Here is a 123,183-nt window from a genome sequence, read left to right as displayed (position 1 = left end):
GTTTGCACACTAATCTCCTGTATGGGACCTTGTCAAAAGCCTTTTGAAAATCCAGATATACCACATCCACTGGTTCTCCCCTATCCACTCTACTAGTTACTTCCTCAAAAAATTCTATGAGATTCGTCAGACATGATTTTCCTTTCACAAATCCATGCTGACTTTGTCCAGTGATTTCACTGCTTTCCAAATGTACTGTTATCACATCTTTGATAACTGACTCTAGCATTTTCCCCACCACCGATGTCAGGCTAACCGGTCTATAATTCCCTGGTTTTTCTCTCACTCCTTTTTCCAAAAAGTGGGGTTACATTAGCCACCTTCCAATCCTCAGGAACTAATCCAGAATCTAAAGAGTTTTGAAAAATTATCACTTATGCATCCACTATTTCGTGGGCTACTTCCTTAAGCACTCTGGGATGCAGACCATCTGGCCCTAGGGAATTGATCTGCCTTTAATCCCTTCAATTTACCTAACACCACTTCCCTACTAACATGTATTTCCCTCAGTTCCTCCATCTCACTAGACCCTCGGTCCCCTACTATTTCTGGAAGATTATTTATGTCCTCTTTGGTGAAGACAGAACCAAAGTAGTTATTCAATTGGTCTGCCATGTCCTTGTTCCCCATGATCAATTCACCTATATTTTCATTACCTACCTTTTCCCCATTACTTCATTAATGTAGGCTAATAACATTGAGTGTTTCCAGAAGCTTTTCAGCACTGATATGGGAAGAGAGTGTAGCTCAAACTCATGAAATTTGTGCCCTCTAATTACTGTCTCTTCTGTTACTAGAGATGAGCTTTGATCTTCCATTTATCTTCTCTGCTGTAGGGTGAAGAATCTTGTTTCTCTGGTCTCACAAGCCTTTCACCTGTAATACTAGCCTTTTAGGAAGAGATATTCTTTAAAGGGTCGTGTATATAAAATATATGTATTTTGCCTACCCCCCAGAAAGCTGTTAAGTTTGGTCACTGAGAATATTTATTTAAAGTTCAAGTGAACTTTAAATAACGCATGGGACAGAAGCAAGGTCGCATCGTGCATTGCACGGACCAGCAAAGACTGGCCGGCTTAGTGAACAGAGTGGTGGACACCCCTGCTGAAATCCGGAGGAAAACACACAGAGGGGGATCACAAAGCCGAGGAAAGAGGACCGGGTCGAGACAACAGAGACTTTTGGAGAAGAGGAGTTCGGTGGGTTATACCGTTCCGACTGACTGGAAGGCCACTGAGAGCGGTAAGCGTAAAGGAGTTTGGTGCTTACTGTTCTGGCTAACAACGGATGGTGCAATCCAGGGTATATTATGATCGAGGAGCGTGTTTGCAGACTGGATATTGAACTTTTTACTGTTGGACTTCGACCACATTCCACCGTGATACAACACTTGGCAGCACGGGAGGTCGTTCCTGCCTGTGGCCATTGAACGTGCAGCTCCTCCCGTGGAGGGTCAGACACCCTGAGCCAATAGACTGGTCCTGGACTTACTTTCCATCTGGCATAGTTTGCATTTTGGTGTTTCATTGTTGGGGTGTTTTGTATTGCTATATTTATGCTCTATTGGTTGGTGCGGCTGTAAAGAAACCAAATTTCCCTCGGGATTAATAAAGTATATCTATCTATCACAAAGATTTTTGGTTCATGGGATGCTGCTGAGAATAGTATAGGTTTTGGGGATCCAAGGGAAAGGGGCAAGCTTGTTGTAAAATTGCTTGGTGGGAGGATATAAAAGTTAAAGTATAGTGTTTTAAAGTTTAAAGTAGAGTTTATCATCATACACAAATAATCTATGCACAAGTGCATTGGAGAACTTCCAGCAGCACCATAGACACGCAGCATCACCTCAACAACATTTACAAGAAAACACCCTTTAACATAAACACAATTGGAACTTTATTGCAAGGTGTTGTTAATATGTAGTGTTTAGTGTTTTGCTGGTTAGTTCAAGAACCGAATGGTTGAAGGAAGTAGCTGATCTTGAACCTGGTGGTTTGGGATTTCAGTCTTCTGCACCTCTTGCCCAATGGTAGCTGCAAAAGTTCAAATTAAATTTATTATCAAAGATTATATATGTCACCATATACAAACCTGAGATTTGTTTTCTTGCAGGCATACATAGTAAATCCAAGAAACATAATAGAATCGATGAAATATCACACTCCACAGGACAGACAAATGGCCAGTGTGCAAAAGACAATAAACTGCAAGTACAAAAAAACGTAATAATAATAAAAGCAATAAAGTAGTGTGACCCAGATGGTGGGAATCTTTGATAATCATGCCTGCTGTAGCTACAACTTTCTGCAGCTTATGTGCATTCAAATACCTGTGCATTCAGAATGATGTACCAGGCCATGAACAGGATGTGTTCAACAGTACATATGAACAAGTTTGCTACAGTGTTTGATGATAAACCAGACTGACCTCCTAAGAAAGTAGAGATGCTGTTAATGATTGTATAGGGTTGTGACGGGCTCAGGACAGGGCACCTGATATGTCAACACCAGAAATTTAAAGCTGCCGTTGATTCCCAATGTAGTCTGATACTTGTTCACCCTACCTGTTTGCAGTGGTATTCCACAGGGCTTAGTGCCAAGTCCTTGATTTTCTATGATTTTTTGAAGTGATTTAAGAAGTCTGTAGATGATACAAAAATTGGTTGTGGTTGATAATGAGAAAGTTATAGTGGAGGAAGCACGTTTTCCATATTTAAAATGATTTTGGTTGAGAACTTGGTATGTTGTATTTAGTAACAGCAGGAACATGGATAGCTTTTTCCAGCCAATATGGATAGAATAGGAGAAGTGACCTTTGATATAAATATCTGATATGAGGATCGGGAAGAAAGGTAGAAAATCAGCCATGATATTCAATGGTGAGGCACTCTCAAAGAACCAGATATAATGGAAATCTTGTTTATCTTGTTCCACATCAATGTTTATGAAATCCAAAATTACACATGTTCCTGTTAACTTGTCTTGCCTTAAAATTATTATGTGCATCATTATTACGTGTATAATTTTATACTTAAAAATGAACGAATTATATTTAAGACTATCAAACATTTTATATTGAAAGATTCATATTTTGTTTTCTGTGGTGCTTTACTTATTAAAGAAATGATATGTATTTTTCTCTTGGGTTGGTGCTTTGTCTTCACATGATGTACTTTATAGGAGGATATCCAGTTGATTAACTTGTAATGTGATTTCCTGTGCAATTACTCTTTGAATAAATTGCTCACAACTGCATTCCTGAGAATGTCACGGATCTCCCTCCGACTGAATCACCGGTGACTTTGAAAGCGATATCGGAGTTAATTCAGAGGGAAATTTCAACCTCTGTTAGGGAGATGATTCGTACGGAAATTGCAGGCTTTGTTAAAGACCTGATTCATACGGAAATCTCAACTAATTTCCAGAAAATTGCCGATTTAATTGATAAGATGCAAACATGTATTGCGGAACATCAGTCGGCTATATCTGATCTTCAAAAATTCGCGCAACAAAGTGAGCTTAAGATGGGGAAAATCGAAGAAACAATTAATGTAATGAAGAAGAAACTTGACTTTTTGACTTTTAAAAACTCTGACTTGGAATCTAGAATGCGACGGCAGAATTTACGAATGATTGGCGTGAGGGAAGCCGTTGAAGCTAACAACCCCATGAAATATTTCTCCCAACTTTTAAAAGATGCATTCCCTACTGTATTTCCTGACCAACCACCGCTACTGGATCGTGTTCACAGAATCCCATCATACTCGTCTAGGTCAGATAGACCTAGGCATGTTATCTTACGTTTTCATTACTTTCAAGACAAGGAGAGACTGTTTCGATTCGCTCGATCTAAAGGTTTCATTGATTTTTCGGATCTTAAGTTCCAATTCGTGGAAGATTTCAGTAAACCAATCTGGGACCAACGGGTCCGTTACAGATCCGTGATGTCGGAATTCTATAAGATGGATTTAAGACCAGCGCTGCTGTACCCTGCACGTCTAAGGATTCGCATGTCAGATGGAGCCCTTCGTTTTTTTGATTCTCCATCGGATGCCCAGAGTTATCTGGATCAACTTTCATCTCCAACATCTTAATTGCTTTCTTTTTAATTTTCTCCGTTGATCGGAGGCTGTGAATTGGTTGGTTTTAACTTTTCTGTGCCCTATTTGGGCAGAAAAGTTTACTTTCGATTTCTTAATATGGCTGCTAAACTTTCTTTTTAACTGCGTCATTTCTTTCTTTTCCCAGGGGATTCTGGGTGGTTACTTCCCTTTTGTCATCTTACGTATTTCCTGTGCGGCCTTAAATTTTGTAGTTTTTGTTTAAATTTTATTCTGTTTTGCTTTTTATAATCACTTTATGTTAATAATCCTATTTTTTTTTTGTTGCTGTGTCTATTCATGAGTTTGAGGTTTATTGTGGTTTTTTTTTAATATATATTTTCCGGCTTTTGTTCTGTTCTGTGTGTATTCTAATTGAGCTAACTTTTTTTTACTTATTTTTTTACTGTTTTACAATTAGCTGATCCTTTTCATATTTATACCTTTTTTTTAGGGAGCGTATACCGGAAGTCATGGGGGTAGTTTTAGCGCTTGCTTCTTTCTGGCGGGTCTGCTTTAGATTTTGCCTTGGGGTCTTGGGCTGGGGGGTGGCGGGAGGGGCTTCACGTTTTAGTTTGTTTTTCTTTGGGCTATATACATTATTGAAGTACTGGTTGCGTCCTTTTCCCCGGTATCTTTTGTATGTTCTGTTTCCTCTCCGGGTTTGTGGGTCGCGCCTATTGTCAATCCTCCTTGTTGTGGGTTGACTTTAGGATTTATGGAGTCTATTATTAATTTTGTCTCCTGGAATACTAATGGTCTTAATCATCCTATTAAAAGAAAAAAAGTTTTTAAAGTGTTCCGGAGACTTAAAGCACAAATTTTATTTTTACAAGAGACCCATGTACGGAGGGGGGACAGACTACGTTTTTTCAAATTCTGGAAGGGACAACAATTTCATTCGAACTCCAATGCTAAGATTCGAGGCGTCTCTATTTTTATAGATTCCTCAGTTACTTTTATACAACAGGATATTATCTCTGATCCGAATGGTAGATTTTTATTGGTTAGTGGTTTACTATTTAATAAAAAAGTAGTTTTGGTTAATGTTTATGCTCCTAATATGGATTGTCCGGAATTTTATAAATCATTGTTTGATCAGTTTCCGAATTTGAACGAGTTTTCATTGATTTGGGGCGGAGATCTTAATACCTGTTTATCTCCAGCTTTGGACCGTTCGGCTCCTTTACGGACTTTACCTAATAAATCTGCAAATTTGATTAATTTTTTCCTTTCTGATTCTGGGTCGACGGACATTTGGCGTTTTCTGCATCCTCAGGAAAAAGATTTTTCCTTTTTTTCACATGTTCATCATTCCTATTCAAGAATTGATTATTTTTTTATTGATTCTCGTCTCATTCCTTCAGTGATTAAATGTGATTATGATTCTATAACCATTTCGGATCATGCTCCACTTAAGCTTTCTATTAAAATTATGGCCAATATACCAAACAATAGACAATGGCGTTTTAATTCGCTGTTGCTTCAGGACTCGGACTTTGTTAATTTTATGAATGAACAGATTGAGCTTTTTTTTACAATTAACCATACAGAAGATATTTCGGTTAACACTCTTTGGGACACTTTTAAAGCCTATATTCGGGGTCAGATTATTTCGTATTCCGTTGCTTTGAGGAAGAAACAGAAGCAGGAGGAGATGGCAATTGTGGACAAGATTAAAGAAATTGATAAGAAATATGTTATGGCTCCTTCTGAGGAGCTATACAAACAAAGAACTGAATTTCAAATGGAACACAGTTTACTACTCTCGTCCTCGATTGTAAACCAATTAAAGAAAACAAGAAGTGATTTTTATGTTCACAGTGATAAAATTGGCAAGCTGCTGGCTAATCAATTGAAATCTAATTATGTTAAATCTCAAATCAATCTGATTTATAACCAAAATGATCGATTGATATTGGATCATGTGGGGATTAATCAAACCTTTTGTGATTTTTATTCTTCTTTATATCAATCAGAGTCTCCTCGAGATTCTAAATATATGAATGATTTTTTAGATAAGTTAGACTTTCCTCAGATTTCACAGGATATGTCTTCTTTATTAGATACTTCCATTACAATGGATGAGATTAAGAATGTTATTTTTTCTATGAATCTGGGGAAAGCTCCTGGCCCTGATGGGTTTACCGTTGAGTTTTATAAATGTTTTGCTTCTTTATTGATTCCTTGGCTCTATAAGGTTTTTGAGGCTTCTTTGAAACTTGGTAAACTTCCGGAATCTTTTAATAGAGCATCAATTTCTTTAATACTAAAGAAGGATAAAGACCCTGCTCAATGTGCATCTTATAGACCAATATCTTTATTAAATGTTGATTCTAAAGTTTTTTCTAAGTTATTAGCAAATAGACTAGAAAAAGTACTTCCTTCTATTATTTCGGAAGACCAAACGGGTTTTATTAAAGGTCGTTACTCTTTTTATAATATTCGTACATTGTTAAATATCGTTTATACTCCCTCACAAAATGTTCCTGAGTGTGTTATTTCTTTAGATGCCGAGAAAGCTTTTGATAGAGTAGAATGGCCTTATTTATTTAAGGTGCTTGAAATGTTTAATTTTAGCTTGAAATTTATATCCTGGATTAAACTGTTATATCACTCCCCTGTAGCCTCGGTTCGTACTAACTCTTTAAACTCACCTTTTTTTCCTCTCTTTCGTGGTACTCGACAAGGCTGTCCTCTTAGTCCCCTATTATTTGATATTGCATTAGAACCTCTTGCAATTGCTATTCGAGAATCTTCAAATATTACTGGGATAACTCGGGGATTAAAGTCCCATAAATTATCACTCTATGCTGATGATTTACTTCTATATATTTCTAATCCTGAGAGATCTATTCCTGCTGTTTTAGAGTTATTAGCACAATTTGGTCTTTTCTCAGGTTATAAATTAAATCTTAGTAAGAGTGAACTTTTTCCGATTAATAAACATCTTCCCTTATATTATAAATTTCCATTTAAATTGATTAATAATTACCTTTCATATCTTGGGATTAAAATTACTTGTAAACATAAAGATTTATTTAAGACTAACTTTTTACCATTAATAGACCATATTACTCAACTTTCATCTAAATGGTTTCCCTTATATTTAACTTTGATTGGTCGTATTAATGCAGTTAAGATGTTTTTTTTGCCAAAATTTTTATATGTGTTTCAGGCATTACCAATTTTCGTTCCTAAATCTTTTTTTGATAAAGTCGACTCTAAAATTTCTTCATTTATTTGGCAGAATAAGAATCCGAGACTGGGTAAAATACATTTACAGAAAGCTAAGAGAGATGGAGGTTTAGCATTACCTAACTTTAGATTTTATTATTGGGCTATTAATATTCGACATATGAAATTTTGGTTACTTGACCGGGATATACTATCTATTCCTAAATGGGTAGCATTGGAATTACAATCTGTTCAGGGTTATACACTTGGTTCTATTTTAGGTTCATCTCTTCCTTTTGATTCGAAACGCCTTAAGCAGGTCTCTAACCCGATCGTTAAATATGCTTTGCGTATTTGGTTTCAATTCAGAAAATTTTTTGATCTTAATCAATTCGGGTTAGCGATTCCTATTTTAGGTAACATATTTTTTCCTCCCTCTTTTACGGATCGCGCTTTTCAAACTTGGAAGACTAAGGGTATTTTACGGTTTTTGGATTTATTTTTAGATGGTTCCCTTATGTCTTTTGAACAATTATCTAATAAATATAACTTATCAAGAATACATTTTTTTAGATATTTACAAGTTAGAAATTTCCTAAGTACTATACTTTCTTCCTTTCCAATGCTTCCTCCTATATATATTTTAGATTCGATAATTAACCTTACTCCATGTCAGAAAGTGCATCGGCTATGATTTATAATATTATTATGAAACTTAGGAAAGCTCCATTTGATAAGATTAGGGTAGATTGGGAACAGGAATTGGGGCTTACCATTTCTGTGGATGATTGGGGGCAGATTTTACAATTAGTTAATACTTCCTCTATTTGTGCTAAACATTCCCTAATTCAATTTAAAGTGGTGCATAGAGCACATATGTCCAAAGATAAGTTAGCGCGTTTTTACTCGCATATTAATCCTTTCTGTGATAGATGTTCGGGGCAGATAGCCTCTTTAACTCATATGTTTTGGTCTTGCCCTACTTTGGAAACTTTTTGGAGAGATATTTTCAATATTATTTCTAAGGTATTAAATATAGATATCTCTCCTCACCCTATTACTGCTATCTTTGGACTACCTAAAATTTCTAGTAATCTTTCCCCTTCAGCCCGTAGAATGATTGCATTTCTTACTTTAATGGCGAAAAGATGTATTTTACAACATTGGAAAGAGCTTAATGCTCCAACTACCTTTTTTTGGTTTTCTCAGACGATTTTATGTTTGAATCTGGAGAAAATTAGAAGTAACCTTTATGATTCTTCATTTAAATTTGAACAGATTTGGGGACCTTTTATTCGATATTTTCATTTAATGTAATATTTACCCTTCTTGTTTTTTTTTTCACTGTTTTAATGGAGGTCGGGATTGAGGACGTGATTTTAAGTTTAACTCTGTTTGGTTTCAAGTTAGCCCATTGCTTTGCTTTGCTTTTAGTTAGTTGCACGGTGGTTTTTTTTTGGGTTTTTTTTTTCTTTTTTTCCATTGATATATATAAAATCTAGTATACTATTATGTTATCTTGGTTTCTTATGCTTAAATTACATTGTTTGTAGTATTTTCTTTTTGGTATTGTTATTTTTTGGAATTTTATTATACTTTAACATTGTATTAATGTTTATATGGCTTACCTTTTTTGTATACTTACTCAATAAAAAGATTTAAAAAGAAAGAAAGAAAGAAAGAAAGAGAATGTCAAGCTATTTTGATGGTGCCAAGTTTACAGTTTCAGTTATTTCAAAATCACTTTATTGGTGTTATAGTTTTGAGGTATCTTTCAAAGTAGCTCTAAAAAAACCTCAGTAACTACAGCTATACTTTATTTTCTAAAGTACTTAAGACTTTTTACAATGTGTTTTGAGTTTCATTGCTGAATGAATGATGTAATTATGACTAATACTAATGCAATTATACAAAAGTTTAATAATTCTTTCAACCATCTGATTTATAGATTTTTGCAGTTTATGTTTATATTGTGGATCTTCAGTTGTTTCAAACAAAAAACTGCTTAAAAAACTGCTGACCCATGAAATTGGAGAGTGTATTTGTTACTTTTGCTATTAGTTGAGGGAGGAATATTCTCATCCTTTTTTCCCAGGCATTTGTGCCCAAGAATGGATTTTGAATTGACAAACTTCTAGTTTACAAGCAAGAATGCTACAGGTTAACTAATCTTGACACCTTCCACAGACACCCCTACAAATTCTTGCCAACCACACATGTAAGGAGTGGAAAGATCATATTGAAAATGTATGGAGATCACAATTTAAATTTTTGATTTCTGTATGTTAAGATGCTCTATTTCTCAGGCATCCAAGCGAACTGATTTAAGTATTTTGGAACAGTCTCTACTATGGATGACGCTAGCAGTATGGCAGAAGTGCAAGAGTAGAAGTTGCCATTACTAGGGCCAGTAGTTTGACCTTAGCGGTAGGGAAGATTTTGTAGTCAATTGTTAAGGATATAGTTTCAGGATACCTGTACTTGAGGCACATGATAAAATAGGCCATAATTGGCATGGTTTCCTTGAGGGAAAATCTTCCCTGATAAATCTGTTGAAATTCTTTGGGGGAAAAAACAGCAAGCAAGAAAGACAAAGAATTGTTGGATATTGTGTGACAGGGTCCGGAATTACCCCTATGAACTGTGCTCGTTTACCCCTATTGAAAAGAGAGAGAGAGTTATTTAACACCGACAGGTTGTTTTGAAAGAGGGAGAGAGAGACGAAGACTAAATGTTGGACTGTCACTCTAAAGCACTGGAAGTAACTTTTGGATTTCTGCTGAGTTGGAGACAGCACTGAGCAGCTCGTAAGTTGCTATGGTGACCAAGGGCGTTATTTAATGGACAATTGATGTTATGATTTTTGGCAGGTTATCGACACTTCTCAAGGACTTCTGCCTGCTTGCATTTCTTAAACAGAGAGAGGAAGGAGGAGTTATTTGAGTGATCAGTTGATGCTCAGCACGGGAAGATAAAATAGGAGGTCAGATGATAGATCTCAGACACATGTTTGGACACTGAATGAGCATTATTGTGCCTGCAGAACAAGTGGGTTTTGGAGGATCAATCAGGCCAATCAATCCGTCGTTCTTGCAGTGGAAAAAGAAAAGGGGTTGACTGGTGGGGAGTTGTCCATGTGTCCACCCTCGCCTGGGGGATAGCTCCACCACAGAAAACTGGTCACCTTTGTTAAAGTCACAGTCAGTGACTTTCAAGGGATTTCGAAGAACAACGAGAAGATCGACGGTGTCAGCTCACCTGAAGACTCAAATCTCTCCCTCTCTCTCTCTCCCCCCATCACTGCTCAACTCAATACCACAAACTGAACTGAACTTTACTCATCATCGTAAGACTGTAACTTTTTACCCCTAGACTTAAAGAAGCTTGGCTTTTCATACATATATTTCCACACTTGATATACTGTACATATATATCATTGCTAACCTGTTTGATTTATCTACAATTATATTACTGTATTGCGTAGTTACTAATAAATATTATTAGTTAATAGCAATACTGGACTCCAAAGTGTTTTCCATCTCTGCTGGTTCTTTATTCCCGGCACGGGGTATGTGACAATTGTGTACTTGGATTTTCAATAGGCCTTTGACAGGGTGCTGGACATGAGGGTGCTTAACAGGTTACAAGCCCATGGTATTACAGGAAAGATCCTAGCATGGATAAAGCGGTGACTGATTGGCAGGAGGAAAAGAGTGGGAATGAAGGGTGCCTTTTCTGGTTGGCTGCCAGTGACTGGTGGTGTTCCACAGGGGTCTGGATTGGGGCCAATTCTTTTTGTTATATGTCAATGATTTGGATGATGGAATTGATGGCTTTGTTGCAAAGTTTGCAGATGATATGAAGATGGGTGGGGGAGCAGGTAGTTTTGAGGAAGTAGAGAGGCTACAGAGGGATTAAAACAGATTAGGAGACTGGGCAAAGAAATGGCAGATGGAATACAGTGTTGGGAGGTGTATGGTCATGCACTGTGGTAGAAGAAATAAGTGTATACTATTTTCTAAGTGGACAAAAAAAAACTGAGATACAAAAGGACTTGGGAGTCCTTACGCAGGATTCCCTAAAGGTTCATTTGCAGGTTCAGTCTGTGGTGAGGAAGGTAAGTATGACGTTAGCATTGATCTTGAGAGGACTAGAATATAAAAGCAAGAATGTAATGTTGAGACTTTATTAAGCACTGGTGAGGTCTCACTTGGAGTATTGTGAATAGTTTTGGGCCCCTTATCAAAGAAAGGATATGTTGACATTAGAGAGAGTTCAAAGATGGTTTACAAAAATGATTTGGCATTGTCATATAAGGAGCATTTGATGACTCTAGGGCTCTGAATTCCAGTGAGTAGAAGATGAGGGATGACCTTATTGAAATCTATCAAATGTTGTAAGGCCTTGATAGAGTGCATGTTTTCTATGGTGGAATGTAAGATCAGAGGACGCAGGCTTCAGAACAGAAAGTTGCCATTTTAAAACGTAAATTAGGAGGAATTTCTTTAGCCAGAGCGTGGTGAATGTGAAGAATTCATTGCCACAGGCAGTTGTGGAGCCCAAGTCTTTGGGTATATCTAAGGAAGAGATTGATAAATTCTTGATTGTTCAGGGCATGAAGTGATACAGGGAGAAGGTAGGAGATTGGGGCTTGGGGGGAAAATGGATCAGCCATAATGAAATGGCAGAGAAAACTTGATGGGCCAAATGGCCTAATTTGGCTCCTGTATCTTATGGTATTTTAATGCAACAGGAAGGAAGCAACTGCCCATTTTTAGCTTTATGCACATTGACTGCCATATTTTGTCAGGGATTTCTAGGAACAATAAAAATCCATATCAAAACTTGTTAGAAATTCAAAATTAGTCGTCACGATTTCTTGATTTTTATTTTGCCCCGGGAGATTTTCACATAATTCTTGCTAAAAAAAAAGTTCACACAGTGTTTACTGGTACTGTTTTATCACTTGATGCTGAACTGCTGGACAATTTTGGCCCCCCCACCGAGCTATTCTGGGTTCATTGCGGCTTCTGATGGATTTTCAGTGTATGCTTCTGTTGGCTGCCTTAAAATGTAGCAAATTGCAGAAATGGATATTCTGGGGGGAGGGGTGGGGTTGCAGGAGCAGAGTAAGGAACAAGGAATTCAGCAGAACACAGGAGGTATTTGAAAGAAGCACCAGATAACAAAAGGTCTTCATATAACTATCTTCACCAGTAAGTATTGTCTGTGGAACCTTTACGTTACCAAGGAGGCTTTCAGCAAATTATTTTCACAATTTGAGCCTTTCCCCAGGTCATGGACAATACTGTCCAGCTAACAATGAGCGTCATCCTTTTTTTTTTCTACTTTAAACTTCAGAAAGTAGTGATGTTGACCTCTCTCTTCATGCAACTACCCACTGGCAGGGTGGTTGCTGGGGCTTTCGATACCAAGGAAAATATCTACAGCTGCTTCCCTATTAACAATGTGCAGCAGGATGAAAAAATTTAGCTTTCATCTTCATCCAAGACTACTGCATGAAGTTCACAGTAAGTGCAGCAACAAGATTAAAAAAAAAATATATATAGCCCATTGCTTGACATCAGAATGAAATTAAGTACAGATTACAAAAATTAAAAAAAAATTAAGGCATGTTATTGATGGGGGGGGGGGGAATGTTTCAAATGGAAGGAGGGTGACTGCCAGAACACTTAAATCTCAATAATTGGAAATGCTCCCAGCTGTATTTCCCACATACTACATAGTTTTATGTTTAAGACTGTAGTTTCAGACTGAACTGGATCATTATCACACAATGTAAAACTGATCATTCCCCAAAGGCCCATCAAGATTACAAGATCAGCAATGGACTAGACAAAGGAGCAGAATTAGGCCATTTGGGCCATCCAGTTTGCTCTACCGTTCAATCATGGCTGATCCTTTTCTCCTTCCCTAACCCCATGTCCCCGGCCTCTCCAAAACATTTGATGCAGCGTCCAGTGAAGAACCGATCAATCTCTGCCTTGAGTACACCCAATGAGCTGGCCTCCACAGCTGCCTATTGTAACAAATTCCTCAAATTCACCACCCTCAGGCTAAAGAAATATCTCTACATCTGTTTTAGATGGACATCCCCCTATCCTGAGGCTGTGCCCTCTTGTCCTCAACTCCCCCACCATAGGAAACCTCCTTTCCACATCTACTCTGTCTACACCTTTCAACATTTGAAAGGTTTCAATGGGATCCCCTCTCATCCTTCTAAACGCCAGCGAGTACAGAACCAGCTCCATCAAATGTTCCTCATATGATAACCCTTTCATTCCTGGAATCATCCTTGTGAACTGCTTCTGGACCCTCTCTAATGCCAGCACATCTTTTCTCAGATGAGGAGCCTAAAACTGTTCATAATATTCAAGGTGAGGCCTCAACAGTGCCTTATAAAGCCTCAGCATCACATCCCTGCTCTTCTATTCTAGACCTCTTCAAATGAATGCTAACATTGCACTTGCCTTCCTCACCACTGACTCTACCTGCAAGTTATCCTTTAGGGTGTTCTGCACAAGGATTCCTAAGTTCCTCTGCATCTCAATATTTTTCAATTTTCTCCATTTAAAAAATAGTCGGCACATTTCTAACACCAAAGTGCATGATCATGCATTTTCCAACATTATACTTCATTTGCCATTTTCTTGCTATTCTCCTAATCTGTCCAAATCCTTCTGCAGCTTTCCTCAACACTACCTGCCCCTCCACAAATCTTGATATCATCTGCAAACTTGGCAACAAAGCCATCTTTTCCATCATCTAAATCATTGATGTACAGCCCAAAAAACCAGCGGAACACCACTAGTCACTGGCAGCCAACCAGAGGAGGATTCTTTTATTCCCATTCGCTGCCTCCTACTAATCAGCCAATGCTCTGACCAAGTTAGTAACTTTCCTATAATAATTTTAATTTCTCAACTCTATAGTCCAGAAAAATCATTGTATTTACAGAAAGCAGCTGATTTATAAAATGTGACCAGATATGAGTGATTAACACCAAGAATTCAATACAATTGGGTTAATTGATAGCTATGTTACTGAGGTGAGTCACCGAGGCCACAACCATGTCAGATTATTCGTTAATAAAATCCATACCTGGAATTATTGGCATGGTTGTCATCAAAAGTTTCAGAAGCAGATAGGTCTGCCCTGCAAGCCATGGGTTTGTTCCTGATACCAGGGCTTGATCTTCAAACATTCCTTTCTTTTCATCTGTAAAGGCTGTGTTCTTGCATTGAATGACATTAGTGAACTACATTAATCAAGTCTGCCTTTACTGATGGGTGACTTGTAAAATATTTGTCCATTTTCCCCTCATCATGCATTTATTGTTGAAAGGTGTTCTAGAGTGAAATAGAACAGTACAGAGCCTTTGTGGTTAAGGTGAAGCCTCCTCTCTCCCATGACTTCGCCTCTCATCACGCACTGATGCAAGTGTCCTTCGAGCTGCGGTGAACATAGTTTAACAATTTTTATTTGTATAGATACGAACACCAAGTTATTGGAGATAAATCGCTGTGTCATGGCGAGAGAAACTGAGAGGTGTTGGATTCCTGTATTTGCTCTATATATTCAAAAGGAATTCCTGGACTCCCAAGATACCGGAATGTTGCGGAGGCTGACCTGTGGTACAACACTGCCATCTAGTGCTGGAAGACTTAATTCTCGGATGGAATTGCTCCAAACCTACCTGTGTTCCCGATCCCATTCGTATCCATGCTGCACACCCTCAGCTCTGGTCAAAAAGACCATTTGCACTCCAGACCCCAGCTTGCATTCTGAACTATAGTGAATAACTCAGACAGCAGACGATCCGGATGGGCAAAAAAATTGCATCTCAGATTGTCAAGAGTTTTACTGTATCTATTTGAGAGATTTTGAATGGGATGTGATATCACAAGGAGCTGCCAGTCCAACAGCTTGCAAGGCAAAGCATTCATTTCCACTCTCCATAAACATTAATCTTCCTTTCAAAATTCAACATCGCCTCAACTCAACTTTTTTGCATGCCCATTCAAAACATGATTCTTTGCTGAGTAAAGAAATGACATTTTCCCCCTAATGAGCCAAAAGGAATACAGTAGTACATTCAAAAGGTGTTTTGTATTGGGTATTGGAGGAATGGCTTAAATTTGCATTGAAAGCAAAAATAAATTCTCTGAAAAATGAACTTTTTTTTCCAGATTGGATTTTCTCTCCACCCACTTTCTCTGTAGAAAGAAATCTGAGATGTTACCAGGACTGGAGGGCTTGGATTATAAGGACAAGTCAGATAGAATAGGACTAATTTTTCTCCTGGATTATAGAAGGCTGAGAGGTGGTAGAAGTTTATAAAATAACAAGTGGTATAAATAAGAATGAATGACCACAATCTTTTTCTCAGAACAAGGGAGCCCAAAACTTTAAGTAACTGTCAACTCTTAAGATTTAAAAGGTACAGTATCTGGGAGGCAACTCCCCCCCCCCCCCCCCAGTAGTTAGTGAGTATATGGAACAAACTGCTAAAAGAAGTGGTGGAGATGGGTACAATTACAATGTTTTAAAAGACATTCGGACAGGTACATGGATAGAAAAGGTTTAGAGCAGGGTGTGAGGGGATCCAGAGGTGCCCCTATTAACAGTTTGAAGAGAGACAGAGACATTCATCATTGATAGTTTGTTTGGAAAGGAGAGAGAGACGAAGATTGATGGTTGGACTGACACGGGAGTTAACTTTGGAGTTTTACTTTGGAGATAAAAACTGAGCAGCTCAAAGGTTGCTATGGTGACCAACAGGACATTATTGATGTTACTTCCAAGGGCTTGTTGCCTCCTCACATTCCTTTACAGACAAAGGAAGGAGGGCTCTTTGAATGACAGTTGATGCTCAGTAGCGTGAGATAAATAGGAGATCAGATGATACAGACCTCAGATACTTGATCTGGACACTGAATGAGCATTGTTGTGCCCGCAGAGAAAGTGGGTTTTGGAGGATCGATCCAAATTGCTATTCCAGTGGTGAAGACTGGTGGGGAGTTGTCTATGTGTCCACCCTTGCCGGGGTGATAGCTCCACCACAGGAAAACCGGTCCCCCGGTTAAAGTCACAGTCAGTGACTTGTGAAGGATTTCAAAGGACGACGAGAAGATCGACGGCAACAGCTCACCTGAAGACTCAACTCTCGCTATTCAACTCAATACCACGAACCGAACTGAACTTTACTCTACTCTACTCAACATCGTAAGACTGTATCTTTTTACCCCTAGACTTAAAGAAGTTTGGTTTATCATACATATATATTCCATACTTACTTTTATATATAATCATTGCTAACCTGTTTGATTTATCTACATTTATATTACTGTATTGCGTAGTTACTAATAAATATTAGAAGTTTCTAGCAATACTGGACTCCAAAGTGGTTTCTTTATCCCCGTCACGGGGTACGTGACAAGGGGTTCCCAACCTTTTCTGCCATGGTGCTTTTTTCGTTAACTGAGGGGTCTGTGAACCCCGGGTTAAGAGATATATTGGCCAAATGCAGGCAAATAGGATTAACACAATAGACTATTTGGTCGGCCTGTGGCCGTTAGACCATAGGGCGTTTTCATGCTGTTACATTGCTGCCTGTTCCTAAGGGGTAGAATTTTCAACTGTGTCAGAGGAAATACTGCCAAGAGACTATGGTGGATAAGTACCAAAATTCAGCAAGAGCCAGAGAGAGATGCTGGGCTGGATACAATTCAGCTCACCAATGTACAAAGATTCCACAAAACTTTCTGCACATAAGTAAGTTTTCTCTAATCTTAACATTTTACAGTGAAACTACCATGGCCTTCTTCAGCCATAGGGTCCCACTTCCCAATAAACACAGCTAAAGGACGAGTACAAAAGAGGGCAAAAAGCAGTGGTGTTTAGGGCAAGGGAACATGATGGCAAAGGATCAGACAGCAAGTGAGCTAAGGTCTCTGGCCTACAGCAGGAAAAGGCAGGGAACAGTAGGGTGAATAACAGATACCAACAAGTTCTACAACAAAGGCACTAAAACTGATGGGTTTGAGTGGAACTTGAATGGGGGAAAACACACATGCACCACTTTTGTTAATAGTTCATCAAAAAAGCTATTAAGTCTCAAATACTTCATATTTTACTCAAAAACAAAAGTTTCTCCCATTCAACAGACAATTCAGAGTGTTCTTTATCATTCCAATTATAAAATTTCAAACAATAATAATCACACTTCTGTTAGTGTGTATCTGGCTAGACCAGCATACAGGTACCAAGGCCATCTGCCCCACTGAGTTTCAAAGCCTTAACCATCACAATTGGGCTAGGACCTCAGAGAGAAAACATCAGCATTGGAAAGAAATGGTTGCTAATTGTAAAATTGCGGTCAACAATGATTTACTTGGTTTACAATAAGGTTCTCAGAGCTCTGATTTTCGAGTTCCATTACACCATCCAGAGCAGCAGATGTAATCGCTTGACTCCCACCAAGATGTTCTTCCATGACGCTATTCAGTTCTTGATTTGTGTCTCCACTCTCCAGGTCACTAGCCTCACCCTCCGAGGCTGAGGTAATATTGGGCTCTTTATCCTGCACCATCATCAAATCGAGACCTTCTTCAGATATCACTCTGTCCCCAGTGTTCATCGACCTGTTGCGGTTTTGAACAAAGGTACAGATCAAGCCAGGTCTACGTGTGAAGTCATTTTCTTTGATCTTCAAGTACTCTATCCCTCCTGGATAAAAACAACATAACAAAATATTACAAAAAAATTCAGGCTTAATTGCAAAATAAAAGGCTGCCACCGACAGAAATAATTGAGTAAGCGTCACATACTTGCACAAACCAAGCTATCCACAACAGAATCCCAAAGGTCCTTTATTTCCAGCCACAGACAGTGCTGGCATCTGTCAGAGTTCAAATTGTTATTTTTCTTGTAGTTTAACTTTGTTTGCTTATGTTTATATAAATCACCTGTAATTGTTAAGTGAATTTTCAGTAATTTAGTATAGCTGGAAATGCATCCTTACTGTGGTTTCTCTGCAGCCTGGGTCAAGCCACTGAACCCCACTGTTTCATAGTCTTGTACCTATATCAAATGGAATTTCTCTCGTCTAGTTTGAACTCGTTTTTAGTGTAAGAGACAGCCACAATTTTTGTTCTGTCTTTCTCTTTTCCTTTTATTTCTTTTCATTTCATTCTTCCTTACAGTAGAATTTCTTTAACACCAAATTTAACAGCTGTAACAAGATTTATGCCTCATTCTTGACATCCTAGGAACCTTCTGGCTCACATCATTTCCAGATCCAACAGAATGCTCAAGTCCCATTCCAAAGCCAGGAATGCAAAGCCGAGGCTGGAAGGATAGTGTAGCTGAGGAACACTATGCTACCAAAAGACGGCATTTTTTTTAGATGAGATGCAGAATCAAAGCCTTACTTGACCTTCAAGGGATTATTCAAAGATAAAAGGGTGCTCTGGACAATATTTATCCATTAACCAACATGGCCATAAACACTTTCTCTTTGGAACATGCTCAGAATCTTACAGGGTTATTTAGTCATTGAGAGAAGATCCCTAACCACTATGGCCGTCTTCATCAGATTAGGTATTAGATCAAGAAATGAATGAATATATGATACACTTTCAGCCAATTCTTGAATACATGAAGTTTGAAACACTTTCAACCAATTCTTGAATATATTCATCTTAATACATTTTCAACCAATTCTTCTCCAGTAGTGTGCTTGGTTGCTCTCAAGTGATTTCAGAACTTAAACCTCTACTACCTCTGGCAAACCATTTCTGAGAAAAGGATTAGTATGAATAAAACAAGAACTTTGTAGAATGATTTCTCATTGTCTAAGATTTATGGTATTTTGGATATGACTAATCTATTCCATTAACAGTCTTTCCTGAACAACTTTCATGTACAAAATAGCTTTACCATAGTAAAAAGCACCTCACAGGAAGAATAATTGCCAAAATTTGGTGCTAAATCACATGAGACCAAGACAGGAGACATATTCTAAAGATTCTGGCCCAGTGAAGATACAGCTTGTGAAACAAAATGGGGAAACAAAGAAATTCAAATGTGCATAAGAGGCCAGAATTGAAGGAATAAAGGTTCTCAGGGCTGCTAGTCTGGAAGAGAAAGGCTATGGTGGAACTGCGAGGTCACATTTATAATAATAGAACATAGAATAGTACAGCACAGTACAGGCCCTTCGGCCCACAATGTTGTGCCGACCCTCAAACCCTGCCTCCCATACAAGCCCCCACCTTAAATTCCTCCATATACCTGTCTAGTAGTCTCTTAAACTTCACTAGTGTATCTGCCTCCACCACTGACTCAAGCAGTGCATTCCACGCACAAACCACTCGGAGTAAAAAACCTTCCTCTAATATCCCCCTTGAACTTCCCACCCCTTACCTTAAAGCCATGTCCTCTTGTATTGAACAGTGGTGCCCTGGGGAAGAGGCGCTGGCTATCCACTCTATCTATTCCTCTTATTATCTTGTACACCTCTGTCATGTCTCCTCTCATCCTCCTCCTCTCCAAAGAGTAAAGCCCTAGCTCCCTTAATCTCTGATCATAATGCATACTTTCTAAACCAGGCAGCATCCTGGTAAATCTCCTCTGTACCCTTTCCAATGCTTCCACATCCTTCCTATAGTGAGGTGACCAGAACTGGATACAGTACTCCAAGTGTGGCCTAACCAGAGTTTTATAGAGCTGCATCATTACATCGCGACTCTTAAACTCTATCCCTCGACTTATGAAAGCTAACACCCCATAAGCTTTCTTAACTACCCTATTCACCTGTGAGGCAACTTTCAGGGATCTGTGGACATGTACCCCGAGATCCCTCTGCTCCTCCACACTACCAAGTATCCTGCCATTTACTTTGTACTCTGCCTTGGAGTTTGTCCTTCCAAAGTGTACCACCTCACACTTCTCTGGGTTGAACTCCATCTGCCACTTCTCAGCCCACTTCTGCATCCTATCGATGTCTCTCTGCAATCTTTAACAATCCTCTACACTATCTACAACACCACCAACCTTTGTGTCGTCTGCAAACTTGCCAACCCACCCTTCTACCCCCACATCCAGGTTGTTAATAAAAATCACGAAAAGTAGAGGTCCTAGAACAGATCCTTGTGGGACACCACTAGTCACAATCCTCCAATCTGAATGTACTCCCTCCACCACCACCCTCTGCCTTCTACAGGCAAGCCAATTCTGAATCCACCCGGCCAAACTTCCCTGGATCCCATGCCTTCTAACTTTCTGAGTAAGCCTACCGTGTGGAACCTTGTCAAATGCCTTACTAAAATCCATATAGATCACATCCACTGCACTACCCTCATCTATATGCCTGGTCACCTCCTCAAAGAACACTATCAGGTTTGTTAGACATGATCTGCCCTTCACAAAGCCAAGCTGACTGTCCCTGATCAGACCAAGATTCTCTAAATGTCTATAGATCCTATCTGTAAGAATCTTTTCCAACAGCTTTCCCACCACAGATGTAAGGCTCACTGGTCTATAATTACCCGGACTATCCCTACTACCTTTTTTGAACAAGGGGACAACATTCGCCTCCCTCCAATCCTCCGGTACCATTCCCATGGACAACGAGGACATAAAGATCCTAGCCAGAGGCTCAGCAATCTCTTCCCTCGCCTCCTGGAGCAGCCTGGGGACTATTCTGTCAGGTCCCGGAGACTTATCTGTCTTAATGTATTTTAACAACTCCAACACCTCCTCTCCCTTAATATCAACATGCTCCAAAACATCAACCTCACTCATACTGTCCTCACCATCATCAAGTTCCCTCTCATTGGTCAATACTGAAGAGAAGTATTCATTGAGGACCTCGCTCACTTCCACAGCCTCCAGGCACATCTTCCCACCTTTATCTCTAATCGGTCCTACCTTCATTCCTGTCATCCTTTTTTTCTTCACATAATTGAAGAATGCCTTGGGGTTTTCCTTTACCCTACTCGCCAAGGCCTTCTCATGCCCCCTTCTTGCTCTTCTCAGCCCCTTCTTAAGCTCCTTTCTTGCTTCCCTATATTCCTCAATAGACCCATCTGATCCTTGCTTCCTAAACCTCATGTATGCTGCCTTCTTCCACCTGACTAGATTTTCCACCTCACTTGTCACCCATGGTTCCTTCACCCTACCATTCTTCATCTTTCTCACCGGGACAAATTTAGCCCTTACATCCTGCAAGAGATCTCTAAACATTGACCACGTCCATAGTACATTTCCCTGCAAAAACATTATCCCAATTCACACCCGCAAGTTCCAGCCTTACAGCCTCATAATTTGCCTTTACCCAATTAAAAATTTTCCTGTCCTCTCTGATTCTATCCTTTTCCATGATAATGCTAAAGGCCAGGGAGCAGTGGTCACTGTCCCCCAGATACTCACCCACAGAGATCTGTGACCTGACCCGGTTCATTACTAGTACTAGATCTAGTATGGCATGCCCCCTGGTCGGCCTGTCAACATACTGTGACAGGAATCCATCCCGGACACACTTAACAAACTGTGCCCCATCTAAACCCTTGGAACTAATCAGGTGCCAATCAATATTAGGGAAGTTAAAGTCACCCATGCTAACAACCCTGTTATTTTTGCACCTTTCCAAAATCTGCCTCCCAATCTGCTCCTCTGTATCTCTGCTGCTACCAGGGGGCCTATAGAATACCCCCAGTAGAGTAACTGCTCCCTTCCTGTTCCTGACTTCCACCCATATTGACTCGAGAGGATCCTGCTACATTACCCACCCTTTCTGTAGCTGTAATAGTATCCCTGACCAGTAATGCCACCCCTCCTCCCCTTTTTCCACCCTCTCTATCCCTTTTAAAGCACTGAAATCCAGGAATATTGAGAATCCATTCCTGCCCTGGTGTCAGCCAAGTCTCTGTAATGGCTATTACATCATAATTCCATGTATGTATCCAAGCTCTCAGTTCATCACCTTTGTTCCTGGTCAGTAAGTACCATGCCAATAATTCAAAATGTGGAAATATCAAATGGGACAGGACAAAACCACTGTAGAATACAGAAAAAAAATGCAAAGAGTGAACTATGCAAGAAATATACAGAACTCTGGAAAAGTACGTTACTCCAAAGCATGCACCACTGTGAATTAAGCCTTGGACCTTAGCCCTGACTGATGCAAGCACTGTGCAACAAATCAGCCAAGATTCTTCTTGCCATTGCAAGAATATACACAGCATTCGGAAAGATAAAACATAGACCAACAGGAAGTAAAACTGTAGTTCAAACAAAATGCTGACACCAATTGTCCCCAAAGAGGAGAAGAGGCAGAGATAACAGATCAAACAGCAATTTCATTCACATACAGTGGTGCTAGAAAGTTTGTGAACCATGTAGAATTTTCACTTTCTGCATAAATATGACCTAAAATGTGATCAGGTCTTCATGCAAGTCCCAAAGTGGATAAACAGAACCTAATTAAACAAATAACACAGAAAACATTATACATGTTCATTTATTTGAGAAAAATGATCTAATATTACATGTACTTGTTAGGAAAAGTATGTGAACCTTTGCTTTCAGTAACTGGGGTATGACCACCCCCCACCTGTACAGCAATAACTTCAACCACACGTTTCTGGTAACTGTCGATTAGTCCTTACAAAACTGCTTCAACTCTGGCTGAATGTTGGTGAGCTTCCTTGCATGAACTGCTTGCTTCAGGTTCTTCCACAACATTTCTGTAGGTCAGGACTTTGACTCGGTCACTCCAAAATGTGACATTTCTTCTGCTTTACCATTCTTTGGTAGACTGACTTGTATGTTTAGGATCGTTGACCTGCTGCATGACCCACTTTCTCTTGAGCTTCAGTTCACGGATGGATACCCTAACATTTTCCTGTAGACGTTGCTGGTATAATTCAGAATTCATAGTTCCACCAATGATTCCAAGCCATCCTGGTCTCAAGGCAGCAAAGCAGGCCCAAACCACGACACTGCCACCATGTTTCACAGATGGGATGAGGTTCTTATGCTGGAATACAGTGTTCGCTTTTCACCAAACATGACTCTTCTCACTTAATCCAAAAAGTTCTATTTTGGACTCATGCATCCACAGAATATTCTTCCAATAGCAAACTTCAGACGGACAGCAACGTTCTTCTTGGAGAGTAGTGGTCTTCTCCTGGCAATCCTACGATTACACACCACTGTTGTTCGGTGTTTGACTGATGGTAGACTCATGAACACTGACATTAGCCAATGCAAGAGAGGCCTGTCGCTTCTTAGATGCTACCCCGTTATTCTCTGTGACCTCCTGGAATATTACATGCCTTGATCTTGGAGTGATTTTTATTGTTCAACCACACCTGGGGAGAGTAACAACTGTAATGAACTTCTTCCATTTGTACACCAACTGCCTGACTGTGGATTGGTGGAGCGCAAGCTCTTTCGAAATGGTTTTGTACCCTTTTCCAGCCCAGTGAGCATCAACAACTTTTTTTCCTGAGGTCCTCAGAGAATCTCCTATGATCGTGATATGGCACACTTCCAAAAACCTGTGTGGTGAAGATCAGACTTTGATAGTGAAGACCCAGTTTTATGTTCTTTAAATAGGCCAGGGCCTCTCACAATCACACCTGATTGTCATCCCGTTGATTGAATCATCTGACTAACTTCCCCTTTAAATGAACTGATAACCTTAGAGGTTCACATCCTTTTTCCAACAAATACATGTAATATTAGATCATTTTTCTCAATAAATAAATGAACAAGTATAATGTTTTCTGTGTTACTTATTTTATTGGGTTCTCTATCTAGTTTTAGGACTACGTGAAGATCTGATCACATTTTAGGTCATACTTATGCAGAAAGAGAGAAAATTCCAAAGAGTTCACAAACTTTCTAGCACCACTGTCCATAAACAATTGCCTTCAAAGGAGGGCTATCAGGGAAAAGATTCAGACCTGTGCTCTCTTCTCCCTCCTTCTTCTCACTCAAGAAGGTTCGCTTCATCAGCAGCTTTTTTGTTGTGTGACATTTGTATTTGAGCAATTGCCTGTCCTCCACCTCTGCATCTGCAATAAAATCAGTTGACATCATAAACACAAGAAAAATCTGAAGATCACAAACAAAAGAAATCTGCAGATACTGGAAATCCAAGCAACACACACGAAATGCTGGAGGAACTTGGCAGGCCAGGTAGCATCTACGGAAAAAAGTACAGTGATCATTTTGGCCTGAAACCCTTCAGTAGGATCTAAAGATGCTGGAAATCCAGAGCAACAGCCAAATGAAGGGTCTAGGCCTAAAGCGTCAACTATTTATTTTCCTCCATTGATGTAGCCTAACCTGTTGAGTTCTCTCGAGACATTATGCGACCAACCCAACCAGAGAAAGGAACAGGCAAAATACTGGCTAACACAATGCAATTATCACCAGAAACCTATGAACTGTTACTTGTTTAAACATTCATTCACAAGGCGTGGGTGCTAATGGCAAACCAATAAATTGAATTTATTGTCCATTCTTAACTGTTCCTGAACTAAGTCTGGCCATTTCAGAAGGAAATTAAGAGTCATCTAGATTGCTGTGCACCCAGTCATGAATTTTTCTTTGCTGAAGCACTTTGGTAGACTCATATTTTCTTGTAATAACTATACAATCATTTAATGATCACTGCTAATGTCTCTAGCTTTCTTTTATATTAATATAAAGCACATTTGCATTATTGAGAAACAAAATTATGCATTATTTTTAAAGTGGAATTTTGAACCTCCTTCCTATTGTCTGCTAATATACCTACAATCTGCATTTTGATTTATCGTAACATCATGCCTCATGTTTCATTGCTCAGCCAAGGCGTAGCAGGCAACATTCTCACTGCCAAGACAAAAGACAATGGGCTCAAGCTCCATTCCAGAGATCACAGTATAGGAGCATAGGGGAATCAGGGGAGATCTTATACAGGTATACAAAACTGACAGGTTTAGATAGGGCCTTTCCTCGAGACTGGGCAAGACTAGAACTACGGGTCATAGGTTCAGGGTGACAGCTGAAATATTAAGGGGGATCTGAGATTAATCTACTTCACTCAGATTTCTGTGAGAGTGTAGAATGAGCCGCCAGTGGAAGTGGTAGATACAGGTTCAATTTTATTGTATTTTAGCAATACAATGCAGAGTAGGCCCTTTAAACCACAACAAACCCTCCAGTTAACCCCAACCTAATCTCGGGACAATTTACAATGACCAATTAATCTACCTGGGATGTCTTTGCACTGTGGGAGGAAACTGGAGCACCCGGGGTGGAGGTACAGAGACTCCTTATAAAATGGTGCCAGAATTGAACTCCGTTATACCCCAGGTTTGAACAGGTACCTGAGGGAAAGCCACACATTTCACCGGGAGCATGTACAGAGACTCCTTATAAAATGGCACTTTTATTTAAAAATCCAGATGGTTAATATGGCTTTAGGGTTTTCTATAAAGCTTTCTGTACATTCAATCACCAGAAGACCCCAGGGCTTTATCAAATGCAGTAATACAGTTGCAAGAAAAAGTTTGTGAACCATTTGTAATTAGCTGATTTTCTGCATTATCTACTCATAAAATGTGGTCTGATCTACATCTTAGTCACAATAATAGACAAACACAATCTGCTTAAACTAATAACATACTAACAATTGTACTTTTCAGGTCTTTACTGAACACATTATTTAATCATTCACAGCCCAAACTGGAAAAAGCCTGGAACCTTTGTATTTAATAACTGGTAGAACCTCCTTTAGCAGGAATAACCTCCACCAAACCTTTCCTGTAGCTGCTGATCAGACTTGCACCATGGAGAGGAGGAATTTTAGACAAAACTATTTAAGTTCATCAATATTTCTGGGATACCTTGTATGAACAGCCCTCTTCAAGTCATTTGGGTTAAGATCTGGACTCCGACTTGACCATACCAACACACAAATTTTCCTCTTTTTAAACCATACAATTTTGAATTAGTTGTTCCCTCAACGATTGCAAGCTGTCCAGGCCCTGAGGCAGCAAAACAGCCCCAAACCACGACGCTCTTTCCATCATGCTTCACGGTTGGGATGAGGTTTTCATATGCAGTGCCCTTTTCCCTCCAAACATAGTGGTGTGCATTTCTGCCAAAAAAGTTCAACTTTTGTCTTATCTGTCCACAGAACATTGTCACGGAATCATTGCAGAACATCCAGGTGGGCTTTTGCAAACTTGAGACGTACAGTAATATTTTGTTTGGAGAGCAGTGGTTTCCTCCATGGTGTCCTTCCATGAACACCATTCTTATTCAGTGCTTTTCTTATAAAGAGCACATGAACAGAGACTTTAGCAAGTTCTAGAGATTTCTTCAGGACTATTGCTGTCAACCTTGGGTTCTTTTTCACGTCCTTCAGCATTGCACATTGTGCTCTCGATATGATGTTTGCAGAACGCCCACTCCTAGGGAGAGTAGCAACAGTACTGAATTCCCTTCATTTGTAGACAGTTTCTCTGACTGTAGACTGATGAACACTCAGGTCTTCAGAAATGCTTTTGTAGCTTTTTCCAGTTTCATACATCTCTACAATTCTTCTTCTAAAGTCCTCAAAGTTATTTCGATCGAGGTATGGTGTACATAAACAGATCTTTTTTGAAAAGAGCAGGCTCTGTCAGTTTTTATAGGGCAGGGCATCTCTACAACCAACACCTTCAATTTTATTGATTGGAACACAGGACTCCAAATAGGTTTTGCAGAAGGCATTACCCTAGAGGTTCACGTACTTTTTTGACTGTGATTGTTCAAACGGGATTGATGAAAAGTCCAATTGTTTTGTGTTATTCGTTTAGGCAGATTGTTTGTCTATTATTGTACCTTAGATGAAAATTACACCACATTTTGAGGGTAATTAATGCAGAAAACCAGGTAATTGCTAAGGGTCATACACAGTAAATGGTAGGGCACTGAGGAGTGCGGAGGAACAAAGAGATCTGGGAATTCAGATACATAATTCCCTGAAAGTGGCGTCACAGGTAGACAGGGTTGTAAAGAAGGCTTTTGGCATCCTGACATTCATAAATCAAAGTACTGAGTATAGGAGTTGGTATGTTATGGGGAGGTTGTATAAGACATTGGTGAGGCCAAATTTGGAGTATTGTGTACAGTTCTGGTCACCTAACTATAGGAAGGATATCAGCAAGATTGAAAGAGTGCAAAGAAGATTTACTAGGATGTGGCCAGGTCTTCAGGAGTTGAGTTATAGGGAAAGATTGAACAGGTTAGTACTTTATTCCTTGGAGCGTAGAAGAATGAAGGGAGATTTGATAGAGGTTTACAAAATTATGAGGGGTATAGACAGAGTAAATGTGAATAGGCTCTTTCTACTTAGATTAGGAGAGATAAATATGAGAGGACATGGCTTTAGGGTGAAAGGGGAAAGGTTTAGGGGGAACTTCTTCACTCAGAGAGTGGTGGGAGTGTGGAACAAGCTGCCATCTGACGTGGTAAATGTGAGCTCATCCTTAAGTTTTAAGAACAAATTGGATAGATACATGGATGGGAGAGGTCTGGAGGGTTATGGACTGGATGCAGGTCAATGGGACTAGTGGGATAATGTTTCAGCATGGACTAGAAGGGCTGAATGGCCTGTTTTCTGTGCTGTACTGTTCTATGGTTCACAAACTTTTTCTTGCAACTGTAAATGTTGCACTTCTTGGCAAAGACAACATGCAACACATAAATCAAAATGTTAGAAATGGAGTTTGATTGAATAACACTTCCTCTATGTTGTCCAATAGATCACTTTAGGGCAAATTCATCTTGATTTGAACTCCCTCAATACCGTCTCTGAGGACTGGTCCCTCGCAACTTTTAAACAGAATGAAGATTCTGTTGCACACTTATAGAGTCTTAATCTAACACCAGAGCAGTGCCATTTATAGAGTGTGGAGTTTCCATCTCTTACATCAATCAACTTGAAAAAGCATTGTACTAAATTTGGTAGTTTGATGCTGCAATATCAAACACAGTGAAAATCAGTTTGAATCTGATTTGACCACCGTTGCGAGTGGATGTTCAGTACATTTGTTGATATGTTTTACACAACCGACACACACCTGGTATAATAGTCTCTTCAAATACCACACATGTTCCCAGGGCATCTATAATGGAATATGCAGCAAAATTAGTACATACTCAATGATTGATTGGTGCACATACAGACCATATAAAAGCTCAAACCGTCACTTAGTTTCCCATCCAGCAATGCATTGAATGGGAAGCCATCTCCCGTCAACAATCTATTGTTGTTATACAAAAAGCAAATTGTGCAGCAAACCTATTGATGTTCTACCCTAAGGAGATGATAGCACTGCTTTAGCTTCTTTCAGTTACTTTCTAAAAGCAACTTGAGCATGGAAGTCCACATTGTCGAAACTCTCCCCTACTAAGTCTCTACAGAAGTTGGATGTCAGAAAAAAGACACCTTCTTCAACTCTACACAAGTGATATCAAGGCAGTAGTTAAAGTCCTTCCCTGATCACCTACTTTATTTCTACATGGATTGTGAATCTATTTCCATATTTGTGTAGGTTAGGAAGCCCCATTGTTCTAACCAAGAAAACACCAATAATCATTCACAGGGATCTTCCCAGTAATCAGGACCTAAAACTCTCAATAAGACATATGCATCCGCACCACCAGATAAGTTATTCACCCACGTTGCCCCAAAAATGCATTAAGTGGTAAAATACCTGCCTTCGTACTCTCCGGCAAACACCAATCTATCTACCTGCATGATGGGCTGCTCAGTATCTATACCCTGGGAAGAAAAGAAGAAAGCTCGATGATTGAGGTGATTTGGAAATTGCTCACATAAACCCATTTAATAGACTACATAAAACTTGTCTCAACAGTCATGGGAAAGCAAGTCAGCTAGAAACAAAGCCGTTAGCTCTTAGTTTCTCTTATGTTACATGACCATCATTTAGTCCATGACGCATTAACACTATTAACAGAATCTCAAAAGCTAGAGGCTCAGGAACACTGGACCAAATACACCTGCTCTCCCATCCCTGTTACACCAGCCATATAACTATCTCACAGTAAACACGAGGAAATCTGCAGATGCTGGAATTTCAAGCAACACACGTAAAAGTTGCTGGTGAACGCAGCAGGTCAGGCAGCATCTCTAGGTAGAGGTACAGTCGATGTTTCAGGCCAAGACCCTTCGTCAGGACTAAATGAAAGAAGAGTTAGTAAGAGATTTGAAAGTGGGAGGGGGAGGGGGAGATCCAAAATGATAGGAGAAGACAGGAGGGGGAGAGATGGAGCCAGGAGCTGGACAGGTGATTGGCAAAAGGGATATGAGAGGATCATGGGACAGGAGGCCCAGGGAGAAAGAAAAGGGGGAGGGGGAAAGCCCAGAGGATGAGCAAGGGGTATAGTCAGAGGGACAGAGGGAGAAAAAGGAGAGAGAGAGACAGACAGAGAGAAAAAATTAATAATAATAAATAAATAATGGATGGGGTACGAGGGGGAGGTGGGGCATTAGTGGATGTTAGAGAAGTCAATGTTCATGCCATCAGGTTGGAGGCTACCCAGACTGAATATAAGGTGTTGTTCCTCCAACCTGAGTGTGGCTTCATCTTGACAGTACAGGACGCCGTGGATAGACATATCAGAATGGAAATGGGACGTGGAATTAAAACGTGTGGCCACTGGGAGATCCTGCTTTCTCTGGCAGACAGAGCGTAGGTGTTCAGCGAAACGGTCTCCCAGCCTGTGTCGGGTCTCACCAATATATAGAAGGCTGCATCGGGAGCACCGGACGCAGTATATCACCCCAGCCGACTCACAGGTGAAGTGTTGCCTCACCTGGAAGGACTGTCTGGGGCCCTGAATGGTGGTGAGGGAGGAAGTGTAAGGGCATGTGTAGCACTTGTTCCGTTTACAAGGATAAGTGCCGGGAGGGAGATCGGTGGGAAGGGATGGGGGGGGACGAACGGACAAGGGAGTCGTGTAGGGAGCGATCCCTGCGGAAAGCCGGGGGGGGGGGGGGAGGGAAAGATGTGCTTAGTGGTGAGATCCCGTTGGAGGTGGCGGAAATTACGGAGAATATTATGTTGGACCCGGAGGCTGTTGGGGTGGTAGGTGAGGACAAGGGGAACCCTATTCCTAGTGCGGTGGCGGGAGGATGGGGTGAGAGCAGATGTGTGTGAAATGGGAGAGATGCGTTTGAGAGCAGAGTTGATGGTGGTTATCTCACAGTACACTGTTTTACATGTCCCTGATTCTAAGTTGTGTGGGATGACACAAATCAGCTCCTACCAAAGTATGCAAGGCCTATGTTAATGCTGTGATTAACAATAACTTAGGGGAGGATCTTTAACTTTAGGATCTTTCTTTTTTTTTTATATAAAGGATTTTCATATTTGTGCTTGCATTTAAGGGAAACCTGAAAGGGCTTCAGTTAGAGGTACAAACTATTAACACAGGGAGCCAACCTTCCCTTTAGCCCTGGATTAGTACATTAGAAAGCAGAGGTAATTACCTAGCAATGAACAACCATCAAATGTGAAGACAATTCATGTACTTGGGCGTAAAGACCTACATTTAGAGCACCATTCATATCTTCAAGATTCCTCAATATATTTCCTATTTAAAAAATAACATCACAAAAGACACCTGGCAGTTAGCTCTCTACAACAATGAAGTAAAATAAACACACACAGATGAGATCTTTTGTGGAGAGATACACATGGCAGATCAAGACTTGGCTGGTGGGGGGGGGGGGGTGGAATCCTTAAATATTCCATTACAACATCAGACTAGATTTGGGTTTGAGCTCAGCAGTTAATTGATTTAGACACAGGTCAAGGCAGATGGGCAATTTCAGCCTGGGACTATAACCACTAGACATTAACAAAGTTTGCCAGGAGCATGGTTGAAAAAACAATCAATACATAACAACCACCCCTCCCAGCAAGGCTTTCAAGTTATCTGCTTTTACTACTCACCACAATTTTGCATTCATTTCTACACTTCAGTAGGAAATCTGGGTCAATAATCCCAGACAGCTCCACCACCACCAGTTGCTCCTGTGGGGATTGGAAAGGAATAGTCAGCTAAGCGGTCCAGGGCCGTAACACAACATCCAAAACAAACAGGAAAAAAACCAGAATGTGCTAGAATACTCAATGCCCTGGGATTCTTTTTCTTTCTACACACACGATCTGATCATAAAACCATAAGATGTAGGAGCAGAAGTAGGCCATTCGGCCCATTGAGTCTGCTCCGCTATTCAATCATGGGCTGATCCAATTCTTCCAGTCATCCCCACTCCCCTGCCTTTTACCCATACCCTTTGATGCCCTGGCTAATCAAGAACCTATCTATCTCTGCCTTAAATGCACTCAGTGACTTGGTCTCTACAGCCGCTCGTGGCAACAAATTTGACAGATTTACCATCCTCTGACTAAAGTAATTTCTCCGCATCTCCGTTATAAATGGACGTCCTTCAATTCTGAAATTGTGCCCTCTTGTCCGAGACACCCCCACTATGGGAAATAACTTTGCTGTATCTAATCTCTTCAGGCCTTTTAACATTCAGAATGTTTCTATGAGATACCCCCTCATTCTCAATTTCAGGGAATACAGCCCAAGAGCTGCCAGACGTTCCTCATACCCTTTCATTCCTGGAATCGTTCTCGTGAATCTTCTCCGAACCCTCTCCAATGTCAGTATATCCTTTCGAAAATAAGGGGACCAAAACTGCTCACAATACTCCAAGTGTGGTCTCACAAGTGCCTTATAGAGCCTCAACATCCCATCCCTGCTCTTATATTCTATACCTCTCGAAATGAATGCCAACATTACATTCGTCTTCTTTACCACCGTCTCAACCTTGAGGTTAACCTCGAGGGTATCCTGCACAAGGTCTCCCAAGTCCCTTTACATCTCTGCATTTTGAATTCTCTGCCCACCTAAATAATAGTTTGCCCATTTATTTCTTCCACCGAAGTGCATGACCATACACTTTCCAACATTGTACTTCATTTGCCACTTCTTTGCCCATTCCTCTAAACTATCTAAGTCTCTCTGCAGGCTCTCTGTTTCCTTAACACTACCCGCTCCTCCACCTATCTTTGTATCATTGGCAAATTTAGCCATAAATCCATTAATCACATGGTCCAAATCATTGACATACATCGTAAAAAGCAGCGGTCCCAACACCGATCCCTGTGAACTCCACTGGTAACTGGCAGCCAGCCAGAATAGGATTCCTTTATTCCCACTCTCTGTTTTCTGCTGATCAGCCAATGCTCCACCCATTCTAGAAACTCCCCTGTAATTCTATGGGCTCTTACCTTGCTAAGCAGCCTCATGTGTGGCACCTTGTCAAAGGCCTTCTGAAAATCCAAGTACACCACATTTACTGCATCTCTTTTGTCTACCCTGCTTGTAATTTCCTCAAAAAATTGCAGTAGGTTAGTCAGGCAGGATTTTAATTTCAGGAAGCCATGCTGGCTTTGGTCTATCTTGTTATGTGCCTACAGGTACACCATAATCTCAATCAATTCCAACAACTTCCCAACCACTGATGTCAGGCTAACAGGTCTATATTTTTCTTTCTGCTGCCTCCCACCCTTCTTAAATAGCGGGGTAACATTTGTAATTTTCCATTCATCCGGTTCAATTCCACTGAAATACCGACACATTGGAATTTAGTTTAAATCTCTGAGTAGTTCCAGTGCCTTGTTTTTAATTTCAGTTTCCCAATGTCTTTTTGTTTGTTCTCTGAGAAGCACTGGAGGGGTGTCCAATAATGCAGTAATTATTCAGTTTCTACATGATAATGTCACTTATAAGGCACTGGCTATTCATCCCATCAAGCCTGCTCCACCATTTGATCATAGCGAGCTTATTAAAGTGCCCATAATCTTTGATGCTTTTTCTAACCAAGGACCTATCAACCTCCACTTAAAATATACCCAATGTCTTGGCCTCCACAACACTATGTGGCAATAAATTTCACTGATTTACCATCCATTGGATACAGAAATTCCTCCTTGTCTCCCTTCTAAAAGGATGTCCTTTTATTCCGAAGCTGTGCCCTCTCTCCCACTATTGAAAACATCCTCTCCACATCCACCCTTTGCAGGTCTTTCAATATTCAGTTGGTTTCAACGAGGTGCCCACTCATCCTTCTAAACTCCACCAAGTACATACACAGAGCTGTCAGGTGCTCCTCATACATTTACCTTCTCATCCCCATGATAATTCCCGTAAATCTCCTCCAGACCCTCTCGAATGCCAGCATATCCTTCCTTAGATATGGGGCCCTAAATGGGACAATATTCCAAATGTGGTCTGACCAACTTCTTAAAGCTACAGCATTACATCCTTGTCCCTATAATCTAGTCCTCCCATTGTGTTTGCCTTCATTATTACCAACTCAACCTGCAAGTGACCCTTTCGGGGAATCTTGCACAAGGTCTCCAAGTCCCTTTGGTTTTTGGATTTTCTCCCCATTTAGAAAATAAGTCTATGCCTTTATTCCTTCTACCAAAGTGGATGACATAACATTTCACTACGTTATATACCATCTGTCACTTCTTCACCCACTCTTCCACACCGTACAAGTTCTTCTGCAGACGCCCTGCTTTGTCTGCCTTACCTGTCCCTCCACATACCTTTACATCATCTAAAAACTTGCCCAGAAAACCATCAATTCCATTACCCAGGTCATCAGTGACAACGCACCATGAAAGGGCTCCTTTATTCCCCTCTTTGCCTTCTGCCAGCCAGCCAATCTTCTATCCATGTTAGTATCTCCCCTGTAATACCAGGGATTCCTATCTTGTTTTGGCAGCCTCACATGCAAAATCATTATCAACTGTCTCATTTGTCTATCCCTGCTTAATGCTTCCTCAAAGAATCAGTGAAGTCAGGCTTACAGGGAGTCTTTTGCATCTCTCCCTTTTAAAAAAAATGGACATTTGCAATTTTTCCAGTCGTCTGGAACCATTCCTGACTGAGTGATTCTTCCAAGATCATAATCGAACGCCTCCACAATCTATTCAACTACTTCTTTCAGAACTCCAGCCAGTCCAGGTGACTTATTCACCGTCAGACTTTTCAGCTTCTCATCTCCTTAGTAATGGGGACTACACTCACGTCGGCACCCCAACTCTCTCAAATTTCTGGCATGTTGCTGGTGTTTCCCACAGTAAGGTTTAAAGAAAAATACACATTAAGTTGTTCTTCATTTCACTGTTGTCCCTTATACCTCAGCAACGTCTTTTCCTGTGCTCTGATGTACACCCTTGCAGCTGTTACTCTTTATACATCTGAAAGAAACCTCTAGTACCTCAATGTTGTATTCAAGCTTTTAGAATAGGACTAGACAATGGGGTGACCTGTTGGGGCACCCTTTGAGAGAAGAGTAGTGCAGTCTGATATGACCAGAATGAACATTAAATTTTCCTGAATGCTATTGGTATCACTTTGCTTTGGAAACTGAAGTAGAAAACCTCAGTTTATTGAAGAAGAACGAAGTGTAGCAAAGCAAATATAGCTCCTCCTCGTTTAACGAAGGACACTTTTGGTGGCATCATTTCTGGTTTATCTGCCACCCTTGTGCCTCTCGTTGTCATTCTGGAGACATGCAGCCCTTTCATCCCCTGTCTTTTCATCTCTTCTGCTGTTTATTTTTTGTCTCTGATCCTGGAGACATGAATTTCTCAGCTCCTTCGTCTCTTCCTCTCTCCTCCTCCTGTGCCTGTTTTTGTCATTCTGGAGATGTGCAGCCCTTTCGTCCCCCGTCTCTTCAGCTCTTCTGCTGTTTGTTGTTTGTCTCTGATCCTGGAGATGTGCATGCCTCTCCTCCTCTGTCTCTTCTTCTCTCACCTTTTTTTGTCCTGACTCTTTGATCCTGGAGTCGTGCGGCCCTGGCATCATCCAATTCTTGTTCTCTCCCTCTCCTTGCCGCTTCCTGGCGACGTTTGGCGTGATCTCTTGACCATAATGTCCCCCTTCCCTTTCCACACGGCATAATTAGGCTGACCTTTTTTTTTACCCTAATGCTGGATAGAAGACACAAAACACTAACAGCAAAGGATGCTGATTATTCTTGATGATGTGGTTGGTGCCCTCCTAAATGATATAGTCACGGCTGTTCTTTGACTGCAGCAAAGGGTTTTATGGGTGTCTCGGAGTACATCATTACAATAAGAGTTAATTATCTCTTATTGATGGGTGGCAGTTAGATCTGTCCCAATCCTGCACATGCTGATGGTGATTAGCAGAAGGTGACTCCTCGAAATAGAGCTGCCCTGCCCTTTTGCTCCGGTAGGTGTCGCCGCTGAGGCTGGCCGTGTGCATGCGTCGGGCTGTCGCGTCCCGATTTCCATGACGGCCGATCGGGTCTCGGGTGAAAGCGAACCTATTAATTTTTGGCGAATGAGCAATTTTATACGAATATATAACCCTGAACTTTGCCTGCATTCTGTAAGTTAGCGCATTTTAATTCGACTGAGCCGAAAAAAAGTGCCGCTGTAATGCACCGTTTGTGCTAACTGGAGGTCACAAACAAACAAACAGAGCATGAGAGTTTTAGTAGTTATATTGATTTTAAATTACAACCTTCTGACTCAAAAAACAATAATGGAGAAGCGGAATCCAAATGCTAAAATTACAAAACAGGAAAGAATAGGCAAGATTACGAAAAGGTGGTTAAGATAACCGTTGATCCATCTTTTACTATGACACCGGTTTTGAGAGCCACCTGAATTACAGAAGTAGGTAGACCAACAATGGCTAGCGCTTCGTTTACCGTAATAGGTACACTACCCAGCTCTTGCCCTTCCGCCGCGGTTTCTGAGCCGAGACCCGGTTCAACTCCAGCGGGGAATTCTCTCTCTTTAATTTCTGATCCACAGCCCGTCGATCCAGTCTGCACATTTCCGACAATATCTACCGTGCTATCAACAAACCGAACAGGCCCGGGCATCCGAGCCTCCTACTCTCATCACCAGCGCTGCCTTTTGCCCCTCCTCACGCCTCACCTCCTCTTCCCAGTCGCCATTCTCCGACTGCTGCACATTCCTCGCCACCTCAGCAGCCATCTTGCAAGCATCCTTCCAGTATCTCCAATCAAACACTAAACAATCGTCAAACTGCACCTCCAGCTCCTCCAATCAAACACCGAATGGGACCGCCGACTCCTCCAGGGAGAAGTTTCTGGTCTTTCCTCCAGGGATGTAAATCAACCACTGATCTGAAGCAAACATTCAAAGTTCTTTTCCTTCGAGATGCTGCCCGACCTGCATAAGTTTTGTTGCACAAAATGAATTATGTACCGATGGGACCATAGATTCTGGGATAAATTGAAAGGTACCAAATGTAAAGTTATCATTTAGGATGAAAAAGAGAGAGTTGCCCAACATCAGTGGTCTGGAAAATTCTAGAATCTTATCATTAAGAAAGTGGATAAAGGTTACAGAGCACAGTAAAAGGAAGAAGGGAAAATTGTGTAATATTAAACTGTTAGAGTTCTTTTAAGATTGTACTTTGCAGAATAAATAAAGGGAAACTAATTGATGTGGTGTGTTTGAACTTTTGGGTACCACACAGGAGGTAAGTTATCTAGGACATGGATTGAGAACTGTTAAATGGACAGGAAACAGATCCTAAGAATAAAAGGGAAATTACTGTGTTTGGAGACTACAGCCAGTGATATATGCAGAGATAAATACTGTATTATGGCCCCAGCCATTCAGTGTCTTATCGTTGTTTGGGGTGATGATATCAAGTAATACACAGGGTGGCCACTTTATTAGGTACACTTGTACAGCTGCTGATTAATGCAAATATCTGATCAGCTAAGACAATCTTGTGAAAGCATGCAGACACGGTCAGGAGGTTCAGTTGCTGTTCAGACTAAACATCAGAATGGGGAAGAAATGTGATCTAAGTGACCTTAATCGTGGAGTGATTGTTGGTGGCAGACAGGCTGCTTTGAGTGTCTCAGAAACTGCTGATCTGTGTTTTCCTAGTTTACAGAGAATGGTGTGAAAAGCACAAAACATCCAGTGAATGGGTGAAAACGCCTTGTTAATGAGAGAGGTTTGAAGAGAATAGCCAGACTGGTTTATGGTGACAGGAAGGCACCAGTAACTGAAATAACCACGCATTACAACAGTGGTGTGCAGAAGGGCATCTCTGAGCTCACAATATGTCGAACCTTGAAGTGGATAGGCTACAGCAGTAGAAGACCACACTGGGTTCCACTCCTGTACTTAATAACATGGCCACTGAATATATATCTACACTGGTGGACAGTATGGGCTGTGAGGAAGGTGAAGAGAGGATAAGGTAGAGATATAAACCAGCTAAGGGAATGGGCAACAGCAAGGCACGTAGAACACATCCTGGAAAAATGAGGCATCAGCCACACAGGTGGAAAAGATGGAACTTTATTTTTAAACGGTGTAAGATATAAACATATTGCTATTCACAGGAACTTGAGTGTCCTTAAAAATGAATCATTGAAAGTTAGCATGCGGGTACAGTAAGCATTTAGGAAGGCAAACAGTAAGTTAGCATTTATTGTAAGAATCTGAATCCATAAGTGGCGACATTTTACTGTGATTACTGTATATAGATAGATCCCCTGCGTTATGAAGAACCAATTACACAGGTCAGTTTCCCTAATGATGGAAGGATGTATTGTGATAAAGGGATGATTGTGAAGGTTCACAGGGTTAATAAATGGAGAGGTTGTACTACTTAGCATTTAGACAATTGGGAGGTGATCTTATTGAAATATAAAAGTGGTTCTTAGAGGCTTGACCTGGCTGACAGGTCAGAATAAGAGGAGGGGAAGGAATTTCTTTACCCAGTAGTAATAAATCTTCAGGATTGTTGATCCATGATGGTTGTGGAGACTCAGTATCTGGGACAGACATCAATAAATTTTAAGATATTGGAGAAATATAAACTGTCTACTGTAATTTTATTTATTTAGAGATACAGCACTTCTGACCCTTCGAGCCACACCATCCAGCAACCCCAATTTAACCCCAACATAGGACAATTTACACTGACCAGTTAACCTACCTGGTATGTCTTTGGACTGTGGGTGGAAACCAGAGGACTTGGAGAAAACCCCACGTGTTCCACAGGGAGAATGTATAGAGATTCCTTACGTAGGTTGCAGGGATTGAACTCGAAATTCCAACGCCTTGATAATGGTGCACTAACCGCTACACCACCGTGGTGCCATTGGAGTCATGGCATGGCATTTTTTAATAATGATGTTAGAGATGTCCATACTGAATGATGTGATTCATCTAATGCTACTTTGCAACATATGGTCAATCTGTTGGGCAATTGCTGTTTGATGAGGTCAAGTTTCCTTTGGGAGGGATATTATAAAATTTATGCAAAATATATATTGTCTTTGTAGCAAATTGCCAGTTAGATGAGGGTAGAATGTTACTAAGGGGCTCGAACACAGGTGACACTTGCATCTTGGTCGTGGGTTTATATAAAGCACTGTTAAATACTCAAGTTTTATGGTAAATCCGAGTATTCAACCTAATTGGCCATTTCCATGAGGAGCTCCTGTCTTCATGTGACCAGTGTGGCCCAACGTGTATCACCACGTGATTGCATGAAGCTCAGTGGATGAGGATCTTCACAGTATCGGACAACAGTAAGGGAAGAATCTAACAGATAACCTCAATAAACTGCAAGAATTTGAATGAATCTTGAGATCCCAGTTGGTGTACCAATTGCTTTTTTAAAATTAATTGAGATACTGCGCAGACCAGGCCCTTCCTGCCCACCGAGCGGCACTGACAGAAATTCCCAAGTTAACCCCAGTCTAATCACAGGACAATTTACAATGACCAATTAACCTACCAACAAGTACACCTTTGGGCTGTAGGAGAAAGCTGGAACACTCTGAGGAAACCTATGCGGTCACAGGAAGCATGTGCAAACTCCTTACAGACAGAGGCAGGAGTGGCAGTGCCACATTAGTGTGTAAGTGATTATGAGACAGTTTTTGAAAAAGGGAGACCTTTCACCAACCCCGCTCCAGTTTCTGACTACTCTATGATCTACCATCTTTAATGAATATCTTTCAAATGTATAGAATAAAAAACAGAGAATGCTGAAATACTCAGCAAATCAGGCAACGTAGCTGGTGCGTGATGAGATGAATATTTTCAACATTTTTTGATTTTATTTCATATTTCCAGCATCTACATTTTTATTGATTTTGTGTTGATACCTCTTTGAGAATTTGTCCAGCTCCCTTTAAAGAACTACGGAGAGATTAGTCTTAATACATGCTGTGGCAATTTGATCCAGAGTGCAATGACTCTATGCCAATTGGAAGGAAGAGAGATACCACTTGGATAATGGTTGACCTGGTCTTTATGTTCACAATTCACAATCACCATCAGAATAATGAACATTAAAAACTGCAGATGTTGGAAATCTGAAATCAAAAACAGAAATGACAGGAAACATTCAGCAGCTCAGGCAGCATCTTTGGAAAGAGAACCACTCTGTTGAAGTATTCCAGACCTGAAACATTATTTGATTCTCATTCCACATGGTGCTAACCTGCTGAGTGTTAGTAGCATTTTACATTTTTGCTCCTTTTACAATAAGCTGAGCTACTCATCTAAATGTTTCTTCCATTAGTTTGAAAATTCCCTATCTCCATTTAGGTGGTATTCCTGTGATGAAAGTAGCTCTAACCTCCATCAAGATTGTTCATAAAATATTTTGGCCTCATTATCATGAACTCAGACTCATTTTGTGGAAGTCTTTGATTATTGCTGCTCAACAGATGTGTCTGGCAGTCTTGCGCCTGTGGCTGTTCTGTATGAATAATGAGCTTAGAAATAGATACACGGCTTATTAAGTTTTCAGCTGGATTTTTATGAGTGTGAAGTTCAATTAGATTCTTGAACTGCAAGTCATTTTGAACTGATTTTAAGTTAATTAAGTTGATTTTAAGTCAGCTGCAATGTCGGCCGTGGCCCAGTTGGTGGCATCACTGCATCAGAAATTGATATGTTCAATTCCACTCCAGATATTAAAGCAAACTGGCGCAATGTGAAATACAAAATATGGAATTGTTTTGCATGTCAGGCAACATCTGTGCAGGAAGAAAGAGAGTTCATGTATATGTCAATAATGTTTCATCAGATTGCTCTTTAAAAGGATCCTCAATTTGGAACATTAATTAGACTGGACAACAAAGATTTTGCTTCCTGAATACTTCTGGATGTATCTTAGGGATTTTGGGCTGCTGATCATAAAAAAAAACAGCATGAAATTTCCCTATCGTGCACAATGTTTTTTTGAAATTGCCTATATTTGTTATTTCAATTCATACTTCACGTCAATTAAAATGTTGCCCACAATGTAAGCTGATAAGTTTTCTATCTTGTCTAGGAATGGCTGGGCATGTTTAGGCAAAGCGGATGCTGAGTGGCAGGATAGGTTTAAGAAAGGCTATAAATTTTCTTGAAGGATTTAGATATTTGAGACAGATATTTCCCAGAACAACTAATGCACATATTAAGGAAGGCATTTTTGTTGGTCCACAAATCAATGACAGGCAATTCAAAGAACTTCTATTGAGACTGGAGAAAATTGCATGGAAGGCATTGAAGGATGTGGTTGAAAATTTTCTTGGCAACTATAGAGCACCAAACTATGTGCAGCTGGTTGACAACATGCTTCAAGCAGACAAAACTATGAAGTGCAACGTGTCACTGAAGATTTATTTTCTGCATTCCCATTTAGACGGCTTCCCTGTAAATCTTGTCGCTGTCAGTGACAAGCATGGTGAAAGGTTTCACCAGGACATTGTGGTTACCAGAAACAGTATCGGGGCAACAGGAATCCATCAATGCTAGCTGATTATAGTTGCATACTTAAGTGAGAAGCCTCAGACACAGAGTACAAATGAATATCATTAACAAAACATTTTAGCTTAGTTGAATATTGCAAGGTGTCAGCACCGTTATGCAATTAAGCACATTATATTCAATAACAGTTAATTTATTGTTTCTCCAAATTCCTACGTGATACAAGTAGTCAGAAATAATATTTGTGTTCAGTTTCAAGCAGTCTATCACAAACAAAAAAATTCTGAGGAAGCAACACTTGCGAAAAAGTTTATTGCCCAGTGCAATCTTTGTCTCTCTGCAGATTCTGGTAGAGTTAGTAAGTATTTGCAGCATTTCCTCTTTATTAGGTGTTAAATGGCCACTGTAAATTGTTTCTGGTGAGTAAGTGATTGATAGAATCTTTGGCGGGGGGGTGGAATAAGCATGGTGTTCAGAATGTGGATGTCATGGTCCCTTCTGGCAATCCCCCACCATGCCATTTACCTCAAGATTTGGGCCTCGATCACCTCATTTAGATTCCAGTCATTCCCAGGTATCACTAACTACACGCACCTGCTTCCCATCAAACGGCAGGATAAAAACCCTGTGACCACAGCAAGAAGCCGCCAGTTCGTTGGTCGACTCTTGTGAAAGTAAACCTTGTTTCCTATTCCTGAGAACTGTTAGTTTTAAGCTTCGCATCGTCTCCTGGATATCGGCTCCCTGTTCGTGGTGGTGCTATGCCTAACGACTCTGCCTCAGCATCTGTGTCCTGCACTTGGGTTCGTCCCCAGCCACGTCCTTGCAACAGTGGAGTGAATAAAAATGGTAAATTAATATAAAATTATGTTGTAAATGAGTGATGATTGGTGGGATTCGGTGATTTTCATCTAAGACTCTTTATTTCAGGTTCTCAGGTTACAGCAGGCGGTGAAAAAGGCGAATGGTATGCTGGCATTTATAGCAAGAGGATTCGAGTACAGGAGCAGGGAGGTACTACTGCAGTTGTACTAGGCCTTGGTGAGACCACACCTGGAGTATTCTGTGCAGTTTTGGTCCCCTAATCTGAGGAAAGACATCCATGCCATAGAGGAAGTACAAGGAAGGTTCGCCAGATTGATTCCTGGGATGGCAGGACTTTCATATGATGAAAGACTGGATGAACTGGGCTTATACTCGTTGGAATTTAGAAGATTGAGGGGGGATCTGATTGAAACGTACAAAATCCTAAAGGGGATTGGACAGGCTAGATGCAGGAAGATTGTTCCCGATGTTGGGGAAATCCAGAACGAGGGGTCACAGTTTGAGGATAAAGGGGAAGCCTTTTAGGACCGAGATTAGGAAAAACTTCTTCACACAGAGAGTGGTGAATCTGTGGAATTCTCTGCCACAGGAAACAGTTGAGGCCAGTTCATTGGCTATATTTAAGAGGGAGTTAGATATGGCCCTTGTGGCAACGGGGATCAGGGGGTATGGAGGGAAGGCTGGTACGGGGTTCTGAGTTGGATGATCAGCCATGATCATACTGAATGGCGGTGCAGGCTCGAAGGGCCGAATGGCCTACTCCTGCACCTATTTTCTATGTTTCAACATGACCTTGATACTGTAGATGTTGAAACATAGAAAATAGGTGCAGGAGTACCTTTAAAATTCTTGTTAAAGATAGCATGACAGTGTTGTAAAGAGCAAGGTAATTCTGTATCCTGAACTGACCATTATTTGTTTATCCTCTAAATTCACTGAAAAGGATGACTTAGTCATTAGCACTTTGCTATTTTTTAGGCCTTGTATACAAAATAACTGCCATGTTTGGTCAATTATTACTATACTACTTTTACTGTAAATTATTGGAAATACAATGTATTTTATGTTATTTTCTGAAGTCAGAAAGGAATAATAAAATATATAGAATCTCTTTTGTAAAGAAGGTAATGTAGGTCAATAGCCATGAGATACATGGCCTGATAATATTATTTAGTGGGGTTGTGATAAATGTTTAGATTTTGTCCAAGACCCAAGAGGAACTCTTTGCGCAAGTACTATTGTTAATGTCCACCTATAGAAGACAAAAGAAAACTTGTTAAGCATTTTATTCAGAAGTTGGCTTCTTCTACAATGCAGCTTAGTATTGCATTGGAATGTCAGCGGACAGTATGAAATCAAGTCTGTCAAATGGGTCCTGGATCGCAGGCAAAGCCTCTATCACAGAAGCATGGTAAAGATGTGTGGTTTACTGCATAAGCATGATGTGGACATTATGGTGACTTCGTGGACAGACAGGTAAGTCAAGGACCTTGGGGAGATTATTTACCAAGGAGGTGAAAAAGTGATTTGATCATTGCAATGTGCCAGAGAATTATAGTTACATTGAGAGATCTGGTGGCTAAGGTGAGGAACCAGATGAGAAATGCAATATATATTTCATGTACCACCTTTTTGTCATCTTAAGATATTCCAAAGTTCCCAGAATATTGAGACTTAATAATGCAGGGAAGACAGTGAGAGATGAGATCTGTGCAGAATGAGTGCATTGAAATCTTCTTGTCTTCTATTCTCATAACTGCCAGAAACAATTGCATTCTACCTTCACTCAGTTTGTGGTACCATTATTGAAGGGGATTCTCAGCTAGAGAGGGGCTCCATTGGCTCAGAATTTTCAATAAAAATGTTTTCTATGTTTTTCTTGGAGAAAACCTGACAACAACAAAAGTACTGGAGTACATGAATGTTATTGTACATTGGAACCTGCGTTGTCTGCTCCTCCACAATGCATGCTACTTTGTGACTGTCTCCATTGTGACAAAGGACCCCCAAGGTTTAAGTATCATTCTTGGTGAAGCAAAAGTATGTCCCTCTGAAAGTGACATACTTTGTTGGAAGGTGGCATTCTAACTCTTGTTAATGTGCATGTCAAGTCTTTTATTTTTGCTTAATAACTTTTCTGACTATAAAAAAGTATACATTTTATGTATCAGTTGACATTCCCTCAAGACATATTTCAAAATTACATAGATTTTAAAATAATTATTTGAACATTTTGATGACATTTCAACTTCTTCCTTAAATTCTTAACTTTGTGCTCTTCAGGATGTTTAATAAAATTGTGCTTTTAACATTACTGTTCACTAATTATGGGCATTTTTCATGAAAATGGTTCTCAGTCATCTTGATGACATCATCTTTGTTGGACACCAGTGATCCATTGTTAGGAAAGAAAAACCAAACCACAGAAATCACTAGGACTTTGTGTGCAGTTTTCTTCAAAGTTAGTGGGGAAGCTGTTGGCTCAAAGTCCAACCCATAGCTGACCCTTCAGTTGTGTTCTGCAGCTCGCTGATTTCTTAGACCAACCAGAAATCTATTAAGGCTCGGCAGACAGCTGATTTTCACCTCTTCGCCATAATCAATATGGCAACTGAACTGTGAAGCTAGTGTTCAGGAGAAGAACAGGAGTCTGCCTGCTTCTTATATCATTCTAGGCTATGCAGAATGATCTGCCAGCTTCAAAGCTAGAGTCATCCATGTGTGAAGTGTTGTAATTCATATGGTTCTGAGTAACGATGAGTAGCATTGCACCTTCAAGGATTAGTGAATGAATTATCCTGTAATAACAATTATTTTTGCAACCATTTTGTGTATTGACTAAGGTCAGGGAAGTTTATTCAGATTCAATTTTATCTGTTACAATTTAGAACTTGTAGTATGGGTTGAAGATCACAGGAAACGTCTTTGAATTGGCCCATGAGATTAAGTTGCTCAAAATGCCTACTTCACTACTGGGCCAAATGAAACATTGTGGACTGTGCCTAATCAAGTGATATATTACACCTTGTTTTCAAATGAAAAATGATCATCACATAAATATTTGTTTGTAAACCCAAGTTTACCTACTAGGAATTAAATGTGAGATGGCAGGAGACCAGAAGAGTAATTCTGCCTCATGAGCTATGATCATGAGGGAGTTTGACTTGAAGCTTCTTTTGGAAAGTGGAATTAATCTCCAGGGCCCTAGTCATTGATGATATTGATCTCATTCCACTCTTAGTTTAATGAAGACAAAGAGAAAATTTTACATATCTAAATGGGGTTAGAGAGATTTACCATCAGTGGCAATGTATCAATAAACCTCCCTAAATGTTTAGGAAGCAAGGTGCTGGAACTTCCATTCTCAGCAACAAAAAAGAAAATTCATACAACTAGTCAATAACCTGTAATAAATATTTTTGCAGCCATTTTGAGGTATGGGTTTTGTTATCTATGGTGTCAGAATTGTGACTTCCAACACTAAGAGATTGGCAGTTCCAACAATTTATTTCCCAAATTATTTTTTGCCTTTTGCCATATCATGGAGGAAACAGGTGAATTCTAAGATATGAAAATGCACAGTTGTGTCAACAAGCCTTATAGTATGATTGACTATAGCACCTTTTGAGAAATTCAAAGTTCAGTGCATTCAGGAATTAAAGTGCAGAATTTAATGCCCAATTGGCACCGTGCCTGGCACCTTGTTGGATCAGATTTTTGACTGAATGAGTTATTAATTGAATGGATGCAGTTGGTATTTTGTAGGCTAAAACCAAAAGGCTTGGAGTTTTGGAAATCTGAAATTTAAAAAATACAGAAAATGTTGGAGATATTCAGGAGGTCAAGCAGCATTGACAAGGCAAAGAAACAAAGTTCAAGTTGATGTTTCATTAGAAGGAAGAGGGAGAAGGGAACAAAGGAAAGAATGTAAGGGGATGAGAGTAAGTGTTGATACTCTCTAAGAGAGGGTGATGATGAGACCTGGTAGAATTAGAGACAAGGACAGTATATGACCAGCTGTTCAGATTGACTAAATGCACGTTATCAGTCTTGGTATTTTTCGATGAATATTTGCTGCTGGTGACAGGCCTTTCTTGGCAACAGTGTAGCTGGAAATCTGGCCACATACAGTCAGAACCCATTCACAGCTTCTGAATTTACACCAGCAAAAGTATCCCAAGGAAATGAAAATCAAACAATCTCAAGATTTTGGAAATCTCAAGTCAAAAATTGAAAATGCAGGAAACACCCAGCATCTGTTGAAAGCAAAACAGTAAACGTTTCAGATCTTGGACCCTTCATTGGAATATCCTAGGTATAATCCCTTGTTGACCTATTTGGACAATGGTCTGCTTGATTGGATAATATATGTTGCCACAGGCATAATGAATGTATGAGATCTGAGGAGCAGTTTTTCCACAGAGAGAGGGGGGTGCTTATATAGAATGAGCTGCCAGAGGAAGTTAGAGAGGCAGGTATAATTACAACTTTTAAAAAGTATTTGGGTGGGCACTTGGACAGGAACAGAGTAGAGGCATATGGACAACAAATGGGATTTGTGTAAGTAGCCATCATGGTTAGCATAGATGGGTTGCACTGAAGGGTTCTGTTTCGGCTCCATAGGGCTCATTGTTAAAGCAGCAAAAGGCAGCAGTGTCTTGAACACTCAGCGCAATCTTGGACAGAGTATCCACCATTTCTTGTTTTCAGCAACCTCCAAGCTTCCCTGGAGAGAGCATCATGAAGACGCAAATTTAATCCTCTTTCAGTCAAGAATCTGCAGCAGTAAGATTAAATGTGCCAGTGTTTATTACTGTAAAGAATGGTGGGTCAGTTCTGATATTCCGTCTGAGAGGCTCCTGGATGCAAACCTGCCCAGTGATGCTATTGGAACCCATTCAGTGAGGATTGAAAAATATTTGATCAGAGCAGAGGCACATCTAGTTGTCACACTCCTGTCCATGCACTATTGCACTATTGCACTCTCAGTAAAGAACAGCCTAGACTTACTTTTTGTTCGCTAGCTTAAATTGAGGTCAGTTTGTTTGCCTGACAGCAGTTTAACTGAGCACCAGCGGTGATTTCTCTTGGTATTCATGCTAAGGGTATAGGGCTACTCAGACGAATAGCTTCTATAATGGTTGATACCCACACCTCAATTCTAGAACACAGAACTCATGGAAGAGAACAACCGGCAATAGTGCTAGTTAACCAAGCCTAGTTTCTCAGCATACCATGAGCACAGCCTTTCACTGTATATACATTTCATAATTGCAGAAGTTCTATTGCAACAGTATTAGTCTTGGGAGATAGTGTGAAATAAGCTTTAGCGTGCATTATGCCTTACACCTGGTATTCTTTTCAATTCAGAGTAATAAAGGGTAAGAAACACATTCCGGATTCCCAGCTTCACTGCCACTCAAGACCAATTTCATGTTTGTATTCTGAGCCCAGCAATCTCTGATCTTTTGGTTGGAGGCATTACATGTCTTCATTTCAGGAAGTAAATATCCTCGTAAGCATCTCCAAATATTAAACAGGAGGCAGAGTGGAAATAACATGGACTGGAAACTGTCCCAATGCCAGACTCACAATTCAATCGTGTCACTGCTAATACTCAGCTGGTCAATTTGCCTGCAGATCTTCATGAATTCAGCTTGTGTTGCTGATTCTTGGAGATCATTGTTGTCCATGCTGTCTGGTGCAGGCAGAGCCTGGAACTGGTTTGTAATCTGAGGAAGACTTGTTTGAGAGAAGTTCCGGTAAACTTTGAGCTCAGAGCTGATGGTTGGGAAGTCCTGCCTGTTTGGGTTGGAGCAAAGTGCTAGTGAAGATCCTCCCTGGGATGTTCTGCAGACTGAGCTCGCAGAGCTATCCTCCCACCTATCAATAGACAAGGCTTGAATCACATTGAGCTTCCTAAAGGTGCTAGTGATTCCCCTGCCAATCTCTGGTCTCTCCATCCCAGCACAAGATGAAGTTCGATACAGTCCTCTATCTGCTGCCTTCTCCTTGAGGACTTCGCTGCTGCTCGGTAGAGACCTGTTCTCGCAGAGGGACATATTGCTGGAGCTGTGTAGCCTTGACCAGTGGAAAAGACCTTCAGGAATGAGGGCCTCACTAAAAAGAGCTTCATCTATACTGCGCCTTAAGTTAATGGGAGAAGGGGGTCTCAGGTCAGCAGTGGAATCACTGTCCACCTGAACGCTGATAAAAGAAGAGGTCCTGGAGGATCCACCACACTTCAAATGGAGGTCCAGATTTTTTACCTCACTGCTGTGATAGATCAGGTTGATCTCCTCCCCACTGCTCAGTTGGTTGTCAGACAATGTGTAGAGTGGAAAGCATTCAGATTCACTTCGTACAATTGCGTCACAGCTCAGTGGCTTTGCCTGGTGAGAGGTAGACCACTGGTAGGTGTTGGCAAGTATAGGGGCTTTCATGGAAGCATGTGTTGGGGAAAGGCAAAACATTTTAGTACAACAGTTATGATCTGTTTGTTTATGGTTGCAAAATAAAGGGTAGATACCAAAAATGGACATGGTGAGAGACATACCCACCTCACACAAACTGGTGCCAAATTGGAAAATCCACCAGGGCCAAGGCTGGAAAACATGATCTCCAGCCAAGCCTAGTCCGTACAGAATAGCATACAACTGAAATGCAGCACAGCACAGGCCAAATACTGCAGTCCACATGGCTAACTTGGCCATCCTTCCCCAATGCTCAATGTCTCCAAAGGACTGGGTGTCAAAGGCTTCCATGGAATGCGTTGAGGACTTCACATTATAAACATGCGTGTCAACCATATGGATGTGACAGTATACTGCAAAAAACAGGATGGATAGAATGGTCACCAATACCACAAAAATCCCATGTGATACAAAGAGGAGGAAGGGAGCTTGCTTTAGCATAGTGATGACCAGAATTATGCTCACACTGAGCGTGAAGTGGAGAAAGACAAGAGCAGCTAATAGGCATGATCGCTGGAATTTTGATGACGCAACCTGCCTTCCAGGTCTCTCAGAAAGAAGCAAGATTATGACTGCAAAGGCAGAAGTAAGACAAGGAAAAACCAAGTCGTAGAGAAGTAAGGCAACAATTGCAGGTAATTTGTCCTGGTAACAGTAGGCATCATAAAGGAAAGTGAAAGTTCTAGTTGAGCTCGTCAGGAAAAGCAGTCCATTCAAAACCATGAAATAACCAAAGCCTGGTGGAGATCTGAAGGGGAGACAGAGGGTACCGAGTGCAGACATGACTCCTGCAAAGCCAAAAGCTGAGCCTACCCCATAAACGTGGAGGTCCCAAGCCAAGCCCCATTCCGCCAGTGCTGTGTTCCAATCTGTATGCAGGGTCACAAACAATGGAGGGACAACCAAGAAATGAGGATATAAAGAGGTGCCTTTGGTTCCTTTGACATCAGGGTAAAAGGAGCTCCGATCTTCACATGAACTGCAGTTTTGTTTTGAACTATAGCTGGATTCAGTGGGTGCTGCAGAGGATTCTATGCCAGAAGAATTTTCAATTCCAACAATAGAATCTAGACAGAAGAGAGAAAATAGAAATATAAAATGGAACGGCCAGAACACAAACACCTTAATATTCTATCCACTAATAAATGTACTTAAAATATCTCAATTATGGCATTTGCATCCATTACAAGAAAGTGAATGAATGAAATAGCATTTTTTCTGATTGTGTAAAATTCTTATAAACGACCCAGTTTCTATAACAATTTAGTTATTGGATGTGAACAATACTAGCAAGACCAGTACTCTTTGACCATTCTTAACTGCTTTTGGGGCATTGGATAGGGAATTCTAGAAATTAGACCAAACAGGAAGGATAAAAAAGTGATATATTTTCAAGTCAGGATGGTGCTTGGCTTGGTAAGAAGTTGCAGATGGTAATATTCCAATGTACCTGTTACCCTGGTCCTTCTACATAGAAGGTGTTCTTGAAGGAGCCTTGAAAAGTTGTCTCATTGGGTGAGGGAATGTATATACTGTAGAAGATGATGGATAGGATGCCAATCAAGCTTGTATTTTGTAGTAAACAGTGTTGATAAAGTTACAATTAACTATGCACCATCATCGATCCCCTACCTAACATTCTCCTTGGAACTATTCATTGCAAACACAGAAGAGGCTACATCCTTTAACCTCCAATCACCTAGGACCCAAATAGTTTTTCCAGATGAAATACTGTCTTAATTGTATTTATTTCATAGAAGCATATTACATTCATTGTTCACAATATCACTGCCTTTAAATTGGAAAAATAAATGCAGGTTGACAACAATTTTGTGGAATAAAATTCATTCAATTCACTAACATGGTCCAAAGTTTCCAATCACTTTAATTCTTTGTCCTGCTCTCATCTTCATCCCACTCCCAATCTGGTCTTCCAGTCCTTGACCATGTACAGTGTTCCAATCAAGTTTAATTTTGACGAGACACATTATGCTTTCTGGACTCAATATTGAATTTAATAGTTTTGGAGAATAATATTGACATTCCCACGTACACCCCCTCTACATTGATTTTGTTACTCATCGTTTTCTTTTGCCGTGGACCTCCATTTCTTTTTTGCCTTCTGATTTTTTTCTGCATTCAAGCCCATTACATCTTCCTTTTTGTTTTATCCTTTTCTAACTTACTCTTTAATTTTAAGCACACTTATCTTTACCTTTTCCAGTTCCAGTGAAAGGTTATTGACCTCAAATTTAACCCTGTTTCTTCCTCCACAGATGCTGTTATGATTTTGCAGCATCTCGACTTTTTTTAACTTAGTATTAAGCTTCAGTGTGATCTCCCAGGAAACTATTGAGGACTTTAAGAGTATGGTTAGAGGATGTGTCCTTTTTGAAACTAGCTCTGAGATCAATATGGGTGGTTCATCCTGTTGTACTCTTTAGTAGTTTGAACTAACTGCTCCATATAACTCAAGGGCTTGCCACTGCTAGTTCAGAGGGAGGTTAAGAGTCAGATAAGTGCCACACTAAGTAAGGGCCGCATATCTCCTTCCATGAAGTAGGCGTGTACAACTTTTCTGTCATATTATAATCACCCTTTTCAGACTACAATTTTTATTTCAGATTCCTGTATAATTAAATTTAATTTCCTTGGCTGTCATGGTGGAATGAGAACACATGTCTTCAAGTATTAGTCTAGATACTAATTACTAGACAAATTCTTAACCATGAGACTAATAATGTTCATTATCTTTATTCTAATACATCTTAAGGTGGGAGAGTTGAGCAGAAGAGCTGCTCTTATAATCTTCTAATTCAGGAGGTTAATGAAGGACTTTGTAGTGTTGTCCTGTAGTAATTTTTTTCTGAATTTACTCTTGAGATAATAGGGGGTATGTCTGCAGAACCATTGTTCTGTTCTGGGTGTCAGATGTCTCCCCAGGAGCCACATCTGCACCAGGTGCATCGAGATGCAGCTCCTTAGAGACCATGTTAAGGAACTGGAACTGCAGCTCGATGACCTTTGACTTGTTTGGGAAAATGAGGCACTCATAGACAGGAGCTACAGGGAGGTAGTCACCCCAAGGCTACAGGAGACAAATAAATGGATGACTCTCAGGAGAAGGAAGGAAGAACATCAGATAGTGGAGAGCCGTCCTCCTCAACAATGTACTCCATTTCCCCCTACCCAGGGGAAGCAACAGTGGCCCTGTCTCTGGCACTGAGTCTGGCCCTGTGGCTCAGAAGGGAAGGGAACTGAAGAGGAAGTCAGCAGTTATAGGGGACACTATGGTTAGGGGGACATCAAGTGATTCTGTGGATATGAAAAGGAAACACAGGTAGTTTGTCTCCCAGGTGCCAGGGTTCGAGTGTCTCTGAACGTGCCCACAATGTCCTGAAAAGGGAGAGTGAGCAAGCAGCAGTCATGGTACATATTGGTATTAATGACATAGGCAGAAAAATGGGTGAGGTCCTGAAAAAACAATACAGGAAGGAAGCTGAGAGGCAGGACCCCAAGGGTAGTAATCTCAGGATTGCTGCCTGTGCTACACAACAGTGAGTATAGGAATAGAATAAGGTGGCAGATAAATGCATGGCTGAAGAATTGGAGCAGAGGGCAGGGATTCAGATTTCTGGATCATTGGGACCTCTTCTGGGACAGGTGTAACCTGTACAGAAGGGATGGGTTGCACTTAAATCTGAGTAGGTCTAATATCTTTGATGGCAGGTTTGCTAGAACTGTTGGGAGTGGTTTAAACTAATATGGCAAGGGGATGGGAACCAGTGTGATAGAGCTGAGGATGAGCCAGCAGGTTTACAAGTAGATGATGTAATAGGTAATATGAATGTAAGGAAGGACAAGCGAATGAATGAGTACAACTGTAGACAGAGCAAAGAGTTAAGTTGTACCACAGAGGCAAAATGCATAAGGGTGAATAATGCAGGGGTGAAGGTGCTGTATTTAAATGCACATAGCATTCAGAATAAGGTGGATGAACTCAAGGCGCAATTAAAGATTGGTCAGTATGACGTTGTGGGTATCTCTGAGTCGTGGCTGAAAGAAGGTCATAGTTGGGAGTGTAATGTTAAAGGATATACTTTATATGGAAAGGACAAGCAGAAAGGCATAGGTAGTGGTGTGGCTCTGTGGGTAAGAGATGAAATTACATCTTCAGAAAGAGGTGACATAGGGTCAGACAATGTCAAATCTTTGTGGGTAGCATTATGAAAACTGCAAAGGTAAAAAAAAAAACATTATGGGAATCATACGGAGTAGAGGGAGACAGAGTAGGAAGGCTTTTGTTCCTATCCTCACTGCCGTATGGCACAGGCAGCAATCCCGAGATTACTGCCCTTGAGGTCCTGTTTCTCAGCTTCCTTCCGAACTCCCTATATTCTTTTTTCAGGACCCCCTCCTTTTTTCTACCTATGTCATGATATGTACCACGATTTCTGGCTGCTCACCCTCCCTTTTCAGGATATTGTGGATGCATCCAGAAATATCTCGAACCCTGGCACCTGGGAGGCAAACTGCCATCCATGTTTCCTTTTCACATCCACAGAATCGCCTATCAGTCCCCCTGACTTTTGAGTTCCTGCTGAAGGGTCTCAGCCCAAAACATTGGACTGTACTCTTTTCCATAGATGCTGCCTGGCTTGCTGAGTTCCTCCAGCATTTTGAAGGTGGATAAGTCACCTGGACCAGATGGACTACATCCCAGAGCCCTGAAAGAGGTTGCCGAGATACATTGGTCATGATCGTTCAAGAGTCACCTGATTCTGGCATGGTCCAGGAGAACTGGAAAACTGTAAATGTCACTCCACTTTTTAAGAAGGGAGGAAGACAAAAGAGAGGAAATTTTAGACTAGTTAGCCTAACCTCAGTGGTTGGGAAAGTTTTGGAGTTCGTTATTAAGGATGAGGTTTCAGGGTGCTTGGAGACTAATGATAAAATAAGTCAAAGTCAGCATGGTTTTTGTAAAGGGAAATCTTGCCTGACAAATCTGTTAGAATTCTTCAAGGAAGTAACAAGCAGGGTAGTCAAAGGTGAGGCAGTGATGTCACTTACTTAGATTTTCAGAAGGCATTTGATAAGGTGCTTCACATGAAATTGCTTAACAAAAAAATCCTGTGGTAATACAGGAAATATATTGGCATGGATAGAAGAATAGCTGACAGGCAGGAGGCAGTGAGTGGGAATAAAGGGGGGCTTTTCTGGTTGTCTGCCAGTGACTAGTGGTGTTCCTCAGGAGTCAGTATTGGGACTGCTACTTTTCACATTGTTTGTCAATGATTTAGATAGTGGAATTGATGGCTTTTTGGCAAAGTTCACAGATGATTTGAAGATAGGTGAAGGGGTATATCGTGCTGGCGAAGTAATGCAATTGCAGCAGGACTTAGACAAATTGGAAGAATCGGCAAAAAAGCATTTGGAAATGTATGATAATACACGTTGGTAAAAGGAACAACAGCGCAGACTGTTATCTAAATGGGGAGAAAATTCAAACCTTGGAGGTGCAGAGGGACTTTGAAGTCCTCATGCAGACTCCCAGAAGGTTAATTCACAAATTGAGTCAGTGGTACAGAGGCAAATGCAATATTGACATTTATTTCAAGTGGAATAGAATATAAAAACAAGGAGATAATGCTGAGCCTTTATAAGACACTAGTCAGGTCGCACTGGAGTATTGTCAACAGTTTTGAGCCCCTTATCTCAGAAAAGATATATTATCTTTGGAGAGAATCCAGAGGAGGTTCACGAGGATGATTCTGAGAATGAAGGGGTTAACACACGAGGAGTGTCTGGCAGCTTTGGACCTGTACTCACTGGAATTTAGAAGAATGCGTGGGGATCTCATTGAAACTTACCAAAAGTTGAAAGGACTAGATAAGGTAGATGTGGAGAGAATGGTGGGTATATCCAGACTAGAGGGCACAGGCTCAAACTTGAGGGATGACCTTTTAAAACAGAAGTAAGGAGGAACTTTTTTAGGTAGAGAGTGGTGAATCTGTGGAATGCTCTGCCACAGGCTGCAGCGGAGGCTAAGTCCATGGGTATATTCAAAGCGGAAGTTGATAGATTCCTGATTGGTCAGGTCATCAAGGGATATGGTGAGAGGGCAGATGTATGGGATTGAATGGGAGCTAGGATCAGCTATGATGAAATGGCAGAGCAGTCTCGATGGGCTGAATAGCCTAGTTTGCTCTTATATCTTACGGTCTTATGGACCTAGCAGATGTGCTTTTGTAATATATGGTGCAGAAATCTGATAGCTTGTGTGGTTTTGTTGTTCGTTGTCATGTTTACTCATGTACACTCAATGTATAAACCTCCCATAAACAAAATCCTCAATCATATTTAGTTTTCTTATTACATACTCCAGTTCAGATGATCAAATGCAAACCAATCTTGAGATCTGGGCATTCTTCAAGAATGTAACAGTGCTCCTTTTCAAACAAGAACTTGAATTTTGAAGCTGTGCTCTGATATGTACCAGCAAAAAAAAGTTCCATTGTCAATTTGAAAGAAAATAAAACTTCCTCCAACCCATCTATCAAGACATCCAAGTCAGAAATAACAATGATTGGACAGAAAACTTCAACACTCAAACCCAAAGAAGAACCACCCACTGCATTGATGTGATATTTCTATTTCTTCAGTGACCATCATTATACAGTCAATTTAATTGCAACACCTCAGTAGTTTTTGTTTTTGGCAGATGTTCTCTGCATATCTGGTTGAGGTAGCACTGGATTCATTTTGCTTATAACTCTTCAGTGATGGAGGTTTAAATAAACTCATTAATTCCGGTTGTACATTTAATGAGGCTCTCACAAGAAAATAGTGGAAGCAGGGGAATATCAATTGACCCTTTGAGCCTGCTCTGCCAATCAATAAGAAAATAGCCAAGATCAGCGGTGAGAACGTGAGAATTCATGGTCGTACATGGTAGAAATTTTTTAAAATTCTCACCCTTCTCAGTAAGAAAAAATTTCTCTGAATATTAAAATACACCCTGAGACAATATCCTCAATGCTTAAACTTTCCAGACTGAGATTACATCTTGTTAGCTTCCACTGTCAACCCCTCTTAGAATCCTTTATCTTTCAATGAGATCAACTTGCATTTTTCTGAATTCCATGAAGAACATGTGAGCCTGATTCACTCTTCCCTAACAGAAAAAATCCCTCACGCAGGAATGAGTAATAGGTATCTCTGGTGTAATCTCACCAAGGTATAGTCTACCATTGGCATTGTGTTCCTTGTAGCAATAATTAATCTTGACCAAACATAAATGAACATTAGGGTGGGTTGATGAAGATCACAATGTGAGTAATATATAGAGGTACAATTATTGCAGGGTTACTGACAATGCAGTTTAGGATAATCACAATATACTAGGATATTAAAACAGAATAGGCTCTACAGATTAACAGTGAGACTTCCTTAGGCTTGTATTCATGAACTCTAGCTCCAACAGTACAACATTTGGTTTGTCTTTCTAATTGTTCGCTGCGCCCATATGTTACTTTTCTGTTCACTTCATTCGCTCTTTGTGCCACTTTTAATTTCTCACTGTTTAATAAAAATATATTCACCAAAATATGTTTAACAGCTCACTTTCCTTGCTAGATATGTCTCATTTAGAAACTTGGATGAGTTATACATTTTTTTATTCAGATACAATGCACGGTAGGTCTTTCTGGCCGTTTGAACCTTGTTGCCCAGCAACCCCTGACTTAACCCTAGCCTAATTACAGGACAATTTACAATGAGCCATTAACCTACCAACCTATACATTGTGAACTGTGGAACACCCGTACGATACCCACATGGTCACGGGGAGAATGTACAAACACCTTACAGACATCAGCAGGAATTGCACCTGGGTCGCTGCTGTGTAAAGCATTGTGCTAACCTCTACAGTACCATAAAGATAACAATCCGGTACTAATACCTGATAAACCCTCAACCTTTAGCTCTTGAGTCACATTTTTACAAGCTATATGATCATTTAAACTATTTGTGGCTGAGAGAAGAATGTTGACGAAGACCAGAGATTCCCATGAATTACACTTCTTCAAGGAGATTTTGAGAACATCTTCAGATCACTGGTACGTTCAGTTCTGACATTGATGAATATTTAGAGAGCAAGAGAATCAAGTAATTTGGGGATGGAGCAGGAATGTGGATTAAAAGGTAGAAGTTCTGCCATTATTTTTGTTAGACAGTAAAACACAGTAGTGCAGCAATTAGCTTAACACTTTACAGCGCCAGTGATTCAGTGGGTTCAATTCCCTCCACTATCTGTTAGGAGTTTGAACGTTCTCCCCTGACCATGGGGACTTCCTCCTGGTGCTCTGGTATCCTCCCATATTCCAAAGGGATAAGGATTAGTAAGTTGTGGACATTTTACGTTGGCACTGGAACCTTACTGACACTTGCAGGCTGCCCCCGGCACATCTTGTACTGAGATCGTTATAGATGCAAACGATGCATTTCACTGTATGTTTCAATGTACATGTGACAAGAAAGCTGAGCCTCGTCTTTATCAAGCTAAAAGGGCAGTGTGACATATTCCTATTTCTGCCTTTTAAATTTGTTTTCCCAAAGAGCCGCAGTGAATTTTCAGCCGAGATAGCATTCTGAAGTCACGGCTGCTGGTTTTGAAATCAGAGCTGGGATTGAATGACTGAGAAAAACAACTGAAAGTTGTATTCAGACAAGAACCTCACTCATTTTCCTCATTTGGCTCATCCCCTTCATTTTCTAGAAATACAAACATTATTCCAAATGTCATTATCAAATTGCCGTCTCTGAATCAATTCAGTTTCTCTCCAAGACTTTGACAGTTAGGATCTTCTGCACCATGATCCCTGGGTTTACCATTAAAAAAGTAGAAACAAAGAGCAGTCAAGAGATTGACGCTGAGTGTAACCTGTTCAGTTTTCATATTGTGATCATTCTAAGCTGCATTGACTGGGAACCCTGCAATAAAAATATTTACACTTACACACAAAATGCTGGAGGGACTCAGCCGGTTAGGCTGCCTCTGTGGAAAAGAATAAACAGTCGATGTTTCGAGCCGAGACCCTTCTTTTACACATACTAATCATATCAATATCAATGCGTGATTCTTAATGCTCCAAACTATATTTCATTCCACTTCAAAGAAAAAGTCAAACTGAGGTTCAGATCTGTTTGGTCAAGGTTATTCATTGTAAAAAGAACTTTTATTGCTCAAGAAAGAACAAGTGTCAAGGAATGGTTTTCACAATTTAATGAATTTGACTAGGTTAGATAGCCATGTCAATGAATGGAAGTGTCTGACGTATACAGAGAGTAAAAGAGAAGGGTGTACACACGGATAATGAACAAACAAAATTAGACCATTTATATATTGGCAAGGATAGGAAAAGGGAAAATGACATGGGAGCAGAACTAGGCCATTCAGCCCATTGAGTCTGTTCCGCCATTGGATCACGGCTGATTTATTTTCCCTCTCAGCCCCACTTTATTCATTGATGTAAGTGACAAAGAGAGGGCAACAATCAAACACCACATATACAGAGTAGAACACAAGACAAGCAGATAAAGGAGAACAGTAGGAAAATGAGTGGATGGACAGGAACATTGAAGGAGCAGATTGAAGCTATTGAGGGAATGTATTGGTGTAAAGAACAGTGTCATGAAGGTATCATCAGCTTGTCTAAAGACCAGCCAATAATAGAAAACCTTTTCAATTCATGAAGAATTCACAGAGATTTGATGTAAGTTAGATACACAATAAAGTACTCTCTACATGACTCCATTAAATATATTAGTCAGATACAGAGTAAAGCTTCCTTTACATTCTTTCAGGTAGAGGAAATGAAGAGCATCCAGCATTCCTGATCCTAATTAGCCAAGGCTGAAAATGGTATTGTTATATGTAATGAGGAGCAAAGAGAATCATTTTAGCTTTCACCAGATGTTTGAAGGCCTGTGACCTAAAACTGGAAATGACTGCTGTCCCACATTATCAGAATGCCAAATATGGCATTGGGAGTGATTCAAAATTTGTACATTTGCAGAGAGGACCCACAGAATGGTTTCCACAGCTGCCTGTGGTAACAAGTTCCACAAATTCACCACCCTCTGGCTGAAGAAATTTCTCCGCATCCCTGTTTTAAATGGACGTCCCTCTAACCCAAGGTTGTGCCCTCTCGTCCTAGACTCCCCCACTGTGGGAAACATCCTTTTCACATCTACTGTCTAGGCCTTTCAACATTCAAAAAGTTTCAATGAGATCCCTCCTCAGCCTTTTGAATTCCAGTGACAACAGACCCAGAGCCATCAAATATTCCTCATATGATAACTCTTTCATTCCTGGAATCATCCTTGTGAACCTCTTCTGGACCCTCTCCAAAGCCAGCACATCTTTTCTTAGATGGGGAGCCTAAAACTGTTCACAATACGCAATGTGAGGCCTCACCAGTGCCTTATAAAGCCTCAGCATTACATCCCTACTCTTGCATTCTAGACCTCTTAAAATGAATGTTAACATGGCATTTGCCTTCTTCACTCCTGACTCTACCTGCCAGTTAACCTTTCAGGTGTTCTGCACAAGGACTCCCAAGTCCCTTTGAATCTCAGATTTTTAGACTGACTCCCTGTTTAGAAAATAGTCTGCACACTTATTTTTATTACCAAAGTGCATGACCATGCATTTTCCAACATTGTATTTCATTTGCCACTTTCTTGCCCATTCTCCTAATCCAAATCCGTTTCCTCAACACTACCTGCCACTCCACCAATCTTCATATCATCTGCAAATGAACTGCTGAGTTCCTCCAGCACTTTGTGTATGCTACTGAGATTAGATCTCTGCTTCTTTGGGATGACAGTATCCCTGTTTCTGAATTCAATTTAAAATGTGAATGGGCTACAATCGTCCACATCCCACCACTTCTGATCCTCCTCCTGCTGCATCCTTTGCAGTGTGAGAGGACGGCACTGTGATCTGTGGGCAAGACTTGTCTGAGCCTTCATCACAAAGGATCACGGTGAAGTGTTAAGATCCTCAGGGAAAGATTGAGTGATTGAGAATTCTGTTCACAGGCAAGGTTTAGGCCTGATAAAAAATTTGTAAGCTTACTGTAAAGGTGGAACCAACATCTCACACTAACACTACCCAACAAAGATGGAAACAGGTACATCTATTGCCTCCAAGGTTAAAACTTAAACACTCAATGCCAGCTGACTATTCCTATTCCTTTGCTATTATATTAATGCGCTTCACACACACACACACACACACACACACACTTACACACACAGACACACAAACACCCAGACACACCCACACACACACTCAGAAACGCACACACACACAAACACCCAGACACACCCACGCACACACATACACACACAAACACTCACACACACACACACACACACACACACAGACACTCACAGAGACACACACACACACACACACACACACACACACACAGTTTCCTGTTAACCGAAGGAAGGTGGATGTGGGGAAGGGAAGGGATGGTTAGTTTTCACCTCTTGAATTAAAAGGTCATCACTAAAAATACATTTTTAAATAACAACTGCTGAAATTGACTACAAGAGGAAAGACAGAAGGAAATAAGTTGAGAACAGGAACTGCGATAAAAACGTTATAATGAGATAATGAAAACTGGGAATTATTTCTTCTTATAAAAGGAATGCTCTAAATTGAATACACACATCAAGCTAGGAACCAAACTTCCCTTGTGTTTGCCTGTTGTTCTGCAGGTTCCCAGAAACAAATATTTTATCAACTTAATTTCCCACAGAATAATTGAGAAGACCATCAAGGAAAGAAAAGCAAATATTTGCAGGACTCTGATTAGAGCCCAGTTAGAATTATGTGTTCCCTTCTGGCCCCTTCATTTCAGGAAGCAGTCAAGGCTTTGGGAGGATTCAGAGGTTAACAGAATGATAAAGAAGATGAGAAATTGGTGAAGCTGGGGTTCTTTGCCCGCTTTGAAAGGAGAATACAACTACAGCTGTGAAGATCCCTGCTGCACCTGATGACCCTGTGATCTCTGTCTCAGAGGCCGATGTTAGGCTGTCTTTAAAGAGAGTGAACCATCACAAGGCAGAAGGTCCTGATGGAGTACCTGGTAAGTCTCTGAAAACCTGTGCCAACCAACTGGCAGGAGTATTCAAGGACATTTTCAACCTATCATTACTATGGGCAGAAGTTCCACTTGCTTCAAAAGGGCAACAGTTATACCAGTGTTATACCATCTTGTAGGCAGACGCAATCTCAATAGCTCTCTACACGGCTTTAGACCACCTGGACCATACAAATACCTATGTCAGGATGCTGTTCATCCACTATAGCTCAGCATTTAACACCATCATTCCCACACTCCTGATTGAGAAATTAAAGAACCTGGGCCTCTGTACCTCCCTCTGCAATTGGATCCTCGACTTCCTAACCGGAAGACCACAATCTGTGTGGATTGGTGATAACATCTCCTCCTTGCTGATAATCAACACTGGTGCACCTCAGGGGTGTGTGCCTAGCCCACTCCTCTGTTCTCTGTATACACATGACTGTGTGGCTAGGCATAGCTCAAATACCATCTATAAATTTGCTCATGATGCAGTCATTGTAGGTCTCAAGTGGAGATGAGAGGGCATACAGGAGTCAGATATGCCAACTAGTGTAGTGCCACGCATAGGTGTTTGCATGGTCCAGGTAGTCCAAAGCCGTGTGGAGAGCCATTGAGATTGCGTCTGCCTACAAGATGGTATAACACTGGTATAACTCAATGTCAGTAAGACGAAGGAGCTGATTATGGACTTCTGAAAGACGAAGGAACACATACCAATCCTCATAGAGGGGTCAGAAGTGGAGAAAGTGAGCAGTTTCAAGTTCCTGGGAGTCAAGATCTCTGAGGGTTTAACCTGATCCCAACATATCGATGTAGTCATAAAGAAGGCAAGACAGCAGTTATACTTCATTAGGAGTCTGAAGTGATTTGGCATGTCAACAAATACACTCAAAAACTTCTGTAGATGTACCGTGGAGAGCATTCTGACAGGCTGCATCAAAGTCTGGTATGGAGGGGCTACTGCACAGGACCGAAAGAAGCTGCAGAGGGTTGTAAATCTAGTCAGCTCCATCTTGGACAGTAGTCTACAAAGTACCCAGGACATCTTTAGGGAGCTGTGTCTCGGAAAGGCAGTATCCATTATTAAGGACCTCCAGCACCCAGGGCATGCCCTTTTCTCACTGTTACCATCAGGTAGGAGGTACAGAAGCCTGAACGCACTCACTCAGTTATTCAGGAACAGCTTCTTCCCCTCTGCCATCTGATTCCTCCCTCACTTTTTTAATACAGATTATCTGTTTTTTGCATAATTTTTCATCTATTCAATAAAGGCACAAAGCAATTTATTTATTCTATATATGTATTGCATTGAACTGCTGCTGCTAAGTTAACAAATTTGACGACACATGCCGGTGATAATAAACCTGATTCCGATTCTGATTCTCTACAGGCCAGAGGAGGTTGAGAGCAGAGATGTTCAAGGTTAGGGGAGCCATTGATAAAATGGAAAGGTGGCCTTAGTATCGGCTGGAAGGGTTTCAATTATTATTTTATTTGGAGATACAAAGAACAGGCCTTTGTGGCCCAGCAAGCTGCGTTGCCCAGCAACCCATCTATTTGACCCTAGCCTAATCACAGAACAATTTACAATGACCAATTAACCTAGTAACCAGTACGTCTTTGGAAGGGAACTGGAACACTTGGAAGAAACCCAAGGGGAAAGCGGACAAACTCTTCACAGATAGAGCTGGAATTGAACCCAGAACTCCAGAACACCTTGAGCTGTAATAGTGTTGTGCTAACTGCTACAGCACCAATTTAAGGCAATTGAGAAAAGACTGGGAGCAAAATCGATTTATACAGTAACCCAATGTTGTCCAGAGTCTACTGCTTGGAAAGGAGTAAATTAAATATTGAAATTTTAAATTGGATTCCAACACATAAAACTTGAGACAATATTATGGTAGTGTGACTAATTGTTTAGCTCCTTCATATAGCATAGGCTTCATAGTTGAATGACCTTACTCCATAGATAAGAATGTTTCATTTGTATAATGATTCCACTATTATGTGCAACAGTTCTAAAAACATTTCAAAGTGGTATTGATAACTGTGATATCATCCTTCTCCCTGCTCCTGCTGAAAGGAATAGTGGTTGGAATGCAGTGAACAAAGGTAATGATTGCTGTTGCCTTCTGAATCTCTAAATTAAATTGTAATACCACACACCTTAAAGCTGGGAAGCACTATGATTTGTAATCCCAATCAATTTCACCAAGTTAATTGCAAATGGAGCTTATTGTGTGTGGCATGGGAACAGGAAGAGGATCTATCTGGCGACTAGTAAACCAGGAAACTAGTACATGTATGTAATATTTCTGTAACAGCTGAGAAATATTGTAAATATATTGTTTGATTAAGTATTTTTTATTTGTTTACATAATTCATTATGGGTTATATGTACAAAGTATATGAATGGCACAAGTCATTACTCCACCACATCATATGTGAGCGCTTCACTAAAAAAAAGCAAAAAGAACTTAGTAGACATATTATCCTGGCTCCTGTGTTTTTCTTTCAATTAGTTTCTGGAGTTACAAATCGTACCAGTGGTAACAAGGATAAGATTAGAAAATTCCCAGACTGCTACCTACTTGTTGAAGTGCAGCACATTTTTCTTCAGAAGGGGAGAGAGATGTTCGAGTTAGAAAAAAGGCAGAAAATGGATGAAATGAACAAGCAATGAGTACAGCAGGTTCATAAACAGTGAGTACTGGATGATCATAATAATAAATTTCAAAAAGCAGAAATAGCTGGCTACATAGGAAAGATAGACACATTCAATTGTACAACAGATAACTGGATTATGTATGTGCAATATTTGGAAGCAAATGAAATAGGCAATGAGAAACAAGTGCCCACATTATTGAGTGCAACAGGTGGAAAAGCATACAGTTTGCTTGGATGTTTAACTGCTCTAACCAAACCAGCCAAAATTAGATTTGCTGATATTGTGAATGTAATGAAGACCTGAAGCCATTGTTGATTGCGGACCACTTCAGGTTTCATAAGCAGAATCAAAAGGAGGGGAACCCATTTCAGTTTGTGTGCTTGAATTGAAGAAATAATGCCAGCAGTTCAGTGATGGGCTTAAGGATGCACTGAGAGATCATTTAGTTTGTGGAATCTTACAGAAAGCATTCAAAAATGGCTCATAACTGAAGCACAATTCACATTTAAAAGAACAGTTGTAATCTCTGTATCAATAGAAACAGCAGCCCGAGACATCATTGAGTTAATAGAACATAAAACATAGAAATCTACAGCACATTACAGGCATATTGGCCCACAATGTTGTGCCAACCATGTAGCCTACTCCAGAAGCTGCCTAGAATTTCCCTACCACATAGCCCTCTATTTTTAAGCTCCATGTATCTATCCAAGAGTCTCTTAAAAGACCTTATTGTATCCACCTCCACCAACATTGTTGGCAGTATTCCACACACCCACTACTCTCTGCATGGAAAGCTTCCCTGGACATCCCCTCTGTACCTGCTTCCAAGCACCTTAAAAACTATGCCCCCTGGTATTAGCCATTTCAGCCCTGGGGAAAAGCCTCTGATTATCCACACGATCAATGCCTCTCATCATCTTATACACCACTATCAGGTCACCTCTCATCCCCCGTTACTCCAAAGAGAAAAGTTCACTTAACCTATTCTCATAAAGCACGCTCTCTGATCCAGGCAACATTCTTGTAAATCTCCTCTGCACTCTTTCTATAGTATCCACATCCTTCCTGAGGATCCACATCCACCAGAACTGAGTTGATTCAAGAATGAAGGTGAGCATTAACAAAATTGCAACACCTAAACAGAAACCTGCCTGGCCAAACAAATTGTGTTACGGTTGTGGCATACACAGACCAATGCAAGTTTAAGGGGAAAACTTGCAGAAAGTGCAACAAAGTAGGCCACATATAAAGAACCTCTAGGGCAGACAGAAATAAATGGACTGCACAACAAAGAGAAAAGATAAAAAGTTGCAGTTTCACAAGGAGCACTAATCTGCATGCAGTTGATGAAAAATCTGATAATGATGAGAGTAATACAGGACTAGGTAGCCTTGAGATTTACAATGTGAAAACTAATAAGAGACAAGCAATATGGTTTACAATAGAAGTGACAGCAAGTTAATTAAAATGGAATTGGACACTGGTTCGGCTGTTTCAGTCAGTCCGCAAAATGAGTTTGAACAGCACCTCAAAGATATTGAACTGAAGCCTGCAGATATCCAACTAAGAACTCACACAGGAGAAAAGATACATCATGTGGGAATGTCATTCATAACAGTGAAGTACAACAACCAACAAGCCAGATTGAGCTTGTATGTGGTAAAAATAAGAGGCTAGCATTGTGGGGACATGATTGGCTGAGACAACTACAACTTTATAGGGATCAATATATCATTTGCATGCCACATCCCTTGCAATAGAGTCAACTGTAAGCTAATTAAGAAAGAAACTGGATGATGCCACAACAGTGTTCCAGGTTGGCAATGGAAAACTCAAACATCGAGGGTAAAATAGTGGGAGATGAAAATGCTACACCCAAGTTTTACAAATCCCACATACCATCCAAGATAAAGTTCCTTGAACCATCCATGATAAAGAAGTCAGTGAGCTAGATCACATGGAGGCTGAAGGAAATCATTCCATGGTTTAGTGGAGCCCGTGGGCAATGCCAGCGGTCCTGGTAGCCAAGAAGGATGGGTCTGTCAGGATCTGTGCTGAATTTAAGATCACCATCAACCCAGTACTGAAAGTAGATTGATATCCTCTGCCCAGTGTAGAGGATACCTTTGCCAACCGTTTTGAAGAGAAACACTTCGGCAAAGTGGACTCAGCTGAAAATCTCCAAAATCTCAAGACAGTGTTAAAAAGATTAGAAGATAATGGGCTCAGAGCACGACGTGACAAGTGTGAATTCTTTAAACCAAGCATCACTTACTGTGGTCACCCCACTGAAGCACAGGCATGACACAAAATTGCTGAGAAAATTCAAGCCGTGGTGGATGCCCCAAGGCCACAGGATCTGTCACAGTTGTGGTCCTTTTTAGACTTATCAATTACTATGACAGGTTCCTGCCAAACCTGGTGACAGTGCTCCACCCCTTGCACTCATTACTACAGATTGGGAAGAAATGGCAATGGACAAAGCAGTGTGATGTGGCTTTCCAAAAGACAAAGGAGATGGTAACGTCAGTCTGTACTCAACATCGTCCAGTGAAGCTTGCCTGTGAAACCTCGCCTTATGGGTATAGGTGCAGTAATGTCACATGTCATGAATGATGGAAGTGAATGTCCCATAGCCTTTGCATCATCTCCACTTATCACGCACAGAATTATGCACTGGAGGCCTTGAGTCTGATTTGGGGTGTAAAAGGTTTCAACCTGTATTTCTATGGGAGAGGGTTTACTCTCATTACTGATCATCAGCCACTGGTGTCCATTTTCAATTCACAGAAGGGTGTTCCACTAACAGCAGCAACACAAATTCAGAGATGGGTTCTGTTTCTTGGAGGACACAATTACAAGATTGAATTCAAGAGGATAAATAATTATGGAAATGCTGGTAGATTGTCCCGTTCCCCCTTAGAAAAGGAAATACCTGAAAAATTTACAAAAGAAGGCACTACTCTTGACATATTCTCCTCAATGTAAATCGAAAGTCTCCCTATTACAGCAAAGATGATCCAAAGGAAAACCAGAAAAGACCTCATACTGTCCCAGGTCTACATGGCAACCCAAAATGGCTGGAATGTGCGCAGAAATTCCAGTTTCACCATTTTTACCAGCACTAGAATGTTCTTGCCCTTGATGGAGGTTGCCTTATGTGAGGATTGGGAGTTGTTGTACTATCCAACCCAAGAGCTAAAGTGTTGGAGGAGCTACATGCTGGTCGTCTCAGTGTGGTTAAGATGAAAGTGTTGGCTCAAAGCTTTGTCTGATGGCCTGGGATAGATCAGCAGATTGAGTGGCTTGTCATCCACTGTTTGGGATGCCAACACATCCAGAAGATGCTAAGGGCGGCGCCTCTCCATCCCTGGGAATGGCCTGATTGCCCTGGCAAAGGATTCATGTGGATTTTGCTGGATCATTCATGGGCACAAATTTGTTGGTAGTAGTGGATGCTGCTACAAAGTGGCCAGAAGTGTTCCCAACAGCCTCCATTACAGCCTTGTGCACTGTTGACGTGCTGAGGTCTCTTCTCAAGGTCTGGTGTTACAGAACACATAGTCAGTGACAATGGACCACAGCTTGTTGTGGAACAGTTTTAGTCATTCCTGAAAATGAATGGAATAAGACACATTACATCTGTACTGTACCACCCAGCTACAAATGGCCTGGTGGAAAGGTTTGCCCAGAGTCTAAAGGACGACTGCGAGCATTGTTAGCAGAACATACTACACTGACACGGAATCAGAAGCTCACCAACTTCCCCCTTGCTTATTGCAATGCAGCACACTCCACAACCAACAACACACCAGCTATGCTGTTCCTGGATTGTCCCTTGAGCTCATGCTTGGATCTCTTCGAACCCAATCTCAGCCAGAAGGAGTATGTAGGACAAACAGCTGAGACAAACTGAGGGCTCCTCAAACAAGGAGGTTCGATGTTTCACTTCTAGACAAGCAGTCCTAGTGAGGGAATACTGAGATGATCAAAGTCGAATGTATCATTATTACAGTGGAGTAAAGGAAATTACAGAGGCATGAGAGAGAAGCTGGCCAAAGTAGATTGGAAGGGGACACTCGTAGGGATGATGGGGTCTCTGGGGGGAATTTGGAAAGTGCGGGGAAGGTACATCTCAAAATGAAGAGGTATTCTAAAGGAAGGACGAGGCAACCGTGAGTGACAAGGGATATCAAAGACAGCATAAAATCAAATGGAAAGGCATATAATATAGTAACAATTAGTGTGAAGTTAGAGGATTGGGAAGCTTTTAAACACCAATGAAAAGGCAACTAAAATAGCTGTAAAGAGAAAACAGATGAAATATGATGGTGAGAATTACAGGGGAGTGGGAACCAGAGTGCCCAGAACAGTTAGCTGAGGGGTTGTGGAGGCAGATGTTGGTAAGACCTCAGACAAAGTTAGGAATCAAAAGGTTGAGCATGCAGCAACTAGTGTCGAGAGCTGCATATATTTCAATACAAGAAGTATCGCAGGAAAGTTGTATCATAGTTCTAAAGATGAGGTACTGGTTTACAAACAGAGGCAATGTGTAATGGGGAAAGGGCAAAATTGCAGTCAACAGGATGAGTTGCAACGTAAAAGGTGGATAAAATCAAAGAGGGTGAATACAAGACTGGAGGTGTTGTATTTGAATGTGTGCAGTATATGGAATAAGGTAAATGAATTTGCAATACAGTTGCAGATTGGTAGATAGGATGTTGTAGGCATCACTGAATCATGGCTGAAAAAAGATTATAGCTGGGAGCTTTATGTCCAAGGATACACATTGTATTGAAAGAACGGGCTGGAAGGCAGGGGGTCAGTTGGTAAAAAATGAAATCAAGTCATTAGAAAGTGATATGGGTAGAGCTGCATAACACTAAGGGGCAGAAGACGCTGGTGGGAGTTGTGTACAGGCCACCTAACAGTAGTAGTGAGGTCGGAGATGGTATTAAACAGGAAATTAGAAATGTGTGCAATAAAGGAACAGCAGTTATAATGGGTGACTTCAATCTACATGTAGATTGGGTGAACCAAATTGGTAAAGGTGCTGAGGAAAAGGATTTCTTGGAATGTATGCGGGATGGTTTTTTGAACCAACATGTCGAGGAACCAACTAGAGAGCAGGCTATTCTGGACTGGGTTTTGAGCAATGAGGAAGGGTTAATTAGCAATCTTGTCGTGAGAGGCCCCTTGGGTAAGAGTGACCATAATATGGTGGAATTCTTCATTAAGATGGAGAGTGACATAGTTAATTCAGAAACAAAGGTTCTGAACTTAAAGAGGGGTAACTTTGAAGGTATGAGACGTGAATTAGCTAAGATAGGCTGGCAAATGACACTTAAAGGATTGATGGTGGATATGCAATGGCAAGCATTTAAAGGTTGCATGGATGAACTACAACAATTGTTCATCCCAGTTTGGCAAAAGAATAAATCAAGGAAGGTAGTGCACCCGTGGCTGACAAGAGAAATTAGGGATAGTATCAATTCCAAAGAAGAAGCATACAAATTAGTCAGAGAAAGTGGCTCACCTGAGGACTGGGAGAAATTCAGAGTTCAGCAGAGGAGGACAAAGGGCTTAATTAGGAAGGGGAAAAAAGATTATGAGAGAAAACTGGCAGGGAACATAAAAACGGACTGTAAAAGCTTTTATAGATATGTAAAAAGGAAAAGACTGGTAAAGACAAATGTAGGTCCCCTGCAGACAGAAACAGGTGAATCGATTATGGGAAGCAAGGACATGGCAGACCAATTGAATAATTACTTTGGTTCTGTCTTCACTAAGGAGGACATAAATAATCTTCCAGAAATAGTAGGGGACAGAGGGTCCAGTGAGATGGAGGAACTGAGTGAAATACATGTTAGTAGGGAAGTGGTGTTAGGTAAATTGAAGGGATTGAAGGCAGATGAATCCCCAGGGCCAGATGGTCTGCATCCTAGAGTGCTTAAGGAAGTAGCTCAAGAAATAGTGGATGCATTAGTGATAATTTTTCAAAACTCGTTAGATTCTGGACTAGTTCCTGAGGATTGGAGGGTGGCTAATGTAACTCCACTTTTTAAAAAAGGAGGGAGAGAGAAACCGGGGAATTATAGACCGGTTAGCCTAACGTCGGTGGTGGGGAAACTGCTGGAGTCAGTTATCAAGGATGTGATAACAGCACATTTGGAAAGCGGTGAAATGATCGGACAAAGTCAGCATGGATTTGTGAAAGGAAAATCATGTCTGACAAATCTCAGAATTTTTTGAGGATGTAACTAGTAGAGTGGATAGGGGAGAACCAGTGGATGTGGTATATTTGGATTTTCAAAAGGCTTTTGACAAGGTCCCACACAGGAGATTAGTGTGCAAACTTAAAGCACACGGTATTGGGGGTAAGGTATTGGTGTGGGTGAAGAATTGGTTAGCAGACAGGAAGCAAAGAGTGGGAATAAACGGGACCTTTTCAGAATGGCGGGCGGTGACTAGTGGGGTACCGCAAGGCTCAGTGCTGGGACCCCAGTTGTTTACAATATATATTAATGACTTGGATGAGGGAATTAAATGCAGCATCTCCAAGTTTGTGGATGACACGAAGCTGGGTGGCAGTGTTAGCTGTGAGGAGGATGCTAAGAGGATGCAGGGTGACTTGGATAGGTTGGGTGAGTGGGCAAATTCATGGCAGATGCAATTTAATGTGGATAAAGGTGAAGTTATCCACTTTGGTGGCAAAAATAGGAAAACAGATTATTATCTGAATGGTGGCCGATTAGGAAAAGGGGAGGTGCAACGAGACCTGGGTGTCATTATACACCAGTCATTGAAAGTGGGCATGCAGGTACAGCAGGCGGTGAAAAAGGCGGATGGTATGCTGGCATTTATAGCGAGAGGATTTGAGTACAGGAGCAGGGAGGTACTACTGCAGTTGTACAAGGCCTTGGTGAGACCACACCTGGAGTATTGTGTGCAGTTTTGGTCCCCTAATCTGAGGAAAGACATCCTTGCCATAGAGGGAGTACAAAGAAGGTTCACCAGATTGATTCCTGGGATGGCAGGACTTTCATATGAAGAAAGACTGGATGAACTGGGCTTGTACTCGTTGGAATTTAGAAGATTGAGGGGGGATCTGATTGAAACGTATAAGATCCTAAAGGGATTGGACAGGCTAGATGCAGGAAGATTGTTCCCGATGTTGGGGAAGTCCAGAACGAGGGGTCACAGTTTGAGGATAGAGGGGAAGCCTTTTAGGGCCGAGATTAGGAAAAACTTCTTCACACAGAGAGTGGTGAATCTGTGGAATTCTCTGCCACAGGAAACAGTTGAGGCCAGTTCATTGGCTATATTTAAGAGGGAGTTAGATATGGCCCTTGTGGCTACGGGGGTCAGGGGGTATGGAGGGAAGGCTGGGGCGGGGTTCTGAGTTGGATGATCTGCCATGATCATAATAAATGGCGGTGCAGGCTCGAAGGGCCGAATGGCCTACTCCTGCACCTATTTTCTATGTTTCTATGATATCATAGGGCCAGAGGCCATTGAATCTTTGTGGATAGAGCTAAGGAACTGTAAGGGTAAAGAAGAACCCCGATGGGAGTTGTATACAAACCCCCAAACAGCAGTATGGATGTGGCCTACAACAGGAGATAGGAAGTCATGGGGGACTTCAGTATGCAGGTAGATTGGGAAAATCAGGTTGGTGCTGGACTCCAGGAGAGGGACTTTCTGGGGTGCCTACTAAATGGCACTTTGGAGCAGCCTGTGGTTGAGCACACTGGTGATCAGCTATTCTGGACTGGGCATTGTGCAACGAAACAGAATTGATGAGAGAGCTTAAGTAAAAGATCTCTTAGGGGAAAGTGATCATAAGATGGTTGAATTTACCCTGAAATTTGAAAAGGAGAACTAAAGTCAGATTTATCAGTATTACAGTGGAGTAAAGGGAATTACGGAGGTATGAAAGAGGAGTTGGCCAGAATTGATTGGAAAAGAACACTGGCAGGGATGATGGCAGAGCAGCAATGGCTGAATTTCTGGAAGCAATTCAGAAGGCACAGGATATATACATCTCATCGGGGAAGAAATATTCTAAAGGAAAGATGACACAACCATGGCTAAAACGAGAAGTCACAGCCAACATAAAAGTCAAAGAGGGTATATAATAGAGCAAAAATTAGTTGGAAATTACAGAATTTGGAAGCTTTTAGAAATCAATAGAAGGCAACTAAAAGGTCATTAAGAAGCTAAAGATGGAATAAAAAAGTAAACTAGCCCTTAATATTAAAGAAGATATCAAAAGTTTCTTCAAATATATGAAGTGTAATGAGTGGCAAGAGTGGATATTGGATCGCTGGAGAGAAGGTTCTTGGGAAACTGAAAGGTCTGAAGACACATGACAAAATCAGCCAAAGTCATCATGGTTTTCTTAAGTGGAAATCTTGCTGGACCAATCAGTTGGAATTCTTTGAGGAAATAACAGGCAGGATAGACAAAGTCAGTGGATGTTGTTTATTTTGATTTTCAGAAGGCCTTTGACAAGGTGCCACACGTGAGGCTGCTTAACAAGATAAGGGCCCAAGGTGTTACAGAAAGATACTAGCATGGATGGAAAATTGGCTTACTGGCAGGAGGCAAAAAATGAAAATAAAAGGAGCCTATTCAGTTGTCTGCCTGTGACTAGTGGTATGCCACAGGGCTCTGTTTTGAGACCACTTCTTTTCATGTTGTATGTCAATGATTTGGTTGGGGGAATTGATGACTTTTGGCCAAGTTTGCAGATGATATGAAGCTAAGTGGAAGGCCAGGTAGTGCTGAGGAAGCAGAGAGTCTGATGAAGGTTGGCAGAACGAGCAAAGAAGTGGCACATGAAATATGAGGTAGGGAAGTGCATGGACATGTACTTTGGTAGAAGGAATAAAGGTATAGACTATTTTCTAAATGGGGAGAATATTTAGAAATCAGGGGTGCAGTGGGACTTGGAAGACCTTGTGCAGGATTCCCCAAAGGTTAATTTGCAGGCAGAGTCTGTGGTGAGGAAGATAAACGCAATGTTAGCATTCATTTCAGAGGACTAGAATACAAAAGCAAGGGTGTAATTCTGAAGCTTTATAAGGCATTGATCAAACTGCATTTGGAGATTTGAGAGCAGTTTTGGGCCCTTTATTTAAGAAACATTGTGCTGGCGTTGGAGAAAGTCCAGATGAGGTTTACAAGAATGATCCCAGGAATGAAAAGATCAACATATAAGGAGCATTTGATGGTTCAGGGACTGTGCTCGCTAGAGCTTAGGAGAACGAGGGGAGATCTCATTGAAACCTATCTCAAATATTGAAAGGTCTGGATAAAGTGGATGTGAAGAGGATGCTTGCTATAGCAGGGAAGTCCAGGACCAGAGGGCACAGTCTCACAATTGAGGAACCTCCATTTAGAACAGAGATAAGGAAAAATTTAATTAGCCAGAGGGTAGCGAATCTGTGAAATTCATTGCTAAAAACTGCTGTGCAGGCCAAGTCATTGGATATATTTAAGGTGGAAGTTGATAGGTTCTTGATAAATTAGGGTATCAAAGATTGTGGGAACAAGGCAAGAGAATTTGGTTGAGAGGGAAAGTAAATCAGCAATGATGAAATAGCAGAGTAGACTTGATGGGCTGAGTGGCATAATTTTGCTCCTATATCTTATGGTGTAATGATGTACATATGAATCAATATTGATTGCCTGGCTATCACCATAAGTTAATATTATTACCAATCTGGCTCTCTGATCAGGACAGAACTTCCCTTCCTCTGGAGACATATGCACGTTCTAGGTGGAAAACTTTGCTCCATCCCCAAAATCATATATTGTAAATAACATGAGATCTATGCCTCACCTGACTTGGTGTGTGTATCTATACCTCACATATTACACCATCTCACATATCACTCCAACAATCCTCTAAGTGCTCACTTCAGATATTTCTGCACCTGATCCTCTTATTTTTGATATACGTTAGCTACTGTCAATGATGTTTCCTTAAGGTTGTGAGAGCTGGGGGGGGGGTGGTAATGGGGATAAGCTCCCTCTATTAAATTCTCCCAATGGTGTGCCTCTGACAACCAAGACCAACTCCTGAACTTTACATGTGGCTTAGGTATGAAGCCCGGCGGAACTGTTTCTACGGACAGAAGGGGAAAGGACAGATTACCGGCACCTTAAAACCAATCACTTTGGGGAAGTGGCATGGAAATACTTTATACTTTATACTTTATTGTCGCCAAACAATTGATACTAGAATGTACAATCATCACAGCGATATTTGATTCTGCGCTTCCCGCTCCCTGGATTACAAATCGATAGTAAATATTAAAAATTTAAATTGTAAATCATAAATAGAAAATATAAAAATGGAAAGTAAGGTAGTGCTAAAAAACTGAGATGCAGGTCTGGATATTTGGAGGGTACGGCCCAGATCCGGGTCAGGATCCGTTCAGCAGTCTTATCACATTTGGAAAGAAGCTGTTCCCAAATCTGGCCGTACGAGTTTTCAAGCTCCTGAGCCTTCTCCCGGAGGGAAGAGGGACGAAAAGTGTGTTGGCTGGGTGGGTCGTGTCCTTGATTATCCTGGCAGCACTGCTCCGACAGCGTGCAGTGTGAAGTGAGTCCAAGGACGGAAGATTGGTTTGTGTGATGTGCTGCGCCGTGTTCACGATCTTCTGCAGCTTCTTCCGGTCTTGGACAGGACAACTTCCATACCAGGTTGTGATGCACCCTAGAAGAATGCTTTCTACGGTGCATCTATAAAAATTAGTGAGGATTTTAGGTGACAGACCAAATTTCTTTAATTTTCTCAGGAAGTAAAGGCGCTAGTGGGCCTTCTTGGCAGAGAATACCAATACTAAATACCAATACCGTTGTATGGAAAATCTTACAAGCAGTAGCAGATACGGCCCAGTCCATCACAGGTAAAGCCCTCCCTACTATTAAGAGCATCTACACAAAGCGTTGTTGCAGAAAAGCAGCACCCATAGTCAGAGAGTCCCAGCACCTAGGTCAGGCTCTAATCTTGCTGCTGAAGGTACAGGAGCCTCAGGACTCACACCAACAAGTTCAGGAACAGTTATTACCCTCAACCAGGGGCTCTTGAACCAAAGGGGATAACTTCACTCACTTGCCCCATCATTGAAATGTTCCCACAACTTATGGACTCACTTCAAACACTCTTCATCTCATGTTCTCAGTATTTATTGCTTATTTATTTCACATTCTTTTTTTGTTGTATCCGCACAGTTTTCTGTCTTTTGCACACTGGTCGAATGCCCAAGCTGGTGCGGTCTTTCATTGATTCTATTATGGTTATTATTCTTTTATGGATTTATTGAGTATGCCCGTAAGAAAATGAATCTCAGGGTTGTATATGGCGACAGATATGTATTTCGATAATAAACTTACTTTTCAACTTTTTTTGATTTATTTGGTTGCTTAATATTGAAGTATGTGCCTGCAGTGTATTTTGAATGAGATATTTTCTACCAAAATTAGTGTGTTGGTCTAAAATAGTGCATTCTAAGTCACGCCTATGGTGTTAGCCGTTTCCACTAGACATCACTGTTCTAACAGAGCAGAGCGGCTTCATATCAAATCCCCTGGATATTGTGAAACTATGTGAACTTCACTGGGATTGTATAAAATGGATTTGTGGCTTTTTAGAATTTTACAGACTCAGCTAAATCTGTCCATTTACTCAATCAGAAACGGGTCCTAGTTTAATAACACACACAAGGTGCTGGAGGAACTCAGCAGTTCCTAGTTTAATAACACAATTTTTGACTGAATGAATGGTAATACATATGGTTTCTAAGCAGGTAGTGTTTGGTCGGACAGCTGAAGCAGCTGGCCCTCTGTGTGCCCTGCAGGTGGTATGTGGCTCGGAGAATTCTTGTGCCTTCTGGGTGATTACTGCCGGTGATATTAAAAAGCTGAGCCACATAAACCAACTGATTCTTTCGGCAGGAGATTACCGCTGGAATCTTATAATCTTTCACTATAAGAGCACAATTTCAAATATGCATGAACTGTTCCATTAATTCCAAACATTCGTCTTAACTTCTTTTGTTGCCATGAGAAGGAAAGCATGAGTCTATAAAGGAGCTAAAGCTATCCCAGCCTCATCAAAAGAAGTGAAAGCCTCTATTAAAACTATAAGCTCAGCACTCTTTACTGATTTTGTTTCCAGCTCAAAAAACGTTCCCCATCTTTGTAATTGAAAAGGAACTTATTTATTGTTTGTTTATTGAGATACAGCGTGGAATAGGCCCTTCCGACCCTTCAAGCTTCACACCCAGCAACTCCCGATTTAATCCTGGCCTAGTCACAGGACAATCTACAATAAACAATTCACCTGCCCACCAGTACATCTTTGGACTGTGGGAGGAAACCAGAGCACCTGGAGGAAACCCCCACGGTCACAGTGAGAACATACAAACTCCTTACAGGCAGTGGCATCTGAAGTGATACAAGCAACTAAATAATACCAAAGTAGCTCCAAAGGGTAAAATAAGAACATAGTTGAGGGGACAGATGTGATGTAACAGGATAAAAACATTAATAAACAGTTCTAAACAAAGAAGACAGGAGGGTGAGCTCCTGTCTTCTCCTATCATTTCGGATCTCCCCCTCCCCCCCCCACTTTTAAATCTCTTACTATCTCTTCTTTCAGTTAGTCCTGACAAAGGGTCTCGGCCCAAAATGTTGACTGTACCTCTTCCTATAGATGCTGCCCGGCCTGCTGCATTCACCAGCATTTTTTGTGTGTGTTGACTGTTTATATGGTTTTAGCATGGATTAGATGGGCCAAAGGGCCTGTTTTTTTGCTGTACATCTCTATGACTTTATTTATTTCCATACATGCTGCCTGACCTGCTGAGTTCCTCCAACATTTTGTGCGTGTTGTTTTGGATTTCCAGCATCTGCAGAATTCTTTGTGTTTAGGATTTACCACATTCATCCAAGAAGATTCTGGCTGTTCAATTTCAGCGTCTTATCCAGAATCGGAATCAGGTTTAACATAAGTCACACTTGAGTAAAATAAGTTATGATAAAATATATGTCATGAAATTTGCATTTTACAGCAGCAGTACAGTGCAGACATAAAAAAAATTAATTACATAAAGTTACAATAAAAATAGTGGAAAAGAGGAATAGTGAGGTGGTGTTCATGAAATCATGAACTATTCAGAAATCTTATGAAGGAGGGGAAGAAGTTGTTCCAGTTTCCAGCTTTTGGCATGAACTATTCTCTTTGGACCTTTTGTCCTTTGATGCTTAGCTAACAGCAATTTGCATTTATATTGTGCATTTTCTACTCCAATGAGAAATAAAAATGTTGAGAACAAATAGCCAGAGATCTGAAGGAGTGAAGGCAGTGTCACTTTCCTTAATGGCTTCAGTTGTCTTCTCAGGTGGATTGAAGGAATTTGAAAAGCAAATACATGATGGAAAAACGATGAGATGGAGGAAGAACAGTGGGATGTGGATCATGCAAAGTATAAACTCAGCATAAATATATGACTGTATTACTATTATAAATATATTCCTATTCAGAAAAGGGCGGAGCTGTTCTCTCCATTATCCTGGCCAGTTTTAACATATAACAAACAGAATCAAAAATAAAAGTTCCAACTCTTTATCTCTCTGGGGTTTGTGGGCCATGCTGTGCTTGAATTAACTCTCATTTTTCCTGCATTCCACATCAAAAGTACTTACTGGTTGCTTTGGAATATCCAGAGGTTGTGAAGGGGACAATATAAATGCAATGATTCTTTGCGTCTCAGGGCTAAGAGCAGCCTGATCATTGTTCTGTCATCAACCATAGCAAGGGGAATCAGTGACTCCCTGCATTATTTTGAAGTGGCATTGGGTAAGTCAGGGTGGTCCTCTAAAGATTAAATGCTTCTGTAGGTGTGGACACAGCAACCGTATATTTTCAGTGTTTAAAGGTGGAATGGGGTGAGAAAGGGGAGAAAAATACACTCTTAACAAAGGTCTATATGCTGAAACTTATGGTGGCAGAAATAAATGGGTGTGAGCCTTTTATGGATTTGCTCTGACACTGTGGTTTTCTGGAATGAATAAGAACTTATACTTTTCAAGCTTCTAATTCCATCTTCAGAGCCTCTACAAACAGTATCGGGAAAGAAAAGCTTCATGCTTGTGATTGTCTCAGGAGACTTGGAGAACTTTCTAAGTCTGGAAATCATGGTTTGCTAATCCAAATGCACACTTACCACACAGACAGGATGATGTCAAGACAAGAGATAGTTCTTTGCACCAACTCCTCCTGTAAGGCTCACCTGTGAATTCTGTTGACATTGTCCAAGAGGTGGGTGGGGTCAAAGGTTGTGGATTGCTAACGGAGTCCCAACCCTTGCCATTTCCCATGTCGGTGATTGGCTTGGGGGTAGCAGCAGCATCATGTGTGGACATGGTTTCCATTGGCACTGCATTATTAGACAAAAAGAAATTCAGAGGTTAGAGGTCGCTGAAAGACAGTTGTTACAATACAGGGTGATTTGGAGCTGGGAATGGGAGAAGCCTAAAAAATTATAAATCAGGGACTAATCCAGCAATGTATTCCCAAGAATCATCCTTGCATAGGTGTCTTATTGTAGGAAGTTCCCAGCCGAATCTCTGGTATGCCCCAAACTTTATTATCAAGTTGCACTCCAGAAAAAAAAATGCTCTTTGTACTACACTTTTAAAAGCTATACAATTACATTTCTCAACCATTATCTGGACATTGTTAATTAGCAACTTGTGGGATCTTTCTGTGCTCACTTTGGTTGCTGCATTTCTGAGATTATCAGTGATTACACCTCAAAAGTGTTATCAAGGTTGTAAAGCTCTTTGAGATTTTCCAAAAACTTGAAAGATATAAGTATCAGTCTCTGTTTATAGAATCATTGCTTATTCAGTACACTAAGGGTTAAACTAGTAAACCAGACAAATCTATTGACCACTTCAGATTGGTGTTTGCTTCAGGGAACACTGAATCAACCTAACAGATAATTTACTGCCCGAGCTGGCCGTGGCATATTCTAGGTTAACAGTACAGCTGGATCCTGGACTTCCTGTCAGATCGTCGGCAGGTGATAAGAGCTGGCTCTCTCACCTCTGCCCCACAACACAGGAGCCCCTCTGTATACCCATGACTGTGTTGCCACCCACAGCTCCAATCTGCTAATTCAATTTGCTGACGACACTTCATCGATTGACCTTACCTCAAACAATAACGAGGCAGCCTACAGGGAAGAAGTCATCACCCTGACACAGTGGTGTTAAGGAAACAACCTCTCCTTCAATGTCGCAAAAACAAAGGAGCTGGTTGTGGACTACAGGAGGAATGGAGACAGGCTCACCCCTATTGACATCAATGGATCTGGGGCTGAGAGGGTGATCAGCTTTAAATTCCTCGGCATACACATCACCGAGGACCTCACGTGGTCTGTACATACCAGCTGTGTGGTGAAAAAAGTGCAACAACACCTCTTTCACCTCAGACGGTTGAAGGAGTTTGGCATGACTCCCCATATCCTAAGGACTTTTTACAGGGGGCACAACTGAGAGCATCCTGACTGGCTGCATCACCGCCTGGTATGGGAACTGTACTTCCCTAAATCGCAGGACTCTGCAGAGAGTGGTGCGGACAGCCCAGCACATCTGTAGGTGTGAACTTCCCACTATTCAGAACATTTACAAAGACAGGTGTGTAAAAAAGGCCCAAACGATCATTGGGGACCTGTCACCCCAACCACAAACTGTTCCAGCTGCTACCATCCGGGAAATGGTACCGCAGCATAAAAGCCAAGACCAACAGGTTCCGGGGCAGCTTCTTCCACCAGGCCATCAGACTGATTAATTCACACTGATACAATTGTATCTCTGTGCTATATTGACTGTCCTGTTGTACATACTATTTATTACAAATTACTATAATTTGCACATTGTACATTCAGACCAAGACGTAACATAAGGATTTTTACTCCTCGTGTATGTGAAGGATGTAAGAAATAAAGTCAATTCAATTCAATTTAGTGTTAAAATTAACTTCAACATACAACTCAAAACAATAGTCCCGCTATCTACATTATCACCTGGGTGTGGTGTCTGAATTAAATTGAAACAATATGCCTGGCAGCTAAATTAAGGGCAAATCCACACAGGGGTTATCTGCAGTTGGTGATAAGGGAATCAGGAGTTGAAATTGTAAATACTGAATTGCATCAGTGTAAAAATATCATAGGAATTTTCCTGTTTATCCAGATACAGCAATGAACTAATATTGGATTCATAATATTTATTGTTAAGAATTATTGCCGATCTGGGGATTTGGGCTCTCTCTGGGCCTACAGCAATTTATCTCTGAACTCTGCCCAAGGACTTCATGATGCAACAAAGATATTTATTATTTAGAATAACGGCCATGTGGAGCAATCCTAGCATGTAATATATCTGTATTGTCCTTGGTTCTGCTATTGCTTAATAATTCACAAGGGACACCTTCAGTAATTTCCTCTACATGATTTTGAGAAGAGGAAAGAGAGACTTGGGGGGAGAGAGAGAATGAGAAGCGAGGGAGAGAGCGAGTGTGCATGTAAGTGAAGATGGAGCAACTAGCAAAAGGGGGAGATAAAAGGAAAAGAAAGGATGTAGACTGCCAGAAACTGAGAGAGAATAACTTAGTGCAAGAATAAGAGAAGGAATTTGAATGAGCAGACACAGATTTATGTGTACATGTGCTGGATTTTAATATGATCTTTCCACAACCCTCCAGGGAGCAGATGGTATAGTTATGCACTGAATACTGATAAATGCCGCAGTGAATATGTGATCCTGTGAGGTTCCTTTCTTAATATTTTTCTCACATTTTCTACTGATTCCATTTTTCTCTCAAGCCATTCACCTTCCAGTAAACAAGTAAGTGAAAGGGAAAAAAGAACTCCATAAATGTGTGTGTTATCTTTTTGGGTTATCTCCTACAACCTCTGCTCTTTTCCAGAAACTCACAGCTGCAGTTCCACAAGAGCCAGCACCTCCGATGCCTCAACACCAAGCCATTTTTCGTTTCCGAGCCTGGACTGTGAGTGTCAAGAGGCTGTTAGACTACGACTGCATTAAATTCTTTACTCCTGCCGACCCAAGGAGCACCCAAGCCTGTCCATTATAAATAGGATCACAGAGTCATGGAGAAGCGCAGTACAGAAACAGGCCCTTTGGCCCATCTAATCCATGCTGAAACCATTTAAACTGCCTACTCCCATTAAGGGTTATATTTTCATGGCCCTTCCGACATGACATCTTCTAAGGAGGGAATATCAAGCAAAATATGCTTCAGAAGGATGTGACGGGCAGGTGACGAGAAGAGGAGGAATGAGCGGGTAACCAGAATGGGGAACAGTAAAAGAGATGGAGGGAAGAGTGTGTAATTACTGAATGTTAGAGATTGGAGGCTACCCAGACAGAGCATGAGGAGGTGCTTCTCCAGCCTGAGTTTGGCCTCATCGTGGCAGTAGAAGAGCCATGGATGGTTGTGTCAGGATGCAAGTGGGAAGGCAAATTGAAATGGATAGCCAGTTCTGTCTGACAGTGTCCAACATGATAGCATGAAGCATTGATTTCTCTAACTTCGAGTAATTACTCTCCCCCCCCCCCCCCATTCTCCCTTTTTCCATTCCCTTTTCTGGTTACTTCTTCACTCCCTCTCCTTCCCTTTCTCCCATGGTCCACTGTCCTCTCCTATTAGATTCCTTCTTCTTCAGCCCTTTACCTCTTCCACCTTCCGGCTTCTTACTTCATCTCCTGTCCCCCAGCCACCCACCTGGTTTCATTGATCACCTGCCAGCCTGTACTCCTTCCCCCTCAACCCACCTTCTAATTTTGGCTTTTGCACCTTCCCTTTCTAGTCCTGATGAAGTGTCATGGCCAAAACATAAAATCTATTTATTGCCCTCCACAGATGCTGCCTGGCTTGCATTTTGTGTGTTGTTCAAGACTTCCAGCATCTGCAGAATCTCTTGCGTTGGTAATGCTTCTACACTGTTTACCTCAATCATTCTTTTCTAGTTATGTCTTCCCCATAAGTGGAAATATTTTCTTGTGTATCCATTTTATTAAAAACGTCCATTATTTTAAGGACCTCAATTAGGTCTTTTATCAAGAGAAAAGGCCCCCATTCACCTTAATCACTAACAATCTATGTGTAATGAAACCAGGCATAACCTCAAGAGAAGTGGAATACAAAGAAGAGGAAGTGATCATTCCATTGAACAATGCCTTCTGTGAACCCCACAGGAAATACATGTTTAAATTTGGACACCATATGGAAGGAGGATACTTTGACTTTGAATTCAATAGGGCAAAGTTTAAGGAGACACATGGAGGGTGTATTCTCAGGTAATTAGAAGATTGAGAGATTGTCATATTTTGATGCTTAAAATTAAAAACCTTTAGCCCAACAACTGTAATTTGGAAAATTCTGGAATCCATTATTCAGGAAGTAATAGCAGGATATGTAGAAAAATTTAATAGTTCAGCACATTTGGCATAGTTTTGTGAAAAAGAAATTATGCTTGACATTTAGAGTTCATTGAGAATGCTATTAGCACTAATTGGGGTATTTGGAACATCTCAATTACCCTAATAAGAACATTCGATACAATGACACACATAAATGATTCATGTTGGAGGTAATAATTTGTGGCATTGGATAGTGGACTGACTAACTAAATTAAATTTTCTCTAATAAAGTGGAAGATGGATTTATGCAATATCTACAAGGTTCCTTTTGAGGCACCAGCAAGGGGAAAGATTAGTCTGTAACTCATTTTGTGCATTGAGAAAGGATTGAAACTTTATTCCGCTGAGTTCCTCCAGCACTTGTGTGTGTGTTGCTCAAGATTTCCAGCATCCGCAGAAACTCCTATATTTATGATTGATAATCTTGTTGTCAAGGGGATTTTGGGGAAGAGTGACAATAATAAGGGGACCTTGATCAGTTAGGTATGTAGTCATAGTCATAGTCATAGTCATACTTCATTGATCCCAGGTGAAATTGGTTTTCGTTACAGTTGCACCATAAATAATTAAATAGTAATAAAACCATAAATAATTAAATAGTAATATGTAAATTATGCCAGGAAATAAGTCCAGGACCAGCCTATTGGCTCAGGGTGTCTGACCCTCCAAGGGAGGAGTTGTAAAGTTTGATAGCCACAGGCAGGAATGACTTCCTATGACGCTCTGTGTTGCAGGCTAAGGACTGGCAAATGGCTTTCAATCCAGATAAGTGAGATATTGCATTTTGAGAGATCAAAACAGAATAGTTCTTATACAGTGAATAGTAGTGTTGTGGGGAGAGCTAAGGAGCAACAGATATCTAAGAATGCAAGTGTATAGTTCGCTGGAAGTGGCATCACAGGTAGATCAGGTGGTAAATAAAGTGTTTGCATGCTGGCCTTCGTCAGTCAGAGCCTTGAGTAAAGGAGTTGGGAGTTATGATGCAGTTGTATGAGACATCGATGAGGCCAGTCTTGGAGTATTGTGTACAGTTTTAGTTGCCCTGTTATAGGAAAGATATTATTAAACTAGAAAGAGTGCAGGAACATTTACCAGGATGCTGGCTGGACTCAGATGTCTGAGTTACAAGGAGAAGTGAAGTGGACTAAGACTTCATTGTGGAAGATTAAGGGGCAACCTGATAGAGGTCTATATGATCACGAGGGGTAGAGACAGGGTGAAAGTACGTGGTCTTTTACCCAGGGAATGGGTGCTACAAACAAAAGGAAATAGGTTTAAATTCAGAGGCGAGGGATTTAGAAGGGACACTGAGGCAGTGTCTTCAATCGAAGTTGGTTCATCTTCAAAACAAACTGCTAAAAGTAGTTATTGACATGGGCACATGAGCAACATTTAAAAGCCACCTAGGTAGGTGGATGGGTAGAAAAGGTTTAGAGGGCTATGCGCCACATTCAGGCAGTTTGGACTAGCTTCACTGGCCAGCAACATAGTCAAACTGGACCAAGGGGTCTGTTTCCATGCCATATGACCCTAACATGATAGAATTTTACACTAACTTTGTAAATAATGCAGTTAAATGCAAAACCAGGCAGTAGTGGAAGCAGATACAATGGGGTCTTTTAAGAGTCTCTTGAATAGGTACATGGAGCTTAGAAAAATAGCGGGCTATGCGCTAGGGAAATCCTAGGTAGTTTCTAGAGTAGGTTACATGGTTGGCACAACATTGTGGGCTGAAGGGCCTGTAATGTGCTGTAGATTTCTATGTTCTATGCCGGTGAAAATAAACCTGATTCTGATTCCGATACTGACATGCAATGGTTAGCAGTTAACTAACTCATGCAAAAGTTGCAAACAATATATACTTCAAGATGCAAAAAGGAAAAGTGATCCACCTGTAGCTGAGAAGAGAAATTATAAACTGTTCTAAATCAAGGAGAAACTTATAGTGGCAAAGCATCTGAAGTTTAAAGTGTTTTGAAACTCATTAAGGGAGAACTGAGAAACTGGAAAAAAGGCAACACAGAAATGGCAAGATAGATTGGGAAGAAAGATAACGAGACTGTCAGAAAGAAACATTAATGAGAACAAATGTTCAGAAAACCTGTCAGATATATTAGAGAACCAAAGATATAAAGAATGAGAAACTGAAGGAACTAACTGTTAGTCAAAAATAATTCTAGAGCAGTTCCTGAGCTTGAGGGCTGATTAATCTCTAGGACCTGATAGTTTACATTCCCGAGTTTAGAAAGAAAATTCTATAGAGATGGTGCATATTCCGAGTGTCATCTTTTAGGCCTCTGTAGTTTCTGGAACTGTTACTGTGGGTGGAGATGTGACTCCATTATAAGCAATGAGAGAGAGAAAAAACAAAGAACTACCAAATATTTAGTCTAGTGTCAATGGTAATGATAATGAATAACATATTAACAGAACACTTTGAAAGGAGTACATATAGACAGTCCTGTATACGACAGGGTTCTGTTCCTGAGCACTCTTTGTAATCCAAGTTGTTCACAAGTTGTAAATGAATAAAAATAGCTGTGACAGGGAGTAAGCTTGTGCAGGAAGCATGGCCACCAGCCAGCCTAATGACCTAACGACCCTACTCAACACTGCCAATTCTGCTCGGCTCAACCCAGACTCTGACTTTTGTGGCATAGTCATAGTCATAGTCATACTTTATTGATCCCGGGGGAAATTGGTTTTCGTTACAGTTGCACCATAAATAATTAAATAGTAATAAAACCATAAATAGCTAAATAGTAATATGTAAATTATGCCAGGAAATAAGTCCAGGACCAGCCTATTGGCTCAGGGCATCTGACCCTCCAAGGGAGGAGTTGTAAAGTTTTACGGCCGCAAGCAGGAATGACTTCCTATGATGCTCTGTGTTGCATCTCGGTGGAATGAGTCTCTGGCTGAATGTACTCCTGTGCCCAACCAGTACATTATGTAGTGGATGGGAGACATTGACCAAGATGGCATGTAACTTGGACAGCATCCTCTTTTCAGACACCACCGTCAGAGAGTCCAGTTCCATCCCCATAGGCATAGAAACCATCCTATCTGGATGCAGAGTGGCTTGGTATGGCAACTGTTCTGCATGCTACAAAAAGCTACAGAGTTGTGGACACATCATGAAAACCAGCCTCCCCTCCAAGGATTTCTCACTGCTTCAGTAGAACGTTCAGCATATTCGAAAATCTCACTCATCCCGGACATTCTCTCCTCTTCTCTCTCCCAATGGGCAGAAGAATTGAATTGAATGACTTTATTTCTTACGTTCTTCACATACATGAGGAGTAAAAATCTTTATGTTACATCTCCATCTAAATGTGCAATGTGCAATCATAGTGATTTATAATAAATAGAACAGTCAATGTAACATAGAAATACACTCAGATCAGCGTGAGTTAATCAGGAAGAAGCCATCCTGGAGCCTGTTGGTCCTGAATTTTATGCTGTGGTACCGTTTCCCAGATGGTAGCAGCTGGAATAGATTGTGGTTGGGGTGACTTGGGTCCCCAATGATCCTACGGGCCCTTTTTATACACCTGTCTTTGTAAATGCCCTGAATCATAGGAAGTTCCGCACCACTCTCTGCAGAATCCTGCAATTAAGGGAGGTACAGTTCCCATACCAGGCAGTGATGCAGCCAGTCAGGATGCTCTCAATTGTGCTCTTGTAGAAGTTCTGAGGATTTGGGGGCCCATACCAAACTTCCTCAACCGTCTGAGGTGAAAGAGGCATTGCTGTGTTTTTTTCACCACACAGCTGGTGTGTACAGACCACATGACATCATCGGTGATGTGGATGCAGAGGAACTTAAAGCTGTTCACCCTCACAACCCCAGATCCATTGATGTCAGTAGGGGTGAGCCTGTCTCCATTCCTCCTGTAATCCACAACCAGCTCCTTTGTTTTTGCGACATTGAGGGAGAAGTTGTTTTCTTGACACCACTGTGTCAGAGAAATGATTTCTTCCCTGTAGGCCACCTCGTTATTGTTTGAGGTTAGATCAATCAATGTAGTGTCATCGGCAAATTTAATTAGCAGATTAGAGCTATGGGTGGCAACACAGTCACGGGTACACAGGGAGTAAAGGAGGGGATTTAGCACACAGCCCTGAGGGGCACCTGTGTTGAGAGTCAGAGGGGTGGAGGTGAGGGAGCCCACTCTTACCACTTGCTGATGATCTGACAGGAAGTTCAGGATCCAACTGCACAAGGCAGGGTCAAGGCCAAGGTCTTTGAGCTCCCTCTTAAGCCCGGAAGGAACTATGGTGTTGAATGCTGAACTGTAGTCCAAGAACAGCATTCTCACATAAGCATCCTCCTTCTCCAGATGTGTAAGGATGGTATGTAGAGCAGTGGCTATTGCGTCATCTGTCGATCGGTTGCGTCGGTAGGCAAATTGTAGGGGGTCCAGTTTGGGTGGTAGCAAGCTGCAGATGTAATCCTTGACCAGCCTCTCAAAGCATTTGCTTATTATTGAGGTGAGTGTGACAGGACGCCAGTCGTTCAGACATGTTACCTTGGTTATTTTTTGCATAGCAACAATGGTGGATAATTTGAAGCAGGAGGGCACTCTACACACTGGGAGGGGGAGAGATTAAAAATGTCTGTAAACACACCTGCCAGTTGTGCTGCGTACATCCTAAATACTCGCCCTGGGATGCCGTCCAGTCCCACAGGCTTGTGACTGTCCATTCATTGGAAACATCTGCATACCTCAGCCTCGGAGATGACCAGGTTGCAGGTTGTAGCGGTGGCTTTCCTCAGAGGCTCAGAGTTAGTGACATTGATCCGAGCGTAAAAGTGATTGAGCTCATCTGAGAGAGAGCCTGCGATGTTGGTGGCACCATAACGTTTGGCTTTGAGGTCCGTGATGTTATGCAGCCCTTGCCACAAGTCACGTGTGCTGTTCGTAGTGAATCTTGTCTCAGTCTTGTCCCTGTATTGTTGTTTCGCAGCCTTGATAGCTTTGTGCAGATCGTAGCTGCTTTTCTTGAGCTCCTGCTGAATTTTGGCAGCATAAGCGCTGTTTCCCATGGTAAGCGCTGCTCGCATGGAAGTATTGATCCAGGGTTTCTGGTTCGGGAAAATCCTGACCAACTTCTGGGGGACAACATCATCGATGCACTTCCAGATGAAGCATGTGACTCCATCCGTGAACTCGGAGACATCCTCATCATGGAAAACATTCCAGTCGATGTCATCGAAGCAGTCCTGGTCGGAGACTAACTGGTCAGACCAACAGTGGACTGTTTTAACTATGGCCACCTCTTGTTTCAGCGTCTGTCTGTGCATTGATACAAAAGCCCAGAAGCACCTACCACCAGGCTCAAGGACACCTTCTGCCCCACTGTTATAAAACTATGAAATGGTCCCCCAGTACGAAAAAATAGACTTTACCTTACAATCTACCTTGTTATAATCTTGAACTTTTTTGTTTACCTACACTGTACTTTCTCTGTAGCTGTTACACTTTACTCTGCATTGTTATTGTTTTAATTTGTTCTACCTCAATGCACTGTGTAATGATCTGATCTGTGTCAACAGTATGCAAGACAAGCTTTTCACTGTAAGTTGGTCTTCGTGACAACAATAAACCAATTCCAATTCCAGTTGACTGGTGGAAGGTAGGGGTGAGGCAGTGCAGGGAGAGAGGGCATGTGTTAATGCCCCATTACCAGCTGGTATGAAATTCCTGCAGCCCCACTGCAGCCAGAAAATCCATCCCATCCATCCTGCTGAACTACCAAACACTTGTTCATATCTACAGAGTGTCAATAAGTCAAACCTTCGTAAGTCCAGAAGGACCTATAATAGGATTGAGCAAAATCAATATAGGTTTATGAAAATAAAATCCTGTTTAACCCATGAGCTCCTTGAGGGAAAGAGTAGATAAGGTGCCGCAGAAGAAATTATTTAACAGTGTTAAAGCATCTGGAACTTGGGGTAATATACTGAAATGGACCGACAATTGGTAATTGCTCAGAAGGCAATAAGTCCTCTCAAGTCCTTCTCAGATTGGTAAGCTATGACGATCGGGGTGTCACAGTGACCAGTACTTCTCTGCCAGATACTCACAATATAATTCAGTGAAGAGACCAAATATCACATTTCCCAGTTTGCTGAAGAATCTAAGTTAGGAAGGATTGTGAATATGGGGAGGATGGGTTTCAAGGGGATGTGGACAAAGTGAGTTAGTGTGTGGACGAAAATGTGGCACATGGAATATAATGTTGAAAAATGTGAAGTTATCTACTTTGGTATACCTAACAAAAAAGTGATGTATTTATCTGAGATTGAGTGGCACAGTGGCAAAGCGAACAAGCCACGCCGCTGCTGGCGACTCCATAGGGAGATTAGACAGCAGCGCAAACGCAGTAGAAGTGTGCCACATGGGTCCAGGGCGGAGCTTGAAAAACCCAGTCTCCATAAAAGAGAGGTACCGTCTAGCAGAGCGGTCATCGTGGGAGCGGTCTGAGTCAGAGTGGTAAGGCTTTGGGTCAACCGGCTTCGGCAAGAACAGGTGGAGGTGTGGTAAGTAGCTAAGTTTATTTCTTATTTCTTTTTCTCATTTAACTCTTGAAAGAATGGGGGGGGATACAAGATCAGCCCTAGTCTTGATAAATAGTTGAGCAGGTTTGTAGCCTCTTTTCATGTTTATTACGTTCTAAAAAGTATTATTTTCTGATTTTTAAGTTGCAACTGAAGAGGTACCACATGCATTGGTTACTTACTGTACAACCTATACGGATAAGCACTGGATAGACCCAATGTTTGGTAACCAAGTTTTCTGGTGATATGAAAATAAATCAAAGCAAGTTGCAAAAACATGAATTGTTTATAATAAGAGACAGAAAAGAGATTGAGCAGATGATGTGTAATCTGAGATAGTGTAAAATTACCTGCTTTGTTTGTTTGGAAGAATTCAAAAACATAATGTTGTTTGACCATTTACAGATTGCTGTTATACAGAAGAACGTGGATGTCCATGAAAATGAAACAAACCAATTAATTATGAAAGCAATTGGAATGTCATTTTTATTACAGAGGTGGTGAGTACAGATTTTGCAGCAATTATTCAGGGTGATGGTAAAACCGCAGCATGAATACTGTGTACAGTTTTGGTTGCTTTGTTTAAGGAGATTTGTACTTGTCTTAGGGCGGGTCAGAAAATGAATCACATAGCTGATTGGTGGATTTCAATAGTTTAAACAATTTGGGCTTACTTTATATAAAGAAATTTAGAAGCGTGAAATGTGGACGCTGAGATATGAAAGATTGTGAGGGGCTAGACAGAGCAGATGCTGTGAGATTATTGTTCCTCACTGGGGAATCTGGAACAGGGGGTGGGCAGGGTGGGAGGATTGCCTATTTAAAACAGATGAGGAAAACTTTGTTTCTCACAGGTGGATTTTAGGGACATTCCAAGGGAGCTGTGGAGGCTGAGATAGGAAGTCTGTAACAGGAAAGTGGATTTAAGTGCTATCTTGGATTGAATTTGATATTGAGTGACAGAACGGGCTTGATGGATGCTCCTTTCATAATCTCCTTATTCTTCTATCTTCAGAAACATTTGACAGACCAGAGTTTTTTTTTCTCTGAGACAATTTTTTTTCTTTTTCTCATTTTTTCCTGTGTTAAAGGTCAAAATAGGAATAATACTTCATTTTCTACCTATTTATCTTTATATTATCCATCTTTAGAATATTCTGGATGGTCTTGCAGTGAAACCAGTTCATTACTGGGACAGCAATTCATGTGGCTTTTCGACAAGTGCCACATTAATGGTCAGATGGGATTTTCTGCAACTTGGAAGTGGTGATTTTTATTAAAACATAGTTACTTACGTGTCGCAATTCCTGACAGCTCATCAACCTTCATTTGCTGAGTTTGGTAGGCTGGAGTGAAAGAAAGCAATGTTGTGAGTAAATAATCCAATGTTCCTTTGTCAGGAGAGCTGGTAAGATGTGATTTGCTGGTTGGTTCACTCCTTCCCAATGTATTACTAGGAGCTGCAGTATTGTTTAACACCATGTCTTCGTTGAATTGGGTAATGCCCAAGGGTGTTGTTTTTAATGTTGACAACCCATTGTTGAAATTGTCATTGGCTGATGTGGCAGTCTGATGGGTAACTCTTTTTAGGGATGGGCTCACTATCCCAGGTGGCAGTTCAGACACCGTAAAAAGCACAGAGTGGTCAGAGGCCGTTTGAATTTGTGGCTTGATCTTTCTTGGCGCCTCAGTATTTTGAGTGGTAATGATCGGTCTTACTGTGGCTGGTCTTTTCTGAATGCTAGGAAAGGTATAGATTGGCATCATTGATCTCTCTTGAGTAGTTCCCAACCTTGCAGGATACATCAAGGATGTAACTGAGAGCCCTGCTCGATGCGATCTAACAGTGGACAAGTTTGGAATGGAAATGTCAGTGGGATTACTAGATTTGTTCATTACTTCTGGAAAACCAGTAGGAGTGGCTCCCTCAGGACTTCTCCTGATAACTGCGACATTGACTTGGTTTCCATTTGAAAATGTGGCAGCTTGCTGTTGACTGGCATTTGTGGGAGAGCCAATATCATCCTGGTTGACGGATTCACTATTCTCAGAGCTATCATCAGTCTTTAATCTGATGTGTGGCACTAACAATGGCTGTCTATCAATGTCCTTTTCAACAGATAGCACTGTAGGCACCCAGTGGATGAAAAGTGGACTCGTACTAGCCTGTCCTTGTGCAGGCGGTGTTGACATCTGAGTGTGCGGCAAAGGATTCACATTACTTCCTGTCCTTGGGGGCGATGGCCATGATGCCAAAGGTAGCTTCTGTCCAAATCCTTGATGACTTGTGGTGGCTACATGGATGAGACCAGTTACATCTGATTGAAATGAGAGACTGGAGGCCTGAGGTACTTCATTTTCCATAACTCCAGCAGCCGTAACTTTCGATTCCATTACAAAAGAAGAAATAACATGCACAAAAATAATACCATTGCTCAGCATCTTGATATCCTCCAGGCACTGTGAATTTTGGAATGGTGGTCAGAAATCCTGAAAAACAGAGAGATATTTATCAAGGAATGTAACAAGCTTACAGTCTTTTCAGCACCAGCTCATATGCAAAGAATTAATGGTATTATTTTGGATCTAGTGAGTAGAAGGTTTTGTTCAGTGTCCAGCCTCAACAAAAACGCAGCTTGCAAGTCTCCCTCCATCTCAGCTTGGCTGATAATGTATGTCCCATCATGAGAAGGAAAGTAAACCAACCTAGGTACCGAGATACTTCGGTACACCGTCCTGTCAAGCGGCTGTCAGGTGAAAATATTAGCTTTTATTTTGGTAACTTCTGAAGCAGGATAACCTATAAGAGTCTACTGCCTCAGCCTCAGCTCAAACATGAAAGTCTGGGCGAGGCAGTGAAACGCAAACATCATGAAATTACTCGGTAGGAAAAGTCAGGAAAATGGGACAAGGAATCAAATTGCAGATGTACTTCAGAATCTACCTTCATATCTAAGCATTTTTCACCTGCCGTGGCTTGTTCACAAACATGTCTTTCTTCAGTTATTTTAGAATATTCATATGTTTAACAACTAGTGTCATTTTTTTAAGTCCACAGACTATTGCATGCACATTTCATATTGGATTTCAGAAAACAAACCCAGAATTGTCAAAGAATCTCCAGAAAAGCTGGATTAATCCCCAGCGCAATGCTGTGAGCAACCCCCTGGAGAAAAACCAAAGCAGCACTGAAAAATGCACCATCATTTATTAGTAATAAAATTAATAGAGATGGCAAATGGCCTTTTGGCAACTGTTTGAGAATCAGGCAAGCAGTTAATGCAGAGTCTTTGTGAGGAAAGTAGGACATGTGATTAATGGCAGGAGTGTGGGGATAGTGATTGGAGGCTGGGGATCATGTTATACATAAATACCCCTCCAGATCTGCCAGCCTCTGCTGTGCTGTGGGTAAAAGCCAACTATTGGCCTGAGTGAGCAATTTCACCCATAATAACAAAAACAGAGAGAGAGAGAGAGAGAGAGAGCTTCTGAACGCTTGCACAGATGGTTATTAACTTTGTACAGGCATTAACAGGCACAAGAATTGCTGACATTAGAATTAGGATAGAGTACTGAGAAATATCAACAAGAATAGGAGATTTAATTTCAGATTTGCAATGGTGCATGACTTTTTAAATATATGTTGGTTGGGTATTGTACTTGTTCTTATAAACATGTTTTTCTGACCTGTTCTCCAGTGGGAAGCTGCTGAATGTTTGGGGGTATGATGGGGGATGGGTAGGGGGTGGTTGAGGTGTCCCTAATGCTCTGGTTTGGTTTTCTTGCATATCTTCATCACTTTCATCTCTGAGGTCACACCTTCAGTTGCTTGCGTGTAAGAACTGCAGGTCCCCTTTTTCATGTGCATCTCTTCTGCGTTAACTTATTTTTAATATCATTGGCAGAGCTTTTCATTGCTTATCCTTAATATCTCTTAATGTTGCTTGGTGTCATTGGTGCACTGGATAAAACTCCAATGATGTGCATTACGATGATTTACTATATTAAAGTGGGTGAATAAATAAACGTTGTTGGGGAGTGGTAGGGGTGCAGCAAGGTTCTCCCTCCCTTCTAAAAACTGCCTTGGGAAATTCTAATTACTTTTATTTTAAGAATGTAGAATATTTCTGTTCACACAAATAACATATGCTTCACTAAGGAAAGCATAGCGTTATGGCTGCCTGTCATGGTACAGGGATCGATGCTTGGGTCTAACAATATGGCTATTCTCTGCAGGGTATTGCTGGATTGGCAGTGACATTTCCATCCTGTCTGTACACGTTACAAGACATTCTGAGCTCACAGATTCTATGTTTCTCTTTGGCAGCTTCTGCCAAAGAGAAACAGCATGCAGTGTCTAAGGCAGATGTCTCGTGCACTGGTCTGATGAACAACATTAAAACAAGGCTCTCAGGATGCAGGAACAAGCAATGGAGCTTTGAATTTAGATTGATACATATTAACAGCACCAATATGCTGCATATGCAAACGTCCCTGACAGCGATGTTCACAGACGTGTTCAGAATCAGATCAGGTCTAATATCAGCAGCATTTGTTGTGTGGCAATGGGAATGAGGCAATGAGTTAGAGTACAGGAAGGTAATGGAGAGCTTAATGACATGGTGTCTTGAGGACAACCTTTCTCTCAATGTCAACAAAAGAGCTGGTCATTGGCTTCTGGGAGGTAGGGGCTGTTCACATGCTCCAGCCTGCTTGCAAGTTTTGTTTCTTTTCCTTTTTTATGAGGGAGGAAGGCCTCAAAGACTTCCATCATTTTTCTGTATTTTTATGTCTATCTGGAGAAGACGAACCTTAGAGTTGTATTCTGCATACATACTGTACTCTGATAATAAAATGAACTTTGGAACCTTTGAAATTCATGGATGCATATGACCTGCTATGGAAGCAGCAATGCCTGCCCAAGAATGGAAGAGCCTACAAAAGGTGAAACAGCCCAGTTCATCACAGGTAAAGCCCTCCCCACCATTGAGCACATCTACAAGGAGCGCTGCCACAAGAAGGCAGCATCGATCAACAAAGACCCACACCATTCAGGCTGCTGCCATCAGGAAGGAAGTACATGAGCCTTAGGTCCCACACCACGCAGTTCAACCATCAGGCTCCCGAACCAGCATGGATAGCCTCATTCATTTCCACACCGAACTGATTCCACAACCTGTGGACTGACGTTACGAATCATGTTCTCAATGTTTATATTTGTTTGTTACTTGGTATTCTTTTATTTGATTTTGCACAGTTTGCAATTTACCTAACTGGCTCTCCCTGGATGCCAAGGGACCTAACCTTCCAGAACAGTCGACTATGCGGGACCTTGTTGAAGGCCTTGCTGAAGATCAGATAGACAACATCCACTACCCTACCCTCATTTACACTTTTGGTTAACCCTTCAAAAAAAAGCTCTAAAAGATTTGTTCTGAGCATTACCAGGAAGTTGATGGGCTGAATGGCCTCCTACATCATGAGAAATATGAAATTGCTGAACCCATCAACTACTCATATCGAAGTCAACAATAATGCTAAATATGTTTTTGTAAATTTGTAAGATGCATGTTTAAAGCAAAAATATTCTATATTCCTCATATTAGTCATAGTCATACTTTATTGATCCCGGGGGAAACTGGCTTTCGTTACAGTTGCATCATAAATAATAAATAGTAATAAAACCATAGTTAAATAGTAATATGTAAATTATGCCAGTAAATTATGAAATAAGTCCAGGACGAGCCTATTGGCTCAGGCTGTCTGACCCTCCAAGGGAGGAGTTGTAAAGTTTGATGGCCACAGGCAGGAATGACTTCCTATGACGCTCTGTGTTGCATCTCAGTGGAATGAGTCTCTGGCTGAATGTACTCCTGTGCCTACCCAGTACATTATGTAGTGGATGGGAGACATTGACCAAGATGGCATGCAACTTGGACAGCATCCTCTTTTCAGACACCACCGTCAGAGAGTCCTGTATTATACTGTAAATGGAATTTAAATTTACCAGGACAGGGTCAGAGATGGAGAAGTTCACTTCCATCAGAAAAATGCTTTTCTATTGTATCTTTAATAGAGTCAAACTCAAAGGCCTTTGTGACCTCACATATACAGTATGTAACAAACCGTCACTCACCACCGTCTGGCTCAGCCCAACCTTTGCTGCAACTCAATGCCTACATCACTGTTCTGTACAGAGATATGGCATTTGTTAATGAAAGAAGTGCCCAAAGGAGATAATGAGGTCTTATGTCTCCTTTTCTTCTTTCACTCTCCCAGTCAAACAGTACCACAAGCAGTCTGGCAATAGACTTTACAACAGAGGATAGTGGGAGAACTTGGATGACATGTAGACCCTGTGCCTTTGGACACAGACCCTCTCTCCCACAATCAGCCTTCAGACAGTGAAAAGCAGAATGCTGACCCACGCCTGGCCCGAGAGAGTGGGCTGCACATTAGCAGGAGGTGCAGTATGAGCACAGACAGGAAATCAGACTCTCTCCGTTGTGACTGGCACCAGCCTAGCAGAATGCCCTGTAGTGGAACTGACAGCTCCTCTCCAAATGGAATCTTTGGTTTTACTATGTTCAAGTGAACAGGCAGACATTTCATCTCAGGGGTCTCAGTATGAGGAACCTGCCCTTCATGAGGGTTTGAAAATCAATGTCATTCCACAAATCTGTTTCAAAATTGCCAAAAGCAAATCAACTAGAGTTTAAAAATCACGAGTTAATTACTTTTTATCAGGAAAAAAAATCGAAACAATACAGCTTTGTTTAATGAGTTAGTCTACTAAATCTAACATAGCTGGTGTTGTACAACGTGCTAATACCACTCGCCAAAACTTCAAAATTAACCAGCATCATTTAATGTGCCACAAACAGACCAAATTAACTGGAATTGTATAATGAATTTACTACTATTACCAACCGAATACCGTTATAATAAACATCCAATATAACTAGTAGTTTAATGTCTTAACCGACTAAAGCTACAACATACTTTACATAGTTTAATGAATTAATGACTGCAGGATAACGTTGTAATGTTGTGTAGACTGACAACCAACAAGAATTTGTGGACGAGTTAACCAGTGTTGCCAGCTGTAAAATGTGTCACCAATTGATAGATTGAGGAGCTGTCAACCGGACGGAACTGGTTAACGAAATATTAACCAGCCGGCAAGAACAATAAAGTCCTTTGTAAGGAAGATCATCTCCACGGAACGCTCCAAGTCTATTTGCTCGTTAATTTACCAAAAGTTCAACAAAAATGCGCAGCAGATCCGCGGGCACGGCTCCGAATGCACCGGTCATCCGCAGAGACCCGAGGCCATCGAACAAGCTTGGCCACCGCTGCGAGGAAGAGCATCCATCCCTGTTTTGTGCTCCCGTGCCCGGGAGACATTTTTTCAATAGATCCTAAACCTGGTGCGAACATCTGCAGAAAGGCACGGGCTTCCGTTGTGCATTTCCACGGTCCGTGTTCAACCTGCGCCAATGTGGGTCACTCTCTGATAGCAACCGAAATCAAAGACCTCCATCCTCCCCACCCCCAACTCACTTGCTCTCACGCATCTGCACAGGCATGTAATGCTAAAGTAGTTCAACTACCTTATTCCAGGAGCCTTGCGCCCACCCCGATGCCTCCTGCGATGCGATAATGCTGTCTCCTCAACGCGCTTTCCTCTCGCCAGAACACAATAGGCGAACAGACTATTCTGCAATATCAGCCAGCTGTCAAAACCGGTGCAGAACCCTGGGAAAGAGGCAGCGAGAAGGAAAAGGGTGGATGAGTGACTGCAGCCCTTTGTGTTTTCACTGGCCAGGACAAGGGAGTGCGTTTGGTGTCAGACAGGAGGGAGAGTTCGTGCGAGAAGTGTGGGGAGAGTTCTGTTGTGCACAGCGACTGTGCGGGGAGAAACGCTTGGCGCTGTCAGATCTGGAGCTTGGCCGCTGTGAGCTGGTCACAAATTCGGAGCACTGTAGAGTCCGTCAGGTCATTATTTTTTCACACATTCGAACTCGATCTGAGCGAAGCTCGTAACTGGAAAGAAAAAAGTAGACTATTTTTTATGCGGCGTCTTTTCACTTCAGCCAAACATCTTACATGCATAACCACTTATATACGCAAACACGAGGAAACCTGCGGATGCGGGAATTTCAAGCAACACACATAAAAGTTGCTGGTGAACGCAGCAGGCCAGGCAGCATCTCTGGGAAGAGGTACAGTCGACGTTTCGGGCCGAGAGCCTTCGTCAGGACTAAGTGAAATCGGCCCGAAACGTCGACTGTACCATTTATATACAATGGGTTCCGCTTTCCATTTTTCTGCAAAGCAAGATCCCACCAACAAATTCCAGATAACCGATCGGTTATAATTTTACTTTCCAAGTTGCATTTTTCTATTACAACTTGTTAAAGTTGCATTATAAACAATTGCGTCCATTGAAGATAGCACGACTCCAAACAGATTTATGGCGAGTAAGTACCATTGAATCTACGATGACCTGAAGGGTTAACTCGGTTTTTCTCCCTCCACAAATGATGCTAAACCTGCTGAGTTTCTGTTCTGTATTTTGGGCCATGGGGTGACCGATCTGTAAGCTGCAGGCGCACAAGTCTGTCCTGCTCCTCTCCCGTCCTCGCCATTGAAGCATCAGTCAAGCGTCTCACTGGTTATTCGCCCTAAATTGTGAAAAACATGCAGGAATAGCGGAGATGCAGCGGGCTTCGTTGTGATAATAATAATTAACTAGTGATTTTGTCCAAAACATAAATATTGGCCAGCACTTGGAGGGAAATTCGATTGCTGATTTCAAAGTATCCTTTGCATTCACCCAGGGGAGATGGTCCCCTGGTTTCAAACTCCATTCAAAAATGTTATGTCTGTCATCACATTCCGACATTGCAGTCAGTGAATTCGATTTGAAATGAACCCTGAGGTTGTATAAGGAACACATTTACAGTCGCTCAGTGTCGTGTGTCCGGCCCAGAGCATGGCCCAGCTCTCTCAGATGGTTAGACGTGGACTATTTCTAGTGTTCCTACCCGCCGTTATAGTTCTACGTCGAATATCTGGTGGGGACGCAAGCGACTGCAGATGCAGGAATCTGGAGCAAAACCAAAAAAAATACGAACTTCTGGCGGAACCGCTGCCGTTCGTTTGATACTCAAAGTTAAAATTCCTGATCACTGGCTAATAACCGGCAAGACATCGGAGGAGCCGAGAGGGAGTGAGTGGGGTGAGTTCATTTATCGTTTGGAAAGTTCAGTGAGAGCATCAGGAAATCCTACAACGGAGCCCACTGCTCTTCTGCAGGTTCCCAACCAGTTTAGGATGGATCGTAAACAAGAGAAGATCTGCAGCTGCTGGAAATCCGAGCAACACAACAAAATGCTGGAGGAACATACATCAAAGTTGCTGGTGAACGCAGCAGGCCAAGCAGCATCTATAGGAAGAGGCGCAGTCGACGTTTCAGGCCGAGACCCTTCGTCAGGACTAAATGCTGGAGGAACTCAGCTGGCCAGGCAGCCTCTGTGGAAGGGTCTCGGCCCGAAACGTCGACAGTACCCTTTTCTATAGACGCTACCTGGCCTGCTGAATTCCTCCGGCATTCGGTGTGTGCTGCTAGGATGGATGGATGACCCGTGAGACGAATGACCGATCTTACAATGGTGAGCAGATATAATTCCACGCATTTTTATCAGGGGACAGGGTTTGAGGCTTCCCCGTGTTTGCCGCGGTTCAATGCACATTGTGACACCAACGGTTATCCCCGGACTGGACTGGCTGTATAAGCGCACCTAGCCATTTTCCAGTGCCCAGAGGTTTCTATATCGTCCTGTCTCATTGTTCTCCTTTTCCGTAATAATCCCATAGAATCACACGTTCTGAGAAGAAGTCGTTAGTTTTCTTTTAGTTATCCACAACACTTTTCCCGAACCCGGAAAATCCCCCAAGTGCTTGCCTTGAGATAAGCCTTGAATCAATAACTGCTTGTCCCGGCGAGAGAGAGGGGTATTACTTGGGTCAAAGATGCCGTAATTGCTGCGGCAGGGTTACATTCCTAAGCAGGGGTTCCCAGTCCGGGGTCCACGAACCCCTTGGTTAATGGCAGGGGTCCATGGCATTAAAAGGTTGAGAACCCCCGGTTGCAAGAATCCCTGACGATGTCTAAACTTTGCTGCCAATCTTTGAAAATGCTACCAGTATATATATAAGCGATGCGGGTGTGAGTGTGCAAAGTAAGTTATGTTATTTTGCTGCATTTCTAGACTGGATGGGCGATGTTATTCTAACAAGAGGGAAATTTCTGTGACCAGTTTCCCATCATTATTTACCCTCTCCTCCAAAGATGCTGAATCCAAAGATAATGTCCCCATCACCTATCCGCTCTCTCGGAGTCCGACATGCTATCTTAGTGGTCTTGGGTTAATACACAGCTAATTAGGCTGTGGCCCTGGGTCAGTTCATAATCTAATCAGTTACATACTAACCCAGAGCCATAATGAATTTTCAGCTGATGCGATGGTCCCAACTGCATCATTCACTGAGTATCTACTCATCCCTCCTGCTGTTTGTGAGAAACTGGCTGACTGCCTCACTCAAGGAGGCTGCTTTCCTGCAGTACTGAGATCACTCGAGTCCAGTGTGATGGTCCCCTGAGGGGTTACTTCCTTGGAAAAACCTGTACCTGACTTTGTTTAACCTGGGGAGGCTGAGGCACGGACAGCCACCCTACAGTCCTTGACAGATCAGGGTCAGGGATCGGGGTCCACTGACATGGAGTGCAAGATGACTGAGGGCCCCTCACTGCTGCAGCCTTCCTCTGCCTTCTCTGCTGTCATGATGTGTCATCACCTTCCGCCAGCTGCAGGTTGAATTTTTGGTTGGAACCTTCCCTTGACCTTACCGCCATGGTTACCCCGACCAGGAGCTCAGCTCCAGGCGGCATCGTTCTTCCAATCTCCAGCACTCACAAGCCCCTCACAAAGACACGGAGACGATCCTCGGAGAAGGTGACAAGGCTCCTAAAGATTCGTCTTCTTTTCACTTGCACAAAAGACAGATGCTGGAAGAAATCAGAGGTGGGGAGGCAGAAGGTGTAAGTGGATGTTTTAGGCTGAAACCCTCCATCAGGACTGTGAGAAAACAGGGAAGATTGCCAGTTTATAGCTGTATTGAAGGATGAGGCAAAGACTGGTAGTTGATAGCAGAGCCAAACGAGTAACTATGAAGGAGAGATGGGACCCAAGTAAAGGAGGGGAAGGAAAGGATCAACAAAGAGAGAAAAGAGGAACAAACTTGGAGGACAGGTGTGTGTGTATGGGGGGGGGCTACCCCAAGTTAACTATTCTGGGTCGGGTGTTGTGCAATGAACCAGAATTAATTAGTGAGCTTAAGGTAAAAGAACCCTTAGGAGAAAGTGATTATAATATGATCGAATTCACCCTGAAATTTGTGAAGGAGAACTTAAAAGTCAGATGTATCAGTATTACAGTAGAGTAAAGGGAATTACAGAGACTTGAGAGAGGAGTTGGCCAGAATTTATTGGAAAAGAACACTGGCAGAGCAGCAATGGCTGGAATTTCTGGAAGGTATTCAGAAGGCTCAGGATATATACATCCCAAAGAGGAAGGATTCTAAAGGAAAGAGGAGGAACAAGAGAATTCAAAGCCAATGTAAAAGCCAAAGAGAGGGTATATCATAGAGCTAAAATTAGTGGGAAGTTTTAGAATTGGGAAACTTTTAAAAACCAACAGAAGACAACTAAAAAGTCATTAAGAAGGTAAAGATAGAATACAAAAGTTAGCTAGCCAGTAATATTAAAGAGAATGCCAAACATTTCTGCAGATACATAAAGCATAAAACAGAGGCGAGAGTGGATATTGGACTGCTGGAACACAATGCTGGAGAGGTAGTAATGGTGGATGAACCAAATAAGTATTTTGCATCAGTCTTCACTGTGGGAGACACTAGCAGTATGGTGGAAGTTCCGGGAGCATGAAGTGTGTGAAGTTACTATTACTAGAGAGAAGGTTTTTGGGAAACTGAAAAGTCTGGAGGTAGCCCAGCCCAGATGGTGTACACCTCAGGATTCAGAACGAGATGGTGAAGAGATTATGGAGTCATTAGTAATAATCTTTCAAGAATCACTAGATTCTGGAATGGTTCCAGAAGAGTGGAAAATTGCAAATGTCACTTCATTCTTCAAGAAGGGAGAGAGGCAGAAGAAAGAAAACCATTGGCCAGTTAGTCTGACCTCAGTGGTTGGGAAGATGTTGGAGTCAATTATTATGAATGAGGTCTCAGGGTACTTGGAGGCACATGATAAAATAGGCTATAATCAGCATGGTTTCCTCAAGGAAAAATCTTGCCTGGCAAATCTGTTGGTATTCTTTGAAGAAAAAATACAAGCAGGATAGACAAAGGAGAATCGGTTGATGGTGTGTACTTGGATTTTCAGAAGGCCTTTGACAAGGTGCCACACATGAGGCTGCTTAACAAGCTACAAGCCCATGGAAAGATTCTAGCATGGAAATCCATGGCTGATTGGCAGGAAGCAAAGAGTGGGAATAAAGGAAACCTTTTCTGGTTGGCTGCTGGTGACTAGTGGTGTTCCACAGGTGAGTATGTTGGGACCGATTCTTTTTACATTATATGTCAATGATTTGGATGATGGAATTGATGGCTTTGTTGAAAAGTTTGCAGATACTATGAAGATAGGTGGAGGGGTAGGTAGATTTGAGGAAGTAGAGAGACTACAGAGTACTTAAACAGATTAGGAGAATGGGCAAAGAAATGGCAGATGGAATACAGTGTTGGGAAGTGTATGATCATGACTTTGGCAGAAGAACTGAGAGGGTTGATTATTTTCTAACAGGAGAGAAAATACAAAATACTGAGGTGCAAAAGAACTCGGGAGTCCTTATGCAGGATTCCCTAAAGGTTTATTTACAGATCGAGTCTATGGTGAGGATGGAAAAAGCAATGGTAGCATTCATTTCCAGAGGACTGGATATATAAAGCAAGGATGTAATGTTGAGACTTCGTAAAGCACTGGTAAGGTCTCAGTTGGAGTACTGTGAGCAGTTTTGAGCCCTTTACCTTAGAAAGGATGTGCTGAATCTGGAGAGGGTTCAAAAGTGGTTCACAAAAATTATTCCAAGATTGAATGGTTTGTCATATGAAGCTGTTTGATAGCTTTGGGCCTGTATTCGCTAGAATTCAGAAGAATGAGAGGAGACCTTATTGAGACCTATCAAATGGTGAAAGACTTTGATAGAGTGGATGTAGAGAGGATGTTTCCTATGGGGAGAGAGTCTAAGACCAGAGGACACAGCCTCAGAATACAGGGGTGTCCTTTTAGTACAGAGATGAGGAGGAATTTCTTTAGCCAGAGGATGGTGAACCTGTGGAATTCTTTGGCACAGGCAGCTGTGGAAGCCAAGTCTACATGTACACTTAAGGGAGAAGTTAATAGCTTCTTGATTGGTCAAGGCATGAAGGGATATGGGAAGAAGGCAGGAGATTGGGGCTAAGAAGAAAATTGGATCAGCCATGATGAAATGGAGGTGCCGACTCAATGGGCCAAATGGCCTAATTCAACTCCTATGTCTTGTGGTCTTATGAAATTGGCAAAACTTTCAGTAGTTAAGCCATTAGGTTGTAAGCTACACAGGTAGAGTATGAGATGTTCTTCCAATTCGTGTTTGGCTTCTCCATGGCAATAGGATGGACAGATCAATATGAGAGTGAGAAGAAGAAATATATTGGCATGCATCCAGAAACTCGGGTTGGCCATTGCAGGTATGGCGAGGCACTCAACAAAATGGTTGCTTAGTCTATACTTATTTCATCAACATGGAGGAGGCCGCATCAAGAGCACCAATTGTTCTGTAGAAGAGTCTTTGTTTCAAGCCTATTCCGGCACACACACCCAGATCTCGCTCTCACTCACCCACTCACATTTTTGGTTCAGCACAAATATTAAAAATTATAGAACCAAGGCAAGTCAGTGGAGTTATGGTGCAAAGCAACAAGATCTTGGTGAAAGGTAGAAGAAGTTTGAGAAACATAATAGAAGAAAGTGAAGAAAGAAGGAAGTTCCTATAAAACAGTGAATGGACATTCAGAGGCAAAACTGGAGACAGTATTAACTTTCAACCATGCTGTACATATCAATGAGGCTGCATGAGGGGTGAATCAAATTGGTGTAACCCTGGAAGCAAGTTCCTTGTGCCTTGAGAATGGTCCATTGAGAAGAAAAACAAAAGACAGTTTTATAAATGTAAATAAGTACCATTGTCAGGAGGCTATAAATCCGCTTGTTGTTACTCTTGTACTCACTTGATTTGTTTGTTTCCTTTCTCTACCGCCCTTGTGCAGTCTGACGGATGCTCGCAAGTGCTGCAAGTCTGTAGCACACCTGGTTCTGCAAGTCTGTAGGACGGCTCGTTCTGCAGACCTGCCTGTCTTTATATGGGCTTTCTGATCACTCTTGTCTAAATGAGTCCATGCAATGGCAGTCACTGGAGAAAGGTCTGGAATTATCACAGGGAACATCCTCAGAAAGTGCTGTTCTGATGTAAATGGATGTGGTTTCCAGGGTATTTTTTATTAAATATGCTCATTTTTTATGATCTATACAGCAGTAGCATTTATGGTTCATTGCTAATTGCCCTTGAGATGTTAATGGTGAGCAGCCTTTATCAACTGTAGTGCTTGTGTTGAAGGTGCTCCCAAAATGATATAAGAGTACCCTCGGTGCGATGGGAAAGAGTTCCGAGATTTCGATCCAGCAACCATGAAGACCACCAATATATTTTAAGACTGTTAAAGAAGGCACCAATAACTGGAGACTTTGCACGAGCTCTCCCGAGCAAACTGCCCTCTCCACTATCCTATACCCGAGAAACCCTTCTAAACCTCCAACTTAGCAAGAGAAAGATCAACAACACTCTGGTGAAGCTACTGACCGAGCTGGAGACCACCGCGCCAGAACTGCTTCTTAAACTCCGGACCGCACCTGGACCCGACCAACGAGGCGCACCACGTTCCCGGAGACCCGGGGACTGCTACCGTGCCGGAGCGCTTGGAGACACGGCCCATTCCGACCAGCATCTCTCCGGAGCAGACGACCACACAGAAGTGACAGCAGAGACCTCATGGTGCCCCAGACGCTTCCCCGGAGCGACCACTGTAAAGCTCCGTTAGTGGCCATCCACAGTTACTGGAAGTGAGGCCTCCACCGCCGACCTTGGAAATCGAGCCCGAGGCTCGACTGGAGCGGAGACCTCCGCAACTGTGACTCGGCTTAAGGACTTGTTTCAGCCAGGAGCCTGGCCATCCGGGATTAAGTGTCGGCTTTGGGGCCCGACCCAATCGACAGCCCAGGCCCCCGGCAGCTGGAAGTGGCAGCGGAGCCTCCCCCATCACTCGGCCCGACCCGGAGCGCAAGAGGACTCGACCCGCCGATCGATTCCCGCGGGACGCGTCCACCAACCTCAAAGAGCTGACAACAACACACTGCATCGATGGAGACCTGGAAAGATGCACTACTTACCGAGGAAGTGTGGGAAAAGAGCTGAGCTGCTGGTCGGATTGAAGTTGAGGGGCTTCAGGGTCCCTATGCCCACCATCCTACCAGCTAATGTGCAAGCTATAGAGAACAAGGTGGATGATCTTAAAGGGAGACTCAGCTACTGCAGGGAGATGCAGAACTGCTGTGTATTCCGTTTCACTGTGCCATCCGACCGGAGGGATTTTCGATCCATCGGATGGACTGCACAGTGTCTTCGGGCAAGACGAGGGGAGGTGGTGTCTGCCTACTGATCAACACTGCGTGGTGCTCAGACACAGTGGCACTGACAAGCTCCTGCAGCCCGGACCTGGAACACCTGCTGATGAAGTGTCATCCCTACTATCTGCCATGGGAATTCACCTCGGTCATACTGACAGCGGTCTACATTCCCCCCAGGCGGACGTGGAATGTGCTCTGAACATATTGTATGCCAACATCAGTGAACTTGAGACCAGGTATCCGGAGGCTTTGCTCATTACAGCCGGGGACTTTAACCAGGCCAACCTCAGAAAGGCGCTGCCAAAGTTATACCAACATGTCTGCTGCCCCACTAGAGGCCCAAATATACTTGACCACTGCTACACAGCAGTCAAGGATGCTTACCATTCTGTTCCATGACCTCATTTCAGAAAATCGGGCCATCAGGCTGTGCTCCTCCTCCTGGCTTACAAACAGAAACTGAAGCGGGAGGTCACGGTGTCAAAAGTAGTGTCACGTTGGACGGAGGAAACGGATGAGGTCCTCCGTGACTGCTTTGAATCGGTGGACTGGTTAGTATTCAAGGACTCGACAGTTAACCTCAATGAGTATGCCTCGGCTGTCATGGACTTTATTTGGAAATGCACGGAGGACTTTGTGTCTTGCAAGACGATCCGGGTATTACCTAAAATGAAACCTTGGATGAATTATGAGGTCAAGTCCCTTTTAAAGGCTAGAGCTGCGGCTTTTAGGTCCGGGGATACCAGTCGCTACATGGAATCCAGGCGTGAACTCCGGAAAGCCATTAAGGGCGCCAAGAGACAATATCGAGCCAAGTTGGAAGCCCAGGCTAACCAAAGGGATGCCAGTAGACTATGGCAGGGTCTAAGTGAGATTACTGGGCGCAAAGAAAAGGCTGGGAATATCAATAACTGTGGCGCTTCTCTTCCTGGCGAACTTAACGTATTCTACGCAAGATTCGAACAGAAGAGGAGAGTCCCGCTCCCTCCGGATGAACCGGACCTGGTGGCATCGAGATTCATCGTCACCGAGGAGGACGTTAGAAGGGCCTTCATGAATATAAACCCAAGGAAGGTGACGGGCCCAGATGGTGTCCCAGGACGGGTTCTCCGGGCCTGTGCAAGCAAGCTAGTTGGAGTGTTTGCTGACATCTTCAACTGCTCCTTGCTTCAGTCTAAGATCCCCTCATGTTTTAAGATGGCAATGATAATCCCAGTGCCGAAGAAGAGCAAGGTGGCATGCCTGAATGACTATCGACCTGTGGCTCTGACATCAATTGCTATGAAGTGCTTCGAGCGATTGGTTATGGCACACATCAGCCACAGCCTACCGGTCAACCTCGATGCTTTGCAGTTTGCCTACCGGAGCAACAGGTCAACTGCAGATGCCGTTTCTCTGGCCCTACATTCCTCCTTAGAACACCTGGAGAATAAAGACACATACATAAAGCTCCTTTTCATTGACCACAGCTCTGCCTTTAATACCATCATTCCGAATAAACTGGTTCCTAAGCTCCAGAACCTGGGCCTTAGCACTCAGATCTGCAGCTGGATCTTCAACTTCCTCACAGACAGGACCCAGGCTGTAAAAATAGGGGACAAGCTCTCCTCTACAATCACTCTGAGCACCGGTGCCCCACAAGGCTGTGTACTCAGCCCCCTGCTGTACTCACTGTACACCCATGATTGTGTAACCAAGTTTCCATCGAACTCAATATATAAGTTTGCTGATGACACAACAATTGTAGGCCTATCTCGGGTAATGATGAGTTTGAGTACAGAGAGGAAATTAAGAACCTGGTGGCATGGTGCGAAGACAATAACCTATCCCTCAACGTCAGCAAGACGAAGGAATTGGCTGTTGACTTCAGAAGGAGTAGCGGACTGCACGACCCAATTTACATCGGTGGTGCGCAAGTGGACCAGGTCAAAAGCTTTAAGTTCCTCGGGGTCAATATCACAAATGACCTGACTTGGTCCAACCAAGCAGAATTCACTGCCAAGAAGGCCCACCAGCACCTTTACTTCCTGAGAAAACTAAGGAAATTTGGCCTGTCCCCTAAAACCCTCACTAATTTTTATAGATGCACCGTAGAAAGCATTCTTCTAGGGTGTATCGCAACCTGGTATGGAAGTTGTCCTGTCCAAGACCGAAAGAAGCTGCAGAAGATCGTGAACACGGCGCAGCATATCATACAAACCAATCTTCCGTCCATGGACTCACTTTACACCACACGCTGTCGGAGCAGTGCTGCCAGGATAATCAAGGACAGGACCCACCCAGCCAACACACTTTTCGTCCCTCTCCCTTCCGAGAGAAGGCTCAGGAGCTTGAAGACTCGTACAGCCAGATTTGGGAACAGCTTCTTTCCAACTGTGATAAGACTGCTGAACGGATCCTGACCCAGATCTGGGCCGTACCCTCCAAATATCCGGACCTGCCTCTTGGTTTTTTTCTTTGCACTACCTTACTTCCCATTTTCTATTTTCTATTTATGATTTATAATTTAAATTTTTAATATTTACTAATTTTAACTATATTTAATATTTAATATTTGTAATCCAGGGAGTGTGAAGCACAGAATCAAATATCGCTGAGATGATTGTACGTTCTAGTACCAATTGTTTGGCGACAATAAAGTATAAAGTATAAGTATAAATATTTCAAAGTAGAGTTGATGCACAGCTTTGAGGGACACCTGTGGGTGGTGATATTTCAATGCATGCTGCCGTTGCCCTCCTGGTGGTAAGGAATTGCAGCTTTAGAAGTTGCAGGTGTAGTAGCTAGGAGAGTAATGGCAGTGCTGTTTGTAGATGATACATGATGTAGCCACTACACACCTATCATGATTGTAATAAATGTTAATGGTGCCAGTGCTGAGTCCTGGCTGGTGTTGAGATTCTCAAGAGTTGTTGGTTCTACAATAACCAGGTAAATGGAGACTATTCCTTTATGCTCATTATTTGTTCCTTCCATCTGTTCCAAGGCACTCAGGGTGACAGAGGCTGGGTAGATGCCAGTGTTGGAAGTGTATTGGAGCAGTTTAGACTATTTACTGCTATCACACGGATGAATCCAATTATCCAGAGACTGGATCCTGTCATGGCGGGGATCTCAGGAAGACCTGCAATAGTTCTGTATTTCTGCACTGCAGTTTCCCTAGGCTGGCACCTCAGAGTTTTTTGGCATGCTTAGTGCTGCTGCCAACAAGCCCTTTTGCACACGTTGAACCAAGGTTGATTCTCTGATGATATTAATAGTAGAGTGAGGGTTTTGCCAAGCCACGATGTTAGAGATTGTGGAGCCGAACATTTCTGTCACTGCAGGTTGTCCACACGAGCTCATGGATGCCTAGTTTTAAGTTGCCAGTTCATCATGAGGTCATACTACAAAAGACAATGTGGCGTGTCCTCAGTGTGCCCACTGGACTTGGTCTACATAAAGACTGGCCCAGTGCCGAAAGCATATTGAAGTGGCGGGGCCCGGGCCTGGGTCCGAGAGCATGCAACAACTTGCTGTTTGGCTGATTTAAGTGCCAGGTCAGATTGGAAAGGCAGGCACTTGCCTAACTGAGATGGGAGGCCTGGGCCCGAGAGCGTATCGAAGCGACAGGGCCTGGGTCCCAGAATGAGGAACAACCCAAGGTTTGCCCAATTTAAGCACCAGTCCAGAATGAAAAGATCAGGGTGTTGGGGCCAGAGGAGAGGCAAGGGCCAGTGTTCAGCTCACTACTTGTGAGGTTTACTCACCTTTGTGTTGAACTGAGACTGTAGCATGCAATTAACAGGCTCCTGGGCCTTCTGTATTAATGACTGGCCTGGCTTCGTGGCTGTGGACTCACTTTCGTGAGCTTCAGTTCTGAATATAATTTGCTTACCTTTATCATTGGCATGATTTGTTTTTCTTCTGCACATTGGGTGTTTGAAGGTCTTTTTTTAATGGGTTCTATTGGGATTGTTTTGTAAAAAGACGAATCTCAAGGTTATCTATAGTATAAATACTTCGATAATAAATATACCTTGAACTTTGTGCAATTTTCAATTATACCAATCATAGACAGGTGCATCTGCCACAGGAAGTTTGGTGAGGAAATGATCAAGTAGGCTTACGCCTCAAGTTGGTTCCTCTAACATTCAGGAATGGACTTGCTCAGTTTGTGGTGCTGACTGGAGGCCACTCTTGATAATAAACATTGAAGTGTGTTACATTTCTGTGCCTTTGCTACTCTTCGTGCTTCTCCCAGGTGTATTTTAACATGAAGGAGTACTAATTCATCAGTGAGTGTTTATCAGATGGAGGTGTTCCATGTTTGGCCAGTTGCCACAAGACTTCATGGAGTGTGGAGTCCACATTAAGCACTCCAAAGGCTATATCCACCCACCTGTAAACCATCATGTTTAGTGGGACAAGGCATGCCCAGGATTTGTGATGGAGGAGTCCACTGGTTCCTCTTAAGTTGTTCAATGCCAATCAGCTATTGCATAAGATGTTTAATAATTAGTTCTCCACTGAACCAGTGAGGGCCATGGTGCATTAGGGACTATCTTATGTTACTGCCCAATTGTCAGTAGATGGGAACTTTTGTGACCTTGTGTTCAAGATGGCGCCTGCATACAATGCTCCTTCAGTCAACATCTTCTGGATAGATCATGAAACCACTTATTTAACTTCTTTTATGTCTTTTACATTTGCTTTTTGTCTTGGATCGATTCTGGAACTGTTGCCGTGCGTAACTTGCTGTTTGGAGATCATTTGGGAGTTCCAGAGCTCTGCAGTCTCCGAGTGGATTCCAGGAGGCAGAGGCAGTGTGCGTGTACCTCATGGCGAGAAGGCTGTGGGATGGGGGCGCAAGCTGATGATTCACTCCATTTCACTCATTAAAGCTTCCATTGTGTGCCGATTAAAGCAATGAGAGATTGAGAGATCGAGGTGAATGCAGAAGTTTGGAGATCGTTTGGGCGTTCCAATGCTCTGCAGTCTCCAAGGGGATTCCAGGAGACAGAGGCAATGTGTGTGAAGCTCATGGGTCACAGACTGCAGGACAGGGAGCAAGCCAATGTTTTTTTTGACTCTATTTTGCCGATTGAAGCATTGAGGGAGATTGAAGCATCGGGGTGAGTGCAGAGGATAAGCGCTGTTTGCCTGTCTTTTGGTTACTTGTTCTGTACTGGAGAGTGGAGATCCTGTCCCTCCAACAAAAGAATGTTGCCCAGGTTTTCTGTGTCTTGGACTTGGACTTGGACTATAGACTTTATTTTCCTCTTACGGTTTTATATTCTGCATTTTTCACCTGATCTTTCTCCTTTCTTTGTGCAGGGAGGGGGCGGGGGGATTTGGGGGTTGATGGCCTGTTCTGCTCTTGTTCTTTTTTGCATGGGGAGGGGGGGTTTGGTGGTTGACGTGACTGTTCCACTCTTCCGTGCAGGGTGGGGGGATTTGGGGGTTGATGTGACTGTTCCACTCTTCCGTGCAGGGTGGGGGGATTTGGGATGGGGAGGAGGGGTTTGGTTGATGATGTGACTGTTCCACTCTTCCGTGCAGGTTGGGGGGATTTGGGATGGGGAGGGGGCGTTTGGTTGTTGACGTGACTGTTCCACTCTTCCATGCAGGGAGGGGGGAATTGGGGGTGGATGATCATGCTTTTTTTTCTTTCTTGGTGTCATGGCTACCCAGGGAAGAATTTCAGAGATGTATACTTCGATAATAAATGAACCTTTGAATCTTTTCTCTGTTAGGGCTGTGATTAGCATAGGCATGTTAACTGACCAGACTTACAGTACAGGCAATTAGTGAACCTAGTTACTAACTTACTGCCCATTACCCCGCTGGCATTTAGGCGGCAACAAAGGTCCTCCATCTCTGGTGGCGTTCAGGGCTTCCTTCATCGTGTCGGTGGCTTCCTTCATCGTGTCGGTAGCTTCCTCTCGGTTTTCCCTACTGCCAGAAATACAAGTCCTGGAATATCATCAGGAATACTATCACACTCAGATGTAGAAGGATTCTTCATTGCTGTTTCCATAACAATTTTGTTTTACCAGTCAGGGTTGTTAGCCCTGAGCTGAACCCCCGAACCTGGAGGACCGGTGGGCCACTCTTAGTCTGCCCTCTACCCTTTGATCTCCAGTATTGAGACATGCAAGTTTCCAAAGTACAACAAGGTTGTGGTCCTCTTGGCGGAATAAGTAAACCTACTATTAAAATAACCCTGTCCTTTTGTAAAAATATAATATACTGATAACAACGAAAATTGTTCCCAAAAATATTGAGGGAGGGAGAAGATGGCGGCGCGACGCAGAGTGCGCGGCCGTTCCAAATGAATATCGATTATGTGTAACTAGGGGCCGTGCATAATCCGGATTTAATGGAGACAGCCATGAGAAGCGCAGAGGAACATCTGGAGTAACTTCTTAAACACCTGCTTTGCTGCCGCTGCTACTGTGCGATCGAGAATCTCCGGAGACGAAGGCCCCAAATCTTCAGCTTTGCTTACCGCCTGTTGCCGGGGCTGGGGTCGAAGCGCTTGGCAGAGATGGTGCTCGGTGCTCAGTGTCGAAGAGGTGGTCGGAGGCTCGGAGTTTTCGGACGGACTCAGAGTCGGACTGTGGTCGGATGCTTCCAGGATGCTGCATCGGCAAGTTGGTGGCGCTGGAGGTTCACCGTCTGCGTGAGATGATGGGACTTTCGAGAGACTTTGAGAGTTCTACCGTGCCATGGTCCGTTCTTATCAAATTATGGTATTGCTTTGCACTGTTGTAACTATATGTTATAATTATGTGGTTTTTATTAGTTTTTAAGTCGGCTTGTCATGTGTTTTCATGATATCGTTCTGGAAAAACATTGTATCATTTCTTAATGCATGCATTACTAAATGACAATAAGAGGGGACTGCGTGTCCTCATAATCATAATCATAATAAAAGATGTCCAACCACAAACGAGAGAACATCTACAGACACTGTAAATCCGAGCAACACACACAAAATGCTGGAGGAACTCAGCCAGTCAGGCAGCATCTATGGAAAAGAGTATTTTGGTGACCTGCTGAAGGGTCTCGGCCCGAAACGTTGACTGTACTCTTTTCCATAGATGCTGCCTGGCCTGCTGAGTTCCTCCAGCATTTTGTGTGTGTTGCTCTGTTTTCCCAAAAGAGGTCATCGAGACAATACAGAACGGATAGAAGAGCAACTCCTTTCAAAACAAAACCAGTTGTAGTGAGGGGCAGAGAGAATAAAAATCCAATACTCATCTGCAAGCACAGTCCTGACGAAGGGTTCCGGCCTGAAACGTTGACTGATCGTTTCCACGGATGCTGCCCGACCTGCTGAGTTTCTCCAACATGTTGTGAGTGTTCCAGTGCCACCTGTTGTGTAAGTTGTATTTTTTTTAAGCTTTAAGTTTTTAGTTACTGTTTTATTGATTTGCTAAGGATGCCTGCAGAAAAAGAATCTCAGGGTTGTATGTGGTGACTCTGATAATAAATTTTGCTTTGAACTTTAAAAAACAGTGAGTGGGTACAGCGAGGTTGTTTGCAGGACAGACTCGATAGGCCGAATTCTACTCCTGTGTCTTATGTTACGGACGTGGCACCAGCGAACAATCCAGTTAAGGACGACATCCTCCAGACAGTTCACAAAACCACTTCTTTTATGTCTTCTTTTTCTTTCAAATGTGGTTCTGCTGCTATTGGAGCCTGTGGCCTACATTTTGGTGGTGTGTTTTTGGGCCGATTGAGGGATCGGGCACTTTGCTGTCTCCAAGGGTGATTCGTGGGGCATGTGGCCTCGAGGCTAAGAAGTCTGGATGCAGGGTCCATGATTGACTCCATTTCTTGCCGATTAAAGAGTTGGTGAAGATTGAAATCGTTGAGGCGAGTGTGGAAGGTGAGCGGGTGGTCAGCACCGTCTGTCAGAAAGGTGACAGGAAGGTCCCAAAATTCGGATGGTTTCTCTCTTCCTCGATGCTGTCAGAGGATGCTGCTGGAGTTCTGGATCTTAATCAACCCAATTTGTGGGTTGGACTCTGCAGTTCACATTATGATGTGTTTCTGGTTTCGGGTCACTCCTTTCTCTGTTGTTACTTTGAGTGATTTTAAATTGGGCAGCCTGCAGATAACAAATACTGAGCTGAACTGAATATGCCTGGACTCTTTTAATTTGTGTTTTATATCCTGTGTTTTTTGCTCATTATTTTTTGTTTCCATTTGCATGATTTTTTTTAGCATAGAGGGGGGTTTCGATGTTTTTTTTGTATGGGTTCCATGTTTTCATTGTTTCATGGCTGTCTGTCTACTGCATACGTACTTCGATAATAAATGTACTTTGAAAGTTGATGAAATTATTGCACAATGGTAATAGATTCTCGCAGTTGCTACACAATTAATTCAGTGTATTGAACCAATATTGACAAAATTCAGAGGCAGTTGTTATTGGAGGTAAATCTAACCTTCGATAACACACAAAAATTTCCCAAACGGTGTATTTGACAAATCAAATCAGTCAGGAGTTTTTTGAAGTTATCTGTACATCACTATCAAAGGATAAAGAAAGACTAGGTTCTAGGGGAGAAGTATGTTCTGGCTGTTTGCTGATTCAGAAGAATGTTGTGAGAATTGTGTGTTAAAAGACCAGGGCTTATAGGAATCAGCATTAACTCGACCAAGCAAACTGTAGACAAGAAACAAAAGGAATACTTCCATTTTCTACCATCCTCTTGTAGATGACGCAAATGAAGACAGTACAACAGAGGAAGTGTTATCATGTTCAACGTAAAGGGCTCTCTCTTAACAAGAAGACTCTTGACTGTTATGATGATGATAAACACAGGGTGACATTTAAGCAACACAAGATGGATGCAGTGTTACACTGATGAGCCAGGTGGAAAATGCAGCAACTTGGCCAGAAAATGCTACAGCTGAACATCGAAACAGCTGGAATTGTGGGTGCGACCACGAAATACCAAAGGTCATCAACTGTTATTACAGGCTTTAGACCAAACATGTTGAGAAGAAAATAGCCAAAAGAAATTTATTGGATTAGAGAACTATGTCATCATGCAAAGGTGGGTGAGGCTGGAATATTACAGGTGGCACTTTGGAGACAGTAAGTTCTCAAAATGAGCTGGGCACATTGCGGGCATCACAGTCAATCTCAATGTTCCTCCATGGCTCTTCATGCTAAGATCAGTGCCTTATGCAAGCAAGCTAAAATTAGAGTCAGGGATAACAAGCTTCTCAGAGAGAAAATATTTGAAACTATCAATATCCGATATGAATGTCCTCCATTCCTAGAATTAAAACTGAATGTATTGGATGAAAGTTTCATGTGGGGAGGAGCTAAAAAAAAACAAGTGTGTGGGAATTACTTGGATGAAAGGATTAACCAGAGTGTACATAGGGTAGACTGAAGTACTTAATCTTTCTTAAGAGGAAGTCATTACTGGTAACTGGTGCTTATTGAAAGTCAAAGTCAAAGTAAATTTTATTATTCCCGAGATTCATTTTCCTGTATTCAAAGTGAATAGATATATTTCAAGATTGCCTTAACATTATGTGCTACAATTAAAAAGGATTAGTGTTTAAAGATTGCCTTGTCTGTTGGTATGAGATAGGTTGAGAAATTGCTTCACATACTGGAATTCAAGAATTTTAAGGTAGTATGTCACTATGACAGTCCTGAAGAAGGGTCTCTGCCAGAAACGTTGACTGTTCATTTCCACGGATACTGAGTTCCTCCAGCATTTTGAGTGCATTGCTTTGGATTTCCAGCATCTGCAAATTTTCTCATGTTTATATCGTGTGATGTCTGCTTCTTTTCTTCCATCGTCCAATGAATTGGCAGAGAAAATTGGTCAAAATTTCAAAGCCAAAAAATAAGGAGACAGCATTGCAAAAAGTGACTTGGTACTTAACGGGAAAGAATCCTGCAGAGTTATTCATCACAAGGAACTTGAGGCCAGCTTTAGATAATCTCATTTTCAATCTGAAATCAAAAATACAATAGAGTTAAAATGAAAGAATATCACGATAAAAGTGTAAAACTAAGAAGTTTTTGACATGGAGATGTAATCTTTTCATGTAACATCTGTTTTGGACTAAGTGGATTTCTGCTGTAGCTGAGAAGGGTGTAGGACTATTGTCATATCTAGTCATTCTAGGAAATAGATGACTCATCTGCCAGTATAGACCAATTCCTTTAAGACTCAAACCCTGATCAGGCTTGAAGTGTCTTTGGGTAATTCTACATCATTGAGATGTTCATTTGAGGAATTGCTGGGATATCTTCTGAGATGGTTGGGTTAAAGGAGGTTTCCTTTGCAGACAAGGGAACTGAGAAGCAACATCTTCTGTTTAAGCAACATACATCAAAGTTGCTGGTGAACGCAGCAGGCCAGGCAGCATCTATAGGAAGAAGCGCAGTCGACGTTTCAGGCCGAGACCCTTCGTCAGGACTAACTGAAGGAAGAGTGAGTAAGGGATTTGAAAGCTGGAGGGGGAGGGGGAGATGCAAAATGTAATCCCTTACTCACTCTTCCTTCAGTTAGTCCTGACGAAGGGTCTCGGCCTGAAACGTCGACTGCGCTTCTTCCTATAGATGCTGCCTGGCCTGCTGCGTTCACCAGCAACTTTGATGTATGTTGCTTGAATTTCCAGCATCTGCAGAATTCCTGTTGTTTGCGTTTAAAATCTTCTGTTTAATGTCAGTTGTACCAGACAAAGGAGACCTCTGGTATATTTAAAATATTTTGTTAGACAGTATGACATTTTAGTTTTTTACTGACTCTCACAGCTATCTGGACTATTGCTCTTCTCACACTGTCTCTTGCAAAAACGCCATCCCCTTCTCGCAATTCCTCCGTCTCCGCCGCATCTGCTCTCAGGATGAGGCTTTTCATTCCAGGACGAGGGAGATGTCCTCCTTTTTTAATGAAAGGGGCTTCCCTTCCTCCACTATCAACTCTGCTCTCAAACGCATCTCCCCCATTTCACTTACATCTGCTCTCACTCCATCCTCCCACCACCCTACTAGGAATAGGGTTCCCCTGGTCCTCACCTACCACCCCACCAGCCTCCGGGTCCAACACATTATCCTCCGTAACTTCCGCCACCTCCAACGGGATCCCACCATTAAGCACATCTTTCCCTCCCCCCCCCTCTGCTTTCCACAGGGATCGCTCCCTACGCGACTCCCTTGTCCATTCATCCCCCCCATCCCACCCCACTGATCTCCCTCCTGGCACTTATCCTTGTAAGTGGAACAAGTGCTACACATGCCCTCACACTTTCTCCCTTACCACCATTCAGGGTCCCAGACAGTCCTTCCAGGTGAGGCGACACTTCACCTGTGAGTCGGCTGGGGCGATATACTGCGTCCGGTGCCCCCGATGTGGCCTTCTATTTATTGGCGAGACCCGACGCAGACTGGGAGACCGCTTTGCTGAACACCTACGCTCTGTCCGCCAGAGAAAGCAGGATCTCCCAGTGGCCACACATTTTAATTCCACATCCTGTTCCCATTCTGATACATCTATCCACAGCCTCCTCTACTGTAAAGATGAAGCCACACTCAGTTTGGAGGAACAACACCTTATATTCCGTCTGGGTAGCCTCCTACCTGCATGCATGAACATCGACTTCTCTAACTTCCGCTAATGCCCCTCGTACCCCATCCATTATTTATTTTTATACACACATTCTTTCTCTCACTCTCCTTTTTCTCCCTCTGTCCCTCTGACTATACCCTTTGCCCATCCTCTGGTCCCCCCCCACTTGTCTTTCTCCCCAGACCTCCTGTCCCATGATCCTCTCATATCCCCTTTGACAATCACCTGTCCAGCTCTTGCCTCCATCCCTCCCCCTCCTCCTATCATTTTGGATCTCCCTCTCCCCCTCCCACTTTCAAATCTCTTACTAGCTCTTCTTTCAGTTAGTCCTGACGAAGGGTCTCGGCCTGAAACGTCGACTGTACCTCTTCCTAGAGATGCTGCCTGGCCTGCTGCATTCACCAGCAACTTTGATGTGTGTTGCTTTGTTTTAAACAACTATATTGGAATGTGGTTAGCTGAATTAGCTTTGAGGGAATAAGGAATATAATAAAGTTGAATTGCTAGTTCTCCCCCCAGTCAGTTTGGATTCACAACAACATCTCCTCCACAATCTCCATCAGCACAGGTGCACCACAAGGCTGTGTGCTTAGCCCCCTGCTCTACTCCCTTTACAATCATGACTGTGTGGCTAAGCGCTGTGCCATATTCAAATTCGCTGACACCACCACTGTTGCAGGTCGAATCAAAGTTGGTGATGAATCAGCATAGTGGAGGGAAATTATAACAAGGAGGAGGAGAAGATGGCGGCACAACGGCAGCGCGCGGCCACTTCGGTGGTGATGTCTGTTATCTGTCAAGTAGGGGACCGTGCACAATTCTGATTTAATGGAGACGGACGCGAGAGTATGGAGGAACATCTGGAAAACTTCTGAACTGCCCGCTTCGCTGCCGCTGCTACTGTGTGGTAACCAGAATCTCCGGAGCAGAAGGCCCCGAATCCTCAGCTTTGCGTGTTTCAGCGGCCGGGGAGAGGTTGAAGGCGCTCGGCAGAGGAGGGCGCTCGGGAGGCTGTATTGGAGAGGCTGGTCGGAAGCTCAAAGTTTTCAGACGGACAGACTCAGTGTCGGCTGTGGCCGGCTGCTTCCAAGGTATCAGCAAGTTGACGGTGCCTGGAGGATTATGGCAGGGAGTTTCTCCCTTTTGCTGCCTGCTATCGGGGACTCAGGAGTCGATCGACTCGGGACTTTTGAGACTTTATTTACCGTGCCCATGGTTTGTTCTTCATCAAATTATGGTATTGCTTTGCACTGCTGTAACTATATGTTATAATTATGTGGTTCTGTCAGTGTTAGTCTTTGGTTTGTCCTGTTTTCTGTGATATCACTCTGGAGAAACATTGTATCATTTCTTAATGCATGTATGCATTTCTAAATGACAATAAAAGAGGACCGAGTGTTCTCATAATCTAAAAAAAATGGAAAATCTGTCTGAGTGGTGCCACAACAACCTCAATGTCAGCAAGACCAGGGAGCTGATTATTGACTTTAGGAGAAGGAAACCTGAGGTCCATGAGCCAGTCCTCATCAGAGGTGGAGAGGGTCAGCAACTTTAAATTCCATTGTGTTATTATTTCAGAGGACCTGTCCTGGACCTGGCACGTAAGTGCAATTACAAAGAAAGCTGACTGCACCTCCACTTCCTTAGGAGTTTGCAAAGATTCACCATGGCATCTAAAACTTCAACAAACTTCTATAGATGTGTGGTGGAGAGTATATCGACTGGCTGCATCACAGACTGCCATGGAGACACCAATGCCCTTGAATGGAAAATCCTACAAAAAGTGGAGGATACGGCCCAGACCATCGCGGGTAAAGCCCTCCCCACCACTGAGCACATTACACAAAGCGTTATCGCAGGAAAGCAGCATCCATTGTTATAAATCAACAGCAACAGAGATGAATTTGAGTTGAATTTTTATAAAATAAACAACGACATTTATTAACCTCTGCTCAAAACATCAAAAAGTAAACGAACGACTAACTTAACCAGAAGTTAACAGTTAGCCAACTATATCGATAAACAGTCAAACTTATAAACTGTTCTTAACGAGTTCTCATCCAAGCACAGACTTAAAGTGGTAATTTCAAAAGTCCATGTGATTTATACAGTCATTAGGGAGAGACTTCCCCGAAACAACGATTCCTTCGAAGTAATGACGAATCTGTCGATCTCAGCCGAGAAATGCCTTGTCCAAAGGAATCACAAAGAAATAAAGGAACTGACCTTTTGACTGGAGGGTGGTCACTGCACAAACCTTCCCGACCTTGCAGGGGTTTTACTCAAATGTGCAAGCCAAAATTCCCAAATGAATTCAAAAAAGTCCAAGACGCTGAACGACATTAACTTTACCCAATACTTTGCTCAGATAATTCTGGTAATGCCTTCACTCTCCGATACTGGACTATAAGGGAAAAATAAACGTGCAACAAACAAAACCAGTAGTGTCTCCAAATATCCGACTGGCAACAACAACGTTGCACAAAAATAAAAATGGGAACTGCGTCACATTGGCGGGCTTTGTTTAAATACTGTTTGGAACATGCCATCACGTGACATAACATCACCCCACGGTCATGAGACAATTACATCATGCCCACCACGAGATAATTACATCGAGCTCACGGGATATGTAACACCATCATCGGGGACCCCCGCCACCCAGATCACGCTGTCTTCTCGCTGCTGCCATCAGGAAGGAGGTACAGGAACCTCAGGACTCACACCACCAGGTTCGGGGACAGTTATTCCCCCTCAGCCATCAGGAAGGAGGTACAGGAGCCTCAGGACTCATGCCATCCAGGTTCAGGAACAGTTATTACCCCTCAGCTATCAGGAAGGAAGTACAGGAGCCTCAGGACTCATGCCATCCAGGTTCAGGAACAGTTATTACCCCTCAGCCATCAGGAAGGAGGTACAGGAGCCTCAGGACTCATACCACCAGGTTCAGGAACAGTAATTACCCCCCCCCCAATCATCAGGCTCCTGAACCAAATGGGATAACTTCACTCAACTTCACTTGCCCCATTATTGAAATGTTTCCACAAGCTATGGATTTATTTTCATGGACTCTTCATGTCATATTCTTAATATTTATTGTTTATTATTATTATTATTTCTTTCTTTTTGTATTTGCACAGTTTGCTGTCTTTTGCTAACTGGTTGAATACCCAAGTTGGTGTGGTCTTTCATTGATTCTATTATAGTTGTTATTCTGTTGTGGAATTATTCAGTATGCCCACAAGCAAATGAGTTCCAGGGTTGTATATGGTGACATATATGTACTTGATAACAAACTTACTTTGGTCTTTGAGCTAGTGGGGTCACTGGAGATTGGAGATTCTCCAGTGTTACTGCCTGACCTTTGGTAGACACCACTTTTCTCTCAAGATTGTGGTTAGCAGGTCTGGTGCTAGCCCACCAGGCTTTCAAGCAACAAATAAAATTGACAAAAAAAGTTAGAACTCAGCCTACTCATTTAAAAATTTTAAAAAATGATTGAACAGGAATATTTAACTAGATCCACGATGGTTTCTTCGTGCAAATAATCCATCTGAAGACAGCAAGGGAATCAAGAGTACAGAGCCCATTATTCTACTTCCTGTTTTCAAAGTGGGAGAGAAAGAGTGAATATGAATAAATTCTTTATTTTATGGTCTTCCTCTTTCTGACAGGAGGCACCTCACCTAGTTGCTGTCACTGTTCCAATTCTTTGCTGCTGACTGATTTTTAGTTAGGCTGACTTGGAGTTCCGCATGAAAGAATCACATTGGATTAATCCCCCTGTGAAATGATGACAGGATGCGTGTTTGAACAAACACAGCACAATGGAAGGACTGTGTTCGGGGGAAAGATATGCTATCAGCCCACGCCATAAGAGCTATATTATGTGAATATTTGTAACCTGCAACTAGGGAATAACTCTGTACTTTTATGAAATTTACAAATGATAACTTAGTAAAGTCCCATAGCCTATTTTGACAGAATTGCCATACCCTCGATTTGCTTCTTGGGCCATCAGCTCTCAGTGGAGTGTCGACCATTAGTGTTCTTCCATCTCCATCATCCAAAGTCAATGGTATGGTTGGAATTCATCAATGTTCCTGTAAACTACTGTATCCACTGTACAGCGGACTGGCCCATACACCTTCACCAGAACCCCGTTGGCCAGCCTTACCCATTCCCACCTATCATGACAGGGACGTAGGGATAGACTTTGAGAGTTGTTTTCTATGACATGTTACATTGTAGCCATAGCCATCTCCTTAAAATAATCACTTTGTTGACCCTTACCTCAGTCAACTAATTTAGGTTTGGTAAAATGTCCACACAGATCCTAATTAATTTAAAACTCACAACTATATTGCATCAACTCTAAATTGTATCAATGCAAATATCCACTATATTATGTTGACCCCCTGTCAACAATTTCTGATTGTAATTGTTCCTTTAATACCAGACTTCACCAAAACATACTTCTCCCACTTACAACACCAACATAGGGGATCTCCTATTGGTTTAATGATTGATCCTTCTCCTTTTACCCTGCCCCAGGCATGGGTGGTTCTTCCTTGTGATTATTACTACTCTATCTCTGAAATCCTTCATTTTAGAAACATAGAAAACCTACAGCACAATAGAGGCCCTTCCGCTTGCAAAGCTGTGCCAAACATGTCCTTACCTGAGAAATTACTTAGGGTTACCATAGCCTTCTATTTTTTTGAGCTCCACGTACCTATACAGGAGTCTCTTAAAAGACCCTATCGTATCCGCCTACACCACCATCGCTGGCAGCCCATTCCACGCACTCACCACTCTCTGCGTAAAAAAACTTACCCTGATATCTCCTCTGTACCTACTTCCAAGTAACCATATTACCATATAACAATTACAGTACGGAAACAGGCCATCTCGGCCTTTCTAGTCCATGCTGAACTCTTACTCTCACCTAGTCCCACCGACCTGCACTCAGCCCATAACCCTCCATTCCTTTCCTGTCCATATATCTATCCAATTTAACTTTAAACGACAACATTGAACCTGCCTCTACCACTTCTGCTGGAAGCTCGTTCCACACAGCTACCACTCTCTGAGTAAAGAAGTTCCCCCTCATGTTACCCCTAAACTTTTGCCCTTTAACTCTCAACTCATGTCCTCTTGTTTGAATCTTCCCCACTCTCAATGGAAAAAGCCTATCCACGTCTACTCTATCCTCCTCATAATTTTAAACATCTCTGTCAAGTCCCCCTTCAACCTTCTATGCTCCAAAAATAAAGACCTAACTTGTTCAACCTTTCTCTGTAACTTAGGAGATGAAACCCAGGCAACATTTTAGTAAATCTCCTCTGTACTCGCTCAATTTTATTGACATCTTTCCTATAATTCGGTGACCAGAACTGTACACAATACTCCAAATTTGGCCTCACCAATGCCTTATACAATTTCAACATGACATCCCAACTCCTATACTCAATGCTCTGATTAATAAAGGCCAGCATACCAAAAGCTTTCTTCACCATCCTATCCACATGAGATTCCACCTTCAGGGAACTATGCACCATTATTCCTAGAACCCTCTGTTCTACAGTTTTAAGTACCTTAAAACTATGCCCTCTCATGCTAGCCATTTCAGCCCTTGGAAAAAGCCTCTGACTATCCACATGATCAATGCCTCTCATCATCTTATACACCTCTATCAGGTCATTTTCTTTCTTTTTCCTTGCCTATTTTGCACAATTGCACTTCAATTAATTTGCATCTGACTTATCTGGTTAGAACTCCACCATGGACAGTGGAGGAGGGTTGGGCAAGGGGCTAGCAACCTCATCCCATAAAAATCAAGAGCTACAGAAACACCAACAGAAGCCTCAAAGACCTCATCCCTAGGACAGGAATGGTCTTCAAAGATGGGCAACATCCAGGGATAACTTGGAAGACCGGCCTAGGACAGATGTCTCTGGCAAGCTGCTGTTGGCAGCCAATGTCCCAGTAGGAGCGACATGATTAAGGAAGTAAGTTATCTGGTTAGCCTGTGTCCACTTTTCACTAGCTCTGGCCCAAGGCAACAGGAGTATTACCACCTTCATCTTCTCCCAAATAAGGACTCGTGTTTGAAGTCATTCTTTGCTCCTCCCTGAATCAGGCCATTTCATACCAGTTACAGTCAGACACTGGGCTCAGTTTACTTCAGTTCATGGATACAGACAATGATCTATGGACCTCCTCCATCCACCAACTTTAGTCTTGGCTTCAATTTTTAAATAGCAGCATTGGATCATTGTCATTGGCTATAAGATGGTTCAATATGAGAGAAAAACATCTCATAGAAAGGGATGCTGATGAGATCTGATGAAGTGTCTTGGCCCAAAACTTCAACTGTTTATTCCCATACATAGATGCTGCCTGACCTGCTGAGCTCCTCCATCACATTGTGTGTATTGCTCTAGATTTCCAGTATCTGCAGTACCTCCTGTATCCCACAAGAATAACCCTTTGCTTATAACATGAGATTCAGAGGGAAAAGTAGTGTTCACATCACAGAAAATTCTAGGGGTCATCCAGCATTATAAAGATGTTTCATTGACTGGTTCCCAGCAAAGTGCCATCTCACTTTGCAAGTACAGAGACAATAATTACACTGGTTCTGTGAGGTACTTTGAACAGAGCAATTGCGAGATTGCTATTTTCGGTCTGAGTACCCTAAGATCGAATGGAGAGGAGGAGAACTCAGGTAACACACATGCCACCAATTATGAAATAATGAGCTCTGCTGAGATTTCAGTTCCAAAGTGTCAAGAGTCAGCTGGGAACAAAAGGAAAATCAGCCCCTCCAGCTTGTGCACCACACACCAAATGCTGGAGAAACTCAGCAGGTCAGGCAAAATCTATGGAAATCACTAAATAGTTGACATCTCACGCCCAGAGCCTCCATCAGGACTTGTCTTCAGTTTGATCAGTTTATCTGTAAATTGGCATGTTGACTTGGTATTTCTTGCAATAACGATATTTTCCTTCTCAGTTTAGAAATGTTTAAACGGCCTCCAGCCTCAATAGCTTTACTGAAGCAGTTCCAGGTTTCCTCTGTTGAAATGCATTATCTCTGATCAGCTGAACTCTAGTTCATGGCCCTCAATTACATGACAAACAAAATAGTTGTTATTAGTATCTGTATAAATATCTCCCATGGGTCAATATGAACTCTCAACATAATTTAACACATCTGAACGCTTTTTGCTGAGTCTACTTTGACAGTAAAATCCTTATCTGAAATATTTTCCCCTAAATAACTGTTCTATGAAGAAGAGCTAAGGGAGAGATGAAAATGCAGTACTCGCTGTCAAGGACACAGTC

General features: G+C 42.0%; 2 protein-coding genes across 6 annotated transcripts; both read right to left on the bottom strand.

The window, feature by feature from the left end:
- Positions 1 to 17,332: 17,332 nt before the first annotated feature.
- gtf3c6 (general transcription factor IIIC, polypeptide 6, alpha) lies at positions 17,333 to 36,491 on the bottom strand. The gene is made up of 6 exons (XM_063072189.1): positions 36,376 to 36,491; positions 31,327 to 31,407; positions 29,066 to 29,129; positions 28,426 to 28,470; positions 24,271 to 24,381; positions 17,333 to 18,025 (listed from the first exon to the last, which is right to left on the bottom strand). The coding sequence occupies exons 1-6, from the start codon at positions 36,433 to 36,435 to the stop codon at positions 17,676 to 17,678; spliced, it is 711 nt and encodes a 236-aa protein (XP_062928259.1). The 5' UTR covers positions 36,436 to 36,491; the 3' UTR covers positions 17,333 to 17,675.
- A 4,742-nt stretch (positions 36,492 to 41,233) lies between these two features.
- On the bottom strand, positions 41,234 to 104,048 carry LOC134359549 (proline-rich transmembrane protein 4-like). 5 transcript variants are annotated; one of them, XM_063072970.1, is made up of 4 exons: positions 89,727 to 91,009; positions 77,645 to 77,791; positions 49,317 to 49,570; positions 41,234 to 42,027 (listed from the first exon to the last, which is right to left on the bottom strand). In XM_063072970.1, exons 1-4 carry the CDS (start codon positions 90,871 to 90,873, stop codon positions 41,971 to 41,973), a joined length of 1,605 nt encoding a protein of 534 aa, XP_062929040.1. In that variant the 5' UTR covers positions 90,874 to 91,009; the 3' UTR covers positions 41,234 to 41,970. The 5 variants fall into 5 exon arrangements, 4 of the variants coding, with proteins under 4 accessions (XP_062929040.1, XP_062929038.1, XP_062929039.1 ...); XM_063072968.1 differs by lacking the exon at positions 41,234 to 42,027 and adding an exon at positions 104,000 to 104,048 and having other exon boundaries at positions 45,210 to 49,570; positions 89,727 to 90,921; XM_063072969.1 differs by lacking the exon at positions 41,234 to 42,027 and adding an exon at positions 96,045 to 96,290 and having other exon boundaries at positions 45,210 to 49,570; positions 89,727 to 90,921.
- Positions 104,049 to 123,183: the final 19,135 nt, after the last annotated feature.

This window comes from Mobula hypostoma, chromosome 20, assembly GCF_963921235.1.
Source record: "Mobula hypostoma chromosome 20, sMobHyp1.1, whole genome shotgun sequence".
Taxonomy (NCBI): Eukaryota; Metazoa; Chordata; class Chondrichthyes; order Myliobatiformes; family Myliobatidae; genus Mobula; species Mobula hypostoma.
Note: the sequence above shows the minus strand (reverse complement) of the source record. Positions and strands in the feature narration are given on the sequence as shown.

Excerpts from the sequence above, each read along its gene's own strand:
- gtf3c6 (XM_063072189.1), bottom strand. The coding sequence starts at position 36,435 with ATGGCTGCTGAGGTGGCGAGGAATGTGCAGCAGTCGGAGAATGGCGAC. Across the intron at positions 31,408-36,375 it reads ATGGCGACTGGGAAGAGGAG|GAGCAACTGGTGGTGGTGGA; the intron begins GTGAGGCGTGAG and ends CAATCCCCACAG. Across the intron at positions 24,382-28,425 it reads TGAAGAGACTATTATACCAG|ATGCAGAGGTGGAGGACAGG; the intron begins GTGTGTGTCGGT and ends ATTTTATTGCAG.
- LOC134359549 (XM_063072968.1), bottom strand. The coding sequence starts at position 90,873 with ATGCTGAGCAATGGTATTATTTTTGTGCATGTTATTTCTTCTTTTGTA. Across the intron at positions 77,792-89,726 it reads GCTGTCAGGAATTGCGACAC|TGCCAATGGAAACCATGTCC; the intron begins GTAAGTAACTAT and ends CTAATAATGCAG. Across the intron at positions 49,571-77,644 it reads AATGTCAACAGAATTCACAG|ATTCTATTGTTGGAATTGAA; the intron begins GTGAGCCTTACA and ends TCTTCTGTCTAG.